We start from the raw sequence: 143643 nt of genomic DNA, 5'->3' as shown, positions 1-143643 counted from the left end.
CAAACTAAAGCTCAAAAACTTCAACTTCTGATCTATCTTCAAGTCAGATAGATACAACAGCAGAATTTCATTTCAGCTTTTCTTCTAGCTGCAGCTATTTGAGGAGAATTTCATTTCAGCTTTTCTTCTAGCTGCAGCTATCTGAGGAGCAGAGCACAGCATTAATCTGTCGAGTCCAGACCTGCTTTCAAACACATTTTCCTTCACACTTCCATCCATACAGCCATGGCTAATAACACTCATACATCAGCAATTTCCTTCCTGTGGTTCACACTCTTCTGGGGGCAGGGAGGGAGACCACAAACTATTTGAGAGATATCCACAAAGAGTGTCTGAGAAAGACAGGTTTATGCACACCTTACAGCAAACCACTTATGGGCCCATAAAAATTTTACACAAGTCCCTTGTAATTTGGAGGGGAGGCTCCAAGAACCACTACTGTCCACTGTGATATTCCAATGATAGAGAAATCACTGATTTAAGACCTCAAAACCCCACATTATTTCACCAGCTTCACCCCTTCAGCATAGCAATAGACAGGACTTGTCACTGTTGTGGGCCTCAGTCTCTTTACTAAACTAAGGGGGAAATAATTGCATTTTTTAAAAAAGATTCAAGATTAAGTAAGTGTTATTTAAATAGAATGTGTTGCTACTGTTCTGCCTTTAAAGTTCACCTCTGTAGTTCTCTTCAGTACATCAGATAGTTGCCCAGAATTCCTGAGTGTCCTGTAATCAAACCCTGGAATTCAGCACTGAATTCACTCATCTATCTGGAACTATCCTGTTTGCCCACATATAAATAATTGTTGTGAGGTTGGTTTAGTGTTTACACATTGGGGGCAGAACACTACAATATAGTGTAAATATTAATGTAGTTGGTGACAGTTACATGTTCTATGTTTGCAAGCGATTGACACACAAACCACAGAAAACAGGATCACACAAAAACAGAGCAGGAACAGAATGCAGAAAGCATTGGTCAGTGGAGCAGGGAAACCATGCCAGCATTGTGATGCCATTAAGGCAAAGCTTCTCAAGCAGATTTGTCCTGTCAACACAGGGACAGAAAGAGCTGATTGCATATAATCTGTATGTCAGCAGAAATACTTCAGTTGCTCCCAGCTGTTGGACAGAATTTAGCAATGATATAAACCTTGCATGCTTTCAAGGATGCCTTGCTAATTCACACCTTGAAGGATGTTGTTTCTTCAAGTAAATTTGCTAATTTATTATTAAGCACCTGTAAGATCTTGTAGAAAAACCAACAAGCCATTGTGCTAGCTAGGGTCTAAACACAGATTTTAACATTACTCCTGTTTCAGCAAGCATACAATCACTGGTTTAATAATTATATTATTGTATCATATCAATCATATCATGCTGTATTATAATGTGTATGTTTATCATACACAATTCTTTCATGTTATATGACCTGGCTTTTACATGGCTTTGCTTTAAAAGCTTTAGCTGTATTTCCACTGCTGCCTGGAAGAATCCCACAGAAGAGCTTTCATATATGCTTATCACTTTTAAAAATGCATGACTTCATTCGAAGTCCCAGTTCTGGTCTGTAGAAACATGACCCAAAATCAGTTAAAAATCAGTGGGAGCTTCCCAGTGGAGAGTCTGGGCCTTGAAAAGCCTTTACCAGTCATCTAACCTTCACTATGCTGCACACAATTTGTACAACAAATGAATCCTCCTGGCACTCTCTATCTCTTGTGTTTCTTCATTTTCTACCTTCCTGGAAGCTTCTTTTTCTTTTAAATATAAAGGTAAAAATCTGGTTTGACCTCATTCTCTCCAGAACTCAAGGAAACTGGACAGGCTATCAGCACCAACCATGGCTCTGTCCTTCCCCTACCCACTGCCTTCGCTGCTGCTTCCCACAGCGCCAGCAGCTCCTTCCCAGTCTTGCTCAAACACAGGGTTTGTGTGCAGAAAGCTCTGACTGAGCCTCTCAGGGTGAACGGGACACAAGTTGCCTCAGCTATGAACCCACAGGTGTCAGAGCCCATCTACCCAAAATTCTGGGCTGTGCCTGTTCACTCAGACAAACCCATCAGGATTCCTGCAGGCAGAAATATGCATCCTGAGCAAAACTTTTAAAAGAGTGGGACCACAACTCTCATACTAAACATTTAGGTTAACTTTGGCATGCTCATCATACTCATGGTAGAGTGCCCTAGCTCTCCAAGTAATACAATGCAGTTCTGCCATGCCTCCCACAGCTGTGAACAGGGCTCCAAAGGTGCTTATGCTGCTCTAACTACTCTCTTAAGGGGAACAAATAGGAAAAAATTACTACTTGAAAAACAGCAAGCCTGTTATAATGCTTTCAGGGAATGTTTGCGCTTAAGTCTCACCTTTGTTCTTACCCTGCAGCAGAAACAGTACTTAAACTTTCCAACACTTCATTCAGTGTAGAAACTTGAAGCCAACGTCTTTCAAATGCATATTAGTTTGAAGGGCTTCACCTGGCCATGGCATTGTGAAAGCTAGTGGTTATGCAAAACCCATTCTAGCTTCGGGCCAAAGGGGTTAGCGCCCAGGGTTAGTGCCCGGGCAGCTTGTTGTTATCTCCAGACTGTTTCCCCAAACAGCGATGTAGCCACATACAGCTATACACACCTACAAGTTATCAGGGTCAGCCCATGTGCAGTATAAGGCATTAATGTCACACCATTCTGACCATGTGCTCCCTCTGCCTGAGCCCGACCCTCAGAAAGCTTTATTGACTGACATCAGGGAGTGACCTGCAAGCCTATTGCATATCTGTTGTATATCTCTGGTGCTGCCTAGGTGATCTTCATGGGTATCAGAACAGCTATCCTTTCAATTGTTAGACTGAAACTCCTATCCCTAAAGCCAGACAGTTGAATGGGTTTGGGGTTTTTTGTCTCTCAGTACAAAATGTTTGTTAGTCACTTTAGCATAATACACCTTTAAAAATATTTCTAAGCCCCTCCTTGATGTCTTTTCCAGGGAACATTAATTTACTTCACTGCTTTGATGCTTTCTTTTTTTTCTTTATCAATTAGCAAAGCATTCTAGGTCCTGGCCTCCACAGACATAGAGTGGCAGTCAAGAAGCTTTAAAGTTGCACTCCTTTATGAAAACAGTTTTGCATTGCATTATTTTGTTTTTGAAGTGCAAGGGACGCTTGTATTAAGTTGCCACCAGTTATGTTTTGTCATCCTTAGGCAGACCAGGGCTTCTCTGTGAATAGTGCTGGTGACATCAATGACATATGTGAAATGTTGACTACCTGGGTTATCAGTGTGGGAATCTGACCTTAGGGGAATTCATTGTTCTACTCTTCATCCACATGAAGTAGTAAAATTTCAGTTCTCCTTTCCATGTATTATGTAGCCATGGAAAATTGAAAGTAGCATCTATCAAGCCACATACAGACTAGGGAAGAGGTTGCTGGGTCATCTGCTCTGTCATCATCTTCCAGAAAAGAATCATTGCTCTTTTAATCAGAAAACATGGAACATGGTCCAGGCTCTGCAAATCTCTTCTGCAGTCTGAAGGCAGGTAGCCATCAGAGACAGATCTCAGATGTTTGTGGCATTTCTAGTTTAGAATTCTGCCTGTTTTGCCTCAGTTTACTGTCGAACATACTATGGCAATCACTTTGTGTTTCCTAAGATAAAAGTGTCTTGTGCTATTCTGAGGCAAAGCTGCAAATCCTCTGGCAAACAATCACCTTGAGGCTGGCTCAGCAAAGGAGAAGCAAGGAGGCTGTGAGCAGTATGAGTGGAGGGATTGCAGTCTGGACATTTTACACTGTTTGACCTTCAGCTTGGGTGGTCTGAGCAGCCTGCCTGGCTCTAGGAGTGTGTGGGGGCTCTGCATTGCAGGGCTCTGTGTGTGTTTATCCCTGAAACCGAGGGAGTGCATTAGTGAAGCTGCATGCACCAGGCTGGCTAATCATGCTCCTTCTGCTGGAGATGGAGTCAGTGGCTCTAAAGGGATTTTGTTTGTTGACAGAGAGCACATCTGGCTGCCATATAGCCCTGCACTCCAGAGGTCTAATTCTGTCCTGATTTACTCCCCATCTGGGTCGTGGCTGTAACTCTTCCAGATGTGCCACAGGTTGGTAAATATAATTCTTTTATCAGTGACTAAATCTGGACAGAACTTGGTCTCCTGTATGTGCCTGTAGATTTAATTTAATTTTAGTGATACATTTGGATTTAGGAGGCTAATTATAAGCACTTGGTCTGTGCCTAGACCTGTAACAGCAGTGTTTCTTGACCAGAAAACACAACTATTGGAATATGGTTGTCCAAGTCCCTTGCTTTATTTAAATCAGTGGGGTTTTTTCTTAAAACATTAAATTTCTTGGATAGAACAGTTGATATCTATGTGAGTATGTATATGAAGGTCTCTATAAAGAAGAATAATAATAATGATAAGCTTCTGACCACCTCCATACTCATTCCCAGTCTTGAATGTCAGTATTGTATGGTGTTGCAGCAAGAACAGAACCAAAATCTGGAACTTTGTCTCTTTTGTAGATAGAATTTTTTTGGGAAGGTTTTCTAGTATCTATTCTTGTTTTTAGGCATGATGCTATCCATTTTAGACTTTCTTGTGCTTATGATAGAGTAGCAGCATAAACCATATTTCAGAGAAAAAAAGTCACAGGTTGATAGCTCTTGTAAGCATTGGAAAAATCCCTTTTTCCACCTTTAGATGGCTCAGATAGGTATGGATGGTTCTGGTAGTAAATTTTTAATTAATTACATGTTTCATCTGCACCATCATTAATTCTAATTTTATTTTTTATGATAACTTAAATTGCCTCTTCTTTTTATGTATTCTTCTCCAAGACAAAGAAGAAAATGTATCTAGCACATATTGTAGGAGCTACAATGAAAGTTGCAGATCTATTTTTTACCACACTATGGCTGATTTCTGTGTACTTCCTTAACCAGTTTAACATATTTATTATCATTAAGCTTTTGTTACATTTTGCTCTTCATGTATGAATTCACAGCTTCCATCCCACCACTTCCTACCAGGAAATCAGGTGGGGAAATCAGGTAAAAATGTGATGGACTTCTTCAAGGGCAGAGAGTGCTTTCAGCTAGGTGCAGAAAATGTAGTGGCTGTTGAATTTAGCAAAAACATTTTGGTCAATGTATTCTACTTGCTTATATGTTTTCATATTGTATTTTGATAGAATTCCTGTTCATTTCCCTTTGGTCCCCACAGGGTGCATTGTGCAGTAGCTGTGCAGTCAGGTAGCTTGCAGGCTCACTGCTCTTCTGTGTGTGTCCTGAATGTGAAAGAGATTTAATGGAACTGATCTAGTAAGCATGATCCAAAGGAATGAGAATAAAACTTGGTGTCATAGAATTCTGAGTTTATATTTAGATTATGGCAATGATTAACTTTCTTACTCCTTTTCTGCCTGTAAAATTGTTATTTTAATTTATACCTTTCTAACAAAAGGTTTGATTTGCTAAATTACTGTACTGAACATGACAGCTGCTAACATGGATGTTAAATCATTAATTCTCTAATTGTAGCTTTCTATAGAATTTCAGAGGGATCTCAGATTTGATAAATCACCTTTTTATTTATTTTGAGGAATATTCCAGTAAGTCTGCAATATTTGCTTGCCGGTTTTTGTTTTGTTTGTTTTTGTAAAATGTCATCAATTTACAAGTGTTTTGTAACTAATGTCTCCACTGTAATTTCCTTATGCTGAACAGACTCATCCCTCAAATACCAGGCTCATTAAGCTCATGAAGCAGTTTAAAATACATAGTTAGCTACTTTGAAAGTAATAAACACATGCTGAAAGATTCAATGCTTTTTCATTTATCTATTCACTTTTTTCAGCAGCTCTTTGCTCCCTTGGTTGGTTTTCTCCCTTTAACCATCGTTCTGAAGCTGTCTAGAAAGGAAATACAAATAGTGTCGTGCTTTATCAACTGAAGAGCACCTAATGCACCAAAGATCTTCCTCCTCAGTTCAGTAAGTTGTAAGGGTACAAGTTATAGATAAGGGGTCACTGATGGATTTGACCTTGGCCAGTGGCAGGTCTATCTCTGAGACAGCTGGCATTGGCTGGTGGACACAGGGAAGCTTCCAGCAGCTTCTCACAGAAGCCACCCCTGTGGCTCCCCTGCTACCAAAACCCAGCCATGCAAACCCAATACATTGACTTTCTATGCATGTTGCTTCTGAGATTTCAGGGGTCACACATTGAATTGTGGTTGAAGTTGCATGTGCAGATAGTGGTTTTTTTCAATTATCACCACTGGGAACCATTTTCCCTTTCTAAGTGATGTGTGAGCTCTCTTTTGATAAGTATGTTCTACAAACTGGAGAAAGGGAAGCACCATTTCATGGTTGAATATTGTTTGAAGTATTTTTGTAACCTGTCCTCATTAACTGAAAAGGTACTGAAAGACTGTATTGCCCTTTTTGGAGTGGGAGCTAATCAAGTCTTCTGTAGGTGTATATTCTGGCAGGAGAACAATTTAAAAGTGAAGGTTTAGGTAAGTGTATTCCCAACTGGTACTTGATTTATTGGCCTCATACAAGCAGATGAGGACCTGGAGCTTGGCTTGGTTGAGTTGTTTGTACACATCCATGCTGCTTTTTGCTTTCTGATGCAGCACAGGCAGCATCTTCCCAATCATACTATCGCTGTCTGTAAGCACCTGATAAGAAGGAGGAAGCACTAGCAGATAAGAAGATGGAAGCTGACACAATTTTCAGCCTCGAGCATTTGAAAGGGCAGCTGATTCTGACGCTGCAAATGGGGTGCTATTTTCTTGTAATACCCTGTTGGAGAGGGAGAGCCTTGGCAATAAAATGTTTCTCTCTTTACTCTTCAAGTGTAGCTCCTTGCACAAAATACCAAAGTTAAAATCTTGAGCTTTATTTGCTATGCTTAAGCTTCAGTTTAAGGACTGAAAACAATGTATTTTCATATCATTTACTAAGAGATTAGGCTGTCTGAGTATTTAGCTTGTTAAATTTTTTTTTTTTAGAATAAGAGGTTACTCAGCCAAGTGGAGGGCAAATGGGCATTTTCCCAATAAAGTTTTGCTGTGCATGGTCAGGAATAGCAGATTTGGGCTATGGAACCCCATGGTCTGCCCTACTGTTCCTGACCACCAGAAAGAGGGAGTCAGGGCAGCCCCTGGTTAAACAAGGCACAAAGCAATGGGACAGACACACATGACATGCTCCCATGTTTTGAAAGACAAAGAGCAAAGGAAAGTCAATAAGCAATCTGTCCTCTTGCTGTTTGGCATGTTGCAGGAGAAATTGTTTGTTTTCCCTATTAATTCAGTGTGTTAAGGGATATCGAGTGGTGCTACATGGGTGGTGCTGCAAGCCCCAAGGTCAGTGTAACAAAATATTTTAGTACCACTGAGGCCCGTGAACCCTTTCAGAAATGGCTGCTGATGTTGTAATTTGTAAGCTTTAAAAAAATTGTTAGCTCAGCAGATGTTGGCTACATAGCCTGTTCTTTTTAGTGCCAGCAGTCACTGTCAGTCTATCAACAGAGGGATGATCTACTCACAGAGGTATGAGAACCTGCACTAGCTCAAGGGTAATTGCTTTCCAGGTGCCTGACACAAACCACCAAACAGCCTGTTATTCTGCATAGCACGAACACAAGAATACAAAATGTTCTTTGTGCTTCCTTCTGTTCCTCTGTATTGCCTCCAAAGCTCCAGTGGAGGAGGCAGCAGTGCAGGCACTTCTCAGCTGCCAGGGTATGACAAGCATTGCAGATGGCAAAAATAGTCTTGGGCTTCTGGAGCTGTGCCTGAGCTCTGAGATGGGTTCACAGGCTGTGATGTGTCTGGCTGATAATTCTGGGATAGTCCCTGAAATAAACTTCTTTACTCTTGTCCTGAAGAGAACATCTATCTGAGAATCTACTACAGTTTGTGCAAACCAGAACAAATTCCAGATTTCTGTTTTAAATTAAATGAAAACAAATTTGGGACAGGCCCACCAGAGAATATGGCTGTGCTATTTGTGTCTAGAAGCTGAGATAGCAATGTTCCATCACTTTAGTACATTTAGGTGTGAGAACAGAACAACTTTCCCAGGTTCCAGAGAGGAAACAGTTTCTGCCTCTTTAAAAATATGTTAATCAGTTTATTGCAGAATATGTTGATGAAACTGTCTCTAAAGCAGTTAACTGCCATGAAGGGGACTTCACCACCTATTTTGAGACTTTAATATGTATTTCTATTGCATGCTGGGGAAAGAATCAAAACCAAAAAGTATGCCTGAGTACCAATTAAGATGTGCTATGAATCCTCTTCGCAAAGCAGTGGGAATGCTGTAATTGCATTTTAAAACAAAAAGTCAAAATTGTGATGAAGCGTGAAATCTAAAAATATTTTGTATTAAATACCAGAAAATATTCTTTAAATTCTACAAACCATTTTGCCATATTTCCTTCACTGGACATACACCCTGATTTCTAATTAAATATGTCCCCAGTAAATCCTGGGTTAATGAAGCATTTACAGTGACCCCAAGCATCCTATTTTTGAGGATGTTATGTTAAGCCTTCTGGAAAATACTTGTCTTTCATGGCCACCTTCTAAAATAGCTCTTCACTTTCTGGAGACTGCAGTTCATCTGACAACTTTAGGCAGGTGCTTCAATTCACATGTTTGGCAGTCTTCAGGCACATGCTGAGTCCCTCTACTACTGGGAAAGCTTTAAGAACAGTGAGCACACGCCTAAACACACTTATAGAGGAAAGCAGATGACTATTACTGCCACAGTGTTGGGTGTCACCTCTCCCAGTTATATCACTTCTTGGCCACATGCTTCTGCTGATCCTTTGGAATGGCAGGAGAGCCCCTTGTGTGCAGAGACCTGAGGCACAGCTGGAAACTCAGCAGTTTGTAATGCCAGCTCAAGCTCAGGTGCTCAGAGGTGATGTGCATCGACTCTGGGGCCAGCACAGAGATGATATTGCTGGCAGAGTTCAAGGGAGGACAGTGAGGATAGTCACATTGTCCCTGGCCTTGGGCTGAGAGATAAGGCTCACCTTGCTTCTTGGTGCCTCCTTCCTCTGATGCCTGTGGTATTGGTTTTGCTAATTTTGGGGAAGCTTATCTCCTACGTGGAAAAAACCTATTTGTGTAAAAGGGTCTGTAATGAAAGATGACTGCAATCATTGCAGGCTGTTACATTTGCACATTTGAAGGTTAATTCATGTACTACTCAGACACAGCCAAATAACCATGAGAGATGATTCTGATTTTAAAAATAGACTGATTACAAAGCAAACAACTGAATAGAGATGAAACAGTGGAAGTCCACCTGATTCCAATACTATGAAATTGTCAATGACACAGGGAATCTCATGCCAACTGAACTATTTCTTTTTTTGTAGAAAGTGACAGAAACAGTCTTTGCAGCATCAGATATAGGCTTTAGCAGTGTGCTGACAACTAAAAGAGGGGTCCAAATCAGTTCCCTATGTCTTAGCCCCCTTTGTTTTTTTTTTCTGGAAGTGAAACTTATGTGTCAAAGCTCGAAAAATTAGAATATGGACAAGTCACACGATTTCATGTATGTCTAGGGTGTTGTTCCAATGGTAATTCCTTAAGGCTTGCCACCAGAAAACAGAGGGCTGTATGTACAGAACAACATGCAGCACACCAGGGGAGGGAACAAACTCCTTGCAAGTGCACACACACATGTCTATATGTAGAGCATGTCTGTGGAACACTGACCTTCTCGTGCCTCTGCAAAGTACTGGCAGTGCTGCTGCTGCATTTCCTTTTTGCTGCTGGCTGTGTGAGCTTGCAGCAGCGTGGCCTGGCTGCAACTTTGTGCTCTGGGAGCTAAACACTGGTCCCAGGATTACAACTTGGCCTTGAGAGTGCCCAGTAGATTTAGCCAGCATCATAAATACAATGCCAGAGTTCTGTATTTCCTTCTAAACAGCTTCTAGCTAAACCTTCTGGCTTTCAGAAAGTTGGTGGGACATGTATTTTGTTTTTACATTTGTAGATTATATCATCTCAACAGAGGGACTTTTCAAACTAGGTAGTGCATTGCCCAGATCTTGTGTCCATCACTTACAAAGATAATATTACCCTTTGCAATCAGGTGAAAGGGACTGCAGAGGTAGGGATGCAGCCTGGCTGGCTGTGCCTGGAGCAGAGCATTTCCCTGGGATCACTGGCTTTGGTCAATGTTGGTTTTTTGTTGATAGGACCATGTGTGGGACATAGGCTTTCTGCAGGAAGGGAAAGGAAGGGTATTTGTTCTTCAGCTTTCCAATTAGCTGTGTTTCTTTGTGTGTGATGTTTTTCCTCATATGGTCTTTTCAGCAATAGAATTCACTCCCTTCTTGTTCTAGATTATCCCCTTTCAGTATTTGATGACATAAGCCTGAGGCCCCAGGCAAATGGGAGGAGAGGCAAGATTGGAAGCAATGGAATGAGTTCTTGGTAAAGGGTCTTGGATTTATTTGGCTCAAGTCCCACCTTATCTTTTTGTTAACTAGTTGTGAGTATCCAGCAGATCAGGCTGGGCTGGGAGAAAACCCACTGTGACCCTCTGCAGGCAAATGCTGACATCTGTCTTGAAAGAAAGGTGTTTATGCATAAATATTAATGCCAAAAGGCCACCAAACCTGTGGTTCTTAGTCTCACTGAAGCCTTCCTCTGCTGCTATTGGAACAAGGCTGAGTGTTTGCCTTGCTCAGCATCTCTGCTGATCCATCCACATCTCTACTCACACCTTTCCAAAACAGACACACTTCATGGAAGGGTATGTTTGACCCACAACAATCATTTGCATCAGCTTTAGTAGAAAAAACCTGCATTGTAACACAGGAAAACACATGGTTATAACTTTAGCAGTATCTTGTTTGCTGCAGAAATCACCACAAGTTAGTTTTTGTTTGGGGTTGTTTATGCCAAATAAAAGACAGGAGTATCTGACCTGCTCCAATTTGGTGTTAGAAACAATTATTAATTTTAGTGTGGTTGAATAAATTAAATAACTGATTTTTCTGATTGTTCCTTTATAGAAATTATAGTTTTTAAGGCCTGTCCCTAAGAAATGCCAAACTTATACATTCAACAGGAGTGGGCACATAGCATTTCCTGAAGTGTATTCCTAACATGCTTTCTAAGGCAAAACATAGATCATGGAAGCAACTGTATTCCCACTGTTGTCCATGGTCTTATTTGTCTGATCTGTACATTTCATGGAGTCATGAAGGCTTTTCTTCCCTTCTCTTTTTAATCAACAGCAGAGTATAATATGTAGCCCTTGTTGGTTCTGAGCTGTAGAGCTGAAAGGAACCTTGTTTATAAGGTGTCCTAGCTGTGTAAGAGGGAAAGTTATCTCTTCACAGATGAATGGAAGTGATAAACATAAGGTCTGAAAGGTAACCTGGATGATATTTTTCAATTTTCCAGGTCATAAGCATGGAAAATAGTATAATGCATTATTGAATCAGTTTTAGTGGAAACTTCTCATCATGAAAATGTAATTAAGCTATTCTTTTTGTGGCAGCTTAGTGCTATAATCGTGGCATACTCCGCTGATGAGTAGAATCTCAAGATTCAGAATGTGCTTCCTGCTCACATTCCTGGAGAAGAGAACACAACTTCATACACAGTCATGCTCTAAGGAAAGAATTTAACTCCTCAGCATGTTCTGTCAATACAGATGCAGGACAGGATAATGTGGAAGGGGGAAAGCCAAGTAATGAACTCTACTTGTGTTCCTTGTTGAAGAGCATGCAAAAGGATATTGGAGTAACAAGTGAAAACGAAGCAGCCTACTTTGTTCTGACCTGATTTGTCAAGGGCATGGATTGTTCTGTTGTCATTTGGAGAGGAACACTCTCTCTGTGCTTCCTGTGAGGTTTCCAGAGTGAGTCATGAAGGAGAAGTACCCAGGTGGCTCTGAGTACGTACCTGTCTCCTGTCTCTAGCACTCTTCAGCACTCTTACGTGTAATTCCAGGTTTACAGATAGTAAAAGGATTTTCCTTCTTGAGAAGTTATTGAAATTAATTCATCACAAATTTCTTATTGAAATGTCTGGGTTGTAAAATGATAATTCATTCAAATCTAACCTTTTTTTTCAGGAGAAGGCTTGTTCTGAGCCTATCCTATCACATTTTATCTTTTACAACGATTTTTACAGGAAAGGTTTTGACATTGAAACATCTGCTTTGAACAATTCTTTTATAATTTGTAGTATTTGAAACACATAAATGGGAGCTTAAACTGGAAAAAAAAGACAAAATGAATAGTTTCAATGAAACAATGAAGTTTATATTTTTGTTCTAATTTACACGGGGAAAATATTTTTGGAAACACCGCATTCATATAGGCTTGGAAGAGTGTTTCTCATTATATTCTAAAATAATAACGGGTTGGGGAAATACCTAGTTGAAAATAAACGAACAGAACAAAATAATAATTAATTTCTGCTCTTTGTAGAAGGACTTGAATTCCTGATATCCTTGCATTAGCATATAGTGTTACATTTTACCTTTCTCAGGACTATGAGAGTCCTTACTCGTGTTTATCCTCACTATGTTTCTCTTCATGTATGAACTTAAATGGTGAATTCTGCACACCTCAATCAAAATTCTATGGGAATTCCAACTTGGTAAAGATCACAGGGTCAATACTAAGGATTGCTTGCTGCTACTCTGCAGTAAATATGTTTCTGTCATCCAATTGCAGAGGCAGCTTTTGCACTCAGAGGTAGACCAGTAGAGCAGGAAACAGCACCTCGATTATTTGTGATACCTAAGGGCAAACTGGGTTAATAAGGAAATCATCTCTAAATTGGGAAAGCACAATACAAGAAAACCTGAAATGACTACAGAAAATCATTGGTCTTTTCTTTAAATCTCTTTATCATTGTTTCCACATAGCATACCGGTGGTTACAGAACAAGCATGAAAATCAGAGCTGCTGTAAACTAGTGCTATCCAGTGAGGTCTGGTGGAATTGTACCATCTCATATGTACCTGCTTTCAAAGAGGGACTTGCACAAAAGTGACCATACCATGGAAGAGACAGTGATATCATCCTGGCTGCCTGAATTTGTTCCTCTTGCTACTGAAGCATATAAAAGCAGATGTAATATACAGACTATGGGAAGTAGCCTGTGTTCTGTTTTTTCAATACTTTATCAATGCCATTCTCTCCAGATAGATTCCATATAAAGGAGAAACCAAAAAAACAAACAAACTAGCCAACCAACCAACCAAAAACCAACCAACAAACAAAAAAAAACCCAGCCAAAACCAAACTAACAAAAAATTCCGTGTCATAATTTCTTGACTTGAAGTTCCTTTTTTCTCTTTTGAGTGATAAAAAGAAAAAAACCCAACACTCTAGCTTTCCAATAGTGGCCTAAACTGTTATTTCTCCTCAATATCAAGTTATTTATGTTCACAGAATTTGAGTTTCTGGCAAGCCTGCACTGCTAGCAACACATCTTTCTCATAAAGAATCTTTGCTTCTGGATTTGTTAACAACAGTGGAATAGGAATAAACCTCTTGACTACCAGATGAAGTTGTCTGTGATCAGCTAGTCTATGCATGTATTTTAATTTGTCGTGGATATTTTTGTGTATCCAAGGAAATGTTTAGACTGAAAGTTGGGAAGAAACAGATTTAAAAGGATGTAAAACTGTGTCAAAGAGTCTAAATACAGAGATGACAAGTGTGCCAAAATCTGATTCTGAAGTCTGACTGAGTCAAGTCTTATGAGATTCCATTATGGATCTTTCTCCTACCATTAGTCAAAAGCTATAACCAAGCCATAACTTCCTACAAAGTCTATACATATTTAAACTGGATTATCTAAGCAATTGAAACACTTAGCATTTGCATGGAAAAGTCTTGTGAAGCAATAAAAAAATAATTAAAAATCAGTAATTGGCATCAAACTGGCATTCAGCATCTATATTTTAGGAAAAGAATCTCTTTATGCTATTTGGGGAGATAGGTTTGCCATTCCCTTTCTACATATACCTTTTTACACCTAGGACAGTACCAAACATGGTGTGTACACATTGCTGATGGAATCATGGTCACCTTGTCAGTCAGAAGTGGTGATGTGGATGCTGGAAGTCACTATGCAAACAAACACTGTGACATGGGGGCAATCTCTGTATTACTTACTCTTTTGGTCAGAGCAGATTTCCTCTGATCTATGCTTTGGCAAAGAGCCCCTTCCTCTCACCAAGTGGCTCTTGAATTTTTTTTGCCTTTTCTAGCCCTTGAGTTTTACAGCTCAAAAACCTGATGGGAAACACCACTGGGGACCAAGTGTCTCTGCCAACCTTTCTTTTTCTAATTGCTGAGAAGATTGGTGGCACAGCAGCATGCTCTAACTCTCCTCAATGCTCTCTACATGGCTAATGCATGGCTCATTGCTGCTTTCTCCCTGGGCAATTGCCTCTGGAGTGGCTTATACATCAGCAAACTCTGAAGTACAAGGCATTATCACTTGTTGTTACCACAACAGAAAATGAGGTACATAAAAATGTCAGTCACAAAACACCAATCCACAAATAAACCTTATTTTGGACCAGCAAAAGGACTTAAGATGAGATAATGTCATGGTGTTTGAAATGGCTGTGGTTCAGCTCTTAATCCTAACTGCAGACTTGGGTCAAGGTGGCTGTGAGCTCACAGTTAGTTTGTGCACAGACCTTCCTTATTGCTTAGAATCTCAATTAATTTACACTCAGCTGTATTCCAGCAAGTAGTGTCTGTAAGACTTTGGCTATATCCTGTTTCCATGGCTTGTGGCTTCCAAAAAGATCAACTAAAAAGATTTTAAAATTGCATCTTCTTTGGTAGCATATATATATATATATATATATATATATATTCAAAAGGTAATTCTTTCATTTGTTTTTTGTCTAAGTTTGTTAGGGACTTGAAGCTAGATGAGGATGCTGCCTTGGAAATACAGAAGCAGGGAGAGGCACAGTTCTTTTCAGACTCAGGACAACTGCAGTGAAACATGCATTACTTGCCTGGAGCAGAGGCACCACAGTGCAGTACACTGAGCTCCTCAGCCCTGGGCCCCAACAGCAACAGCTCCCATGCAGCCATGAGCATGGACAAGAACACCCCCAGGTTGAGCTCACTAAGAATTTGCCAAGCAGCTGAGCTGTGTTTCAAAAGTCCTTGGCATATTACAGGGTCTGAGATCTTTGGGAAAGGATTTAAACAATGCAGTTGTTAGTGACAGGATAGAAAGATTCAAGAACCAGAAAGGGCCTTTCTGTCTTCCCTCTGGCTTAAAAGAAAAAATTTCCTGCATTTAGATTGTTGTAAACAAAACCTTACTGTAGCCACATCATTTAAAATGTATATCTGGCACTTTTAGGCAGACTTTAAACATCATCAGAAAACACTGCTTCCCTAGTCAGGAAGCCCAGCTTGCCCCTTGTTCCACTGATTTATTGAAACAGTGCTGACAATGAAGTGTTGCATGCAAGGAGACCCAGTCTCAGGCTGGGGTGGTAGAGAGCAATGAAGGGTCTCTCATTTTAAGTCTTATCCTTCTAAAAACTTTAAATCTTGATCTTTCTAAATGTAGTGCTATCACAAGGCTTACAAGGTTTTGTCCTTGTTTCGATTTCTTTAGCCAAAATAATTATCAATCCCAGTGTGAGTGCAATTATATAATTTGTGTTAAAACTAGAGAGCGGAAACAGAGTGCTGTTTTATGAAAAGTTTGGTGATTTTGTCTTTTTGTTTGTTCTCTTCTTGAAAAAGAAGAACAAAGTGCCTAAGCCTACCTTTTGGAGAAAGAGACTGTGATAGGAACCAAAATTCCCTTCCCATATAGCAGTAGTCCAGTGGGAGGGCCAGCTTCAAACACTTCTTCTAAATCTGGTCTTCTGCATTAAAGAGGCTGCCCTTTCTGGGTTGGGCTTGTCTGTCTGTCTGTCTGTCTGTCTGTCTGTCAGTCAGTGTGTGGATGGTGCAGAAGGACCCCAGAAGGGATGCTGGATTTGTCTGGTCTTGCCAAGGAACTGCACTGTGAACAGAGGAACATCTTCCAGCTAATATTTCGTTAAGATGACAGTTTTCCACAGAAAGCTTTGTTTTCAACAAATCAGCACTTTCCAACAGAGAAGTCTTTTGGCAAAGAAATTCCCCAAGTATTTAGTTGTGGTTGTGATGGCTCCTCAGTAGGGGGAGTTCTGGTATGCTTAGTTGGAGGTTCATGTCCAAGAATTCGGAGAACAAGATAAAGTGCTTCCATGACTGTGGTTGGTTATGAGGAAGGGGTAAAAACCTCTTGGACTTCAGTTCTTCCTTAGGCTTCATCATCTTCTGCTCTTCTTTCTCTTTGCACCTTCCTGAGTTAAACAAATACTGTGTAGTATTTATTCCATTATCATTTCCCCTTGGGACAAATTACTCCAGTGCAGAGACCTTTCTGTTATTTAGCCTAGGCAGTGAAATATTCTTGTGACTATATTGCCTTCCCTTCAATTCATCTATTTGTTCTGCAAACATGGAAACAAACTTTGTGTTATTTCTGCCTCAGAAGTTTATCCCATTTCTAGCTCTGCCCAAGAAGCACATCATAAAATCACTGCCTACTCACTCCACTTAAAGAGTAAGAAATTAATATGATTTTAATGGGAAGAGAGGTAAAGAGGACTCTAGTAAGTGCAAAGAACTGAGAAGGCTTAGTCTTCAAGTAACAAGCAAATTAGGAAGCAGGTAGCTGTCTGGAGACTCTCTTCTTGGTGTAACTGTACTTTTGTTTTATTTTCTGCTTTCTGCAAGTCATGAACAGCAATGCAAAAAAAAAAAAATTAAGAACAATTTCTTGCAGCAGTTTTTCTCTAGAACTATGTTTGCCCCCTTGTGAAAACAGGCCACTAGAAAAAAAAAATCAATTGCCAATGCAGTAAATGGCTTTTATCATCCCTCCACCTGATTGCCAGACCCTCCACTTCCCTTTCAGCCAGAGCTGACCTCCTGTTTATTTGCCAGGCCTCATGTATAGTAAGAAGCATGGGTTTTCTTCACACAGTATTTTGTGCATCTCACTTCTCCCCACCCATCCCCCTCTGCACTTTCTCCCCTCCCTCCTTGTTAGACATGATTACATGTTGTTTGGCCTCATTCCATTTAGGTTACTTTGCTGTATCATCCTGTATTTGTGTGCAACAGAACAGCTCCAAAGATCTCCCAGTTTGAACCAAATGATAGAGTAGGCAGAGTTCATTAAAATAAATAACAGCATAGCGTGAAACACAGCCTTGAAGTAATCAAAACTGGGATTTGAAAAGTGACTCTGAGTGTAAAGAAGTGTGTTACATGCTGGCTGATACAGGCAGCAACGGGACCTTGAAAACAGCCAGTTTTATAAGCACTAGTCAAACCTCTCAGGTCTCAAGACAAAGATATAAGAAGTTATAACAGGGGGAGAGAAAACAGTTGTAAAGGGGATATGTGTGCCCATATTAAAAAACAGTGTGCCTGAATTCCTCCTTTGATCCCTAAAGCTGGGATTCTTCATGATGTTGCTGTTGTTTTTTATTGTGGCCAGTGGCAGAGAAAAGCCATTATTTAACCTAGCAGTGAACTGTTTCTTATAAAGCAAACTTTCTACACAGAGAAATGCAGTTGATTCTGCCTCCTTCTACCTGCTTCCCTGTGTGTCTTGCTGTCCCATTTCTTTAGACTGTTTTCAGTGTTTGTAATGTTCCATTTAAAAATATTTCAGTGTTTTTCCCCTGCTGTCTAATAGACTTTGTTCTTCAATTCATCTTTAGTTCTTCAGGGCACTCAGATTATTACTACTAAAATTTTGCTCTTAAAATAAATTCCAACTGGTTTAGAAGAATGTGAGCTTTTCTGCATGTTAGACTCTAGACTGGGTGCAGCAGGAGGGGCTACAAAAATGTTCTATCCTTACATTCTGCCATGAGTTACTGTGTGAAACAGGATTCAAGGCAAGATGGTCCAGTTCTACAGCTCATTATGTTCATTGCTGCATTTCTTTCATTAGCTCCTGCCTTGCAGCATCTATGAACCTACAAATATGGTGTGTTATCCAAGTATAAAGTATTCCTATGTCACCATGAGCAACACACAATATGAAGAAGGGAAAACACATTTCTAGTTCCCTGCAGAGGTATCCTATTGATGGATATGACATTTATAGGGTTCTTGCACTTGCAAATTGGAACCTGAAACTATCATACATGATTCCCAAGTGTTACAGAAGTGGGTCTGGTGTAGGCAAATTTGTGTACATTTCCTAACTGTTTAGTTGTTTCAATGTCTCCTTCATTTTGGTCTTGGTCTGTGTCTACTATTAAACTTCATGAAGTGCATGAGAACAGTTGTGCATGCTGCTGTAGCCTGTTTTCAAATGATAACAATAGGTTAAAATCTTTATGCTGGTATGACAGGCAAGAGGAGGAGAGTATTTTCAAGTATTTGCTGGAATTTGCTGTCTGGAATCAAAAGGTTTAAGATATTTAAAGGAAGACCCCTTGTTAGAAACTATGAGAACAACTGGGCTTTATCTTCTAAATCGCTGCAGGAGGACTCATTTTTATTAAAGCAATCACCTAAAAAAGACCCTGCTGAAGAAGACAAACAGGAGGGAATGGATGTTGATAAAGTGCTAGAGGAAATGGAGGTGGTTAGACAGACTAGGCTGCTTCCCTGTTAGAATTTCTGCCAAGAGAGACCAGGACATGCTGGCTCAGGCTTGCTGTCTTTTACAGACAAATGACCAATAGGCCCTACTTTGTCCAAGCAAAGCCACCTTGCCTTACTTTGATTCCTGCCTGCTTGCCTCAGCTTCTCCTAAACAGGGCAGGCTGTAAAGTGAATTTAAAATATTCAGTTTTGTCCTCTTTGTTGAACTTCTACCACAGGAGCTCCCTGCCAGTCCTGTGGCCAGACAAAAGCTTTGACCAGCACAGCAAATGTGTAGGAATTAGTCTCTTAGGGCAGGCTGCAGCTTCTAAAGCCAGCTTCAACAGCAGTAAATGCACTGTCAAAGCCAAAAACTCCCTAGCGAGGAAAGAGCATGGTGTTCCAGGCCCACAAAATCAGAAGTCCACAGGATTTATCCAGAGGTTTATAGACCAACAGATTCATGGGGTCTTCAAGTGGCAATGACCCTGTGAGCTCAACTTAGCTACACCAGTTCTAAAAGAAGCATAGTCTGGTCAGAAGTGTACTGCCTTCTGTGCACATAAGGCTACTCTATAAATATTTGGGCAAATAAGGCCTCCTCACCATTGAGATATGGGATGTAGTTTATTGAGAATGCAAGAGGCAAGGGGATTTTTCCATATAGAGGGGATATTTCCAAATGGCATTTCATGTGGAAATAAATCTTGCAAATCCCATGATTCAGCAGAGCATAAAGGATTCTGTCCTGTACAATCAGACCTTTCCAGTGTGTATAAACCTGTTTCTGGAAAATACTCATGGTTTACTGATTGGACTGCTCTTTAGGAGTCCCCAGGCCACTGTGGAGCCCTATCTGGTCACAGAGTAGGTGGTGAGATATGCACTATGTTCTTCAGTGGGAGGTACAACAAAGACCATTGAACAAGATACTGATCTGTGCTTTCTCATGAAATCTTGTCCCTACCAGCAGATGCCTTCTTGCAGAAAATGCACTGTCTACTGCCTCCTGTACACTGGCCTCTCTTACAGCACTGGGTTTCTATAGAGCAGTGACAGTGTTTATTTGATTTGGTGCAAAATGGTGCAGTTAAGAGGGGAGCTGTGGATAAATTTCAAATCCTTAATTTGTGGATCATTAACTCTGCACTGTAACCCTTGGGAGACAAGGTCACCTGCTTCATGGGCTGGGAAGGTGCTTTTGCAAATAAGGGTGTTTGTTCAACACTGCTGATCCCTGCTGATCTGTTATAAAAGCCATGTTAGTTATTGTATTCATATGTTATGTACAGCCATGTGATGCTTGAGGCCTGAAATACATTCAGCCAGTCAGAAGAGATAAGGCAGGCTGCAATCTGGCTTTCTTCCCTGAGGTTTGCAGAATGTATTTGCAGATGTGTTGATCTTCAGGAGGCTGGCAGTCTGGGGCTGGGAAAGGGGGAGGGAGTATTTTCTTCAACTGCTTATTTCAGTATCAGAATAAATGAGAAGATAAGGTCATCTTTAACACCTCCTAGTAGCTGTGAAGTTGTCTTTCCCACATCCTGAGCCATGCTTTCTCAGTTTTGTATCAACAATGATTGTCAGCATTCATAAAGTGGACATGACCTTAGTAACTTCATCTGGAATTGTGTAGAGATAATGAGCTGGACTGGGTCTGCTTCAATAATGCTTATTGCAGCAAAAAGGTGTAAGTAGCTCACCTGATCAACAAACCAGAGGGATCAGCATCTTTTCTGGGAAGCTACCAGCTTCTATCTCGTGTGATGGTTTAGTTCAGCAACACACACATTACTTTTCCTCCTTCTGTTACTCATCATTTTACCTTCTAAACTTTGAATGTTTCCAGCAAAGTCAAAGTTCAACTTCTTAAAGCATCCAAGTGTTAAATGAAAACGAGGCCTTCATAGGAGTGGCTGTACCCAAGTAATCTCCAAGGATAAGGACAAGCTTTGCCAGACATTAGTTAAGAGAAGGAGGAATTGAATAAAAAATACCAAGACCAGATATTTATGCTTGGCTTCTCACAGGGTAAAATTGAGTAAATATTGCTTACTTTAGAGGGGGACAGTACAAACCTGCCCCTTTATGGTATATGAGTTTTGGCAAGGTACTTTGTGGTTGGTGGGTCCTGCATCTGGGAGTTGCTATGTCCAGCTACACATGACAGGTACATGCAATTTCATCCTTCTATCCACTGTAATCACACTGATTACAGTGCCAAAGCTTCCTTTCCCCAGGCCAGAACTGGGAGTCCCATTATTTTCTGTTCTCCTAGGGCAAGAGCTGTGAGGCATCACCAAAGCATAGAACATAGGTGGGGCAGTTGTGACATTTTGTCTTCCCTGAGCAAGCTGTTTAGTTGGACAATCTCCACTTGCAAGCTGGTGTGTGAATGTTTAATGGAGCTCTCTGGTGCTGTTCAGGTAAGGGGTAATGTGGCTTTGTTCACAGGTGAAACTGCCTCTGCACATTGTTTGACTGCTGTGGCTCCCCTCAGCTCTCCTGCAGGACTTTGCCTCTCTGAGGAGCTGAAGCACAGCACAGTCTCATCCACACCCCTGCTACCTGCTCAGCCCACTTTATACCTCAACAGTAAATTAAAGTCTTTATTGTCTTATTTGATAGTTGAATAAAATGCTTTGAAACACTGGCATATTAACTGCAATCGAGTTTTGAAAGGTCTGTGGTTGCCAGAAAAAAATTAGTCTGATAAATCGCTCTTTTCAATGAATGAGTATTTTTCCATAACCAAGCTCAGAAACTGTCATTTGAGAAGCTTTCCCCCTCCCCTTTTTTAATTTTTATTTTCATTTTAATATACTACACATGATTGTTCTTAAAGAATTGATCTTTTTGCCTTAAGAGATTAACTATCACTGAAGTATAAGCAGCTTGTAAATCCATCCTGTCTGTCTGCCTCAGACAACCTTGTAGTAGTCTTGTGATCAAGCAATGGCCTATGAATTGTACTTCCAAAATGATGATAACTAATGGTGTGACCTGGGATCACTGCCTGCCTCTCTGTGCCTTTGTTTACCTGTTTGCCTAAAGAAGCATTACCGTCCCTGGGTCGAAAAGGCCTGTTTAACTTCAGCAAGGAGTTCCCAGATAATTATAGTTACTTAGTAACTTCCATCTCAGAGCAAACTGGTTGAGGCTGCTAAGAAATGTTGTGGCTTCCCTTTTGGTCAAAATCAGCAACTGACCTGAAGGTACCTCCAGTTCTCAAACCTTTAAACAGAGTCTGCACTCAAAAGTACAGCTTAGGAGCTGGAACAAATTGCTGTATCCCTTATGTACTGGGTCTGAAAGGGACCCCAGAAATGCACACTGACCCTGATTTCACACCAGAGCTATAGATGTGCTAAGAACTTAATATGCTCTGTCTACTGAAGAAAAGCAAATGCTAGTACAAACAACTGTGACACTGGATTCATCTTGCCTTGGGCATATTTATCCAGGGTATTGCCATTACATCATTCACATTAGGCTTTTATTATCTACTATTTTAAGTCTTAGCAGCTGCTACAAGCTCCAGTCAGAGGTCAAGATGCTGTTGAACTTCAGATCTTTTTGAAAGAAGATCATAATTCTACCAACAACAATGTTAGATTTGCAGCACTCAATGTCATACAAATAACAAAAGATAATTTAATCTAAATTATATTTATTTTTTTAAATGAGGTTTAATTGCCAAAAAGTTAGATACTGCATGTTAAATTCCATCTGGAAAAGGCTACTATAACTTCATCTTTGAGAACTAAATAACATAATTTTGGGCTTTTTCATTATACCAGAAAAGACTACGAATTATTTAAGGACAATTTCCACCATCTAAATAAAATAATACTGAAATATCTGCTGTAGTTTGTAGTAACTGCATAAAACATGATGACATGATTTTCCTTTATTTTTCCTCTGTGTGCAGTGCTGACCTTCATGAACTGTTCGTCACAGTGCATAATTACATTCCTTTCACCTAAACTATTTCTACATATTTTCAATTTCTATTTGCCAAAGCTGATTGTTGTTGAGTGTTTCAGTGTGGTTTCAATGCAAATTGCATGCAGACACTTGGGTGGTGAACTTCAGTGTATTTATGAGAAATTTTGCTCAGACAAAATGCAGACTCAGAAGAGCAGTCTCCCAGAGAACTTTTGGTGAACTGTACCTTGGTTGTCACTGAGAGAAATGCTCAAGGCAAAAATGCAGCCCATCTCCTGGAGCTCATAAAATAATCCATTCCTTCTGAGGACCTCACTTCCAGATAAACAGTGCTCCAGGGCAAGCAGGAGATGACTCTTGCACTACTCATCAGTTAGAAGGTCCTTATGATCATGAGCAGAGGCCAGGATATCTGACAAGTCCCAGTTGGTCCGAGCACAGTCTCTATTTTTTACTGGAGAAACCCCAACACCTCTGGCCTCAAGGCTTCAACCCCAAATTCTGCTTACTGTTATGGTATCTGACCCAGAGCACTTAGAAATCTCATTTACTTATGATTTATGCTCACCATCCAGGCAGGAGATGACTCAAAGAGCCTGGTGAGATTTGTTTTGCTGCTATCTCCTCTGCCAGTGTTCTTGTCCAAGCTCCCCATTCCTGAGCTCTGCCTGCCCAGCATGTGCTGTGGTAGCTGACACTGCAAGCTGCGTGGGCAGGGAATGAGTTTTGGTTTTAGTAAAAATGGGCAGTTACATCATCTTGCACAACAGGTCCTTGCTCTGTGCCTGGCCTGGGCCAACTGATTCCTCCCAAGCTGCAAAAATACGGCAAACTTGAAATTGCAGTAATCAAAAAATATTATAGTATGTTATGTATACTAACAACACATTCTAGGCTGCTCCCTGCATAGAATCTCCCAGATGTACCTGGCAACAAGGGAGAGAGAGATTTGAATACTAATGTCAGCTGGAGGAGGGGGCCCTTATTAGTATTTTGGCTAATTGCCAGGTTGCCTGCTCTTGAAAAATTTGCCTGTGCTTAGCTAGACATATTTTTCATGTGTAGAAAATTTTATTGAGTGTTGGTAGGGCTTTATATTTTCCTGATGCTTCCTACAGTCAGCTGTGTGAAGGTTCACAGCAGCCATGAGGTCAGAGTCTCTAAGCCAAAGGCCTTTAGGCCTTCCTTGGAAGACTTGGAAAACTGTAGCAGCTGAACAGGCCCAGAGAAGACACTGCAATTTTGGAGAGCACCAGATGTAAACTCACAAAATGAAGAAGTATTTTTGTGTTGTGTGGGCTCGGGGGGTAGGATTTTTTTTGTTGTTTGCTTGATGCTTCTTTTTTTTAGTAAATACAGATGACTCAGGGTCTCCTTTTCTGCTTCCCTGCAGGCTGAACAAAGTCTCTGATGAGATGCTTGTTCAAAAGGTTCCCACTGATTTTACCTTTGGGTCTGTTCTAACTTTCCCATTGTTTCAAGTAAGCATTTTCTATGGCAATTAGTCTGTAATAGCATAATCCCTGGTGGCCTTCCTGGAGTGTCTGGACTCTCTGGGTTGAGAAAGCTCTGCTGGGGGGCAACATATTTTTCACTGTGTGGGAAGTGGAAGAGTTGATGTTGTGAATGGTGTCCTGACTATGATGGAAAAATCTCTTAAAAGAGGAAAGTTTGCAGCACTTTCTAGGAATTGTTCAGGCTACATTTGTCTGATTTCCTCTGGAAGATCCCAGCAACCAAGATGGTGTGTGTGTATTTTGTTCCTGGCTGCTTCCTTCTGGACTCTGCATTGTCCCAGAGGAACACAGGTATGTATCTCTGTGATTTGCAGATTCAGTTGCAGGCATTTTTTGTAGCTGGGCACAGACACATTCAGAGCTTTCACGTCCAAGACCTTCAATTGGCAGTGGAAGCAGATTAAAAATCCTCTTCAGCTTCATAAAATGCAATGCCTAGAGTCATCTGAACTGTGAGGCCATGAAGGAAAACTAGTTTTTTAAAGGCTTTTTAAAAATGAAGTAGAGATTTGATACTTTATGTTGGTTGCATTTCCTCTAAATGATTTTGACAAAGTATCAATATGAATGCCTCGAATATTAAGTTTTTCCTTTTAGGATATAGCAAAATTAAGACAGCCTTTCAGGAGTATGGCCACAGACAGAGGAAGAACAGACATGTCCAGGGGAAAAATACAGCCATCCCATGGGAATTAACAGAACAGAAAGGGCTTGGAAATCCTAGTTTTGGAAGCTTATCTCCAGACAAGGAATTTCTGCAAAACAGACCCAAAAAAACTTAAATTACAATTGCAGAAGCTCTTCTTGCTCTGTAGGAGAGAGGAGTCACTTGGAGTGGGGCTTGGCTGGCTGAGCTCTCATCTTGGGCCCTTGGACACATGCCACGACTCAGTTTCCCTGCGTAGGTTTCTCTTGATGGTCTTCATAAAGCTTATTTGAAATCTTTTGGTGAAAAGGGCCATAGTGACTGGCTGCTGGTGGTCTGTTCACAGCAGAATCAGCGTGATCCGAAGTCAGAGGGACCCTCGTACAGAACCTGAACCAGTTTTATTGCCTAAACCCTGTTTTATGAATACCCCGAGGCTGAATTTGCCTGCTGTCGGTCAGCGTGGTGTCAGCGGCGCAGCACAGAGGCGCTCACACTCCCTGGGGCACCCCGGAGCAATCCCATTTCTGGGACTGCTTTGGAGGCCCATCCCTTGCTACCTCCATTCAGCCCTGTCCTAGGCTGACTGACAAGGCCCTTGTGTTGAGGAGTGGGGCAAGAATGGGGACAAACAGGCTGCTCACCCTTCAGCCCCTCGCCCTTCCAACCCCTCGCCCTTCCAATCCCTCAGCCTTCAGCCCCTCAGCCTTCCAGCCCCTCGCCCTTCCAGCCCCTCGCCCTTCCAGCCCCTCGCCCTTCCAGCCCCTCGCCCTTCCAGCCCCTCGCCCTTCCAGCCACTCACCCTCCCAATCCCTCACCCTTCAGCCCCTCGCCCTTCAGCCCCTCACCCTTCCAATCCCTCACCCTTCTATCCGCTCACCCTTCAGCCCCTCACCCTTCCAATCCCTCGCCCTTCCAATCCCTCGCCCTTCCAATCCCTCGCCCTTCCAGTCCCTCGCCCTTCCAGTCCCTCACCCTTCCAGTCCCTCACCCTTCCAGTCCCTCACCCTTCAGCCCCTCACCCTTCCAGCCCCTCACCCTTCCAGCCCCTCACCCTTCCAATCCCTCACCCTTCCAATCCCTCACCCTTCCAGCCCCTCACCCTTCCAGCCCCTCACCCTTCCACCATTACAGCACACCCAGGCCCGGTTTTATGTTATTGCCAGCTCTGTATTACCTCTGTAACGCTCACGTGCAAAGTGAATGGTTTTTTCCCCACGTTATTTTTGCTGCACTGTGAAACTGACAAGGATTTCCCATCTGCCACGTGAAGAAATGAACAAGGTACGATTTGAGTATTTCCCTGCTCTTAATGAAAACTTGTAAAGTTCTCCTTACTGCTAGTTTTTGGGCTGTGAAAGATTTTCCAGCAAGCTGATAAATACAAAAAAAAAATGAAACAAACCAAAAACAACACCCTTACCAGCGTTGATTCTCGCTTTAAGGTTTTATGTGGTTCTTTTTTAATGACGGGTGGAAGCCGCTCCTGAGGGCGGGTGGGATGTGGGGCCGGGCGGGCGGGGCGGGGCGGCCACGGCGGCGGCGCGGACTCCAAGTCCCGGCATGCCGCGGGGCGCGGCGCATGCGCGCCGGGCCGGGCTTGAGTGGCAAGTTGTTTGTTCCAGCGAGCACCAGCTGCTCGGCACTCCGGGCTCCGCTGCTCCGCTCCGCGCCCCGCCGGCCTCCCCGCCGCTCCAACTTTTGCACCCTCTGCTCCTTCATCCCCTGCTCCTGCCCCCGGAGCTGGGAAGGGACAGACGGAAGCGGGGAGGGGAAAAAGAAAAAAAAAAAAAAAAAAGAAAAAGAAGGCACCGACAATAACAGCCCCCCCTCCCCCTCCCCATTCAAAAACACAACATAAACCCCAGGGATAGATGAACTACAAATGAGAAAGAGGAAAAGATGGAACTGCACATCCTAGAGCACAGGCTCAGAGTGGCCAGCATAGCCAAGGAGAGCATCCAGTTGTTTACCTATGGATTAATCAAACTTGCTTTCCTGTCCTCTAAGACGAGGTAGGTGCTGGGGATGGGGCAGCGGGGGAGGGGGCGTCCTCCTTGCTGGGGGACAGTGTTGGGGGCGCACCCCCCTCGCTACGGGGGGACTGGGTGCTGGCAGGGCACCCTCCTTCTCTCCGAGGGGCTGGAGTGGGGGCATCTGCCTTGCGAGTGAGCTGGGCATCCTCCTTGGAAAGGGGGTGGGTTGATGGGTGCTCTCCTCCTTGGGAGAAAAAATTAAAATAAAGCAGGGTCCTGGGATGGAGGACACCCCTCCTTGCAGGGGGACAGCGTTGGGGTGGGGGTCACCCTCCTTCCTGCCCAGGGGCAGGCTGCTGGGCTGGGTGATGGCACCCTCCTTCAGCAAGTCAGGCTGCTGGGTCAGCCGGGTCGCCCTCCTCTCCGGAGGACAGGGATTTTGGGGGGGGCTGATGGAAACACCTGCGTGTTCCCTACGCACACCCCCATCCCAGGACGGGTGCTGAGGATCAGCGCTGGAGTTGAGGGTGTCCCCGAGCAGCTTTAGGGCAGCCCCCGTGCGCTGCTGCCCGGCCGGGCGGGCGGATGAATGGGAGCAGGTGGGGGCCCGGCCGGGCCGGCCGCAGGCTCGGGGCGCCCGCCGGACAACAAAGGCAACAACAGCAGCCCGAGCAGCAGCAGCAGGAGTGCTGCTGGGTTTTTCCCCCTCTCTCGCTCTCTCTCTTTTTGTTGATTTTTTTTTTAATTTTTTTTTTTTTTCGTTTTTTTTTTTTTGTTTTTTTCCCCCTCCCGGATTGTTGTTCCTCGCAGCGCTTACAAAAAGAGCGGCTCCTCCGCACGCGGGTTTGTTTAAAAGGAGCTTTTCCAGCGCTGCCAAATTGGGGGATGCATGCCCTGCACTTAAATATTGTGGTGTTAAGTCGTTTGGATTGTGATAGCTTTCAGGAGAAAGAAGGACATAGTGGAAGGCGCTGAAAGCACTCTCAAAATTATTTTTTTTATTTAGGTGGAGGAAAAAAACCACTGTGGCCAGTTTATTGGATGTACGTAAGGTGCTAGGCCTTTTGCACAAAACAACTTGAATTGCAATTGCAGATTCTTCTGTCTTCACTTAGTTTGTTGACTTCACGCTATTCAGAAAGAGGAATGGGAATGTAAATAACACAATTCAAACTCTTCTTGTTTTTCCTGCCTGATAATTAGTATTTCAGTTTTCTCCCCACATTCATTCTTGTATTAAGGTGGGAAATTTTCTTTGGCAGTAGGAAAATAATGAATAGATATTTAAGAAATAGAAAGCAAATTAATTTGTTTTATTTCAAACTGTAATTCAATGCTCTCTGTTTAAATGCTTACAGATGAATGGACCCATTTGTGGTGTAATTTGATTACAGCCCTTTATCTCAAACTTCATGCCTTGAAATTTCACTCTGATTTGGGGCTTGTCCCATTTGGCTTTCTGCTAACATTGTTTGCAGTGTAAAGTATATCAGCACCTTGTTTACTGCTGTCCCTGAATACCCCATAGGGCGTTAAAGGGTCCTTAGTCTTAAGCTTCTATTTTTATGCGTTGTTTCATTGTAATTGAAAGTTGCTGCTGATTTTTTGAAGGTCTTGTTGCTTCCTCTCCCATGCTTAAAATGTCACTTTTACTGTCAACAATGAAGTCTTTAATCTGTCACTCTTAACACATAGACTGGAGTTTCTTGGGGCTTTTTCTGTTTGTTTGGGATTTTTTAAATTATCATTATTTTTTATTTTTATATTTTAAACTTCAGGGATGGTCCTGTTGTCTTTTTGTTTCCCATTAAATTTCAGGTTTTCAATGTTAGAGAGCTGTGAAAGGGTCAGGGCAGTAAGATAACCCCTTTGGGGTTTGATACCTTGTCCAGCATTTGGGTGCAGCACCTGACAGTTTTGTATTGTCTCTGGTTCCTGTGTTGTCTTTTAACATATACACCCTGAGTATTAATCTTTCCTTACCTTCCATGGAATCTCACTGACCAGGAACAACAGATGTTTGTGGAATGATTTGTTGGCATGGGAAACTTCTCTTTATTTCCCTTTTGTTAATTTTGTTATTTTTGCAGCCAGTAGAGATGCAGGGGAAGCTTGTTTGTGTCATTCTTGAGACAACTGACAGCACTGAAACTCTTTCTCCTGAGTGTTTTTGCATGCCCTGTGGCAAACAAGGTCCCTGCCCCAGGAATCTTCTCTGATCGACATCATGTGTATAAAAGAAAGATGAGGGTCTCTGGGAGATGTAACCCTATACATTTATGACCCCACTGTTTCTCTCTCCTCCTCCTTTAAAAAGTGAATATGCTCAAAAGTCAACAACTTTTTATAAGGGTGCAAGACAAATCTCCTCTCCCACACAGCCCATGTGCAAAGAACCCCTCAGGGGAGTGAAAGAGGGAGGTGGTCCACATCCCTGCTAATCTGTTCTAAAGAGATAGCAAAGATACCAGTTACTACATCACCTACCTTTTTCCCAGTGAGACTTTAAACAAAGTTTTACTTGTGCTGCAAGGCTGCCAGTAAGAAATAATGATTTGTAGGATAGATGTGATCCAAAGGGGTGACAATGACATCATCAGTATTCTTATGTTAGTCATGCAAGAAACGAGGGTTTTTACACAGCCTCCTGTGAGAAGTGATTTGGAGGGTCTCTTTCATGTTGTCATGCATCAGGGACAAGGGCTGGAACAGTTATTTTTTTAATCTTGCACATTTTTTTTAATCCTCTTGGGAAGGAAAAGTAACAAATCTCCCTTTTTATTTGGCCTTTTGCCACGCTCTCACACTCTTGCCCTTGTTCATGACACAAGTGTTTTAATTTAGCTTCTGTTACAATAGCAATATTTTCTGGTACAGAGAGCAGCAGTTTTGAGACTATTCTGATGGCCAGAAGCAAGACAGCAGCTAACACGGTGAAGAGGTGATACCAGTATTGAATGAAATAGTGGGCTGGACTGAGAGAAAAGGAAAATACTCTTAATCATAACTTTAAGTTAGGCATGAAGTATTTTATGCAAAGTTGCATTAAGAGAGGTTGTCTAGGAATAAATAATAGTGGAACTGCTGAGCATTTTCACTGAGGACTGTGCTCTTGGTGTTCTGCTTTTGTCAGTGCAGGCCTACTGATTTCAGCAGGCTCTGCCAGGCACCCCAGTGGAGGAGTGATCCATGTCTTTTTTAGTGGCATGCTGAAGATTTGCATGTGTCTAATGTTTTTTCTGTTGCTGTCATCACCATTCTGGTGTTTTATTGATTGTGTTGGTTAGGGCACGGTGCTGATAGCACCAGAGTTGGGGATTCAGCCCTCATAAAAGCCACTCACCTAAGAGTTGGACTTTATAATCTTTGTGAGTCCCTTCCAGCTCAGCATATTGTGTCTGGCTTGAATGTTCCTTGGTGCCAAGGATTCTCACCTCTTCAGAAGCTGTGCACTGTGTTTATGCATGTAAATATAGCAATTGTGTGTGGTTTCACCATTGCATTATTTTTCTTTTGTATGTGCCTCTGTAAATGCTAGTTCTCTGGGGCAGAGAGCTGTGCTCTTCTGAAAACTCCTGCCTTCATCTCCCTGTGTGCTTCAAAATGAGCAGCTTCCCTCATACCAAAGTGTCTCTGCTTCCTTGGTTAAACTGTCTCATGCTGCTGGGAGAGGTGCCACAAGTAACCTGCTGGAGGACTTGATACAAATACTGTTCTGCTACATTCCTGTCTTGATTTTTTTTTTTTCCCCCTAATAGCAAAATACTTTATAGCTGCATCCAACAAGGAAAAGCTCTGGATTCTGCATCTGGCTTGGGGTGGGTACAGCCTGGGGAAGGAGATGCTGACAGCAGCTCCACACAAAGGGACCTGGGGGTCCTGCTTGGTGGCCAGGGGGATCTGAGCCAGCAGTGCCCTGGGGCCAGCAGGGCGCTGGGCAGTGTGAGGAAGAAATGAAATTGTTGGAGAGAGTGCAAAGGAGGCCACGAGCATGGTGAGGGGAAGCCTGTGAGGAGCTGCTGAGGGCACTGGGGCTGCTCAGCTGGAGAAGAGGAGACTGAGGGGACTCATTGCAGTCTGCAGCTCCCTGGTGAGGGGGAGAGGAGGGGCAGAGCCTGATCTGTGCTTGCTGTGGCAGTGATGGCACCTGAGGAATGGCCTGAAGCTGTGTCAGGGGGGTTGAGGATGGATGTTAGAAACAGGTTCTTCCCCCAGAGGGTGGCTGGCTCTGACCAGGCTCCCCAGGGCAGTGGTCACAGCACCGAGCCTGGCAGAGCTCCAGGATCATTTGGACAATGCTCAGGCACTGGTGTGACTCTTAGGGATGGTGCTGTGCAGGCCAGGAGTTGGACTCAGTGATCCTTGTGGGTCCCTTCCAACTCAGCAAATTCTGTGATTCCTTTTAGTGCGTAGGAATTAAATCTACATGGAGGACAGTTTGGGATAATGCATGCATTGAGCCACCAGTGCATGCAGTAGATGGTAGGAAGGTGAGAGTGAGGCAGAGTTAGGTGAGAGTTAGAGAGTTTTCCTGGAGAGTCCAGGAAAATAAAGTGTGGTTGGGGTTCTTGCAAGCAGTGGGTCTGTGTCATGTAGTTAGCCTGATTTCTGGGTAATGCTTTAGTAGACCCCTGAACATCAGGAGTCAATGCTAACAAGTTATTTTTCCTCTCTGTTCCAGTACCTAATCTAAAGATTTGGTGGTAAGCAGTGAAGTGGTTGAGGGAGAAAGGTATTATTTAAATTGTAAAGCTATTAAATTAATAATAGAATAAAATTGAGCAGTTAGTTTGCTCACAGGGCTAGGTGTTTAAATGACCTAATTGTAGGTCATGTGTCAATTGTAGGTCATCACAAATTTTAAAATCTCTGAGGGTTTTTTCATACTCTTTGGTTTGAAATGATCATTATTTCTCAATGCTGAAGAGAAGGAAAAAGTTCTGCATTTGTAAAGGATGAGACCTTGGTCACCTGAAATGTATAAATGCAGCCATTCCAAAAGCATCTGTCAGTCTGGGTTCTTTTTCAAGGTGCTTCAGTTTATGTATATTGATGACTTGACACAGAATTACAGACACTTTGCAAGCTTATGGGTTTGGCACTACACACAGATGGCTGTCCCTGTGAATGGGATGATTCCCAGAGAAGCTAGATGGGATGTAGTGATCCCACTACAATGGGATGCTTGGAGGCAGAAGGTATTCTTAATGTGGAGAGGTCCTTAACAATATTAATTCCAATTAACATGCAGCAAGAAGTGAATGGGGATAAAATGTACAGAAGAAGTTGGATTTTCTTTGGGTTTTGAGCAAACAATAAAACTAGATTTGTTATCTTTACGTTTGTGGTGTTTTTTTTGGTAATCTGTCCATTTTGCTTAGTAATAACTGACACCTCTACTTATGAACAGTGTGCTGTTGCTATTAATATAAGTGTTTCTCATTCCCTGATCATTTGTTTACTGTATAGGTGTCCTGAAATTGGAGATACTGTTATAAAAAGTCTATTTTGGACTTCAGAATATAATAGGACAAACAAGTGCTTAAAATGTATTCGTGCATCATTTGAGGACATTGGGATCAGCAGTTTCCTTTGGTATGAACTCAGACAAACACATGTTGTTTATGCCCTTATATGAGAAACAGATCAGCCTGCAACACTGCATGATTATCTGGCAAAGCCAAGTTATTCCTATCATTAAAACCTTTTTTTTTTTGGTCTCTCATGGCTCCTGCCATCCTGTGCATCCCAGGAAGACCACTGAGTAAAGGCTTTTGCCAGTTATAGGATCATATCTACTCATCTAAAACATGTTGCTCATGTTTCCTTTTGTTGTGGCAAAAACTCCCAAATGCCTTGAATCTTTTATTTTCTGGCTATGTGTATATGTGTGTGATATCTGAGGTGCGGGGACTTCTTTTTCAGTGTGATTTGGTGACCATCTGTTACAGAAGGAGCGAGTGCTGATGTCCAGACACCGCAGGAGGCTGCAGGGATGGGAAGCCTCATGGCTAAAGCTGCCTGCCTGCCCTTCCCCAGAGCACTCTGCTGCCCTGTTTGTGTCACCACGGGCATTTATGGTGCTGAACTTGCTGGTGGATGTTCAGGATGAGTAGAGCTAGTGAGAATCAGCTAACTGAGTAGGTGGAGAGAACAGAATTTACTTGTTTGGGCTAAGGAAGTATATAAGCTCTTTAATTGTGGATGTCATCAGTTTGTGTTCAAGGCTGCTGGGTGTTTCAGCTGCTGCTGGGCTATGAGAGCATTCTGCAGTGTTTTAACAAGTTAAACCTTGGAAAGAACAGGATTCCTTCCTCATGGTCTCTTACTGTTTATCTACTGATGTTATTTTTTTCCCTTTATTTTCTGCTTCTGGCACATGACTTACCAGTGGGGCACTGCCTGATTTTCTCTTTCTTTGCCTGGCAGTTCTGTCATGCAGTCAGTTCTCAACCTACCATGTGGTCCCATCAGGCTGAGGCTGATGCCAAGTTAGAAACTGACAGGAGTGCTTAGAAACTAAATGAGATTCAAGAGGTGGAATGGAAGTACTAGGTCAAACCTAGAGTGTAATGCTGGGCAGCAGTGTGTGCTGGAGAAATGTTGATTTAGATGTTGTACTTTTAAAATAAATAGATATTTGCCTGTAGTTTGTAGTGGGATAGTTGTTTATCCTTATTTCCCATGTTTCAGTTCCTTGGGAAAGCTGTCACATAGATGAGATGCATCACCTGTGGATAAGGTACAACACCAGTTATGTAAAAAAAAAAACCATCAATGGTGCCTGCTCATGTTGAGCTGAGAAATAGAAAAGATGATAAAAATACTCCTCTTTTGCCATGTAACTCATTAAAGATCCCTTCAGATGAATGTTTTTTTGTTGCTTTGAGGTGAAAATCAGTATTAAAAATGTGGCTTTTATCAGTTAGATGGCTCTTCCTGCAAGCTGGTACTGGTGTGCTTCAGCAGTAGAGCCAGTGCAGGTCAGTTATGGGAAAGTATGAATACTGTGCATTTGTCATCTAGAAGTAACAGCTGAATTGTTCATTAGCACAACAGTTTGAATCCACATTCTACCCTCTACTGAATTTAACTTAAATTATAATAAATAACTTAAATCTCTATTTGATAGCTGAATTATTTGGCAGTGCCTTGGTCATTCTCTATAAATGTCTTTCCATTGATTTTTGATTTTTTTTTTAAATTCTGTTTAGCACACCACCTCATTTATCCAACACACATCTTCTTAGTCATCCTGCATGTTAGAGTTTTAATGTATTTGGATAAAGGCTCCAATTTCTTTTCTCACCAGAAACAGTATGGATTTGTTCTTTTGTTTACTGCCAACTGAAGAGTAAACTCCAGCTCTGATCTGATGGTACCTGAAAGCTGGTAAAGGAAGAATTATCCAACAGGATTGTGAGGAAATATCTCCATTCCTTATAGTTCAGAATCAGCAGAGTAAAGCCTCTGAGCTGCTGTTAGCATTTCAAAGTAAAAAGAGCTCTTCTCCCCACCTTCAACTCATCTGAGTTTTGTGTTGATAAGATACATATGTTAAGAAAGAAAACAAGCAAAAATGTTCTATTATGGCACAAAAGAAATTGATTAAGCCAGTTTCATTACTATACAAGGCCTTGTTAGTCCCAGATGTGCTACACAAAGTTTTACTGTGCTGACCATTGAATTGGAGAATCTGATCTCATTTTGTGGTCTGATATATCATAAACATTATGTACATTATTAATATTTTATTTTCACATCCAAAGAAATGCAGTGAGCGCCTAAACTTTCTCACCAACCAGAACAACCTTACTTTGGTCTGTTAAGTGTGGCTTACTAGAGATTAAAATAAAAAGCCTACTTCTGATCTGCAGCCTGCTTTAGGAAGCTCCCAGCAGTAATACCAGAGATACCAGATCTGCCAGCAAATACCAGAGCTGCTGTTTAGCACAGAGTTGGCATGTAGAAGAGAGGAGTGGCAAGTTTGCTTGGTGGCAGAAAACCATCCATTCATCCTTTGGGGACCTCTGAGGTATGCTTTTATGGGATTGCCTGGGTAGGCAAAGTGATTTTTCAATATTTTGTGGTCCAGTTATTGTTTGGTAATGTGATGAAATAAATGTTTTTAAGATACTTGTGCTGCTTATTGGCCAGTCATTGTGGAGAGATGTAGACTGTTATGGATGGTAAGCTGTCCTTGACCCAAATTTTTTTCAATACAAATTGTTTTTAAGGTAGGAACCAAACTCTTTCAGGAGTGTGAATGTATGTTTGGCTGAGATGTAAAGGAAAAGTTCATATTTTCCTGTGAAGTTTTAGTGTTCTTATTATAGAGGATACTAGTGATGGCATAAGGTGTGCCTATTTAGGAGCAAAAAGCAACCTTTAAGTCTTGTGCAAAGTACTCAAATAGATGAATATTAAAAGTTGATACTGGGGGAATTTCTGAACCTGAGAGGAGAAAATTTACAAGTTTCAACATGGGTGAAAAAGTTAAAAATGTATGTATGACTCTCCGTGACTTTTTCTGTTCAGACTTTTTAAGAATGTTACATGAAGAGAATCTGGGTAATGATATGCACTGGTTTTAGCAATATCTGAATATTTATCCTAGTTCTGTGCTTAAAAGATCAGTATTCAGCCCTTTCTTATGCCATGCATGTTTTTACAGGGTGAGTTGGTGGAAGTTGGTAAGTCTGAGACCTTGACTGAAATGGCCCATGCTAATCTTGCTTAACATTTGTAGTTTTCATTTCTTTTCCTAAAGAAAAATTGACTCTTTTCCCTTGATAACCTCTAAGGCACTCACTTGCAAATAGATGTATTCTTGGCAGGAATAAAAAAAGGTAGCTCTTAATATTGAGAAGAATATAGTCTGCATGCATCTAAGCAACTGTATATATTTACATAGATTTACTTAATCTTTAGTTTTGTGCTTTTTTGGAAATGATGGATGACTTATCATGATTAGTCTTTCAGTTGTGATCTTTTTCAAGCTGCTTTTGGGTGGAAATCGGAGTTTGTAACATGGAAAGCAAACATTTTCATTTGCTCTTTTTTAAACTACTCCACACTATTAAATGTGCTAAGTATTTAGGAAAAAAAAAAAATCTCAGCTTATTTTGTGTTTATAACTAAGCAGTGTAACATGACCTGTACTAAACAAATGAAGCCAGTGGTGACTTGAGACTGTGCTTGGCAAGACATTGGAGCTGGGAGGTCTCAGCCTTCCACACCTACTTCTTATTTGCAGGCTGGAAGAAGAAAACCAAGTTTACTTGCCTTTTCAGAAAAGTTCCTAATTTGTTTCCCAACCTGGAATTAACTAATGATCTTTTCATACTAAACTGGGTAATCTGAAATGAGGGAAATATTCACCCATCTTGTGGAAGATAGTATGCTGTCGAAATCTGGTGTATTGGATAAGTGGACTGGTTACAGTGGCTTTCTCAGTGACTTCTCCTCAGCTGGTGTGTTTAATTTGCTCTGGAGTTTGGAACAGCAAACATATTTTGATAAATGTTGTTTAAATTATCTCACACCGAAGATAATATTGTCTCTGCAAAAATTTTTTGACTTCAGGTATCTTTATATCAGATGAGCTTATGTTAAAATAAAATTGTGCTCTTAATTGTTCTCATATTCAAACTACTTGGTTGCAGAAGGGTGGTGTTTCACTTTCACTGCTTTGGGGATAGATTTCAGGCAGTTTATGATACTGAGATGATGTGTTGTGAGTTGCATGTTATTACCCATTTGGCATTTTTGTAAACCAAGCAGAGTTTTGTTGTGTGCATTTTGTTTGCATCTGCTGAGCCAGCGAGGTGTGAAACCACACACTTGTGGCTCAGTCTCTCTTGTGCTTCCTGCAGGTGAGTCTAGTTTGAGGATGGTTTTCTGCTGTGGGTGGTGGGACTGTGTGCTTTGCAATAGTTCCATCTCACAAATTTAGCGGCCACAAATTGATATAGATTATGTTTGTTAGGAGATTTTTCTTCAGGTAAAATGCCAGCAATGTAGAGTGGTTATAGCAATTTTTTTTGCAAACAAAATCAATGCTTCATTATGGAAAATAAAATGAATGAAGTAGCTGCATTGCAGACAAGGTACAGATGTGCAGAACAACTAGAATCCTAAGGAACAGAACATCCTTTTAAACATAGATTTTGTTTTTCAGTGATTATTTTCTTGTCAGTACTCCTGGCTTACAGTGTAACAATATTTTGATGAGTTCCAGAAACTACTTTGCTACTCCAGTTTGATGTTGGCTGAACACAGGAAAGTAAGCAAGAATTTGGTTTGACCAGAGCATGCTTTGTGGTTTTTAATGGGGAGAAAGATGAAGGGAGGTGATAAAGGCCAGAGCTGGCCTTGTGAATGAGCATGGGTGGCTCATGACTGCCCAGGAGCCTCATGTGGGACTGAGGGTTAATGCAGCAGTGGAGACTCAAACTTTTTGAGCAGTTTTCAGTGCAAGCCTGGTACAGTCACAAACTTGGAAAACAGCAAATCTTCACGGAGTGGGTGAGGTCAAGAAGGATCTCTGAAGATCAGGTAGCCCAACCCCCCAGCTCAAGGCAGAGGCTGCTCAAGCAGCTTGCTCAGGATTTTGTCCATTGAGATCTTGTGCTTAAAGCCATGCATGGAGCTTTGCTCTCTGCTGTGTTAACATGTTGTTGACCTCATTCACATTGTAATGCTTTGCTCCATTTGGCATTACTTTGACACAGCATTATAATGCATGATTTAATGTCTCATCTCAGCATGACAAAGTGTTTTTTAAACTTAAAAGTGAAACTGTGGAGCCTCTTCATTATGAAGAGAACTGTTGGTATGAATGAGACTGTTTGGTGCAGTAGTTCACTGGTGCTTTGTGAGCATTTCAGGTGAAACTGCTTATTGCCTTTAAACTGGGAAAAACTAAGTGAAACAAAGTAGATGCCAAAAAATTCCATAGCTTGGTAAGAGCAAAGCTTGCCTTGGGAAAGGGCATGTACTCACTTCTGTGCTGGTGCAGACAACTTAATTACAATTTGTAATGATGTTGGATAGATGCACAAGACTAATGAAGCTACTGCTACCCAAGCCTTCTACATAGAAGTTTGTAAGGAACCTAAGTAAGGAAAAGTATTAGAATGACATGAAGTCCAGATGTGACTTAGTCTGACTTGAAGTGCAGTATTGTGTGCTGCATGCCCTGCAGTAAATGTGGTGCTTTGGATATTATGCACTTTCTGAAATTCCACTGTAAGAGTGGTCATGTGGCAGAGCCTCACTGCAGGGAAGTGTTTTCTCTGTGCTCTTCCTATTGCTATCAAGTTACTCCAAGCATTTCTGAGTGGTTCTTACAATTCCTGTACTTACAGTTGTGCTGTTTGCTTTATGCCTTATCACATTTCCCATCCCAGTGCTGTATTCCAGGGACTACTGAGGTTTGATCCCAGGACATGTGCTCCGTGTCTGTATGTAGGGAAAGCCTCATGTCTGAGGAAGAGTAAGTTAGCATGGAATCACTGAGCTATCCCCTCGTAGCTCTTATGCTGTGACAGGCCAGAAATACTTCTTGTTTGCACAGGAGTGTGCAATCAGGCCAGAATGATTAATGTAAATGTAAATTTATGTGCTCTGTACCCATTTGAATGGCTTTGTTCCTTCAGATGGTGTTTGAATTGTAATTTTAGGCAATGATTTAAATATGAAGTAGTCCTGAAACAATACAGTTGCCTATTGGCTTTTAATGATCTTGTGGAGCAGTGTATTTTGAATGGATATCTCCTATAAAGGTCATAACGACCTCACTATTAGTGGCAAAAAAAAAGAACAAAGAAATGCTAAATAACATGTGCATGTATAAGTAATATGCTTTGTGTAAAATTTGTGTCCAAGATATCTATGAGCATATGTTTGAAATTAAATTTTCTTCTATATTTATAGAAGCATTGAGGCTTAAAACTGGTACATAATTGGCTCTTAATCCATTTTTATAGCCTTCCATGGCAAGTTACTGCTGTTTATCTCTTTTTGAGATTTCCTACTACCATAACCATGTGCTTTTCTTAGAGATGAGTGGATGGCCACACTACATAAAATCTATCATAAAGATAGTATCTGTCTTTAGGTGCAGTCTCTATTGGCTGGATAACTTAGGGTGTACTTGGAGCATCACAGCAAAGCAGTTGATGAAATTCCTGTCCCTGATTCAACAGTTTTCATCTCCAGTGTTTTGGAAGTTGCTGTTAACTTGTTGTATGTGTTCCAAGTTCAGAAGAGACAAAAAAACCTCAAACATCAGACCCTCTACACTTTGAAGCCACCTCATTTTGTTTATGTTTATGGTACAGACTCACAGTTGGAGTAGCGTGGCTGTGGGCTGGTTAATGCAGAGTTGGAGTGGAAATGACTGACTTGTTAACCTTTCTTTGCTCAGGAGAATGAATGGCCAGATGATTAGATCTTGTAAGGAGAAAAACATTATTTATATGGGTATAAGGTGTGTGACTAGCAATGGTGTTAACCTTTCTTCAAAACTATAGGGGAGGCTTTATCTATATGTGTTACTAGTATACCACTTTGAATATTACATTTTCTCACTTTGTGTTTTTACAGTAATCATTTTTCCCTTTCACTTGGGTTTGAAAAAATTCAGTGACAGGAGCAGTTCCTGGATTCAAAACAGACTGGTACTCATACTTTTTTCCAGGCCTGTTAAAACATAATCCTGGTTATATATTCCTTGCAGGATTAGCAGAGCAAAAAAGGACATGAAAGAATTTCATCTGCTCCTTAAGTGAGCCTTACATAAAACAAAGTTTAAAATTAATGAGGACTTACCTTTTAAGCACTTGTCAAATCTTCTCATTGTCAGGTTTTCTTCCTACTTGAAGTTCACTTTGTATCAAATCAATGTGAGGTACATGATAATGTACCTTTCAGAATCACCTAAGTCCCATTAAAAAAAAAATAAGCACTTGGGTACCCCAAGAGTCACTGGAAGCCAACAGGGCTTGGACTTTAAAATGGCTTTTGCTGTTTCAGGGGGAGATGCTGAAGGGCTTTAAATGGGGAGAGGCTCTCCCTTGCTTTGCAGAGGAAGAAGCTAAGGCACATAGGAAGGTGAGTGCCTTACTGTCCTGGATTAGGGCAAATTTGGGAGAAAAACCTCTAAAGGGTTTCCTCTAGAAAGCAGATTCAACTGGTTTGGGAAAATACTTCCTTGGAGAAAAAGTTGAAAAAGACTGTTTATTTCACAGGCAAAGCATTCACCAGCACAAAAAACTGAACAATATTAAACAATAGAACCTTGTTCTGAAGAGATGGCAAATTCAGAAAGTCCCTGTAGCTCGGTCTCTTATCAGTCCCTCCTGTGCTGGAAAATGCCATGTCCCAGCCCCAGTGGGTCACAGGTGTGAGCTCCCGGTGTTCTTCTGGGTTTTCAGGCCAGAGCAAGTTTGAACAGTTCCAAGAAAAAGAAAAGCCACAGTCCTGGGAACTTCACAGCCTCAGCTAGCTTAAAAAAATGAACTAAAAAGCAAAGGAGAGCTCTGTCCCACTGTCTGTCCCTGCTGCAGACAGCACAGTCCAGGAGAAGGAGTGCAGGGGAGCAAGTGCAGGGTCTGAAAACAAACTGTGCTTCTTCTCTTCCCCCTTCACTCTCAGAACCAGTCTTAAAGGTGTAAAACTTAATATCCAGCATAAACAGAACAGACAGCTGGGGATACAAGCATCATTTAGGCAACCCTGGACTCTTCCCCATCTCACTCAGCAGGTCTGCAGTAGCACTTCACTCTTGCTTTCCACATCTTACATAGTCTTCACCACTGGGACTACCCCTTCCTTGTAGGACAGATGAAGGTCATGTTTTCAGTCCATGTGTGTATTAGCCACTTTGAAGTCCTTGTCATCCAGCTGCTGCTGTCTTTTGTGGTTTTTTCTTCCTAGTTTTGGTAGGTTCATTAATGGAGGTGTTCTGTGTTGTCTCTTCTTGTACCTTGGGAGAGCAATGTGAGTTGGAAGATGTCCATATGAGCTTCCAGTAGTAACAGCAGTGTTCCTGAAACTCACAAAGAAAACCACCAGGAATGTACTCAAATGTATGTGTGGCATTTAAATACACATAAACACACACATATATATATATGAACATGTGTACAATATGTCTGTAGCTGTATACATCTGTCATTCCAAAGTCAGAGTTCTTTTGAAATGGAAATTGCCTCAGCTAGAAAGTAGAGGTATCTCCTGCTGACAAATAAAACCACATGTTTTTAGGAGCTCTAATAGTTGTGCTTCACGACAGAGAATGTCTCTCTTCCACTATCCTTCAGACAACAGCTGCCACAATGAAGCCTGAATATGAAGATTACATTTTTCTGTGGCTGTATCCTGGGCGCTGGGAAGACTGTACAGTTCAGAACAATAGCAGAATGTGGAGCTGCCAGCAGGCAGTCTGAGTGGACAAGTATAATCATGCACCACTCAGCTTTCAAGGAAATTACAGTTAGTGCACTGACTTGCTCATAATAGCGATCCATTGTTTGGCTTAATAACTTATCAGCTCTCCAGGAGCCAGCTAGTGATCACTGTCATCATACACTGCTAATCATTCTGTTCTTAAATTATCCCAAGATGAACTAAGGACCCATCACATCACCTATTAACCAGCAAACTGAGTGCACTATAATTTTTTTTTTTTTTAAGCTAGAAGGAACAATATTGCCTACTTTTTTTCTTTTCTTGTTTTGTCATTATCTTTGTCATATGTAGTTGTGCCTGTAGTTTTGGGGTTTTTTTTTAATGTCTGGTTGAATGGACATTGTCAAATTGTGTTGGGACATGTTTAGGTAGATAGAGTTTACATTAAATTGTGGGGGTTTTTTGTGGTAACTACTAGGGAACTGAATCTGAAACCTGCTTTTTAAGGAACATTTGTCTTTCATGAAGCATTTTTGGCAGAGGGGTGATTTTTTTATGGTTCTTTTCTGTAGTACCTGGGTTCTTGTCAATCATTAGTAAGTGTAGCTTGAGAATGCCCCTCTTTAGTAGTGAAGACTGATTATCCCTCTTAGACAAATGTAGAATTTAGGCACAGGAGGAAAACATGATTTACTCAGAGCCATGCAGGGAGCTGTAGAAGAGCAGGAAGGAGAAGGAAGCTGGTTTGAGTCCTGATCCCTGGAGGTTTTATATCATGCTGAATGCATTCTGCCTTCTTACTGGGGGGGTTATTTGTGAGTTCTGAGCTGCCAGCACTGAAGGAGCCTTGGAGTATTTCTTCTGAAGGAAGAGTGGCCACAGCCTCATTTGCAGACATTGATATGAAAGATCCTAGAATGGTGCAAAGTACCAAACCTGTTGGGACACCTTTTTGTGGTTGGGAGTGCACAGACATGCAAGTCACGTGAGCAGATCTCCAACCTGCTCCATGCTTAGGACTGAAATGGGGAGTTTGTGAAAAGGGGAGGAGAAACAGATGCCTGTGCCCAACTGAAATAGGCCTCCTTGCTGTTGTGTTTAGTACAGACAGCTGTGCCACAGCTTCTCCTGGTTTCAGGAATTGTGCAGACTGTGGGGTCACCTGGTTTTTTTAGACCAGAACGAGTACACCAGGATTTAAATTAAACCCTGAGCATTTTTGTGGTTTTCTTTAACTGATTGCTTTGTTTTCATCTCTCCTGTGTCTGCCTTGCAAAGACAATGGTATCTCTTGATCAGTGACAACTAGAATTAAAATAAGGACCCTTCTGCTCCAAGGTTTATTGCCTGGCACTTCTGTGTTTCATGAAGTGTCATGTTTCATGTTTTGAGAAGATGCTGTCTGACTGTGATATCTCTGAACCATATGAGAAAACACACCTATTCTTGTCATTTATAGTAATAGTCTAGCTCAAATTATATAGGTGTTTGTATATTGTATTGAAAAACACAGATCTGGCCTTTGTTAATAAACAGAAAAGATCAGGTTGTTACAAAATTGTGATCTCTACAGAGACTAACCTTTGCATCTACTTCAAATACATCACCTCCTTTTGGCAGCAAGAAGTGAAAAAAATGCTGAGTAGGTATGTCATGTCCCCAAGGTAAGTTCTGTAATAAGGAAATACCTGAAGCTTACAGGTGTGGCTTTCTATTTTCCATGAAAGTATTTCCCACTTCTCCAGGAGTTTACCATCTTTCTTTGAAAACAATCGTTCAGGTTGCAAGTCAGTCCTGTTTTATTGGCTTCATTTGCTGTAGGACCAACAATTGGCATTCAGCCCAATCTCCAAGGTTGTACCAGTTCACTGTATTTTGCACTGTACAAAGTTGAAAAGCATTGCCAGATGAAAAAATAGAATTGAATTGGAAAGCCTGAAACCTCCTGTGCCAACCTGTTCTTTAATACAACACAATGGCTGTGCAATGATTTACTTTACTGTGTGTTTTGAAATGTGCCTGACTTGGTAGTTATGCTTGACCAGAAGCTTTCTCTTGTAGGAAGTATTTCTTTCTTTGCCCTGTCTACAGATACAGGAGTGGAAATGTCAATATTCAAGGCAATGATTTTGTTACAAATCTGCTTGAGATGCCCTGATAACCCAGTTCTCTGCATAGCAGAGTCAACAAGTTTCTCTGTGTTGATGTTGGTGAGTTAGAGCCCAGGCTGAAATATTCATGTTAGAGGGAATGTTTCTGTAAAACCCTGTTTATGCAAATTGGACATCAGTATGCTTGAGGTTTCTGGGAAAATACCTTTTTTTTGCTTAGCTTACCATGCATTGGGATCCTTGGATAATTCATGTTATATTAAAGCCAGGTCTTGATTATCTGTGGTGAAATGTGTGAATACTGAAAGTCCTGTACTAAGAGGACAAAACCTCCCATAGATGAGTGGACTGGAAGCAACATGGCATTTTGTTGTTGTTTTCTCAGCCTGGGAAGATCAGCAAGTGACAGGATTACTGATGGTTCCTTCCCCAGCATCACATTCCAGACTCATATGTATGCTTTCTGCTGCTTTAACTTTTATTTCTCCAAGGCTCTCCCATTCCTTTGTTCTCCTGGCCAGCTGATGCTTACAGTGCTCCCATCTTTTTGCAGGTCCACCATGGATTGAAGCTATTGTTTGTTGTGAAGTGTGAGTGTGAAGATGCTGGTACTTGGTTTGATAGTTGCCTAAGCCTTCCTCTGTTACCTCTTCCTCTTTCATTGCTCCTCTGTGGCTGTGAGATTCTGTTCAATGCTGGTTTGTTAAAAAAATCCATGGTGGCTCTGTGCCATCATTTCAAAGAACACCTATTCAACAGGCTCTTGGTGGAGAGGCTTAAAAAGAAATTATTTTGCTCCTTGGGCATGAAAATGCTGGTTAAGAGTGTAACTGGCACAAGACCTCCTCTGCTGTGGGAGTCTGGCCAGAGAGAAATTTTTACTCCCTTAAAGCCATGGGTCTGCACCTCCAGCAGGCTTTTTCATCAATACTTTGTGTACAGCTGTCTGTGCTGCTCAGGAGGATGCTGTGATGCCTTACACAGAGGATAACCCACCATGCCTCAGAACAGCTCTCAGGCTGCTCAGCAACACTGGAGGGTGTTGATGCTGTGCTGGGAGTGTGAGAATGCAGAGCAGAAAGGGTGCAAGGGCCTAAGAAAACCTGCATGTAAATTTTGGGGTTGGGCTGAGTCTTTATTTTATTTATTTATTTTTAATTGAAGGAGGCATCTTCTCTAGACATGTGTTATTTAAACCCAGGTGAAGAGATTGATTCCTTCAGTACAGGTGACAACAGGGTTGACCTCTTTATGCTGCCATTGTTTAGAGCAGGAAAGTCTGAACTTTGTACTGCTCAAATAATTGTGCTAAAATCACCCAGTCATTTTATCTTCACCAAATGTTTGGCTCATTTTGGAGGCAAGGATTTTATAAAGATTAAATTGTTGGATCTTGGCTGATTTTGGAGCCTCATTTTGTCCTTTTTTCAGGTACCTGTATGGTTACATTACAGCTGGCAGCAATACAGACTTATTGTAATCCAGGCAATATTCTCAGGTGAGGAAGAAGTGAACAGGAGCATGGCCCAATAGTAGATGGTTTCTTCTAGACAGTGAGCAAGCTAAGCCTGTATAACAGGAGAAATCTTTAGTCAGTCACAAGCAGTGGCCACATTGACATGAATGTATTTGGAAATTACAGACTTTGTACCTCTCTGTTGATGGATTCAAGTGTTACTTGCTTTTTCCAGTGCACTTATGTTCAGTTCTTCAAGTAGAAGATGCTGCCCAGTGTTCACACAGCTCTAGAATGAAGCCTCACACACCAATTGAAACTCCACAGCAGTTGTAGTTTTGCTTTTTGCAGCCTCAGTCAAAAATGAAGCTTATTTTACAGAAATCCAGTAAATTACACTTCAGCTTTTCTTTGGACAGGTCAGCAGTGCTTTGTTTGGAAACCTTGGCATACTGTTGAATTTTTGCTGTGGCGAAAGTTTGCCTATGATTTAATCTAAAAGATTCCCTTCCCCTTCCTCTCCTGCCATTTATTCACCTCAGCACAAAATTATTACTTTGACATTGTATGAGTGGATTCCCATGAAGGTAAAACACCCTTCCCCACAGAGTGAGTGCCCTGGCACTGGAGCTTCCCAGGAAATCTGTCAAAACTGCTTCACCTTGGCCTTCATACCTTCACTATGTCTAACATTGCTATTAAACCAGTAGTAAACTTCAGTCCAGGCTTCAGTAAACTTCAGTCCAAGTGACAGATTTGAAGCAATAAGCTCAGTAATGTTACTTTTGTTATTTTCCCCCATGTGTTCATATGGCCACATAGAGCCTCCTCTTGCAGTGTTCTTGGCCTCCCCAGTCTGCAGATCACTGGCTGGGAGTATGTGTCCTTCTTGATGAATTGTAGAAAATCAATGTCAAATAGTTACGTGACACCAAACTAGTAAATGTAATGCCTCTGTCCAAAATTGGGAAAGTGTCTTTGTGGGAGACTGGTTTCAGTGGAATTATCTGATATTCTGGTTAACTGCTTCATTTGCTGGCTTTTTCAGAACCCCATAATATGCCTTGGTCATTTTCTTTCAAAATTACTCTGGTTTTCTTGGTCTGAGTAGTTGGTCCTTAAGTAAAGTAAGTGCTTGGGGTTTTGGGGATTTTATTTACTCATTTTCAGATTACAATTTTGGTTCCTTCCCTGGCTGTTTGTCTCTAGCTCACTGCCTTTTGAAAGAAAGTGCAGATTCTGTACTGATGCTTCCTCAATCTGTTGCCACTCATTCCTTGTCTTGTACTTGTTTCAACTTATCATAACTGTTCTACTGGCTCCCTCAAGCCCTGCAGAGCCTTGTTCAGTCAGAGTGTGTGGGAGATGGTTTTATATATTTTTGTTGTTGAGTGAATCTCATTTTGAGTCCTTTATCTTTTATATCTCAGGCGTTGGAGGTATTTGGTTCTTCCCAAAATGTTTTGAAGGAGTGCTCAGCTGGCTGAAGCCTTTGCTGCTGAAGCACTGAGGTTGTTGGATGTAGCTGAGCAGTTTTCTTGGGGCAGGCACTGTGCAAGGAGCTGGGATGCAGGCTGGGAACCTGCCATAGAGGTGGTAGGACTGTGGGCAAGATCAATGCCACGATAAAACTTACACCAAAGTCACAGTCTTGACAGAGGATTACTAAATCTGTTTTCAGAAGGTTGAACTTCATAATGACAAAGTGTTTAATCTTCCCTCTTTTCTGTCTCTCTCCCTCCTGTTCTTTCACACACGCACAGACACACAATCATCTTTTTCATTCTTTTCTCTTTAGTCTGCAGAAGGCAAATTCCTGCAGCATTCCTGGCATAAGGAAGGAAGCTGATAAGGCTGGTGTGTAATGCTGAAGCAGGAGCTGAAGCCACAGCTGTTTAATAGTTTCCAGCACAGGGCTCTTGCATTTTAGCTGAGGGAAGATTCCTGAGTGAAGCCTCTCAAGGGCACTGTGTCCTCTTGCTGCATGCAAGCCCGGTTGTGTGCCTGAGTGCCCTCTTTGGGAGAAGGCAGGGGTTGTTGTGTAGTGACTGCAGCACCAGGAACCAGGATTCCTGGCTTCTATTCTTAGCTCAGCGACCAATTTGTTGTAAAGCCTTTGGCAAATCATTCAGGCCTAATCCTGCACATACAGCAGCCCCCAACAAAGTCCTTTCTGTTTTTCACTGGGGACAGAGGATCAGCTTCTTAACTTCTCCTTTTCTCACACTCCAGGGGACTGGTGAATTGAAAAATATGCAAGAAAGTGTGATAATTTGTTCATGTTTATGAAGCAGTGACATGGGCATCGCTGTGTGATGCGTGTGATCTTGCATCCATAAAGGGAGAGTGATTGATTGCTGTTATCAGCTGCATCTCTGGAGCTCAGGATTTTTGGCCTCTCTCATCAGAATACAATTTTACATGATTATACAGGATAATGCTGGAAATGCCTCTGCACTGTCCAGATGGCAGGGTCAATGTAGCATGGACCTTGCTCAATTGCTTTGTGTGCCAAGATAAGAGCTGCTGCTTTTCTCTCTTTATGCTACTAGCACAGCTAGAAATTGAGGAATTCTGTGACTGTTGATAAATTCTACAAGATGGAAATTAATACCTGCTTTTATTGACCTTAAATTAATTTCCCATCCTTTTGCAAAGGTGAATGGCAGTGCTCATTTTTCTGTGGTACTTTTGCTTCAAAATAATCTGAGCTGCAATCTGAATATGAAATGGTGTAAAAAAAAAAATTCTGGGATAGGAGTTAATTTCAGGAGTACCTTGTAAGATAAAAGGGCATAACAAAAAGGTACTTTAATCTGCAGCCTCCTTGCCTTTACATCTGGCTGTGCTGTATTTTGTAGTGTGTGTGCTTCTGGTATCTGCTGAGTGCAGCATCTTGCTGTGCTGATTTGTGTAAGGCTTTATTTGCCTGCTGCAGGGGCAGAGGTGGATTAATCTATGGAGCTGTCGGCAGAAACCCGTCAGTAGGCTTTTGAGGGGAGATCAGCTTGAAGAAAACACAACTTGATTTTTGTGCCAGTTGAATTTTTGATAATATTACAGAAAGTGTGGTCTCTTTGTAAGCTTAGATCTGAAAAAAGGGGATTTTTTAGGTGGGTGGTGTTTTAGTGTAGTGCTCTTGCCTATGAAGGGACAGGGCTGTCCCAGAGTTCAGATATTTGACAAACAGGACTTAAAAGTAGGCATGCCTTGCTGAATAAATTATTTAGTTAAAATAAGAGACAGAAGAGCAGAACTATTACTTTCTGTGCCACTCGGGCTGGGACAACATTCTCCTTTGCTCTCTCCTCAGTGAATGAAAATATTATCCTGTCTCCCACAGCAAATCATTTCTGGGAGCTGGAGGGGCAGTGGTGCAAAGAGCAGGGGTAGCCCATAGTCGGAAGCTTCCAGTTTGTTGGGAGCTACCTGCCTGTACCTTTCAATATGCAGATCAATTTGCTGGTGTCTCCCCAGCTTTACAGTTTTTCTGTTGTCTCTGTCTGCATTTGATGCAGTGAACTGGAGCTGCCACCAGTGCTAGTGACTCCTGGTCCTCATGGAACTTGCCCAAGGGATGTACCTGCCAGTGCCCACGTCCCACTCTGTGCTGAGTTGTCTGAGATTGATGCACTGGGGCTGGGTCTGTGCCCCCCAAGTGAGGGTGATAACAGCACCCCCATCTATTGTACAGTTTTTGGGCTATCACTGCATGGTTGTGATTTGGAGCCCTTGTTCACCAGTCTCCTGTACTTTAAAGAGATTCTCCTCATATTGTCCTAGTGCTTATCCATTTTCTCTTCCTGCAAGTACAGGAGTCTCTTGCTTTCCTGTCTGCTCTGTCCCTCTCAGTTGCTGGAGCCCTCCTGCCTTGAAGAGAAAGGCTGTTTGAAGGAACTTGTTTGCTGCAGTTCTGCCTGAGGGTACCCCTGAGGGCAAGGCATGGGATAAATTTTGGGTTTTTGGGGTAAGTTGGCTGGTTTGCCACCTTGGGAGGACTTGGAACTAGTTGTGAGCTTTCAGTTTTCTTCCCACCTCCTTGGTAGAGAAGGTGGCAGCCCTGCATACTTCTCACCACAGAAGAGCAGGAAGGCTCATCCCCAACAAAACTGGCATCAGGAAAGGGGCCAGGAAAAAAACTTCTGCTCTGCTTCTCCAAGTGCTGCTCTGGACTAGCATCTCAAGATGATCCCAGTGTTGACTAAGTTGTGCACTGGCTGGCTTCAGTATTTTATTAAAATTCTAATGGAGGCTCTTTGTCTCCTTTCTACACTGATAGTTTTTTTCCTATTAGTTGTACTAAGGTTCCAGCCATAAAGCAGTTTTTTGGTCATTTTGTGCTAATCTCCTTCTGTTGACACTAGAGTATTGTGTGATTTAGGGCTTTGTTTTCAGCCATGATATGAAGGCTAATTACTTCCTTCTGGCATCCTCTCGGTAAGAAAGCATGGGACTTAATCTTTCAAAAAGAGAAAAGCAAAGAAAAAATTTTAAAGGCCTAGAAGTGTTTGGTAAGTCCCTAGATTTGAATTTATTCCTCATAATGTAATGACAACAAAACATCAGGAGCTAAGCTCTGAACTCTGTCTGTGTGGACACAATTTTCTGTTTGGTTGTTTGTCCTCACTGGGTATAATTTTGCAGTTACAATTTAACCTGTGCCTCAGGATGTTCAGTAATGAGGGGTATGGTAAGGATATTTCTTGTTTATATAAAAGTATGTGTTTGTCTTGTTTCAGCCTTGTGACTTGCTTTGATTATCCATTATCTCCTAGGCAATTAAACTGTATATTTTCTTCCTCTTTCTTCATATTCTCTCTTGCCTTAATTTCATAAGAGAGGGAGAAACTACATCAGGAAACTTTGGAGCACTGGTAGATTTTTTTTCAGTGGGAAAGCCTGTGATAGTGTTTCACAGAGATTCCAACCTAAAGGCAAGCTGCTGTGCAGGATGGGAATAAAAAGGTTATTGATCCTCACCAAGTGCCACTTTAACAGAACCAATGGAACATCAGCTCTTGGGTTCACTCATGGAACAGAAGAGTGAAACTGAAAGGAATCATATTGCACTTCTGATTAAAGCAGTTGTTGTTAAACTTTTATATACAATTTCTACATGGTCTAGGCAGTAAGGATTGGAGCCCTGCATTAAAAAATGCAATACTCCACCATGCAGTGTAAATCCCAGATAGTTTGGCAATGTCTCCCTGGAACCAACAGTCTTGATGGGAAGGTGTGCCTTTATGAAAGCTTGGTGTTTGTTAGATGGCTGGTTTTGCTCAGGGGTCAGCATGGGATGTTCCCAACATCACCAGTTCATCAGGTGCCTCAGGCCATGCAGAACTTCAGCACATTAGTCACTCCATTGAAATGTTATTAGCTAGGTATATGGTGAAGTGACTTGATGAATTGGGAATGCAGGTTGTCAGTAGGGACTGGGGAAGTTTTCCCCAAGTCTCCCATCAGGTCATGACCCCTTTGGCAGAAGAAAACTCAGGTGATTCCTTTGAAGGTGGTTGTGTGGGATTCAAAGGCAATAAACCCAGCAAACTCACTTTATAAGCAACTAAGCTCTGTAGAGCATCACAAAGAATAGCTTTTTGTCCCTGGGATCACCACAAAGCTGCCTCAGGCCAGTTTGTATAATGCAGGATGTGGGAATGAAATACTGTTTTGCTTAAATGCTCACAAATAACATAACAGAAATTCAAATTAATTTTAAATCTCTCCTACAGAGTGTGAAATCACGGCTGTCTGAACCATTCTAAATACTTGAAATAGAGGGATTACAATTCCATAAATGTTTTACAGAGATCTTAACTTTTTGAAAGTGCTTATGATATTCCTCAAGACTTTTTCGACAAGATACCTAAAGAATATATTAAAAAACAATAATGCTGTGTACCTACAAGCTTTGTACCAAGGGAGATTTTACAGCCTCCACACACCTGTGGCTATTTTTCATGCATTAAAAAAATACAAAATAAGCATTTTTCACTCAGATCAAGTATACATATATTGTCCAAAAAATGCAAATTATATTGAAATCTTGATATAGACATTAAAAAAAAATAGAGCTGTTTTTATTTATGTTCCAATGTAAGCTTCTTCAGCTACACAGGCCTTGTGTTTATTTTGCTTTTTCTGTTCAAGTGCCTAACATACATATCCTTGGGCTTCATATGATTATTTCTATAAGCTTTGAGAAAGGATCAGTGACTGTAAAAGAAATCATCAGTGCTGAATTTTATTGCAAGTGGAATCACAAAAGTTTCATATATACCTTGACAGTCGTAAGTTGGAAATTTAAAGAAAAGATACAAAAATTACTTGTTTTTAAAGTTTGGTGAGTGTCTAACTGTTCAGCTGAGCAATAGGATGAGCTCTGACCTAGTGATTGAGCCTGTTCAAGGCTTCTCAGATGACTCTCAGGCAGGGTGTTGGGGTTTGGTTGCACTGCTGAAGAGCAAATCTTCCTGCATTCTCAGTGAGGGGCTGCTCCTGACTTCACAAGTGTCACTGCATAGTGTCACTTGTGTTGGGGACAGCGCTGAAATCCAGGCTTGTGCTAAGGGATCTGCATGGGAATCTCTTCTGCTTTGAAATTTATCCATATTTGGCCCTTCAGGTTGTAAAAGCCAGTTTGTGCTTTTAAGAAGAAAGGTGTGGTAAGAAGAAGAGACAGCACAGCACAACATGGACAAGTGCTGATGGCATCTGCTCAGCAGCCAGGGACTTGCCAGAAGCCAGATGGAAAGAATGTGATGTAGTGGCCTGGTTGGAGTTATTGTCACAGTGTGTAAGGTCAGGGCTGCACAGCAGCCAGGCACAGTCAGAGAAAACTGCTCAGGGACCTCTCAGAGCGGGCCAGCTGTTTTAGAAGTGGTGTTACCACAACCTCTGAATAGAAATAGCTGCCAAAGGAACAGCAGCATTTCATGAAGAGTGGTTAAGCTGTGGAACACATGCATGAGGTGGGTGTTGGTTGGACATTCCATTTTCAGCACCAACATACCCAAATAGCCAAAATCCCCATGAGGCTGGGCCCTAAGGAACAGGAAGACTGGTTTCAAAAAACAAGTTTCTTTCTGTGCTTAATATCCAGGCTTTCAGTTTAGATTTGTCTGCAAACAAGCCTAAGCCTATTTATTTATTTATTTGATTAGTTTTGTCTTGCATAATCATGTTATTTGAGGTAGAGATTTGGAGAAAATATAATTGCTTTGTTAACCATGTTGCAATTAGTGATAATTCAGGGTCATGCAGAAAACTAAATGAGGGGAGAGGTTTGCCTCAAAGCTGCAGTACCTTAGAGTTCCTGACCTTTCTAGCTTTATGGAAATCACTCATCTGAATGCCATTCCATGCCTTTGCAGAAAAAAGTTCTTCCTTTTCTCAAGCTGCTTCTCATTGCTTTCTCTGCTGTCCAAAACATTTTGATTTTTGTGGTGATCCCAGGGGCTAAAAGTCCTTGGTTTTCAACATGGGATATTTAAATAATAGGTAAAGAGAGCAGATCCCTTTTCTCAAAAATGAACAGTTGTCTACATGCCCTCTCAGCAGGCAGATCCTCAGCAATGAAGTGGGAGCCCTGTAACTAAGAACTGGGCTGCTTATTTAATTACTGCAGTGTGTAATCAGCTTCCTGTTTTGAGGAGTATCTCATGGGCTTGTAAGACATCTTTGCAGATCACTTCCACTTGTGGGGTTTTGAGGGGTCATTAGGGGTTGGTTGTTTGTTTCTTCTTTGTTTTCTTTGGTGGGGGTTTTGTGGTCTTTCTGATTTTGGGTTTTGTTTGGTGCTGTACCACACTGAAGGGTGATAAGGAACTTCAGGCCTGATTTGGGAGGGATGGTCCCAGCCCTAAAGTACTTGGGCAGATCACTAAGACCTGTTCTTAGTTTTGATGAGGAGATACAATGTTCATGGAAACTGCCTTTCCAAATTACATTTATTCCCTAAGAAGTGTATTTGGAATGTTTTTATGATGTGGTGTGCTGGTCTTGACTGGGATAGGATTAGTTTTCTTCTCAGCAGCTGGTACAGGACCCTGGTTTTGATTTCTGCTGAAAACAGTGATGGTAACTCAAGGATGTTTCCATTTCCTCTGAGCAGTGTTTGTACAGAGCCAAGGCTTTTTCTGCTTTTCACCCACCAGTGAGGAGGCTGGGGGTGCACAAGGAGTTGAGGAGGACACAGCTGGGACAGCTGACCCCAGGGCCATCCCAGAGGGTATGGTGTCATGCTCAGCATACAGAGCAGGGGGGAGAAGGCAGGGGTAGGCATTCAGAGTGATGGCATTTGCTTTTCCAAGTCACCTTTACACAAGATGGAACCCTGCTATCCTGGGGATGCCCAAACATTTACTTGAGATGGGAGATGAGAATTAATTCCTTGGTTTGCTTTGCTTTTCTTGTCTGTGTGGCTTTGGCTTTCACTATTAAACTGTCTTCATCTCAGCCCATTTTGTCTTTTGCCCTTCCAGTTCCCTTCCCCATCCCACTCTAGGGGGAGGAAGCAAGCAGCTGTATGGGGCTGAGTTGCTCTCCAGGGTTAAACCATGAAACATGGATGGATTTTGATGAAAAATTGTTAATCCTCAAGCTTGTTTTGAATTTTCACTTGTTAGCTTATGCAAACAGGCCAGTTCAGACAGAGGAGTAAAATCATCATGTCCCTTTACCTTGCTCAACTGAGGTACAGTAAAAAAAAAGTTTAAAGAGCCTTTTCATGTGCAGTACTTTCCTTATTGTTAGCATCTCAAGTAAGTTAAGTCTCCAGTTCCTGACACAAGCACTTTTGACTTGCTGGGTTTGTTGGAAAAGCTCCACTTTGGGCCAGGCAGCACTGTGAGTGCAGGCAGAGACATGCACCCAGTGAGTCAGGGGGCAGGGGAGCTCTGCTCTGCTCTTCTGCACCTTCCCCAGGGCTCTGTTTGCTCCTGCAGCAGCACAAGTTTGCAGTTGGAAAAACCTGCAGGTGAACATCTAGCAGTAGTTAAATCCAACAAAATTGCAGGAAATACCCTGGCATGTGAGCTTCAGCAGATTAACTTCTTTTTTGTTTCCTGTTGAAGTGCTTCCCAGGGCGTGTTGCATACAAAGGTGTATCAAACAAATCTCTTGAGCTTTCTGTGTTTTCAGAGTCATGGAACTCTGTTTTCAGGAAGCTTTCTTAGTAGCTGAGGTAAGAAGTGAGGCTAACACTGGAATGTCCTTGCCCATCCTGTGGTGTGGTCACTCTGCACTTGCAGCATGAGCCACCTGGCTCCATCCCAAGTGTTACTCTTGAGGGTTTATAATTGGGGGTGAGGGTGAGATTTACAAGCAGAAGGCCCTGAGAAGGTCACTCAAGCATTGCTGCATCAGAACAGGGCTGGGGTGAGGTGCCTGAGCGGCTCAGGTGTCTGCTGCCAGGTGATCTGGTCCGAGGGACCCAGACTGCTGAGTCTGCCAATTTGTGTGTTCAACCTTTACTGTGATGGGCTTGATTCTGGGGATTTCTGGAAATTTTTGGTTCTTTTATTTTTCTCCATAATTTCAAATCAGAAGAGTTTTGGCATCTCCAAATCTTTCACAAAAAGACAGTTTTTTTACCCATAAATTAAACAAAATATTTCTCACCAAGGAATTTGCTGCCTACTGCAGTGAATCCAGTTTCAGTGATGGGATTTTCAAAGGACTGAGATCAGTCCTTTGAAAGTCCTTCAGTAAGGACTGAGCCCTAACTGGTCAAGTCTGCATCCTGTCCTCCCTGTCCTCTGAAACTGGAAAACCTGGTGGGAAACTCACTTGTTACCAAGTAGAGCTAATCATTAATTAGCAGGGGATGAAGTACACCAAACAATCTGCTGTGCCAGATGGATGCTTCAATGTTAATTTATGTTCTCAAAATAACTGGACATAGATATGCTCTGCACTGTGGCCTAAATCTTGCTTTTGTTGAATTGAGTGGTAAAAATGATGTTGGCTTTAGTGATTCAAATGCATATTTCTTTGAGAAAAATGTATTTTGGCATCAAACTGTAACAGTAAAAATGAAATTGATAAAAGTTGTCCAGAGCAGTGGACTTTACCTTTTTAGACAGGGGCACATTGGTGAAAAGATGACGTTTTGTTTTTATCTCCCTAGAGCATTTCTATTATCTGGATGCCAAGAAATTAATAACTGAGTTTGGTTTTGGTTTTTCTGTTTTGTTCCTATGAATAACTTCTTATGTGTCTTCCCAAGAGAGTTGGAACTAAAGCCTAGTCTTGGAAAAGTTAAGCTGGATGTTGCTTTCTCTTGGAAAGCCTCATGAAGGAGACCAAAAGAAAAAAGCAGTTAAGTTAAAAAAAGTTGGGATGATGGCTTATTCTACCACACTAAATTTTAAATGAAGAAGGCTTACTGCAAATTTCCTTCCACATTTTTCTTCTGTTCTTTCATTTTGTTGGGGTTTTTCTCTTTTCCATTCAGCTTCTCATGGCCAGCAGTTGATGTACCCAGCAGATCATTCTGAGCTGCCTGTTGGAGAACCACAGGGCTCAGTGACAATCTGCATTCAGGCTGCAGTGGGGTACTGAAGGCTGTTCCTGCTGGCTGGAGAGAGAATATGGCCCACCCTTCTTGTGTTGCCAGGAGGGATTGCAAGTAAGAGTTTGGGGGAGCTCTGGATTGTATCAATAGTTCATCCACATTTTGTAAAAGGCACTGGATTTGTTCTGTCATGCTCATACAAAGAGCCAGTTACTTACTAAAGGTAATATTTGTAAAGCTGGGGAAGAGACAGGCCTTGGAGGATTGAAGAAATTTGAATTTTTTCTGCTTTTGTCTTTTTTATAGAAATTCAAAATATTGATGATCCATCTTACCAGTTTCTAACAATAAAAATAAGCTTTCTACACTGACCTTTAGCTGTGTCCATACAAATTTGATAGTTATTTACAGGATAAATTATATAATCAAAAAGCCAATTCAAATCTCTGTTAGTATCCTTTAAAAATAAAGCACTGTGTGGTACACACAGACTGACCTCACCAGCTTCAATTCTATTTTCAGGGCTTAACCAAAACATTCAATTACTTTTACCTTTGTGATACTGTGAGGATTGTTTTTAATTAAATGAAGTGTTTTAACATGCTCTAATTGGTTTTTTAGCAAATGTGTTTAACACTCAGTAGAGAGGGGCTGGCTCTGGGAACAAGACAATGCTGTCTTGCCTCATTTATCTGAGAGTTGGGTAAATATTCCTTGAGGATCAGGGAGGGAGAAGTTATTGATGATTTCCCTCTTACTACAGCCACGTGCAAATCCCAGGATGAAGTGCCTGAAGTGCAGGGAGGATGTGTACAGGTTAAATGGTCTGATCCTCACTTGTGCTGTAGGAGCAGCTTATTCCCACAGGAAGCAGTGCAGAAGGCAGAGGCTGAATCTGAGCAAGTGTTGACCTTGGCTGGCACGAAGTACCCATCTAGCTGCTCTATTGCTCACCTTCCCAGCTGGGCAGAGGAGGGAAAATAAGGTGCAAAACAACTTGTAGGTTGAGATAAGGCAGTTTACTGAAGTGAAAGTTTGCACATGCACAAGCAAAGAGTAAAACCAGTTTTATTCACTTTGCACCAGCAAGCACTTTCTGGTCCCTTCTGGGGAAGCAGGGCTTCATCACACAGGATAGTAGCTTGGAAAGACAAACATCTTAAATAATGAATGCCCCCCCGCTTCCTCCTCCTTTTCTTAGCTGTTATATCTGAGCTAATGTCATGTGGAATATCCCTTGGGTTAATTTGGGACAGCTGGCCTGGTTGTGTCGCTCCCAGGATCTTGGCCAGCCACAGCCCCTTGTTGGGGGAGGATTTTTGGGGAGACAGTGCTGATGCTGTGCTCAGCAGCAGCCAAAACCCTGGTGTGTCATCAGCACCTGTGCACCTCCCAGTGCAAAGCACAGCTGCTGTGGGAAAATGAGCTCCATCTCAGCCAGACCTGACACAGCAAGCCATTAGTTCAGTTCACTCTTACTCCCTGATGTACTCTCAGCCCACTTTTGAGGTTATACTGAAGCCTAAAATATACATTTCCCTGAAAAAACACGCCATAAATAATAAACTATTTCTTCACCAAAACATCACAAGAAGTTCTGTTTTAAAGCAAGATTTTTTTAAACAAGGCAATGGATGAACTTAAGGGGAGTCCAGTGCAGAACTGGACTCTTCCTGCCAGGCCTGTGCAGTCTGGCATGGCCCAAACAGTGACTGAGCTCCCTTCCAGGGCTGTGTTCCAATGTGAGGAGTCAGACCAGAGAGCAGTGCTTGGCCCTTTCCTTACCACAACACATGTGACCCAGAGTGGGGTGAGGAAACCTAGGTTTTCTTACCATAGAGACTTTTAGGAGACTTGAAAGGAGGATCCTTGGTTCTTCCAGTAGGCTTGGTGTTAGTGTAGAAGATGGGGTAAAACTGTCATGGTTTAGGAATGGTGTTTCCCAATTTAGTGCTCCCACTGAGACTCTTCAAACCATGTTCCCACTGGCCTGCTCACCCCCTTCTCTTTCCCTTTGATGTAATGGAGAGGAGAATTGGAGGCATGGAAGGTAAAGCTCACAGGTTAGAACAATTTACTGGAAACAGCAATGAGATAAGAAAATGAACAGTGACAGCAGCAGTACTAGTGACAGAGGGTACAGCAGAGGCAAATGATTGACCTGGAAAAGCCCCAACAGCAGATTGCTCTGCCACAAGACTCCCTTCCCCCAGCCCTTGGCAATGGCATGGGATGGTGTAGAATAACCTCCAGAATAACCTGGAGTCCTGGCCATGCCCCCTCCTGGATACTGCAAAAATTGACCCTATCCTGGCCAGAACCAGGACAAACCGAGGAGAAGTTTAATTCAAGGAGATGTGAAGGTGTTGGAAAAAGGAGGCTACACAGCAATAGAGGAAAGTGTGACAAAATCTGGGAAAATGAGACATGTTCACTTAATCTTGCAGTTGTAATGGGATTTCCTTCCCCTTCAGAGTAAGCATTGTGATTTGCAGAGAGCATGGAGGTCTAGGTCAGAGCTCAGTCTAGGCACTTTGGTACTGAAATCAACTCCTTCATTTATTCAAAAATCAGAGTTGACTTTAGGTTAATCCTACCCCTCATCTCTTGCTTGCTGCAGGATTTTCCTTTTCTTCTCTCCTGCTTCCTATTGGCTTTTAACCTGTCTCCCAGTCTGATTACTAGTAAGGTGTAGGGCTGAGATGCAACCACTGTTCTTGCATCCCATGCATCCTGACAGACTGAGAGCTGCTGAAATAAAGGATGAGGTTTCTAAAGGGATGCCTTCAATTATCTGTAATACAAGCACCATTTCAGGGAAGGAGAAGAAGGGGATAAGGATCTGTTTGTGACCAAGAATTTTCCATGTTGGCCTGCTCCTATTTTGCTTGCAAGTGGGAAATCTACACTTATTTGACAATGCTGCATTCAGGGGCTGCTAGATATGGTCCCTCTCCCTCCATGTGAGCCAAAGACATTTAAGCAGAGTTTATAATTGGTAGTGTCTTACAGTTATGGCTAGTAGGTCCCAAAAACTCCAAAGAAATGAAAGAAAGCTTGTTCATGATTTGTTTTGCGGGGCAGGCTGGAAGGATGGGTGAGTGTCCTGGTTTAGGGCAAATTTGGGAGGAAACTTCCAAATGGATCCCTCTGGAAAAATAGATTCGAGTGAACTGTTTGGCCCCTCCCCAAACTGGTTTGGGAAAAGATTTTCTTGGAGAAAAAGTGGAAAAAACTGTTTATTTAACAAGCAAAGTATTCACAAGCTTAAAAAATAAATAATATTAAACAGTAAAACCTCTCGCTGTTCTGAAGAGATGGCAAATTCAGAGAGTCCTTGTCATGGGGGGTAGCTTGGCTCTCTCAGTCTCTTATCAGTCCCTCCTGTGCTGGAAAATGCCATGTCCCAGCCCCAGTGGGCCACAGGTGTGAGCTCCCGGTGTTCTTCTGGGTTTTCAGTCCAGAGCAGGTTGGAACAGTTCCAAGAAAAAGAAAAGCCACAGTCCTGGGAACTTCACAGCCTCAGCTAGCTTAAAAAAAATGAACTAAAAAGCAAAGGAGAGCTCTGTCCCGCTGTCTGTCCCTGCTGCAGACAGCACAGTCCAGGAGAAGGAGTGCAGGGGAGCAAGTGCAGTGTCTGAAAACAAACTGTGCTTCTTCTCTTCCCCCCTTCTCTCTCAGAACCAGTCTTAAAGGTGTAAAACTTAATATCCAGCATAAACAGAACAGACAGCTGGGGATACAAGCATCATAAAGTCACCCTAGGACAGTGAGAGATGTTGACATGAATATTTTGAGAGGTATGGTTAGAACTGGTGTTTGTAGCTACCTAGTGCCAACTTGCTCGATGAAAACTGTGTAAGATTTCCAAGAGTATCAGGAAACCCAGGGTAATGTTGGGAGAGGGAAAGGAAGCCAGCCAGTTTTTTATAGATGAAATTGCCAGAAAACTCGAGTTACTGTGCAGTTGTGTTTGTTACTGGGGACGGTGGGGTGGTGTGAGGTGTAAGCAGTCAGATGCATCACAGATGACAGCTGGAAGTCTCTAACTGACCGAGTGACATCTAGATAATATTAAGAAGTGATGCCATCCCTTTGCTATGGTGTTATCTGGTTCCCAGACCAAGCAGTCTATAGCAGTTATGCTTAGTGCACAATCCTTCAAAGCAGTGTGCAGCCTTCTGATGTGCTGCACCACGGGGCCTGCAGACTGTGCAAGGGGAAAACAGGCTGTGTGCATGGAATCACAGAGTGGTTTGTGGTGTTCCTATCATGGTGTGTTAGAGTGCAGCTTTTGGAAGTGCCCCAGTAAAAACAAATACTGTATTTGAGACATAATCAGTGACTGTAGCAACATTGCTTAAGTATGTAACAATATATCTATGGGTGGGGGACTGAGAATTACATGGTTCAGTCACAACACAGGTAGGAAAAATTGCTCTCTTTATGTGTCTTCTCTGTGGCTCAGCTGGGATTTATTGTCATAACTAAATAATTTTGTACCAAAAAGTAGCCATTTTCTCCCACTGTAGCGTTAAATACTGATTTGGAGGTGGAAAGGCAGCGCTGGGATGCCTGTGGCTCTGTCGTGCCCGTGATTTCTTTCAGCACAGGAGGCAGAGTCCCTGGCATAGTCTGGAGTGCTCCATCCCCTCTGCTCCCAGCAGCAGCCTGGCAGGTGGCTCCAGACTCTGCTGCTGCTCTCTGTCCACCAGCAAAAAGTGAGACACTTCCAGCATTCCCTGGGGTGGGAATATTAGACTCCTGTTTTCCCTCTTTTTAAATTTTTACTTCCACAATAGCAGATGTACTAGTGGAAACAAACCTGTGAGAGATTGGAGGTGTCTGTGTAGCCTTCCTGGAGGGAGCAGCTGCCTTGGCACAAGGAACTTGTTTGGGCTGGTTGGAGAAATGGAGGTGGCAACAGCTGGGCTTTGTCTTTGGGCTATAAACAAGGACTTGGAAGGAGGTTGTGAAGGGGGGGCTTGGGTTAGTCTGAGCTGAGGCTTGGTTTCTGCAGTTTAGTTTCAGGCTTTGTCTTTGGGCTATAAACAAGGACTTGGAAGGAGGTTGTAAAGGAGGGGCTTGGGTTAGTCTGAGCTGAGGCTTGGTTTCTGCAGTTTAGTTTCAGTACTGCTGCAGCTGCTTCACAGATTATAAGAGCAGCAGCCCTTCTTTAGGCAGTGAAAATCTTCTTGAAGCCAAGTAGTGGTATTTTTGGTCTTAATTTCTCTGATTCCTTTTCCTATCCACAGAGCAGGACAAATGTGTTTCTATCTTCACCCTTTCCTGCTGAGGCTGTCTGGATAAGGAGTTTGCTGGTGGTACAGTCATGGCTTTGTGTACATGTGGGGCACTTCTCCCAGTTTGCCAATCCTCCAGCCTTAGAGCATCAACAGCAAGCCAAGCAGGCAGCTGCCTTTGGGACAGGGTTCTTGCAGTGTTGCTGACATCCCTGGTGGGTTATATTTATTTGTGTGTTTTCCCCTTCTTTCTAATTATGCTGATATTTACTGCTCAGCAGCTGTAGTCTGAGAAGGAGAGTGGTAAGTGCTGGCTCTGCAGCTGACACCAGCCTGGTGCCTTGGCTGTGTGTCAGCAAAGGCCTCTTGCCAGCTGGGGTAGAGCTGTATGGCCTTGGCCTTCACTTGACCAAAAGGTTGTAGGTTGTTTGGAGTTACCCACTAGATAACACCCTCCAACTGCACCAAAAAAGGGGAAAAAAAAATGAAAAAAGAAAAAAAAAAGTGGTTGCCTGATTTCTATGGCAGGAACTACCTGGCAAATGACTGAGAATTTGTAGGGAAGGCTTCCCTGAGGATTGGGATCTACTGTAGTGAAAAGCCCCCCTAAAATGAATGCTTGGGCAATTCTGGGTAGGTGATGCTGTCCTGATTCCTAGTCCTAAATTGCCTGTTGTGTGTTAATATGTCTTTTGTAATTTTCCCACATCTGTTTCTGAGGAATTCTGGATGTGCTGGTTTCACAGGAACCTGCTAGGTGCCCAGTGTGGGAGAACATCAGAAAATGGTCTTGAGAAATTTTCTTGTCCAGAATCTTTCATCCTCCATCTCCTGAGACCCAGTTCCAGTGTGATACTGGCACTAAAAGAGATGGACTGAGTGATGAAATGGTCTTCTGGACATTATGCTAAAAATTCTGAATTCTTTTAACAATTTACCACTCTTCCAATTCTTCAGTAAAGCCTGCTTTGTTTTTTAAATGAACAAAAAAATAAAGTCTCATGGCTCTGTTTCCATGGGTCACTGTCCCAGTTCAGGAGCTCTTGAATTTACTTGATAGCTCTTGAATTTACTTGATCCTTCCCATGTCCATTTCCAGTGGCAGGATCATGGTTAGGAGCATTGTACTCCGTGGAACAGATCAGGGAGTGAAGGAGGGGGATGTCTGAGTTGAGCTCAGATGTGGCATCTAGGATAATGTTAAACCTGACTCTGAACTAGTCTCTGGAAGTAGGTTTTACACATGTTTTCATGTGGGAAGATGAAAGTGATGAGGTTAAGGACAATTTACACCTGTTTGCTTCAGGGAGATGTGAAGATCTGTTTGTAAAATCCGTTTGCAGACAGTGCATGTCCTGAATTGCTGAGTGTCAGGAAGTGATGGAAGCAGGCTGCTGTAGGATGCTGCATTCTTGGGGAAGGGGGTGGGAGGATGAGGTGTCTGCATTTGGAGCCCCATTTTTCCCTGGCAACAACAGACACAAATAATTCCCTGCTCTGGTGATTGCAGCGTGTTTGCCAGCATAGAGCTTTGTACTGAAATCTTGGGGCTGGCATGCAGTAATTGGTTGGTTTTTAATTTCTTTCCTTTTTTAAACACTACTTCAAATGGTGCAGCTTTGCCATGGGGTTATAATTACATAAGCCATAGAAATGTACTTCAGTGACCAGTCAAATAACTTTGTTTTTTCCAGTAGTTTAAGCTTGCCATTTTTTAAGTTGTTGAAGGAATAAAATTGAAATTCATTGGGGAGTTTAATTTCATCAAGCCCGCTATAGCTTCATGCTTTTGCTGAGTCTTTGTGCATTTGGGTTGCCTGTAAATTGCTCATTCACTTTCATAAAGGAATTAGCACAACTGTGCAGCTGTGTAAGGAGACAGTCCTCAGTCCCTGCCCCATGCTGCTCAGCTTGCCCAAGTTTATTGTCATAAACATGTGCAGAAGTGGCCTCTAAGTATTTCAATTGGTATAAAAGTTTTATATTTTTATTAATTTTGTTGTATTCCTTTATTCTACTTTTGAGCATAAACAGACACCTGAGGTTTAAATACAATACAGAAAGTTTTAATGGCTGCTCTGGGGATGCTCCTGCCACACTGCTGCTGGGAGGTGGCTGCTGCCTTGCAGCCCTGTCAGGCTTTATGGTCAGCAAGAAACTCGCTTGCTTTTTCTTGCTTCAGGAATTTTCATCTCTCTAGGCTTGCCTGCTGCTTCTGTGTCAGCTTGATCTGGGGTCTGCCCCCAGCTTAACGTGGAGGGCTTAGCCAAAAAGGAGTGCTTTGCAAGGCAGAGTGCTCTGCAAGCAGCTCTTGGTTCCCTGCTGCATCCCCTTTCCTGCACAGCCCTGGGTTCTTCTACTTGTGTGCCGCTGTGTCCCCCTGTCAGCCCCTGTGATTTACCTTCCTTCCTAACATGAACTTGTGAGGCCCAGTGATGCTTTCTGGCACTCAGAAACTGAGAGGGAGGAGTCAGGGGACTTGTACTTCTTAGATGTGGCAGGCCTCCTCCACGGGGATTTCTATAACAGCAAATCCGGGGAGGAGTTAAATCCTGCTTGTCTGATCTGAAGACATGAATAGCAGGAACCTTCTCCACCAGCTCCTGCTCTGCGGAAAGCACTGCCTCCACACTACAGCCTGAACAGAGATCTGCTGGCTGTCCCTGAGTGGCTGTCCTGGATTTGAGGGTGGTGGCTCTGGTGCTGTGCAGGATGTTGGGGTGCTCCTGCTGCCTCGCCTGCCGCGCTCGCCGCCATCCCCATGGAAACGCAGCCACTCTTTCCTCTGTGCATGAGGGTGCCTAACCTGGATTTTCATGCTTTTGGCAGTCTTGTTCCTTAAACCAGTGACTTTAGCTGTGAAAGGTGAGCATGTGGGGAAGGACCTGGTTACAGATTGCTTTAATTCTTTCACTAATGGGCTTCAGGTACTCAGTTTTCACTCTGGCCCCTTGCAAGTGGGGAGGGTGGAAGGATGAACATTGTCAGTGGGTTCAGTTCTGCTCCACAGTCTGAGCTGCAGGCTTGGGGGAAGGGTTACTGTGTTACCATGTGAGTTTTTATGCATAAGTTGGACTTTTGTAGGTGATTATGAGAATTATTCTCTGGTTTGACTGAATGAGTCCTTGCTGCTTTCCTCATTGTCTGGAATCTCTGCAGTTCCACATTTGAAAAAGCCAGGCTGGTGGGCTGTGAGCATAGGCTGAGCCCAGCAGGACATATGTGCTTCTCTGCCTTTTCTTTTAATTAAACTCCAGCATCTTCTGATTGTTTTCTTGTGATTGTGCTCCACTTTGTGGAACCCATCCTTGACAAGGCTCAGCCTGTTTAGTTTGCACCAGAGCTTCTGTACTTTTTGGCAGTGTCATAATGCCAGTCCTTCTCAGACTTTTTTTCTGAGGCAGATGTGAAAGGGAGCTCAGAGAGCAGAGATTGGCCTAAGATCACACAAGAAAACCTAGAATAATACTGCAGGCAGCTTTGAATTCTCAGTTTTGATTCTGTAAAACGTGGTGGGGGAAGTCTCTTCTTGTAAGGGTAAGTGCATCAAGGGCAGTTCAGAGAATAGGTATTTCTGTTCTGATGACCAATATAAACACATTGTATTTCAGGCTTGAGGATGCTACAGACTCTCCAGATTCTTGTCACCTCAAAAGATCCAACTGTTGTGTGTCTGCTGTAGCTGCAATCACAGAGTAAGGTGAATTTTAGCAATCCAGTTTTGTTTGAGGGTACTGCTTTAAGCACTCTAGCACTACTGTCTTCTGGGTCTGTGCAGAGCAGAGAGGAAATTTTGAGGGGGGTATGCAATACCTTGAAGTTTTCTGCTTACTTAGTAACTTAGGCTTGATTTCCACATCTGAGATGTAGGAAGAAAATGAATTAAATACTAGGAGATGACTGGGGGTGGAGGGAGGGACTTGTTAAGCAGCCTTTTCCTCTGTAAAGTAAAATCTTCCTGTCAGTTACAGAGAAATCTGTTGCACCGTTTAGAATAATGCTGCAGTTAAATCATGTTTATGATGAGCCCTGGGAGGCCAGGGACATGAACACAGTGAAGCTGCTCCTCTCTTCCATTCTCTGCACAGGGTTATTTGGGAATGTTGATAACCAGGGGGATCCCTGGCCACCCATGGCTGGGTTGCAGTGGCTTTGTTGCTGTGTGGCATTATCTACTGGAATGTTTGAAATCAGGAATAAAGTTCTAACTTGGGAGTGTTCAAATTACCACTGAGTTAGCACTGAAACACTGAGTAGGTTGTTCCCTACAGAGGTGCTGAGCCATTGCAGCTCCAGCTGCTTGCAACAGGAATTACCAGTAGCTCAGCAGTTTGGAAGCTGCTGAAGGACTTGCAAGCAGATGTAGATGACTGCCTCTCAGCAGTGAAGTTGAGAATACTGGCCTGAATTTCCATGGCAAAGGAAGATAAATAAATAGCCACAAATTAAGCAGGATGGAGAGAGGAAGAATTTCATGTTAGCCATGAATGTTATGAGAAATTAACTCTTTGTTCATAGCTGTTTTTAGAGTAGCAAATCAGCCAGTTGTGTTAAATCACTCATGGTGATTTGATGCTTGGGAGTTGAGTGAGGCTGGCTGGTAGCTTGGTGTTGCATTGAGCTGATTTGATGAGATTGTCCCAGCACAGTGAATCACAAGCTTTAGCTTCTGATTTACCCCCATGTCCCAGTTCTGGCCAGGACAGGGTTAATTTTTGCAGCAGGGAGGAGGAAGCATGGTGAGCACCTGGAGGGTCTGGCAGCAGTCAGGTGCTGCTGGGCTCTGCGTGGTGGCTGAATTGCAGGTGAAGCATCACCTCCCTTGTACCCTGTTGTTAACATTGTTGCTGTTCATTTCCTTACTTCCACTACTGTTTTCAGTAATTTTTTCTTATCTTAGCCTCTGATCTTTACCTTTTGTGCCTCTATTTCTTCTCTCCAGCCCCCTGTGGTATTAGGGAAGAGGTGTGAGCAAGCAGTGCATGGTTTGGAGTGTTTCAGTGGGAACACTGAGTTGGGGAATACCATTCCTAAAATACAGCAGCCCACCTCCACAATGGCCTAATTTGACAAAATTCTTGTTCTTCATATGCACAATAAAGTTAGTAAGAATATATAGTTTCTTACCTTTGTTGCAGGAACTGTTCTGATGGAGTTTGCAGTAGGGAACAGGGAGAGACTCCCAACTTTTGTTCCCTTGTGTCAGACAGGAATTTCCCTGTTGAATTCACCCAGAGCACAGATCTGCAGAAAACATGTTGTTATCTGGAGTGGGGCAGCTCTGATCTTGCATGGCAGTGAGCCTTTCTCACTGTAAAAAGTAATAGAGTTTTTTTTAATCTGGAGACTGCTTTGATACTGCCCTGCTGGGACTGCCATGTGTGCAGCCAAATATGAGCAAGATGGGGCTAGAAGAAAACCTGGAGTTTTAGAGAGCACTGCCTGCTCCTGGCATATCTGAGGGAGAAAGTGTACAGGTGAGCACTTGATGATATAATAGGCGTTGTTCTGAAGCAGCAGTATCTTTAGAAATGCCACAATCTATGCCTTATTTTCCTCTTCTTTTGAAAGCTGAGTGGTGGACAATTGGATGTATTGGGAGGACAAGACAATGATTCTCAGTGTGGATGCAAAGTCTGGCAGTACACTGAGCTACAATAGAGCATTATAATGTTTATTTTAAAATGCAATAGTTAAATTTTACAGCCATAACTGAAAATACTTGTAAATGCTTACTGCATCTACTGCCATTATCTCTTCTCCCCTTCTTGTTTGTTTTTTTGCCCATTGCTCTGGTTTTTGCACACAAGTGCATCAATTTCCCTGCAGGCTTTTTTTCAGCACATACAGCTGTGTCGGCCTGCACATCAATCTTCTCTTACCTAGGGAAATACTTCAACTCATGTAGATCTGTTCCTTCATCAAGAGAGCCATCCTTTTCATAGAGCTTCAGGTCATTTAAAAGAAAAAAAATATCTTCAAGCACTTTTCCAGAATCTTCACTGCTAATTGAATTCTCCCTCTGGGAATTATTTGGTAAACTATAAAAGCAGAGCTGTGGAAGTGGAAATGCTCATGGGTGTTCAGGCACAGGAATGGGTTAATTGTTCCATGGGGACATACCACCATTTGCTCTTTCCCCTCCTTGCTCTTTGAGTAAATTTCTCTTTTCTGGTGTCAGATAAGAATTAGGGCTGTTGAACCAGACTTGGTTCCACTTGAATACAAACAAGAAGCAATTTTCTCCACATCCACACAGAAATTGGCATCCTGGGTTTGATTTGTGGAGTAATGCTTCAGGATCCTTCTCCACACCTGTGAAGTCTAGCTGAGCTGCTTCATTTAAAAAGAGCTTTTTTGTTTTTTTAAATAGCATGTGATTACATAAAAACTTCATCTGTTTTTAGACACATCAGCATCAAGGCAGTCATTTGATAATCAGAAAACCATACAAATCTGATAGCATGGCACAACAGCAAATTGCTGTTGTTTGGTGGAAGAGTAATGGGGAGCTTTGCTTTCACTGCTGCTCCTTCACTTCTGTGCCAGCAATTTCCAAGTTGTTGGGACAGGATGGAAGCTGTCTGAACACACAAGGGAATGTGAATAAAATGCCAGCAGTCTCTGTGATTAACTGGATATCTTTGTACTTGGTTCTTGTTTAATAATACACCAAGGCTGTGCTTCTCTTGCTTCTCCTCTGCATGTTCAAATTATCTGATGCCTAAAATATGACCCTTTGTGTGTAATCTTGCTTTGTGTTGGTAACAGGAGTTAAGTTGGTGACAGTATTTGGTCCAAACTGTGGGCTTCTGACCTATGTCTCACCTTTTATTTCTTTTTCTAGCAGCTGAGGCAATTGATATTACGTAAGTTGGCAATAATATTTGAAGCATGCCTGGAAATATCTGATAAGTGGCTTCATTCTTTTGATAAAGGAGTGAGGCAGAGAAAAGCAGAGCTTAGTGTAAAGTTTATTAAATGGCAGAGCACGTTTAATCTTCCCACCCCATAAACTGAAGCCAGAATCCAGCATTTGTAATCACCAGTGTCCCCACAGCATCGCTAAAAACTGATTTGTCTTTGCCACAGCAGATTGTTTTTTTCTTTCTCAGATGGACATAATGGGTTGTTTGTTCTTTCTCCTTGGACAGCTGAATAATATGTGCACAAACCCACCTACCTCTGTGCTCTAAAATCAGCAAGTTGCACAGCTACCCTTTTTGTCATTATTGAGGCATGCTGTAAGTGCTAATATTCATTAATATGCACTGGCAACTGCTTGTGTTTGAAATGAAGTATTCTACAGCTTCCAGTTAAATGGCAGATGAACATAAAGAAGTTGCATTTTGAGGGACAGGTATGTGAACACTTAGAGCATGTTCATGAGCTCTCATATGCCCACTGTTGAACACTGCTCTCCTTATCACTTTCCCCATATCTTGCCTTCAGTGCACTTCATTTTATTGAACTTTAAGGATGATTGAAAACTTCATGAGAACTAAATTAAAGTCTTGAATAGATAGGTTGTCAGAAACTACTACCTGGGTTGTAGTAGTAGCAGCAGAACCAATAATGTGTTACTGCAAAATGCATATGTTTTATGTTTTCTGGCTTTTCTCCATGATTTTAGTGCTTTTCCACTTCTATTGGTGATACCATCAATTATCATCTGAAAAATAAAATAAATTTACTCATTTACTGATGCTGGGTGAAAGACTTGCCTGTGAATTTACAGTGCTTCCCCACAGCTGGTAAGCTCAGAGGTACCTGAGATGTTCATGTGGTGGTTTTTTTTTATGTACTTGATTTTTCACTGGAAAAAATGGATGGCAGACAGCCCAAAATACTGCATTGAATGCACGTTGAAGCCATAAGCTGCACCTATGAGTCCCAAGTCCCAGTGCTGCCATTTCCATTAGATTTCTTCCATTGCTTGCAGGTCGAGATCCAGAGTCATCCTGGCAGTGTCAATGGCCATGGGCACCTACACTTCTACTCCCGTGGCTGCTTTAGTTTTCACTCCAGCTTTCTTGGACATTTCTTGGAAGAAATTGAACATGGTAATTTGCCTGTTCCTGTGCTTGAGAGACAAATGCAGGAGCAAGCACTGCATTCTTATTTTGTGGGGTGTTTTCTTAGAGTAGAGGAGTTGGCCTTTCCCAAGGGAACAAGGCTGCCCTTCACATTTACCCCTTGAGAACAAGAGCTCCCACACACAATAAAGCATCTTAAAATGGAAGAATACCTTTCTTGACCTTTTTTTTCCCCTCACTAAAACCACAGGACTTTGCTCTACAGAACTCAGCACTTGAATGTGCAGTTGCTTTCCCATACTTGAGTTCTGCTTTATAAGTTTTGGACTTGATGTCAAAATCTGAGGGTGTGCAGGAGAGAGATCAGTCAGGACAATGTCTCCTTTTAGCTCTCAAAACTCATCTTTGGAGGACTGGTGTTGGTGAAACTGCTGTGAGACTGTATTTTTCTCTGAGGTACACAGCTTAAAAGATAAAGCTTAAAAGATAAGTGAAACCTGCAATAAATGTGCATTGTTGCATTGGGCAGTAAAAGAGAATGCTGGCCTCTGTTGACAAAGCAGATCACACAGCACCTGTGTCATCCAAGGGGTGAGGCATGTCCCTTACTAAGCAAAAACATTTTTTCTTTTTCGAGGTCCCTGGTGTCTCTTTTTATTGTGGGTTTTTTCTATACAAATACCGTAGGGAAAAAAAAAGTCTTTGTATGCTGTAAGCTGTGTGATTTCTGTCCTCTCCAAAGCCAGCAGAGTAGCAGCAGGATAAACCAGTGGGACTGATTTGGCTGATTCCTCATGATCAGTTGTACATGTAATTCCAAAAGGCTTGAGTTCACAATATTGCCCAAAAGCAGTGCAGGGTGCCCTTTCTTGGGAATCTGGGTTTTATTAAATGGCTGATGGATACAAAGGCTGCAAGACTACTAAAAGCAGGAAAATTCTAAATCTTGCATGAGTTTGACTCATCTTTGTAGTGGTGCAAACGTGAATTTACATAGAAAGTTGTAAATTGTGTTTATCTAAGACAGAAGTAAATTCTTTTCTTAGGAAGATGAGTGAAATTTTCCTTACCTGTTCTTACCTACTCTGGAGTGGAATTGCTCATGATGAGCATGAGTGCTGAGGGAAAACTAACAGTACTAGATTCAGTTGTGTCTTTAAATAAATCAAAAAACAAAACTGTTAGTCAGCTTCATAACTTATATTCAGCATGACCATTTAGTCCATCTTGGATATATCAGAAACCAGTGCAGAGGAATGAATAACCATAGCACAAATTAGTGCTGGATGACATTGTTCCATGTGTATCATGAGAACGTTTGGCACCATGAGCTCATTTTGATCTCACTTGTTGTGTCTTCTGCCTCCTACCAGCTTAGAAAAGAGCTGGAGCTGTGCCTTAATGAGATTAACTCAACATGAATGATCTCTGGTTTACTCAGAGTTTATCCAATGTATTTAACTTTCATGAAAGCAAGGATTGGTTAGATGAAGTTTTCCTCACCTACTTCCTCTGCTCAGTGATTCTTTGGGTCTAGAAATTGTAACAGCTCCAGTGAAGTCCCTTCTTCTCTTACTGAGGAAGAGATCCCATGGTACAGTGGCACCCTGGATGGAAAGCAGAACTTCCCTGTGCTTACAGGGTGAGACTTGGCACCCAGGTGTGAAGGAGCTCAGTTCATTTTGGTTACCCATGTGGATTTGAGAGATACTGAAGTGCCTGACTCATTTTCCACTTCTCTTGAAGCACGGAGTCTTTGGAAACCTCACAGTAATCAGCCCTGCCTACCTTTGAAAGTTGGGCTGCTGAATTTTACTGTGGAAGTTGGCTGGTAAGTGGAGAAGTCCTGCCATCAGTGATGCAGAAGCAGCAGCTCTAAGTTGATTTTCCCCTTACCTCAATGACTAAAATGTACCATCCCCCAGTCTGATTTCTAGGAGGTTCTCCTCAAGCCTTGTTTGCTTGGTGCCTTACAGCTAATACACAGTGCTGAAACCTGAAATTAGCTCAGCTGTGTCAGGGCCAACAGATGGCCATTTCCTAGGAGAAGATACTGAGCACTCTGTACAGGCTTTGCAGTGTGGTGAAAATCCAGGTTAACAGAAGCAGCCAAAAGTGAAGGCTGAATTATACCAGATTCCTGAGTCATCAGCTATTGATGCAGAAGATCCTGCTACGCTTTTGTTGTGATGCTGCTAAGTAGCATTTGCAGCCCTCTGGGCAAAAACATCAAAGGATAGTGAAGATAAAAACAGACCACTGTTGACTTTGAGAAAAATGTTCTATTTATACAGGCAGATGTTGAAGTAACTGAAAACTTTAGGACTGCTTTAGTGAAAGTTTGGCAGTCCTCAACCTCCAAAAACTCATACCCAAGTTTGCTTTCTTTCCTCCAAAATCATAGAGCTGGCTTTGAGTGCCCCTGGTTCTTAGCAGAGGAAAGTTTTCCAGAATGAATGAGGAGTCCTGGGAGCAAAGCAAGGCCTGCTGTGACCTGGCAGGGCAGGAAGGTTGGCTGAGCCATGTCCTGTGCCAAAGCTCCCCTCAGTCACGGCAGTCTCTTTCTCACATGGACATCTGGGCTCCTGGTACATGGGTGCTGCATTTGGGTCAGGTCTGATTCTCTTCTAGGGTGGTCCCCAACTCAAGCTCTGTCACAGCTCTCTTCCACCAGTACAGCCATCCATGTGCTCTTCCTCTGGCTGGTGACACTCATTATTGGGTTTAACAGCCTCTTCAGACAATTAATGTAGAGAAACACCACAGCTTTATGTGGGGTTTCTAAACCAGGCAGGATTCTGGCTCACAAAGCCTGTCCAGGCTGTACTTCTCTGTTGAGAATGAACAGCCAAACTAGTAAAGGTGGTTTGCTCTTGATTTCTCTTGTAGTGAGATTCTCTGGAGTCTAGCATGGTGTGAGCTCTGTGGTTTCCTGTGGTTAGGACGTGCCTCTTGTGGATTCTTGACAGGCTGGAGAGATGGGCTGAGTCCAACAACACAAAGTTTAACAAGTCCAAGTGCCCAGCCCTGCATTTTGGCCACAATAACCCCCTGCAATGCTCTGGGCTGGGATGGTGTGGCTGGACAGTGCCCAGGCAGAAAGGGACCTGGGGGTGCTGGTCAACAGCTGACTGACCGTGAGCCAGCAGAGTGCCCTGGTGGCCAAGAAGGCCAAGGGCTCCTGGCCTGGGTCAGGAATGGTGTGGCCAGCAGGAGCAGGGAGGTCATTCTGCCCCTGCTCTGGGCACTGCTGGGGTCACACCTGGAGTGCTGTGTCCAGCTCTGGCCCCTCAGCTTGGGAAGGACGTTGAGACTCTCGAGCACATCAGAAGGAAGGAACACCTTGGTGTGTGACCTGGATCATGCTTCAGCTGCTGGAGTACACTGACAATTTCTCCAAATGCCTCCTGGGCATCCAAACCCCCTATTGAGGTTAACCAGGGGAACATAGATGTAGGGAAGGCAGAAATTTAAAATTCACATTCCCAAAACATTCCTGTCATTGTGCCAGATCAGCAGTGCATAGACATTCCTATCACTCTTGTCTCTGCTCCATCATGGACCAGACTCTTGACCCCACACTCACAGGGAACAGCACGTAAATCCATGGGTGAAATTGCAGCTTATGGTGCAGAATGCTCTTTGGGCAATTTGATGTGATAGGATTTGACTGCTTTGTATGTCAGAGGATCATTCTGCAATTCATGGAACTGCTTCTTCTAGCAGTGGAGCAAAAAGGCAAAGAACTTACTGGCAAACAAATGAATGGTAACTTCCCTCTCTTGAATTTATTCAGTTCTTTGAAGTACAAATATATTCTTGATGGCCAGAGAAATCAGCTATTCTGCATAAGGAAGTTTGGTTGATGTCTTTAGGAGGCTTTTATGAAGCTCTGTGTAAGTGGTTTTAGAAATAACTTAGAGGGAAAAATAGGATGGGGTTTAACACAGAAGCGCTTAATTATGTTTTTGTGTTACTACTTTAAATTTTAATTGTAAGTATGTGAAAATAAGTTACTTCATCCCTCCAAAACACCCCTGGTGTGACATTAATCACTGCCACACTACTGTGACTTGTACTACACCTGAATTTTAATCATTGTATTGTTATGTTCCAATTTGATATCTCTGTTAGTGTCACAAGATCAGATGTGTTTAATTATGGAACAGGATCCTGCTGGGGTTTACAGATAGTGCATGCCCCAAGGACGTTGTATCTGAGCTGTGTGTTGGCTCACCTTCCTTAGCAGCCTCCATCATCTGTGCAGCTTCCCATCCCCACAGGGAATGTGGTGAGGAAGGAAGGGCTGTTCAGCAGAGCTTGAGGAGTGGGAAAAGGTGCATCAGAGTGGGGCCAAACAGACTAGGATTGTATATTGAGATATTCTGCATCAAGAATAATAGCAAACACTTGAGATTTGGACTAAGATGGGCAATACTGGAGTCTGAGGTCTTGTCTGTGATAATGCACTGGAATAACAGAGGAGGCTCAGCTTGGCAGCTGTCATAGCCCAGTGGAGAAGGCTTTTTAGCTCCTAACCTTCCAGTGAGATTTGAATCTTGGCACTGAGTGAAGGGAGACCTTTTGCAATAACCACTGGATTTCCTAATACCTTGTCTGTTGCTCCCCCTCTTGATCTAAGAGCTTTGAAGATCAGAGACTCATTTATGATTGTTTTCTGTTCTTTGAGCAGCTTTCACCCCCTCACTTCTTGTTCAAAACCCTCCATGTCGTTTATTTACTGATACATGCCAGCAGGAAATAAAAATGGTGACTTAGCAAATTATTTCTGCCAGAACAAAGCCTGCAGACTGTATCTCCAAGCATAAGCTTGAAAACAAAGCCTTGGACTCAGCAAAACAGAAGTTGTCTATGTTGAAAGAAGAGATCCTGTCTTTCCCAGGCTGTCCTGCATTCTCTGTTCCCCCTGACACTCAAGTCCTGATTTCAGACAGTTTTTGTACAAATCCTCCAACTGCTCTCTCAAGTACAAACAGCTCAGACAGCAGTTGTGTGCAGAAACCTCCTGGAACCGCTGCTGGAGACTCTGGAAGTGAGATCCTGCTGGAGACCTGTGCAGCATGTCAGACCAAATTAGGTGTAGATCCCTAGTTATGCTACAAAACTCTTATTCATATTCATCCTCTCTACAGGACTGAATCTTATTGTTCAGGTCATTATTTCCTTTGCCAGCTTTTCTGCTGTTGCTGGATTGATCTGTGGATGAAGCTGGCAGGGTACTGTGGTCCTGCTGTCCTGTGGCCCTGTGCTTTTCTCTCCTCACTGCTCTCTCCCTGCAATGAGTGTGCAGGAAATACATGGTGGGTTTGTTTCTGTTGTTTTGCACTGTGAAAAAAGCCAAATGTTTGCTTGAAAGCAAAGTCTCATGCTGAAGGCTGTGCTTCCTTTATCCTCAGCATAGTTTAAAAATATTCTTTAACTGTTACGAGCTGTTTATTCCACCAGAGAACTTATCAGAAGAGCAGTAAATGTTAAGACCTGTCTGGGCTGTGTGAGGCCACAGTGAATATCTACTTTTGTGCTCTGTTTTGTAAAGGTGAGATGCAATGGAACCTGATATTGATACTGACTTTTTTTAGAAAGTGCTTTGAGGTCTTGTGAAAAGCAGCCAGGTGGAATTGTGCCGAAGAGTCTTTTCACCTCCCTGTCAGGTCCACTCACAGCCTACCTAAAGAATTTCTGTTCTTTAGTTCTTATTCCATCTGTTACTGTCTTCATTCAACATTTTACTTAGTTTTGTATGTTTTTCTAGGATATTCAAGTGTTTTCTGGGACCTAAATATATTTTTAAGACAGAAAGTGAGACAGGAAGAACTCACTGAGAGAAGCCCTGTGGAGAAGGACTTGGGGTGGATGAAAAGCTGGGCATCAGCCAGCAACATGCTGATGCAGCCCAGAAAGCCAACCTTATCCTAGGCTGAATCAAGAAAGTGGACAACAGGTCAAGGATTCTCCCCCTCTCATGTAGTACCTGGAGTGCTGTGCCCAGGTCTGGGCATGTGGAGTTGTTGGAGAGGGTCCAGAGGGGGTCAGGGAGATGCTCCAAGGGCTGGAGCCAGGCTGGCAGAGCTGGGGGTGCTCACCTGGAGAGGAGAAGGCTCCAGAGACACCTCAGAGCCCCTTCCAATGCCTAAAGTGGCTTATAAAAAAGAGGTAATTTTTTTACAAGTGCAGATAGAGACAGGACAGGTTTTAAACTAAAAGAGGAGAGACTTGAAGGTCTCTTCCAAGCCCAACCATTCTCTCATTCTGTGCTGCTAATCACTGGTGTTTGCTGGCCCTGGAGATGGGAGAATTGTACTAGGTGAGTCAGGCTATGAGTTTGCACTTTGCACTGTGCCTTACACCACCCAAAGTCCAGGGCTGCATCTCACCTGAAGTTTTGTCATTGATTCTGATTGTGGCTTGTCAGTAAAACAAACTATTCACTGGAGTCTTCACGAAGCATTAAACAAAATTTAGGGTATTCACCCAGATGAATCAATAAATAAGCTTTTTTCCTATGATCATGCTTTGGTGGGTTTTGAAATAACAATGACAGAAAGGACTCCTACAGGCAAGGAATGAGAGCCCTGGTCTGTAGCTGTAAAGAATGTTTCAAATCCTGACTTCAGTGGAAATGGATTGTTGACATACTTCAACCGTGTCCCTCAGTTCACAGGGCAGTGTTTTTCCTTAGATCTACAGAGTCTTATTTTCCACTTTGCTTATGTATATAGGGATCTTTATCCAGAAAAAAAGAATTTGCACAAAAGGAGCTTCCTTTTACTTCCTTACAGAGGTCTGTTATCCTGGAATCCTATATTGCTAAAGTAATTCAGTTTAAAAGTGCAGAACCAAGGTGGCAGAAGAACCTTTTCCATTATAGACTCAGCTTCCTGAAGTTTTGACTTGTTTTCTTTCCATGGTGGACACTGCTGATGTTGAATGCTTGAGCTCTTGGATGCCTGAGCTGGTTGCATTTTTCCACAGCAGGGAACATCCCCTTCAGAGCTTTTCATCCCAGGCAGCGTGGCAGGAGCACGCAGGTGTCACAGTGCTGGACCTGTCTGGATGTATCTTATCTTCCTTTTTTTGTGTCATCTGATAGTTTCACCTTCTTTATTGATGGAAATTAAGAGCAACACCTGACAGCACATTTTCTGTCGCATCCACTTGCCCCCTTGCTGGTTGGAAGGAAAAAGGAAGTCAGAGCATTTCCAGCCATGGAAGGATGGGGTGTTGGCATCACCCAGAATTACCCTTATTTGGTTTTGGTGGGCCTCAACATAGAGGAAGATCCAACTCCATTACTCATTTAGTTCTCATACTTTGGAGGTGTCTTTTGATGATACAGCCTTATATTGTTCTGAGAGTATTTGTTCTTCCCCAAACCTTTACAAGAGGAAGATAGTGGATTTTTTTTTGCTGTTTTTTAATCTTTGCTATTGATCTCACAATTTTAATTTTCTGTAAATCTTTGGCAGCTGTTATTTTGTTGCTTTAATTTTCTCAATCTGTTTTAATACTTTTCCTGCACAGCACTTGGTGAGGACAGGACATGAGTACATGATTACAGCCTGCTGGGCCTGGTCATTTTGCAGTCTTTGGCTGTTTCCAGAGAATGTGTTTAGGGACTCCATTGGTTACTGAAGCATCTCTTCCCTTTTCTCATTCTCCCCTTCTCTGTGGTAATGCAGGTAATGCAGTAAGACATAAAATTAAATGGGGATTAGAATTTCATGAGAAGTGCTGTTTTAAATGGAGCTGCACTTGATTCATTTATGTTTTAAAGGAAGGAGCATAAGGCAAGGGAAAATCTCCTAGTTAAAGTATTAAAATCTGCCAGGGGCATTTCCTTTAACTTCCAAAATACCTATCCATTTGAAGGCAAGTGGAAGTAGATGTTGTCTGTTCCCTCAGGGTCTCACTTCAAACTATCTTAGTTTCATGCTACCTCTGCTTGTGGAAAGTTTGTCTGAGCATTATAAATGCCTTGGATTGGTTCCCATAGACTTGAAACGCCTCTTTACAACATAAGGTGACCACTGCCATTTAGGTGCTTTTTAGTTTGACTAAGATGACAGCTAGTACTGATTTCTGGTAGTTGGAACCATAAACTTTTACTGAAATGCTGACTTTTCTCCTGATGCAGTTCTGTCTTCCCCAGCACAATTCATCTTGTGTCTTGGTTTTGAAAGACAGGTGTCTGCTAAGGAAGGCAGGAACTTCCCTTGGAATGGAGAGACTATGGCCACCTCCAAATTATTATAACTTTGAAATTAAGAGCTGCACTCCTGGTAGAAGAAAGGCAGCAGACAGAACCTGCAGTGGTGGGAACTCTCCCCACAGCCTCCACAGCCTGTCTCCCCTATGGATGCTGAGAGAACCAGAGCCAGCAGCTCCCTCAGCCCCTTTTTTCCCAGCCCAGTTCTCCCAGTATCTCAGAAGGAATTAAACCCTCCCGTAAGAGTGCACCCTCCTCCCCTGAGCTTGGCAACTTATTTTGTCTCTCCTAGGTACCCGGTCATTATTGTCTCTTAGCAACAAAATGGGAGAAAAGTCCCTAAGAGAAAGAAACAAAAGGAGAACTCCTAAATCCCAACATCTTGCTTGAAAAAACAGCTGTTTTCTCATCACCAAGTAAACCCAACAGCCTTACAAAGCATGTTCCTAAAGCACACTTCTGTGTGATTTGCTCTCTAGAAATGTCTGTGCTTCATTGTGGTGGGCTCTGCACAAAGAGCAGGAGATTTCTTGTGCTGAAACTCTGAAAGGATCAAAAGCCAAATATGAAGGCACTGCAGCCACTTACATCAGCCAGCAAACACATCCCAAATGTCAGAACATGGCCTGGGAATGGGTAACTCCCTTCACTTCTGGAGATTGTGGAGCATTGATTTGAGGCCCTGATTTGAGCTGCTTTTGAGTTCGTGTGACTTCTCTCACACTGGTGGTTCTGCAGGGCTCTGAGCCAGACCCAGCAAAGCTCAGTCCTTTGGAGTGGCTGGAGTGTTCTTCAGAGTGTGGGAGCAACAAGGAACATCTGTGGGATGGAGCTGGCCATGACACTGATTTTGACCCAAGCAGTGACCCACTCTGCATTATCATTTATGACATATATACTTCTGCAGGAGCTTTGGCTTTTGTTTTGGGTGTTGATTTGGCAGCTGGATTTTAGGAACAATATTCCAAAACGGCAGAATTCCATCTGAGCCACGTAATGCTGACTTGCTGAATAATCTCTCATGTTTTCCTTGGGGCTGGTAGGCCTGGGAAGAAGAAGTTTTATGGTTCTACCTTTACTATGGGCAATTCCTTTGCAGTGTGAAGAGACCAATTTAGAAAGAGTGTTTTGGAAGAGCATTGTTAAAAATAATACCATCTGACATTTTCTAGGCTGAAACTTTGTGGATAGTCAGTATTGACTGACTTTAAAAACCTTAACATTCTTAAAATGCATTTTCCACTTCGCTTATGTATGTAGGGATCTTTATCCAGAAAAAAAGAATTGGCACAAGAGGAGCTTCCTTTTACTTCATTAACAAAGGAAGCAAATGAAGCTTCCTTTTGGTGCCTCTGGGAGTTGTAGATTTGGTTAACTATGGGTTTATGGAAAGCTGAGTACAGGCACATTTACAGTATTATTTTGTACATAATGTGAGCTAGAATTTACAGAAATACTAAACATCACTGGGCTGGGTAGGACCCATCTTGAGCAGGACCCAAAAGCAGAGCCTAGGAGAATGAGAACAGCCAGAGTTTGCTTTTGCTATAAAGGTGCCCTTAGTTGTACAAAAAGCTGAAACTTCTCTCTGAACTTAAAGGAAAGTTGGTGAAACTCTCTTTTTAATTTTTTTGTTCAGGCTCCTGAATTGTTTATGTGCATTAAATTTGGGGTTGATGTGCAGCCTCACAGCATTCATCCTCAGATTGATGTGGAGTGTTGGACCTGCTTGCAAGTGGAAGCTCTTAGAAAATGATGAGGCCTGAAATGTGTTTCTCCTGCCCCTCCATTCCCATGGAGTATGGCTTGCTGAATCTCCTCCTCCCCCTTTAATTCCCTCAGCACACATGTTCTCAATTACTGCCTGCATTGAAGCTGCAAACATTTCTTGTGCATCTAACTTTCTATACTGAGCGCTGGAAATATATTTTAGCAATTTGTGGGAGAACTGTTATGTCCCATGCTGGGAAAATTGTGTTTATTGTTCCTGTAGGAAAACAAGTCCACAACAGATTTTCTGTTTCTTCATCCTTTTTTATTGTAAGAACCTCTTACCCCCAGTGCATTGAGCATGGGTTGCTCCCATCTTTGAAATACAAAGCATATGCTCTGCAGTCTGTGTTTTTCATTGCTGTCCCCAAAATAATCACTGGGTTTTGGCTGATCACAGTAATAGCTGCTATGAACCCCAAATCTATGAGTTTGGATGTACTGCAGCATTACATTTGATGAAAACTCAGTTGTATTGTAGTGTTGGTAGGATCTAAAAGTCAATATTCTGCAGCAGAGGGCATTAAAGGAGTGATAGTAAAATGCCTGATTTGGAAGGGAAAAGGAAATGGGAGTTAGTCTTTTTCTCATTGTGTGCATTGCTCTGATATGATAATCCTTCAGGATCCAGGTGGTATCGTGTTCACTAGCCTTTGTTGTACATTAAATCATACTTTATTTTCAGCTGCAAACTGTAGGACCCACACCCACATCTGTACCACGTTTCTCAGTTCAGATTTTGGGTTGCAGAAGAGAATTTTGCGATTAAGGAAAATGCAGTTTTGTACTGCACCTCACTCTTGTGCTGAAAATTAGTTCAGCTCTGACAGGGATCAGGGGATAGTGTTACTGCTGTACAGACAAAGTTTTTAAAGCACAGTTACCTTCTGCTTAAATAAATGATGGGCTTGTTCAAATGGAAAAAATTACTTTAGCATCTCATCTGTGACTATGTTGACTCACAATAGAGGGGCCCCTGAGAATGCCTGCACACAGGGATAGCAAAGACAGGAGAGGAAAAGGTGTGTCTGGATCAATTAGTTAATTGTTAGATAATAAATTAATATTCTTTGCCATTGTGCACAAACTAAACCTTTTTTTCATTTACTGCTCCAACTTCCCCTTCAGAGATTTGCTGACAGCATTCTCTCCCAAAGCAAGGAGCTGTTGCCATTTTGATGTGAACACTCATTGACCCTCTGTGGAGATTTGAAAAATTGCTTTTCTGTCATTAACAATGATAAATCTGTAAACAATATTGTTAAAGATGCTGGAGGGGTGGGCATCAAACCAAGAGGAACAGATTAAAGGAATTTAAGAAGTTATTTACACTTTTACAGTTATGCTCTGAGAAGGAGACTGTACAGGCAGCACTGTACAATGCATCAAATGTAGTTTCATGAAAATTATTTTTATAATTCTTGATGAAATTTAAGGATTTAGGGGTTTTTGCTATTGCTCTGCTGCTTGTCCTGGGGTAATGTTGCACCAACTGAGGCACTGCTGTTTCTGATGTATTGCTTAAAAATGCTGGAGGAACAACAGCAATAAAGCATGAGCAAAGTGCCTGAGATGCTCATTTAATTCCCATTAGCACAATAAATGTGAATATGATGAGGTTTGTTTTGGTTTTATATCCCTGTGCTTCTCCACAGGGATGGTTTAGATCCGTATCAGAAATGGAAGCTGAGTCATAGGTTGGCCAGGAGGACCAGAATGGAGCAAGGCATTTGATCTCAGTTTCTGGAGCTAACAATGTAACTCTGGCAATTTTGGAAGGAGGTGTTTTTTATTGGCAGTCTGTTGGTTTTTTTTTTAAGTGGATAGGAGTCTTGCTTCATTGTCCAATCTGTAAATCCAAAGACCTTGCAGTCTATATTAGCAGACTGCAATAATTCCTGATGTAATTTAATGGATTTACCTGGAAGAAAGAGAGCTTTCCTGCCTGCCATGCAGGCTTGGGTCAGTAGCAATGGCCCTAAGCTCCCCTGCAGTGTGCCTGCAGCCATGGGGATGGGTCCTGCAGCCATGGGGATGGATCCTGCAGCCATGGGGATGGGTCCTGCAGCCCAAGGGCTGTGTTGCTGCCTGCCCCAGCACTGGCCAAAGGTGCTCCCATGCCAGCAGGCACAGAGGCTGGGAACAGAAGCAGTTGCAGGATCTGGCTTAGCAATGACAGCCTGTCCTGCAGCTGTCCTCACATTGCTGGCTGCAATGACTGGAGGAACGTGTTATCCAAGGTAACTTTATCTTTTGGATATTTCTGTTACAGGCAGCTCTCCTGTCTCTTAGGACTGAGGGTTGTGACACTGTTCATGCTTCAAGTGCCTTCATCCCCTCTCATATTTATTTGTTCCTAATAAATTTTTTTCTGGAGGAGGAGAAGAATGGAAAAGCTTTTAAATACAGAGTTTATGTTCTCAGAGAAGAATGTGCTGGGGGCCTTGCAAGCAGTTTTCTGTTCTTCCCCCCAGGTGCTCTGGGCTAAGAGGATGTGTCTTTGTCCTTCCTGCATGTTAATAGTTATTATGGTTCCCATTAATGGTTTTATAGTAGGTCAGTGTGGCATGGGCAGCACCTCAGCAGTGCTTAGGATGGCCATGGTTGGTCCATGTTTAAAGCTTTTGCTGTCCCTTGATGCTGGCAGTGCTGTGCTGCTTTGGTTCCTGAAGGGACTCATGTCCTGCTGCAGATGGTATGTGTGTCTGCATTTCCTCTTGTGCTGTGGTTCACCTTCTGCCTAAGCTTGCCTTAAATTCACTTCATCCTAGTATGAAGGTTCCAAGTATTTCATTTTGACATAAAGAGCAGCAGATGATTTTCTTACCATCCTCCTGGCTTTGTGGAGCTGCACAGCACCCTGACAGTGCTCTGCAGCTCTGCAGTGCCCCAGCAGGAGCTGCAGAAATGTATCCAGGGATGATGTTGGTTTTGATCCTCTTGAAGGGACTGCCAGTTCACATTTACAAGAAGTGAGCATGGAGTACTGTGGCCAGAAGGAGAGGGGCCCTGCCTCCAGCCATGTGGAGGACAGGGACAATCAGATCTACTGGCCTGTGTGGATCCCTGGCTCATCAGAGCCACAGTGTTTCGTTGACACTGCTGCACAGTGCACCCCGATCCCATCCAGATATGTAGGGCAGAATCCAGCTGTGTTTCTGCAGTGACAGGAGGATCCCAACAGCTGCCTGTGCTGGAAGCATGAAGTGAGCCTGGCTGGAAATGAATGGTAAAACCAGCCCATAGTGCCTGGCCCAGAGAGCCTGTGTGTCCTTGGCATAGATAGCCTCAGGAGAGGGTATTTCAAGGACCCAAAAGGGCATTGTTGGGTTTTTGGGGGAGCTGCTGGGATGACAGAGGAAATTGGGCAGTTGAATACCCTGCCTGGTCTCTCAAAGGACCCATCTGCAGCAGGACTGCTGAGGGTGGAAGAGCAACAGGCAGTGATCATTACCACACCAGTGCCCTGACAGCAACACTGCACCAGCTGGGGCTGTGGGACCCCATCCATGGGATGAGTTGAGAACTGGAGAGCCAGAGAGTGCTCAGCAGGACTTGCTCACCCTTTTAACAGTCCTCTATGGCCTCTGTGTCATTAACAGCACAGGTGTCCTTTCCTGCTCTCCAAATATGTCTCACAAGATGTTGCATTGAATCTTCCTCTTGTCATTGTTTATAAACTGCAAAAAGGATCAACAAGAATTAGATGATTAGCGTGTGTCTTATTCTGTGATAAGAATATATATTGTCATGATAACATACAGAGTGAAGCATAAAAATCCCTCCTCATCTCAAATGGGAAAACAGCCTGGAACAAATCCCAACAAATTGTCTTTTGTATTCACACTGATAAACTTGCTGCTGCTGCTTCTAAATTTCTATTCGTTCAACTGCTTCTTTGCAAACTTCTGTGTTACTTCCAGACTTTGCATTTGACTTCCTTGAATGACATTTAGCCTACATTTTTCCTACATGTGAGGAGACCAGCTGCCCACGTGCCTCTGGAATGAATCTTTTCCATAGGGCAGACAGTTTTGTAACACTTTACCCTGCTGAGATAACAATTAATTAAGCAGTTTCTTTATAAATAAGGAGGTAGGACTTGTGGTCTTCCTTAAAGACCATTGCCTGTACTGAACTTTCAAATAACCCACAGCAATATTCCCAGGAACTTGTGCTCTGTGTGTGACCCAGAACAAGTAGAAGTCACATTCATCCCAGTATTGCCACTCTTGTGATCTCAGCAGACCTGGGACACCAAATGTCTGGAGGAGACACTTCTGGTGTGGACCTGCAAGCACAGCCAAGCACTCCACTTCCCTGCTCACTTCTCCCATGGAGACTGGAGCAATGTTTGCAAACTGAAATGATGCTGTTGCTGCATCCCGTAGGCACTTTCCTGCTCTGTGCAAGCTTGAGTATTTCTTCCATACACAGTGTAAGCTTTGCAGTTTCAAAGATCTAATCTAATAATAGATTGGTCTACATTTGTGGCATTGCCAGAAAAAGGCATATGTTGTCAGGCAGTCAAAGTCAGCAACAGTGCTTAAGTGGAAATGTGCTGAAACACTGAGAAGGCAGAAATCCAAAATAATCCATCCAAGGTTTGGCTATTAGGAAACTAAAAATACTGTCTTCCTACATGTAGGTTTCCACATGTACTTAGAGAAATACTGCTTGTCTGATGTCTCAAAATTATTAAAGGGTAATTGTTTTCCTTTCTTGGATTTGGTGTGATAATAGAAGATGCTGTTGGCATTCAGCTTATCGAAGACTGAATAATTTCTATTTCCTCTTCTATTTAAGAGGAAATAGAAATTATTGAAATAACTCCAGTGGAAGAGGCATGTGTAGTGTAATGTGGGAGAGAAAAATGACATTGAGTTCCTTTTCCCTATCACACAAAGTTTGCAGTTCCAATTTTTCATGTCTAGATTTCCTCTGGGAAAAGGATGCATCACTGGCTTGAACTAAGTGAATGTATACCACAAGAACCACTGGTCTTCTCTGTGCTGGTGAAAGACTTCACTTTTACATTCAGATGGCTCTGTGGTCCTGACCTTTTACAGAACTGCACTGAGCTGGGGATTGGGCTTTGAGGTGCTATATGAAGATACGAGGTTTTGACATGAGTTCTGAGGCAGCAATTATGGGATTTCATGTGTACATATTCCTTAAATATCAGCATATTTAGATGTGTGGCCAGAAACTGGCATCTGTCACAACCATTCTTCTTCTGCTGAGGCCAGTGTGTGCACACAGACACTTATTACTGTTCTAGTAAAAAATTCTTCCATAAATGCCATCGCAGATCAGGAAAGGTTAGGTTTTTAATATTAATGTTTTCTCCTTTAGGACCTCGAGTTTCTCCCTACTCAGCATGCATGTGACTCAGTCAAGCAGTAGTAGCAAAGAGTTTTATTTCAGTGACTTCTCTAGGGAATTCACCCACTGTAACAAATACTTCTGCCTCCTGGAACCCACCTGAAGCAGCATCCCACAAGTCCTTTTTGCCCAGCTGGTATTACCCCTTGCACTGGTAGCAGCCTCGTGCAGTTTAGAAGTGATGGTAAAAAAAATTGAGCTGCTGCTATTTTCTGCTTCTTTTTGGCATTATTCCTGGAGAGAGTTGAGTTGGTAAATGTGGCTGTCACAGCAGCTATTACCAATGACACAAAATAATTAAGTTGTGGTTTCTGTTGTGGTGGGGCCACGTCTGTATTTTATAATGATATGTCTGTGCTAGGAAGGAGTGTTATGCTTGATTGTTGTGATGGATGCTTCCAGGAAAACAGGACAGGTCTCTAAAGGCAGGTTGTCTAATACTTTCCATGTACATGAAATCCTGTTGGTTATATGGCACACCACTAATTGAGCTGTGTGTTGTTTCCTCTCAGTTTTCTGATGAGGTGATGAGGAGGGCAGCATCCATCTCATTTTTCTCCCTGTTGCTTTTGGAGGGGATAGCTGCTATGTTTGTTCTTTTCAGCCAGTCAAAAGAATGCTGAAGCCAGCTTTTCATCTCATTCTTTATGAAGTGAATGCTTTCATTTTTTGATGTCTCAAGCCACCAATGTGGGGTTCCAGACTTTCAGAAGTCTTGAAGACTTTTGGACACAGATGCTCAGCAGTGCTGAGAAGCCCTGGTAGTCTCTGGTTCTTGAATCCTGCTGAGCTGTGCTTCATGCAGAAATTACACTGTGAAGATGCTGTGAAATTTGGGGGTCTGGAGAACAATCTCTCTTTTTCCAGTATTTAAAATATTTTCTGTAGGTTGTCTCAGATAAATTTGAGAGTATTGTAGTGTAACTGTGAAATCCTGCTCTTTGGTTCTTAGAGACAAATACCCTTCCTGCTGCACCCAGTTTAGAGGGAATAATCTCTCCTGGTCTTAGGCAAGAAACACAGTCAGTCCACGTGCTCTGGCTTTCTCCTGGAGGGGCAGGGGGCCCTGTGGGTGTCGAGGATGCTGGCCAGCACTGTGCTGATGCTCTGCTGAAGGTGAACATGAGCTTGCAAAATGTCATGCTGACCTTCCTGCCATTGCTGGGAACCAGCTAGATAGAAGCTGGGTTTTTCTCAGTAAATGTTGATGTACATATGTTGGTGTGTCAGGGGAAAAAAAACAAAACCTTTTCGACTATATGTGGTGTTAAGCCTTAAGGCTGAAGCTTTTTTTGTTTGTGTGTCTGCAGTGGAAGAATCCCATGTCACATTTGATTTGTGTCTCCTGTTAGAGGTGACATTGTGTTAAATGGTGGGGGTGCTGCACTGCACATGGCCTGTGATGTCAGAAGATGGAGCAGAACAGAGGCCACAGGGGGGTCAGGCAGGGGACAGCTCAGCCTTGTGTCCTTGGCTTGATGGCTGCTACCACTCTTCTTCACCAGGAGCACCCCAGGAAGGGGACAGGACCAGCACAGGGAATTGGGCTGCTGTCTGCTGGTGGCAAAAGCCTCTGAAGGAGCAAGAAGAGATACTGGGGCTTGGTTGAGAGGTTAGATGTCCAACCTTGATAAGGCAAGAAACTTCAGTGGGCAAAAAGTGCATGTGTGAACCATGGAAATGCTTTTGGGGGGTGCTGGAGTGAGCAGTCAGTGAGCAAAGTTTTTTGCTCTGTGTCAGTGCAACACAGCAGGTCCTGGAAACAATGGGAAGCCTTAAGGGATATGGTAATTAGGAAAAGTAACTAAGAACTAAGTAATAAAAACAATAAGAGTTTTACCAGCTTCATTGTGCATAGGCAGGCAGCAGGGAATATGGGTCACACAGTATGAGCTACCCAGAAATAAAATCCAGGTCTGTTAATGCCTCAGGCCTCTCCATAAACATCAGACTGTGACTCTTTCCTCCAGCACAGCTTGGATGGGAAAGGATTTCCATTTTAGGTGGAAGAACAAGGCTCTGCTCAGTCCAGGTGCTGATCATGTTCTCCTGCTGTTTGCCTTTGCCAGGTGCAAGTTCTTCAGCCTCACAGAAACCCCTGAGGACTACACCATCATTGTGGATGAAGAGGGCTTCTTAGGTAAGTGTCAGCACGTGCCACTTCTGTATCCAGCATGGGGTGGATGAGGAAAACATGTCATCTCACTGAGACTGTAAAGCAAAATGTTTGTAAAACAAGTCTGTTTATAAGTGCTGGTAGTGCAGCTCTGAAAGGTGCTTTGATCACTTAAGCATGCTGTCTCTGCTGCCTTGCTGTACAAGGCAATTCAGACATGGAATATGAATATATTTGAGTGCTGGGAGAGGATCACACACCAATCTTAAAGAGTAGTTTAAGCAGGTTTGATAAAGCAAAACCCTCTGCATACAATTGCATTAAAACGAGCTGGCCTGTGTCCCCAAGCCTCCATAAGCATACCACACCTTGCATTTCCAGCTTCTGTGAACCCCTGTCTTTGAAAGGAGCACTTGAACAGTTTGTATCATCCCTGCAGCCTGCACAGTGCTGTGGAGTTGTGATTGGGCTCCTTTGGCTCCTCTGTGTAAGCTGTGATTTATCCCCTTTCCTACACCCTGCTCTCCCTGTGCTAAGTGTGCCATCTTTACCTGGGGTGGCTGAAGGGCTCAGAGGTGGAGTGGTTGTGTGTCACACAAGGATCTGCTTGAGAGCTGCAGATCCTTGGCATTGTGCAAGAGCTGATGCAGAGAATGGTTTGGCTTTGTAGATGGAAATAGTTTGTAATAAGCTTTACCATGGAGGTTTTGTTTGTAACGGTGTTTTGGAGGTGAGGGAATGAGGAAGTGTTGGGCAGCTGTTATTATTTTTGTTCAGTGACTCTTTCTGTGTTTGGAATTAAAAGTCTACACATTTTGAGGTCAGAAAAAATTCATTAAAATATGAAAAAAAAAAAGCATTTCATTCCTGAATAAGAATTAACTCTTGAGAACCTTCTTGTGACACTGTAATATTCAGTGCTTTTGTAATATCCAAACTACAAGGAGAAAATTTGAAACTACACCATCTTTATTTAGTACAGAATTTTATGATCAGTAACCTTGCTGAAGCTGTCCCTTTTTTGCTTCAGGAATACTCACAAACATGATAGAACAAGCTACATTTTAGACTAGTACAGTGGTACCTAAAGATTTTAGCAAGTTAATCACTAGGCTGAGAATGCTGAACGGACCTTTACAGCTGTATCTGTTTCTAATTTGGGAGTTTTGAGGTTTGATTGAAAGCCTATGCCATGTACTTTTGATCCCAGAAGAGGTGACAGAGGGTTCTGCTGCCAGTGTCCCTCATTGTATTTTTTTAAGGGGTATACACACAAGAATTTTACTACCACTGGTGGTATCAGCTTTTTTGTTATCAGCAGCAACTGAGGAAAATCAATTCTAATTTGGTTTTGCCATGATAGTAGGATGCAGAGCCTTCCTCTAACAGCTTAATTTTAAGTGAAGGCTCACTAAAGGAGGAGAAAGTTTCTGGGTTATTTTCCAAGGGGCACAGCAAGAAACCCAGGGATTCTCATTCTTAGGAGGGAGTCTGTGTCACTGAACCTGCAGGTGGGATGTGCCAGGGGCATGCTCATCTCCAGCATCATGTCTGTGTCTGACACCCATGGCAGTGTTTCTCTGCCTAGTTGGCATGACACAGATTTTTCAGTTCAGTCACTGGTGACAAGTTGAATTGCAACCATCCCTGTAGAGCCTCCAGCAGCCACACTGCTGTTTATCTCTCTGGAAATGACACTGGCTTGAAACAGAAGTGAGCTCAAGCAGTGGTCTGGCTCATCCATACTGAGGACCTGTTGCAGTGTGCACCATTGGGTGTGCTCTGAGCAAATCCCAGTCTGGCAGCACCACTGTCCTCAAGGAGCTGCATGTCCCAGGTTATCTCTGTGAGCCAGGCAGTGCTGCTGCAATTCAGAGCAGCAGTCCTCTCTGGATCTGCTGTCGCCTTGGCTCTCTCTGCCACCTGAGCTTGGTGCTGAGAGCCACAGTGCCCACAGTGCTACCCCACAGAACCTTCCTTGGCTGTGTTTGGGCTGTGTTTGGGCTCAGACACTCTGGTTTTTCTCAAATACACCATATGCAGTTGGGCTGCTAAAGCAGGGCTTTGCAGGAGACAGGATCAACTTCCCATGGGAAGGAGGGAGTGTGCTAAGGCCACTCTCTGTGTGGAAGCCAGGTGCAAAACCCAACCTGTAGTAGTGCCACAGAGCTCCTGTGTGCTTTCCCTTGTAAGTGATGATCTGCTGGTGAGACCTGTGTACACCACATCCTGCTAACTCTCCTGCCACAGCCCCCATATCCTTTGGGTTTGTGTCCAGCCCATGTTCTTCTTTATGAATTGTTACCCAAAGCTTCATCTCAAGGTTAGCCCTGAGATGTAGCAGTTCCATCCCTGCTCCTCAATTCTGTGTGGTATAAGTTTTTCATAGTCTGGAGAAGTTCAGAAGTCACAGCCCAGCACGAAAAAGTTGACTTTTCCATTGTATAGCCTGTAATCAGCACATGGGCTTGAACAGAATCAAGATCTCTGAGTTGCAGCATCCCAGCTTCTTGCAAAGCAGTACCAATTATGTCTGCCTCAAGTGCATCAGCTGCCTCTTGTCCTGAGTAGTGAAGTGCCAAATTCAGCTCAAGAATTACGAGGTAGATCTGCACCTTTGATGAGCAGTTCAGATAGCAAATCCAGCAGTAAATTACTTCCTTTTTCTTTCTGGGTAGCTTTTTCTCTTGCAGTGCTTAACAAACTCATTGTAAGTCTCTGAGGGATAAGTTTTTCTGTGTGGGAAATGAGAACCTTTCTTTCTCAGGCACCTGGATGAATTTCTGCTGCTGCAGCAGCAATGGGAAGGTTCTGTTAGCTGGTATCTTCCATGTTAGCCAGGCCCTTTCTCCTGCACATCACAAATACCACTGATGGGAAGAGAGCAGGCTGCAGAAATACCAGCACTTTCATCAGTCCTTGAGCTTAACACTTAAAACATACTGACATGCAGTAATCATTCTTAACTATTTTGTCAAAAAATCATCCTAGGCTTGTTGCACTGAGAGCAGCAAGTTGGGCTGGTAAAGCAGTTGGGTTTTTTTCTCCCCATAAAATGTCCACAGTGCAAAGCTGTAACCTGCTTAAGCATTCATCATGCTGAAAAAGAATGGCCACAGCCTAATTCTTGGCTTTAATTCCCTGGTGGTGAGGTGGGGATTATATTTGCACAGAACCTTGTTTGTTCCAGTAGCTGTTTCTTGGGCTTTGGCCTGCTAATGAGAAAGAATTTTATTCAACAAATAACCCAGGGACTGTGCACAGAAAGCTCTTTTCCTGGCTGATACTGAGATGAACTAGGAGAAGTTTGCCCATGGGCCCTCCTTCATGAAGACAAACATCTCAGCTGGTGGGGTGCTTGGATAGCCATGTATGGTCCTGGTGTTTATCCCCCTGCTGCACAGCCAGCACATGGCAGAAAAGTGGAGTGGCTGCTGCTCTCTGAAATACAGGAATATTTGTTTGGCTGGTTTGCTTTTTTCCCCAAAGTTTGGCTGAAAGCAGGAGCTGTTTGTGCATGTAAAGATACACCATGGCCCTGTGCTCTCTGCATAGTCTGTTCCTTTTTCAGAGAGCAGCAAGGACAGACTCGCTGTCTCTGGGCAGCTGCATGAGGAGAGCTCCTTGCCTTGCTGCTTCCAGTGGTCTCTGTTCATCAAAGGTTTTAGCTTTTACACACTGAATTGAAACACATGCCATCACACCTGGAGGTTGCCATCATCTTGGAAACTCTGTTTATATGCACTGGGAACAGCTGATGAATGGGGCCTGGGACAGTCTGTCATCCAGGTGAAGCTGTGCTGAAGATGGATTATTGTAAAGCACATGTTGCTAACATTTTCAAGGTGAGGTCACTGGCTTCCCAACCTTGGCACTGGGTTGGTGTCCCTTGCATGCAATCTCTCCTGTATGCAGTGAACTTTGAATTCAGATACTGAAAAAGAAATCGAGTGCTAAGTTCAAGGGAGGAGTTCAAATTGTGATTTTCAAATTGGTAAATGTGCATATTCTAGGTTCAGGGACATTTGGGGTGAGGGAAACACATCACCTTCATGTACTCTGGTCTTCTTTCTCCTAGAACTGGTACACCCATTTTGTATAGATTATTGCAGTCAGCAGACCTTAGGTCCTGGCTGATCTCTTCTGGATCAGAACCAGAGAGGAAAAACCATTTCATTTCAGTACTGAAGCAGCAGTGAGAAACATCCTCCTGAGATGCAGATCCACTGTGTGAACACAGAGCAAGACTCTTGGTCTCCTCACACTGAGGTTCATCTGCAAGATGGGTGTGACAGTCCTTCCTTAAACCTTCTTTGGCTGTCTTATATGGCTAGTAACTTCTCTAAGACCAAAAATCCATTTATTGGCACATTTTCTAGGAGGAGATTCTTAGTCTCAGCTCATACTTCATAATAAATTGTCCAGTACATTAAAAATAATGGAACTGTTTGAACTAACTCAGCTAGTTATAGTGGCAGAAAAAAAATGTCATTCTACTAAGAAAAGGATAAAAATGAAAAAACCATCTTGCTGGCAGTGCTTTGTTTCGATAAACATCACCCTCAGACAACCCTGTCTGACCTTGGATTCAGGACCATCACATACTTTTGTACCACACTGAATTCCTATTTCAATAACATCAAAATGGTAAATTGCTTTCAGTGTCCTCTCTCCTTTTTGTATATAAACTGGGTGAGAAAACAGCTTATAAATAAGTCCAAGCACAGAGCCCATCTAGGAACCCAGCTAGGAGCAATCTTTATTTAAAGTTACAGAGGGAAGCAAGCTAATAATTGCACCTGGTTTTCTGAATATTCCTTCAATAACTATTTTTTATTTAATTTTTGATTGCCCAGTGACTAGTCCTTTGTATCTGAGGCACAGTGGCATGAGTTGCTTGCTGGCATTTATAGTGTTAGATTCCTCCCCCGGACAGCCAGGACTGCCTGTGGTTGCTAGGCAGAACGTGTTTTTCTCTACTAAACACTTGTACAATCACTCTCTTCTGATCTCTGTATTGGCTAGACTATGCTTTGTCTGGGGTTTTTAGGTTTTTTTAAGTAATGTTGTATTAATGACCTAAATTCAAATTGAAATGTGGGGATTTGATTATTGCCTTATTAGAAATATGTGCTTGGTTAGGGAGGCTTTTCCTGCAATGCATCTCTGCTGATAGAGATCAATAAACATTTTGGGGGTCTGTGATTATGTGGGATTTCTGTCCTCTCCCAAGAGGCAGTAGGGTTTGGTGGTTAAAGCTTTTGGGGGAAGGGAGGAAAATGAGAAATATATAATATTCCAAGGTCTGCTTTGCGTCACATGGGGAAAGAAGCACTTCTTCTTAGAGCTTGTATGTGAGTGGGTTTGCAAATTTTGACAGCATATATTATTCCTTATGTTTGTAACCTGCTACATAAAGTCTTTTGGTTCAGTTTCTCTGCTCACTCCTATTTAAAGAAGTACTGCATAAATAATACATATTTTTCACTGTTTCCTCCAGCAGATGGGTGTGTATTGATATCTATTTTTATTTCACAGCCTGTGGTGAGAAAGCCAAGACTTCTCTTCCTGAACCACTTGACTGGCCATGATTTCTTCCTTTAAATTTATTACATCTTGGCTGCTTCCTAGTACTTTCCTAAGTCCAAGATAAATGAGCAGATAGATACCAGGGCTCATTTTTATCAACCCTGCTCATAAATGCAGGACCTACAAAGCTTTTCTGACTGAAGCAATGGAACAATTCATTGAAATTTTAGGTTGTCCTCTAAGATCAGGATGCAGCTCAACAGAAAAGTAGCAGCCCTCCTTAATTTTTTTTTTTTTTTTTTTTTTAAAGAGAGCATTTGACCATCTACTTGTTCTTCCACTGGTGCATTTCTGGTTTTTCCTGAAGGGTAAAGTTAAGGGCAGAGGGTGGCTTGCCTTGTTTGTATTGTCTGCCAGCTATGAGGAGACATGCCAGGATGCTAAATGTGCAAGGAAGGGCCAAGGCTGAGCACGTGCTCTAAGACCTTTTGAAGCATTTATATATTGTAAGTGCTGGTAAGACTGTGATTTCTCATCTTACCCTATATTTTAAGTGAATTTTATATGGAGCACTCTGAGAGATGGGGAAGTGCTGCTGCCCCCTGTCACAGGCTGAGAAGTGAAGCACAAGGAAAGCTGAGAAATCAGTGGTACAAGCAGCAGAATGAATCCCTCTTCCCATGGCTGAAAACACTCAACCCTCAGTTCCCAATCTTTGCTAGCTGTGAATCTACTTTACATTTAAACCATACTTTTCTCAAGTTCACAACCTGGACAAGGAAGTGGATTTCCTCCACCTTGGCATCTCATAAATGCTATGGGCTCAGTCTAGAAATGGAATCTTCAGTACACCATGGAAAAAATAGTCTGTCATATCTGCAAACAGAAAAAACCATCTCTTTTTGTGGTAATCATTTCAAAATTCCAGTGTGCAGCACTCCCCAGGGTCGGTCTCTGAGCAGTTTTGCCAGATGTTCTCACGGGTGCAGGAGATGCCTCAGGTTTCCCAAGGATCAGCAGTCATTCATCAAGGTGAGAAAATTTCTGTTCCTGACAGGCTTGGAGGATTCTCCTTGATCAAGTGAGATTGGAAAACCAAACTCCTGTCTGTACCCAGACAGAGACTCTCAGGCCCAAAAACTTCATCAACTTTACTCTGTCCTGGTATCAGTGATCAGTCTTTCCAGCTTTCCAGTTACAAAATCTCCAGAACTGATGATGGATCAAGGGTAACTCATAATCCCAGTGCAATGTGACTAGCTGTTTGGTTTTCACTAGAATCAGTTGAAATCATTGTGTCTGACTCTGGAAATGCAGAGTGATGCATGTGCAAACTAGCAGTTCTCTTTTGAAGAGCATTTGCTTGATGCTTTGAGCTAGTTCTTGTTAAAACAAAGGGGGGATGTGGTCCAGGACAAGGTGAGAGATGAGTATTTGACTCCATGTTCTCAAAAGGCTGATATTGTTTTCTTATGTTATATTATGTTATGTTAATGAAATTATATACTAAACTATAGAGAAAGGAAACATCAGAAGGCTAGAAAAGAATGATAATGAAAGCTCGTGACTGATAACTCACAGTCCAACACAGCTGGCTGGGATTGGTCATTAATTAAAAACAATTCAATGGAACCAATCAAAGATGCACCTGTTGGTAAATGATCTCCAGACCACATTCCCAAGCAATCAGATCATTATTGTTTTCATTCTTTTCTGAGGCCTCTCAGCTTCCCAGGAGAAAATCCTGGACAAAGGGATTTTTCAGAAAATATCATGATGACAGGAGGACAGGGGGATGTTTTGTTCTGTGATGCATTATTAAGCTGATGGTGAGACAGTGGCCAACCATGATCTTCTTCAGGCTTTTAGGCTGATAATCACAGTCTGGGGTTTGTGGAAGGGCTTCTCCAAGGGCAAGTAAGCCTCTCTCAAGGGAGCAGCTTTGCTGTTGCAGTCACAAGGTGAAGGCACAGGGAACCAGAGCACTGTGGTGAAGTTCATAGGTCTGCTGCAGGCTTTTCTGTTTCACCTTGGACAAGTCTCTCATTGTGTCTCAGTTTCCTCCTCTTAGAAAAAGAGATAATCCAATTAAATCACCTCCTAATAGGTCTTGTAAAGATTAATTAGTAAACATGTGGAAATGCTTTGATAATGTAACAGGCAAGGGCCATTGTAAATAATAACTGAGGGAGTTTCTGTCCCTCAGGATTCCCTCTCACAATGGGTGCCCTTGCAGCCTAAGGAACAAATCAGGTCTGTAGTGGAACAGATTGGAGATTATGGCAGGAAAAAAATACCCTTTATGGGAAAAGTTACATAATCTTTTAGAAATCTCATATTTTAGCTTTTAATCTTGCACAGGATTAAGATTCACAACATCAAGGTTACAGTCATACAGTTAGGAATTTAGTGGCTCCATCTTCAAGTCTTGTTTGAAATGTAATTATTTGCTCTATGCTGTCAGTCCAGTGAAATCTTGTCTGAAATACTGTCTTAAAAAAAAAAAAAAAAAAAAAAGAAGAAGAAGGAAAGGTTGAGGTTTTTGCTATTTTATTTGAAAATGCAGAAGGAATTGTAAATGTGAGCCCAACTGCATGGGTTCTTCTTTTAATATTCTTTTATTTCTGTGGGTGTGGCTTTTCAGTGGAATGTGCTACCTGTGTCCCCTTGCTGGCAGTAACCAGAGCTGGGTTAGGCTGGGTCCTCTCCACCCCTGGCTTGCAGAGTCTGGGAGCAAAGCCTTTGCCAGGAGTTTTTGACACACAGGGAAAGTTTTGTCAGGAAGTGGGAAATCAGCAGATTTCTGCAGTTCCTGTTACTGGACTCTCAGAGACAAAATCCTCAGTTCTTTGGGGCTGTGGATCCCCTTTGCTCATGGAGCAGGGGGAGCAGAGGCTGCCATGGCAATGCTTTCCTGGCTGGGAGCAAAAAGCCATGGTTGACAGGTTGGGAAGCACCTCTAGCTCTTGGTCATAGCACAGAGATGGCAGTCAGGAAACAATCCTGCACAGACACATGCACCCACAGCCATGCTCTGAACACAGCTTGAGCCAAACTTTTAATCTTCATTGCTTGTCAATAAAGCAAAAAAAGCCAATTTTTGCTCCCTTCTTCCTGTGAGGAAATATCAGCTTTTGGAGATTGAGTCTGGTTTTAATTTTCCAGGTTTTTCCAGTTATTAGTGGTGGGCTATCCTGTGAAGAGGAAGAAAGAGAGCAGCCTGAAAACTGCACACACACATTTCCTGAAAACTGACCAGAGCTTAACCTGGATTTGTCTTCCCAACCCAGCTCTCCAGTGAGAGTGGACATAATGATTATTTTTGGAATCTACCTTGCCATGTTCCACATTTTTAGCCAAACATAATAATGATGCTTTGTTTGTGGAGTGTATTCATACTTCCTCTCTTATGAGACCTCTGTGAAGTAAGAATTATTTTCTCCCACATATGAGGAAACTGATAAAAAGGAGACCAAATTACTTGTTTCAGGTCACATACATACTTTGTGAGACAAATCAGATTTTGCCTTAACTTGGAAGCCCAAACTGACATCTGCCTATCTGCACTTCAAAATCAGACTTTATTTACCCTGAATATCTGTTCTGAGACAGTGCTGTAAAATTGTCATTTCCTCCTGATCCTCCAGGTGGTCTGCAGTGAGTCTTTCATCCCTGTGTCCATGGCTAGGTGGGAGCTGTGTTGACATTATAACAGCTTTTGTTTATAGATTTGACTTTCCTGTGCAATACCTTTATTGCAGGGTCAGTGTCTGCCCTGGCAAGACCTTTGTCTCTTTTTCTCAAACTCAGACTTTGATATTAGTCTGAGTTTTTTGTTTCTTGCAACAGAAATTACAAGTAGAAAGCTGAAAAAGGAGGCCACCAGAAACAGATTTTCCCAAGTGGGCATTTTTGTGCGTTTCACAGACTGCACCAATCTCACTGGAAATGCATTTCTCCTTTTTGTTTAATTCTTAAAAAGTCAGTGTAAAAGTATAACCAGCTTAGGTTTTAGATTGCTGACAAAGTTTCAAGTTACAAGGATGGTAAGAGGAGAAGTAATTGAAATGAGATGAAAGCTGGGATTTCTGTATAAGCATTTCCTTTTATCAGTCCTTGGTTCCTCTCTTAGTAGACACTTGTAATGGAGCTTTTTCCTCAGGAGGTGCTGCTGCTTTTAGTGGAGAGAAGGCAGCCTTGTGATATGTGGATTTGCAAGTTCAGCCCCTCAAGAAGGACCAGTGTTTGTTATCCTATGGCCTGATTGAAAATGATAGTTGCATGCCCTAGTTAAATGTTGAGTCCCTTGGAAAGCAGAGGGGATGCTTGTCAGAGTCAGGATTTCAGAGCTGGGCTATGTGTTTGTACAGCTTTATTTAATTCCAAGTTACCCTTGGGTTATTTAATTTCCTGACAGCTGCAAAAACAGTGTTCTCAGATAACAATGGTTTCTAATTAGGCAATATGCCTAAAATGGTAGAATGTTTTATTTTGACCATGACACTGATGTTTTGTACGCAGCTTGGAGATGAGAAAGTTGAGCAAGTTGGACTTGCAGCTTCCTCTGGCAGAGCTGTGTCTCTCTTGTGATCCCCAGTGAATAATGCTAAAGGCATGGCCTCTCCTCTGTCCCTACACTTCAAACACCTCTCATTGTTTTGGACTGTGTCATCAGTAAATCTGCCTTTCAGCTGGAACCACCTTCCAGAAATATGTTTTATCAGCACAGCAGGACTAACAGGACTTGCATAGCTGAGGCTACAGAGCATTCCAGGGTGAAGAAAGCAGGTGAGATTTACCTGTAGCTGAGGGCTGTAGCTTCTTGGGCATTCTGTTGCACTGCATAGCTGCCCAGGTGTAGCTTTTATGGCTCATGCACTTAGTACAAAATCAGTGACAGAAATAAACATACAAATCAACTATTCTTCAAAATCATTTATTCAGTTAACAAAGGATGTTAGCATCAGGTTATCTTAATTAGATCCTGACACGATTTCTGCTTGTGGAAGGTTTATGCTTTGGGCTGTGCTGTTTGATGATCTCTACATTCCCTCCTGTGGCAGCAAAAAGTGGCTGTTGGCAGGTCTGTCACCTCCTTCCTTCTTAGACATCCTTGAAGTCTTGAATCTAAAAGAAAATAGGTAATTTTGTTCTGCTGTTTTGCTCCCTATTTTAGTTCTTTTCCAGAGCTCTCAACTCTGACAATTCCCATACCACTTCTTAGCATGGCAGAACTTCAAAGTTCATTGTTTAAGATCCTGCTCATATAACCATGATGCAGAATTGCACCTCTGATAAATCAAATGCCTGCTTAAAAGTTTTGCACCTTAATTAGGGGTTTGCTGACCTGCAGTCAGAGTTTATCCCTGCTTTTCAGCTGAGCACTATTTACATCATTCCTGTACCACTGACCAGGGGCTCTTTGGAAGGTTTCTGTTTGGATTCTCTTTAGCCATTTGCTTTTAGGTGCCTGATCCTGCTCAGATACCATAATACAATGAAAGAGAGATTACTGCATCAACTGCAGTGTAAATAACAGTGAAAAATTATTCTCTGTAATAATCTGGCCTTACCCAGTTCTCTTGAGAGGCTGGTCTCTTTGAAAGAGCTGTGGGTGTTGGCTCAGATTGATTTGTGGCTATATGAGCAGTGTGTCCTGTGTGAGATCAGTAGGGACAGGAGATGAGCAGGAAGTTTTTATTCTTCTTTCCCCTCTACAGTTTCCTACCAGTCAGTAACTGAGGGATTCCTAAATTCCAGGTTGAATCTGCATTACCATATTTAATAACTATCAATATATCAATCCACCACAGAGTTGTCTAACCCCTTATGAAGCCTCTTCATTCTTTTGGTCCCCATGGCATCCTCTGTCAGCACTCTGATAATTTCACTGGGTTTCAGGTGTTGTCTGTTTGCACTGTTGTCTGTGGTCTGACTCAGTTCTCCTCCCAACAGTTCTTAAGGATCTTTAAGCATCAACTTGTTGTTTCTCAAAGAACTATCCACAGTGTCTCCAAGACTCTTAGGAAAGAGGATAAACAGAGCCATAATAAAAATACAAAAAAACAAAGGTTGTGCCAGTTCCTCAGTTCCTCCACTGAGAGCTGACTACTTACTGTTATTTTTCTTAAAAGTCCAGTGAAGATCTTAACTTTCTAAGACAAATTCTGCCTTTTGATGAGCTGTTTCACAGTATATCTTCCCTTAAAAACCTATCTGTGACAGCCGTATTACAGCTATAGTGCACTTAACAAAAAATATCCAGTAGATTTTCTCATGGTAGAGAAGAATAAAATCCTAAAATAAGAACACTTCGTCCCCAGAAGACAAATCAAAAGAATTACAATATGTTTGGGTTCTGTCTTTCCCCCTCCCTCTCTCTATGAATGTGCTTATGAGTTTGAATCATACAGTACATAAATCCTAAATCCTGACTAGAATCAAAGTTAGGTGTAAGATGCAATGTGCTTCTTCAGAGATGCAATTAACTTCCTTCAGAGTAGCATGAAAGCTCAGGTTTATTTTCCTTCATAATCCTTCTCCAAGATTTCTGCAGCCATCTAGGCACAATGGTAACATGTTCCCAGTTTTGCTTGTCCATTTTTCTTTTGGGTTTGCACTCCCTGGAACTTCCATCACCATATTCTACCAAAACACTTTCATGTTTATTTTACAAGATTTACCAATCCCTCTTCAGTTCCAGCTTCCATACTTCCACATTTATTGAATTTTTACAGTTGGAAAGAACTGTATCTCCACAGTCACAGTCTGCATTTATTGTTTGAGTTTGTTTTGGAGTACATTAAATTGAAGAGGTTGATAAAAAGTGAGAGGAGACTTATCAAGGACTGCCATTGTGGCTGACAAGCCCTTGGATGGTCCCCAGAAACCTGATTTCTTTTTCTTTATGCCTTTCACATTGCTGAGCAGATTGCAGGCACTAAGTAACTGTTAACCTCTGGAGCCCTGCTGAAGTAACTGTATCTGTGAGGTATTTATTTCACAGTTGTTTTCTTCTGCTTCCCTGGGCTTGGTTAAGATGTTTATTTACTGAAACGCTTTGAGCTGAGCTTGTATACTTAGGAGTTGCCAATTCAAATATGTGGATGTGTGTGTATATAAAGCCTATGTATGTTAGTGTAAATACCTATATTTGTATATATTTATTCAGGGGGTAGAGAAGATGTTTAAGAGAAATAATTTTTAGCTCTTCTTTTTCAGAAACCTGTCCTTAAATCTAGCTTAAAACTGAAAAATATGTTGGATTTTCACTATATAATATATTTCACTATAAAATAGATTGGATTTTTCACTGCCAGGACTAAAGCAAGTTTTTCTGTAGCTGGCAAGTTAAAAAACCAGCTCACACGGGGGCACTGACATCCATAAGTGAGGCAAGCCCAGCAGAGCAGGGAATCGTCAGGAGCTTGATGACAGGTTGTGTCCTGACCTCTTGAGTACTGTTGTTGTACTGCTGCAATCCTCAGGTTTTAAGGTTGGTGAATTAGGTGTATTATTTTGTTTCTTTTAAAAAGTAAGAATTGAGCTTTTGGAGAAGTGGAATGAGAATTTATGTGGATAAACCTCTGTTGGATGCCTGTTTTTGCATTTTAGCCAGTGAACAAAAATAAAGTAGCCTCTAATACAAGCTCTGTGCTGTTTGCAGCAGACAGGACTGCCTGCTCTGATGGATGTTTACCATGGTTTTTCAGGCTCTAAATAGAGCAGATAGAATTTTTCCCCCCAAAATTCATTTTTAGAATTTATATCAACAAATTCTTGACCTAGATGAGTGCTCCCAACATGCCACAATGTGCCTAGTTTTAGTGGCTTGTATGTACCTTTCTCTACAAGGAAATGTATTTATGTGTCCAAGAATCACGGACAATCCATGAAAGCTTCTCAGATTGTCTCAGATTACCACCCATTCGGATGAAAGGAAACCACAAACTGAAACCAGTTTGCTTTCAAAAGTGCAATTTGTGTATCTCATAAACATGAAGTTCAAAGGAACTGCAGAGTGTACTTCACCAACCCCAAAGGAAAATACTCTTGAGAACAGGAGGTTTAATAGCTCAGCTAATGGCTGCATCTTTAAGTCATTTGCACCTTCTTAATTTTAAGCATATTGAGCTGGGTTTTAGCAAGCTCCTTGTGCACTGAACATGGCTTCAATATCCAAAAGATGAGGATTCCTTCCTGTCCTGCCCCATAGAAGTGAGGAGAGGCAGGGCAGGTGGGTGAGGCTGGCTCTTCACAGGGGAAGAGGGCATGAGCAGATGTCTTCTCCACACAGGAGTCTCCTTGGGTGGCTTGGTGTCACTTGGGTTCTGTGACAAAGGGCACTGATGTTCTGTTGGCAATGCAGGACACTGGGTTTGGAGGACACAAGGCTTGTGCTGGGGTGCTCTTTGCAGAGCACTGCCGTGTTTCAGATGGTATTCATCACTAATTCTCAGTCTTTACCCAGTGCTTTAAAAAGTCACTTCAGTTGAGAAGCTTCTGGAGGGAAATTTACTGGGGAAAAACCAGCCTGTTCTGCAGAGATTCCTGTGCTTGGGTTCAGTAGGCTTTTGATGGACTCTTCTGGACTTGGGACACTTTTGTTGTCAGTTTTGATTAGTTGGGCTCCTGGCATAGGGTGCAGTTTGTTTCCTTGTTTGAAAATGAAAAAGTGATGCTTTGAAGGCACTCAGTGGAAAATTGGGTAAAGGAAAAGAGTTAAATACAGCTTTTCATCTGCTGCTTTCTGTGGGTTTGAATTTTTCTGTTTCTTTTGTTTTTCCTGCAGTGAGCTCAAGGCAGCTCCATGACTAGGTCTCCTAGCCTCTGCCACAGGATAAAGAATGATAGTCACATGGTCCAGGAGGCAAAAATCTGAAAGGCTCCTGTGTGTTTACCAAGTACTTTTTTTCCAAGCAGCTATTGCAGCTCAAAGATTCTAGGTGGCAAGAAAAGTTTCAACAAAAATGCAGAAGTTCCTTATTGCCAAGATTCACAGAAGGCAGAGAAGCTTAAAGTGACCAATTTCCCATACAGAAAAGGGCTTCATTACTGATCTGTGTATGACTGAGTTCAGTTGCTGAATAATGACAATAATAGAATTTCTACAGTGGACAGATATGCAATAATCTATTGGTTTTCTCCCAGCCTCTTTCTTAATTTCTAACATTTTAGCTGCTCATGGATTAGAGAGTAAGACTGATTTGGCCTTTTTTCCTTTGGGGTGAGTGAACCAAGGCAGCTGCTTGTCAATATGGGCCTAATTTCACCTGATCTTCTCCAGCTGGGTGAAATAGTGGAGTAGGAGCTGGAGTCACTGATATACTTTGTGTGAGTAGTGCATCCACTGAAAACACATCATGCTTAGCAGGTTGGGAAGCACTTAATAAGGAGAAGGCACTTGTACTCAGAAATGAGAGTGAAATTGTGTAGAAAATTCTGTCAGCTAATGATCTGAAAAATATTTTGCAAAGGCTATTTTCTACCCTTACTTCTAATACATCTTACACTTTAATAGCCTGAACAACTGGAGAATCACACACATTAATGTCACAGTTCACTTGGGGCAATTTGTTTTGCAAGATAATGAACTGTGTCAGCAAAAGTTTAACACTTGCTCTAGGTGGGGCTGACAGTTCAGCTTTCTGGTAGCTTTGCCAGTAAAATGCCCATGGTCTGACTAAACCTCTGTGAAATTTGGTAACCTGGGAGGAGGTTATGTCATCACTTTCTTCAAGTATTTTTTATTTTGTTTAAGGCATTCTCAGGAATAGCTTGGAAGGAAATACTGCAAAATACTGACAATTGATTTTTTTGGAAGAGCTCTAGTCCTGTCACAGCTTGGCAGTAGAGGTGTCTTTGTGTGAGAAGGTACCTTCCCCTCATTAAATCATTCAGCCCAGGTGGAGGTTTGTGTACCCTAGAGTTTTTCATCCACATTGTCAGGAGTGACATCCAGTTTTTTGCAGTCTGTAGTGCAGCTCATGCTGGCAGAGGATGCTGTACCCCTGGTTGTGGGGGAGGCTCAATGGTGCAGTTGGGAGCAGAGATCCTTGGGGGTGTTCAGGAGCAGGGGAGGTTTCTGACCCTGGTGTTACCCTAAGGAAGAAGCAGAAGAAGATATAAATAGTTATTCTGAGATTTTAGGGGACAAATCTGTGAGAATGATGGAGATACAGACAGGGTTAGATCCAGTGTCAGGGAAGACAGGGTACAGGATCAGTGGGGAAGACAAGAAGAGACAAAAAAGAGTAAAGATGAACACAGCAACAAAGAGAATAGGAGGAGATGGTGCAGTTTGAGCTGCACTAGAGGGTGACTGGGGTGGAGAGGTGGGAGGAGGGAAGAGAAGAAAGAGGAACAGGCTGGTGGGTGCTGGGTTTGAGGGCAAGCAGAAAGTGGCCACCTAGAGCACTGCTCACGAGGATGCTCAAGGCAGCAAGTTCCTGCCAGACAACAAGCAGTGTCCTTCACGTTCAGCTCAGGGCAGTGGAAGAGGCCAGCTACATTTTCAGTGCATTTCAGGAGGATGGGCTGGCTCTGAAGCAGCAGCATGTGCAGCAGGCCATGGAGTTCTGATACAATTGCAGTTTTTCAGCAGCTTTCAGTGCCCAGTATGGCAGTTGTACTGGTTTTGTTTCTGAGCATTTTGTTTAACTATTACTAAAAGTGCCTGTGGTTATTAAAAAAAACTCAATTTGCCTGTGCTAACTTACCTCCTCTTCTTGCATGTGCCTCATGAGGCATTCAGTTGCATCATTACAGACCTTTGGGCTCTGTTACAGTGCCCAGAGCTCTGGCACTGGCGTGGCACCTGGCTGAGTGGTGAGTGTGGCTGGGGCTGCAGACAGCCCTGTCCTTCCCACTGTGGGAAGCTGGGGACTAAATAAAGCAAATGGCAGGAATAGAAATACTGGTTTCATGATGTATTGGGTTGTGTCCTGCCTGTGACAACCTCTGGTTGGCAGCCTCCCACCTGCAGAGCACTCAGTATTGCACCACTTTAAACATTTTCATGTGTAAAATAAATCCTCAGTTACTGTGCCAAAGTGGTTGAGTAGAGCAGGCTGCAGGATGATGATTTGTGAGTTGTGGGCAAGGAACCACCATTTTCAGCACCAGGTGCTAAATGGGTCTTTAACCTTCACTGAGGGGCTGGGGCACATGCATTAGCACTTCACTGGGTTTGCAGGATGAGCTGTTCCCACTGGGGACTGACCAGTACTGTGGAGCATGATCCCTGCCTGATGATGAATGTATTGCTTTCCAAGTGGAGGTAATAGCTCCTAAATTCCAGGCTGTCATGGGATCTGCACTAAACTGACCCTATGGAGAAAATGTACAGGTAATGTCCAGCTATACTGAGAAGGATCACCCTTTTCATCAAGGCACATGTATAGGGAAGTTATAAAAGCTTAATAAACAAAGAAGTAGTTTATTGATTATTAACTCAACTGCAAATTGCTTTTACGTGTTTGAAGGACCATTTATGCCACACTTGGGACAGACTGGGCTGCAACAACCCCATCTTCAGTGATTTCTTGCTCCCTTTCATCTTTAGGATTGTTTGGGGGTTGTGGGAGTGGGGAGTCATCTCTAACTGTGTCTGGTTCAGAGGTCTAGATTTGTTTACTCTAAGGAAGAGGTCATACTAGTCCAGTACAAACACAATGCCTTTGTTCTGTGACATGCTTCTCTTCTGTGCTTTCTTTCATGCAGTGCTGTCCCACGGCATTTCACAACAACAGTGGGGCACAGCAGAGCTGAAAAAGTTATCTGTCCTTTGATTTCTAGGACCCAAGCTTTGGAGGTTCAGTTCTAATTCTTACAAATTAGAGGTTAGCTGTGTCAAGGCAGCACTTTGGGAACAGAGTTGGGGAGGACAGCCTGAAGGCAAGAGTGGAAGCTGAAGGCATGCTGAGGTGTGAGGTTGCTGCTGGGGCTGTGTCATGATCCAGTTTTAAAGTTATTAGAAATGCCTCTGGCCAAATTAAGGTGCAAACAGGACCATATGCCAAGGTCAGTAGTATTTTTATTTAATAGTAAATATGAGAGAGAGAAAAAGAGAAGAATGAAGAGAGAAAGAAGTAGCAGAGGTGGGGGGAAGAAAGAGAGACAGAATGAAGAAAATATCACCATTCCATGGATCCCAGTGATGTTCCATTGATCTGCTCCTGCTGGTCATCTTGGTGGTGAAGGTCCCCTGAGAAGCCCAGAATCTGATGGGTTCCTGTATATTCAGGCCAAGGGGGAATGCCCCAGCACATCCCCCAGGGCAGGGACCAGGCTCTCGCAGCAGACTCTGGATCTGTAGCATCATTTTGTGTCACATGTGGTCCTGTGGGGCACAGCCTCAGGACTGAGTCTGGGGAGTGCTTTGGGAGGTCTTTGATGGATTATGACACCCCCTCCTCTGACTCTCACTTTGTGGCCTGTGAGGTTGGGGGTTCCACAGCTGGGCCAGTTTGTGTAAGGGAGGATGGGAGTTCAGTGCCTCTGACCAGAGGTTACACCACACACCCAAAACCTCCTTCTCCCCACCCCATCTCATGGGGAGGCTGTATAAACCTGGCTTCTGTGGGCTCCCCTGCCTCAAACCCAGCCAGAGATGATTCTCAGTGCAGCTGCTGGGTTTGGCTTTCTTGTGCATTCCTTTCCCCTCAGCCTTGTTTGTTTCTCCCTAGAGCTGAACTGATTGAACAATAGTCTCCCCTTTATCTTATCTAGGCAGCTTAACTTACAGACCAAAGTTCCAGTCAGGCATCTTCAAGGAGGCTTTTGTGGTTGTAGCATCTTTATACAGATTTTGCTATAGTGGGCAAAACTCCTCCATAACAGTGTTAAAGGCATGAGCCATTGTGGTGGGGTTTGCAGGGGTCCCAGGAAGAGGGAAGAGATGAGAATCTTGACTCCATGTTTCTGAAGGCTGATTTATTATTTTATGATATATATTTTATTAAAAGAAAATGATATATTAAAACAATACTAAAAGAATAGAAGAAAGGATTTCATCAGAAGGTTAGCAAGGAAAGGAATGGAATGGAATGATAAAATCTTGTGACTGCTCACAGCCTCGACACAGGTGGCTGTCATTGGTCATCAAGTAAAAACAACTCACATGGGCCAATCAAAGATGCACCTGTTGCATCCCACACAGCAGATAATTATTGTTTTCATTTTGTTTCTGAGGCCTCTCAGCTTCTCAGGAGAAAAATCCTAGCAAAAATATTTTTCAAAAAATATGTCTGTGACATGGCATTTCAGTCCCTGACAGGCTGTGTGCCTGTCTGCTCATGGACTGACCAGCTCAGAAGGAGAGAGTAAAGCTGGGGAGCAGGGTGTAAGTCTGCATCACTTAGAGCCTCCTTCTCTGGGACATCCATCATCTCACTCAGTCAGTTCTTGCAGAACTTGTGTTTATTCTGAAGATGTCTGTTTTATTTCTTTACTTAAGAGCTTGTGCTGTGTTTCTGCTAAGCCTTGTCATGGGACTGACTTTTGCTTTTGATTGCCTGCAATGTACAGTGAAGTTCCATTTTGCATTTCTTGGATTATGTCTGCAGAACTGAATTTAAACTATTCTTGTTTCTACTTATCTTCTTTGCTCTCCTTTGCTTCTCATGCTCTGCAAGCAGCCAGAATGTATTTTTGCTTATATCCATGGTCTCTCTGGATTAGATGGAAATGTAAACTCATGGAGGCAAGAAACACCTCTTGGAAACAAGTGCAGGGCCCTCTGGAGTATGGCTGTTTCTGCTCCATTTGCCACAAGTGATCAGTAAAAACTTAGATTAAAAACTTAGGTCGTGCAAGCATTTAAAACCAAACTGCATGTTATATCAACCCACTCTCAGTTGGTAAGGCATGCTGAACATCTTGATGCTGCTTTTCTGCTTGCCTTTTTTTTTTTTTAATACTTAGCACCTCACCTTCCTCTGCAGGGTTTTCTTTTCCCCATCTGGTAGGTCCTGCAGGGTAGGCAGGTAGAAGCCAAGCCACAGTGGTGCTTCTGGCTCAACAGTTGGCCCTTGCAGGCATCCTTTGGGCTGTGCCTTGTTCTGCTCTAGGGTCTCAAGAAGCTGCAGAAGTGACTGGAGGGTTGAACCCCCACCATCACTGTCAGGGAGGGCAGAGCTCTGACAGAGCAGAGGAATGAGTGCTGCCTGCTCCTGCTCCATCAGGGCCCCTGTCCTGGCCCCCATGATGCAGGGCTTCTGCACCTTTACAGTGGTTACTGCTCTGGCAGAGTTTAGATGAGCACTGCTTGCCCATTTTCTTTCATACAGACTAATCTGAAAAACCTTTTAACTGGTGTTATTTTCCATTATAGAATGGTTTGTGTTGGAAGGAAAAGATCATCTCGTTCCTCTGTTTCTCCCTCTTTCTAAACATTTGCATTTCTGTTGATGAGGATTTGCAGTAATGCAGATACCTCTTGATGCATTCCAGGATAGAGTAAACATTCTGTGGGAGAAGTTCTTTGCTTATAACTAATCATTTATTCCCCCTAATTTGAATGGAAAGCAACATTTTTACTTATCTCTTTAAACTGTCAGCTTAATTCTGTGTTTGTTACCAGTGTAAACTCTTGTCTCTGGAGCATTCTGGGCAATTTGCAAACAGAGAAGTTGCCCATATTGTGCTCAGCACAAGTAGGCAAGTGCCACTAGGTTGATGAAATGTCAGTTCTCCTTACCCAGGTCAGGCAGATTTCAGCACACCTGGAGTTGCAGGTGATGTTAATGCAATCTGAGAGATGCTGCTAGCAGTTTGCATCGTGGATTGTGCAATACATGTAATCAATAAGCTATTAAAGAGGCTACAGGATCCCTGCTGCTGGGTGATTTCAGATAATGCATTAAATACAGCTGGGAATGATAGGGCTAACTACCACAGACTGGCTGTATTTTACCTGAAGATCTTTCAGCTGTGGGGTTTTTTCTGTCTGCACGGTGCATATTACAGATGTACACAGCTCTCATCACCAAACTGGGACAGCAGTGCACTCTGTGAGTGTAGGAAGGAGGTGCTTATGTTCTGCAGATTCTGTTGTAAAAGCTAGGCAGGAATTAGGAGCAGGGCCTTTTAGATGGAGAGCTGGGATCCAGTGAGATGCTTTGCAAGATGATCTGTGGCAGACACTGGTCCCAGCCCCCAAAGCTGGTATTCTGTGCCCCAAATGGAGCTCCTCTTTGCTGGAGGTTGTTTAAAAATACATGTCAGTGAAACAGAGCTCACAGGCCTCCTTGGCAGAGGGCCCATAGCTAATCACTAGAGATTTCACAGTCAAGTTTTTCAGAGTGTCTGTTTGATTAATGCTTCATATTTTGCTGATCTGAGACTTTTTATTTTATTCTTAAATTTAATACATATTACTTATATGACTTAAATATGTTATAATTCCATCTTAAATCAGTGGAACAATCTTTACAGTGGAGTTGGCTTTTTTTTTTTGCACAGCAGCAGCAGCATGTTTGCAGAGGCTCGTGCTTGGACATGCAGCTGGTTAGTAGGATTCTTCACAATCCCGTTGTATGCACTTCCCTGGAAGTCTCTTAAAAGTAAGAAACCAAAGAGCTCAGAAACACCATGGAACTGAACCTCAGTGCATTATGCCTCAAGGCTATGAGGGATAACCCTGCTGCTCTCCCAGGAGAGAGGTTTGGTATGTCAGGTATGTGCAGAGAGGCTGGGTGGGAATGGGGAATGCATGTTTGGGTCCACTGAGATGACCTTGCAAAATCCAGCTGGTTTCCCTTGGCCAAAATTTGAGTATGTCAGAGCGAAACCTGATTTTTACAAGTTCACACAGTCTGTATGCTGCTCCCTTCCTTTTAAATTAAACATCCTTTTCTTTCCCCCAGGCAGGAAAGCCCCCGGGCGCGCTCCCATTGTGGCTGCGCTGTCAGGCTGTGCGCTGCGACTCTGGCACCAGGGCTGCAGCAGCAACTGCGCTCGGTGTTGGATAAACAGTGCCCCTCCATCTGTTCAGCTGGGGATTCCTGAGGATGTCTTTTCCCCTTGCTTTTCATACATGCACAGGAAGCCACTGCTATCCAAGCACAGCCGTGCCCAAGGGTTCATTAACAAGGGATTTAGCAGTTGTGCCATGTTTGCCTGCAGGGCTTTGATCTTGAGAACACCACTGCTGCCATATCAAGGGCCTTTGTCCCAAGCACCTGGGGTGGAGGCTCAGCAGGGAGGAGTTTTGAAATGAACTAGGAGTTTTTCTCCTGAGAACATGAACCTTTGTCTCAGTTAAATGTGTGTTTGCTAATTTTCAGTGCTACAAGTGATCGGTTATTGTAAAATCCCTAAGTAGTTTGTATTGAGGAGAAATCTGTGACAAATGCAAGTAAACCTACTGCTTTTGACACTTGTTTCTCTTAATATTTTCAGTCCTGAATGACAAATGGGCTGTATTCTTCGTGGTTAGCACAGACTACTTGCAGAAGAAGTCTCATGCCTTCACAGCTCAAAACAACTTCTCAAGCCAGCTTTTCCAGCAGATTTCCTCTTCCTGAGGTTAATGGTTGAAGATCATAATAGCTAGGTGGCAGAAGTCCACAAAACAAGGCACTATTCTCCATGTAATAATATATCTTAGTACATTTTTAAAGTTTTTGTATGCTATTCCTTCTCCCCTAAGTGCACTACTTCAGTCCAGACCTAACACTATCATGCCAGCTAATTCGTTTTCATGTCTTTGCTTCCTCTTTGTCCTGCTTTCTTGGGTTTTTGCTCATGTTCACAGGAGCAGCCCTGCCAGGCTGTACTTCCACAGGGGGCTGCAGTTGCTGCCTCCAGAGCACCACTGTCAGTAGTGGGGTCTGCTCTGTGCTGCAATGGCTTTTAAAGCAAACAAGTCTCTCCCTGAGATGACATAGTGCTCTCCAAGTGGCTGCATTTGTTTGTGTTTTTTTCTTTCTCCACCTTCCCAGGGTTGTTTTTGATCCTGTGTGTGACACCAGTGAAGTGCACAGCACGATGCCTTTCCATCTAGGTAGTCCAGGGTTTGGTTTATTTATAGGTCAGGAGAGCATGAGTGGCATTTCCAGGTTTAGGGAGGTGGAAGAGAGAAACAACAGAAGGGAACAGCTTGGTAGCAAAGAAGAGATTATTTATCAGATTATGTCTCTTGCTCTTCCTGGAATCAGCTCATTTCTTTTAGAGGACCAGCATGAGAAAGGCAGGAGTGCTGGGAGTGCTGTGTTTGTCAGGAAAGCTCTGTGCTGGGAGAACAGCAGCACAGAGGGCCTTTGCCTAAATTGGGGGTGACATAATATGGGAGCTTGTGGTGTGCCACTGAACTGATTTTATTTCTGCATTCAGAGGCAGTGTGCCTGCTTTGGCTCTCTTTAGGTTCAGAGATAGGAAGTGTAGGAAAGGAAATATTTCTGGCTTCTGGAAACTTTCTTCTCTTTTTTATGTAGTGAATAGTCTGGAAGCAAAAGTCTTTGTTGCGCTGCCAGTATGGATGTTAAGAAGAAAAGATAAAAATATGCCAAAGAAGATTTTAAAGGAGCACCAACAGGCAATGATCTTACCAGCAGATTAAAAAAACCTTCAGTTTTTCCTCAGCATCTCTTATGTAGTGCTTCTCCCCCACCCTCTTATTTTTGTCTTCTGAACTATCACTGTGAGAGAGAAAAAAAACAGTATTGAGAAATTTAGTGTCTGCACAGAATCACAGCCTGTCCCTTTAAACTAAAGAGAAGCCTTAGTGGAATTTCTATTCTGGGAATAGTTAATTCTGTTTGAGGTTGGGCAAGAGAGAAGCGTTCACAGACTTAGTAGCAATATTTTTACTCCATTTGTTTTTTCTCTTAAGGATTTGCCTGACTCATTTGATGGAAAGTGCATTTATTGATCAATCCTCCACGAAGGAGAAGATCTTGAAGAAAAAGATGGTGAGGGAAAGAAAGAAAAACAACCAAACAAAAAGCCAAAAGACAGTATTTGTAGCTGTAGTGCTGTTATGTAATAGCCATTATGTAATGTCTGTTGGTGCCAACTAAAAATATACTGGAAGATAACTTCCAATTCATTGAAGCATTTAACTAGCATCATCCCAGGGTTTCTAGTTCTGGATTCAGCCCCTTCTGCAGATGTTGCAAAGAGCTTACAAGTCCCCTAGGTAGCACAACAACCCATTCTGTCTTTTATCCTTCTTCTTGTCCACTCTTGATTTCTTTCTTACAACTGGAGTTTTAGAAATGGTAAATCCCCCTTCAGGTCACCTCTCTGCATACCCCACTGACCATGCCATTGGTCCATAGAACCTCTCTGCTAATGCTTTGTTCAGCTAAGCTTTAAATGTCTGTGGCAGACCCTGAGTTTCAGGAGAAGCTGAGCGTAAAGCGTAGCAGGGATTAGATTTTGCAGCAGGCATTGAAAACTTGACAGCTTCATAGGTAGTGTTTTACAGGAGGTTGTTCTCCTGTAGCTGAGCTGCAGCTAAAAGTGCCTTGCCTTTTCCATCCTTGAACTGCCAGCAGGACCTGCCACCATGCCCAAATGCTCAGTGTAGCTACAGTTGCAGAAATGGGCACCCCAAGGTACCCACAGCTGGCTCTGGTGTGATGCAGACCAAGGTTTGCCCTTCCTCTCTGAAGCACAATGTCTGTGCAGAACCTGGAGTACCATTTCCTGAGGCAGCCCAGGCTGAGCAGTGCTGCACAATGGAAGTGCCTTGACTTGAGGGCAGTGGCAGCCTCTTTGGGGAGGGAAGTAAACATCAGCTATGATGCCCTACACATGGTAGGTGTGACAACTGTGGTCCTCTTGACACAAGGGAACGTGACAGGCTGCTGAAGGTGACCCAAGGAGGAGTAGCAAGGAGGTGACCCAGACATCAGCAGTGAGCTGTATCACTCATAGAGACCCAGAAAGGGTTCTTGATTTGGACAACAGAAGTCTAAATAGAGCTGGCTGAAAAAGCCATGAGCAAAAAATCTCTTTGTATCCAGGATTTCAGCCTTACAATATTGTAAATAACATGATGTATCACAGAATTGTGTGAGTGCTTTAATTAAAGCCTTGTGACAGTGCTGGGGGAGGGTAGTAGACATGTTATCACCAGAGATGAAGCTGAGCTGTGGTTGAAGCAATTTCACACAGAGGGATTCAGATAGCGGGGTTTAGACTCCCATCTTGTGCTGTAATTGATGGAAAGCATTGCCATTTCTGTTCTTCATTATTAAGAAGTCATGGTACTGTTCTGTACCTAAGCACTGAGGCTGTGCAATGGCATAAATCTATATTCAGGTTTGTTACTGCAGTAGATACATCCTGTTAATGAACAATGGTCAAGGAGACTAATAGCTCCATTGCAGGCATAACAGGTGAGGAGAGAACTGTCCAAGCCCTCCAGAATCACTGTTTCAATCCCCAAATGGGATCAGCAGGGTTTTTGGTTTTTTTCAGAAGAGCAAAGATTTAGTATGGCTTCAAGACTTCCTTCAAGACAAGTCTTGAAGTATGTGTTTTGCATGAATTTACACAAGAAGCATTTTGCAATTGCATCCACACAAGCAGGTGCATCAAGCAGCACGCTTTGTTCTTGAAGGTACAGAAGAAGTCATTAGTACCTATTGTAGTTATTGTTGTTGCTATTGCTTTATTACAGCACTAGAATGAAGCAAGAGTGCATGGAACTCCTAGTCAAACTCAATTTCTTCTGCAGGAACAGAAACAGGGAACCAGTGGTGCTTTGTGCGTGCGTTGGCCACATGTCAGCTGCAATGACAAGGGCAGTCATGTTGTGTCAAGTTTTAATAAGGGGGAAATCCTCAGAAGTAGAACTAAGATTTTATCCAACAAGTGTTTTTGTCTGCTTGCTTTTAGCTGAAGCAGCCTACTTTCTGCCACATGAATGTGCTTCACATCCTAGCTGCTGGTCATATGCAGGAAGCCTTTCTGCTGGAAGATGCCTGTGTAGGAAGGGCAGTGGGTGTTGGGTTAAAGCAGTGGATCAGGACACAGAAATCATATCATGTATGACCAGATGTTTTAACCTGGTTGTGTGTTGATGCTTGTCTCTGGTAGTTGTTGAGTGATGTGGATGCTTACTCAAAACTACAGCAAATTAGGTGAGTGATAATTATTTAGCACTCTCGAATATAGATGAGGACTCTACAGACTCAGGCCAGCATGACTTGCTTTCTGTGGGGTAAGATATGGTGCACAGTGCTTATTCCTTTATTTGTATGAAGACAGGGAGAGAGTCTGTCCAAAAGCTTTTTGCTGGGGTGTGTGTGAATAGAAACCACTCTCCATTTCCTTGTGTTTCGGATCACAGGTGGCAGACACTTGGAGAAGAAACATGTAAAAGCTGTGGAAAAAAGAGGCAGTGGATTTACTGCTGCCTTGCTGGTCCAGCCAAGCACAGTTAGAGCAATACACTGACCATTGTCCACTTCCCTTGGTGACAACAACAGCATAATAATGGAAGACATGACCATAAATCTTTTAGTGCCAGGAAAAAGCTGGAGGTCTGAAACATTGAATAGGGAACAAGATCCACTCTCCTGCATGTGGGAAATGCACAGGGGCAGCCAGCATGGAGCAGATGCTGGACCATTGGCTGTCCTTGAGAGCTGGAAACCAATGCACTGGAGGTGCTCAGTGTGCTTTTAATGGGGCCAGTCTGGGGAGTTGGTTCTGCTGCATCATGGTTTTGTATGCTTATGGGCAAGATGTGTTGAGGAAAGCGTTCATTACATTCTGAATAGGCACAAATAAACCAGGGAGTACTGTATCAGTGATATTGTTGTGTGGGATTATCTAAAACACTTTCATCTAGAAGCTCTGACCAGCTCTTTGATTGGAAATCAGCTGGGTTTGTTATTGTGCCTATGTTTAAATTGTACTTTCCTTTAAATGTCTTTAGTCTATATCTTGCATTAAAAATCCACATAGTTGTAAAGCCAGAAGATGCCCTGGCTGTTCCTCCTGTACAACTGTTTCACCACCAAATATGCTATAGCCATTAAATCACCCCCTGCAGTGACCTGCATATCTTTAAGCATTTAAATGACTTCTGTAAATTAAGCTTTTAGGATTAGTCATCACAGATTTGCAGCATCATTGGTGTGTTGTCAAGGACCCCAGTTTTGTCACCATGACTACTACCACAGGCTTACTGAGAAACACAAACTGCAGGGAAGTTTATTCATGTGCCAGAATGTGAGTGAGTGAGTGATGATGTTTCACCAACCATGGCCAGAGGAGCACCTGGGTGTTTATATCCAGCACAGCCTGGAGGTGGGCCTCTGGAGGGGAGAAGATGCTTTTACCCTTCAGGGAAAATCACCATCATACTTATTTCTTGTCACTTGTGTGTGTTCAATAAATAGTGTGCTTGGAGAAGACTGGGAGGTGTGTGCCTACTCTCCAAAATGCTCTTATCCTGTGGGGATTATCCCTTCCCAGGAAAGGCAGTCCTTCACCATGGGGTGTGAAGCTGCAGGAGAGCTGATCCTGTGATGAAGTCATTGTAATGATCCAGTCTCCTGGTGCTGCCTAGTGAGATGGAGTGTCATGTTTGGGAGATTTTTTTTTAAATCTGAGCACTGAAAAACAGAATTTCATGGTTTGTCTCCAGTGGGGAATTTACAACCCAGCTCTTCTCTGCTATTGCTTCTTTAAGTATATGCCTACCTTGTGCAAGGGCAAGCTCCTGGTGCCTGTATTCATTTTCTTCAGGCATTTGGGAATTAAATCTAGAAATACCACTGCTGGAAGCTCTTCCAGTGCCATCTCTTCCAGTTTGGTGCTCTTTTATTGTTTGAAAACCCATCCCTGTAGCTCTCCTCCACCTTCTCCCCACCATCTTCTTGGATATCCAACATGTATACATGAGTTTACCTGGGATATCTTGAAGAGAAGGTGCATTTGGTAGCATAATCTGGTGTATTTTTCCCTCTTGATACTGTTGATATTCGTGACTCTTTCTCATGTAGTTGTCTCTTGTTCCTCAAAATCACCTAATTTGTTTCACAATGGCTCAGGACCAAAGTTGTCCTGGCTGAACCTTCTGTATTCTCGTACATGTCCTGGACTTTCCTACTGAATCCTTCAACAACTGTGCCAGAAATCATCAGTTCACTGGCACCTCATGGAAGAAGGGTCCAAGTTTTGAAATGTCTTATTCGGTCCTTGGAGGGAGAAGGAAATCCAGGGAATGGTTCTTAGCTCCCTATCAGCTCTGTAGCACTTGGTCCTGCTCCAGGCAGGAGTGCTGATAACCAGGCTGCCCAGCAGTGTGCTCAGTGCCAGGCAGGAGCAAATCCCTTCTCAGAGTGTTTTTCTTCATGCATGAATCTGCCTTTTCCAACTCATCCCATCCCACTCCCACCTCCTCTCACAAGAGCTCCTCACAGCTCTTGTAGCTGAGCATCTCTCTAAGGGTGGCTGCCCTGTCTGAATGTGGGATCCTCCCTGTGCTGTTCCACCAGCTCTGGGTCGTCAGCTTGCCATCTTGGCATGAATGCCTGAGTGGGTTTTTTTGTTTTTGAAAGAGATTCTTTGAATTCAAAACATAGCAAATTCCTGGTGGAGGCAGTTGATGGATTATGCTCTGTGAGTGCTCTGTGCCTGGGACTTGCTCTTCTGTGATCTTTCCCTGACCTTCCAGCAACAGTGCCAAAAACCTCTGTTGTGGGTTACAGATCAAAAATGCATAAATAGAATGAACCAATTCACTGGGGTCAAAAAGGGGACAAATGCTTCTGATGCCAACTCATGTGTGGCCTGAAGACAAACTGTCCTACAAGCCAGCTACTCCCTGAAAATGGGGCTGGTCAGGAGGAGAGAGCATGGCTGTGTGCTTATGTGTTCTATGTAGCAGCATGTCTCGTGATGAACACAACTACATTACATGTTTGTGTGCTAGGAGACCACCACAACCCAACTGCTTCTTCCATTTAGGTTTCCCACTTCAACCATTCTGGTTTCCTTATATTTTGGTTTATCTCTAATTTCCCACAAATAATCTGTCAGGTTCTTCACCACTCCTGTTTCCCTGAACAAAACTGCTTTTGCAGGGTATTTTCACCTCTGCAGTAAAGTGCTTGTTCTGCGCTCTGTGTGGGTGTTGGGGTTTAGGAGTTCTCCTTTTGTTTTTTTCTCTTAGAGAATTTTCTCCCATTTTTTGTTGCTAAGAGACAATAACAACCAGGTAATTCAGAGAGACAAAAAAAGTTTGCCCGGGAAGGCTGTGGCTGGCTGCCCTCTTAGCTGGAGGGTTTCTGGTGGAGAGGCAAAGATATTGTGAGAACTGGGCTGGGACACCAGGATGGAGCTCCCGGCCCGCTCTGGTTCTCTCGGCATCCCTAGGGGAGACAGGCTGCAGGGGCTGTGGGGAGAGTTCCCACCACTGCGGGGTTCTGTCTGCTGCCTTTCTTCTACCGTGCAGAAGAGCAGACATTGTACCTTATCAAGGCCCTGCCTCACTAGAAAAGGGACTCTCACCATCTGCTGGGGGGCCTCAGGGGAAACCCACCATCCCTGAGCCTGTTCAGGAGCCGGGCTGCCGCTGCCCAGCCCCTGCTGTTTTTTCTGCCGCCGCTCTGGGTTTTTGGTACATTGTAGCCCACATGGGACAGCAGGCAGTGACAGCTCCAGGCCGAGCTCCGGCTGCGGCCCAGCTCCGCCATCCCGCCCGGCCGCCATCCCCGTGTGGGGCCCGCGCCACAGCGCCCCCTGCCGGCGGTGGGAGTGCCCGCCCCGCCCTGCCCTGCCCGCCGGGAGCCCACAGCGCCCCTGGCGGCCGTGCCCGGAACTGCAGCCGGGGAAGGTCCCTGCTCCGCGCCGCGGGACAAGGCCGGGCTGGGCCTGCGCTGCTGCTGCTGTTTGCTTGTTTGTTATACACACAGATTGCGGTAAAAGAACTGCTGTTCCCCGTGTCTTTGCCTGAAACACCCTTAATTGCAATATTGTAATAATTCAGAGGGAAAGGGGTTACATTTTCCGTTCCAAGGAGGCTCCTGCTTTCCAATGTCGTTCCCTTTCCATATTTGTATTTATTTTGGCTGTTCTGGAGAAACAGGGGGAAAATACATTTCCACTTCAGACCATCTTGACATAAGTGAATTTTGCACTGATCCCAGGGTGGAAATAAAGATGTTAAATCCTGAGCTATCATAACCCTGCTTGGGTGAACTGGCTGCCTCCAAAGCACACTGCCTAGTGTTGACAGCATCCCATTTTTAATTACTACTAATGTTGCTATTTTGATGGCACTTAGCACTGGATTACTCAAAAGCCCAGCTGTCTCAGGAACACCAGTGTTATCCATAGACAATGCAGAGAGGACTCAGGTTTTGCCAAGCCTCATCCAACTATGCAGAGGCGACAAGAAACCCTTCTGTGTTCTATTTGCTTCATTTTCAGCTCACTCTTCTATCCTGGCTGCTTTTATCCATGGTTTCTAGCCTATGCTCCACCTCCATCTCTCTGTATCCTGACGAAGGAAGTGCTGTGATGAAATGTTAATGTTCAGATTCTCGCTGTGAGCAGCAGCACTTGCATCCTGCTGTGTAATGTTCCTTGACATGGGCTGCAGTGCTCGGTGCCTGGGTGAGCTTCCCTTCCCTTCCCTTCCCTTCCCTTCCCTTCCCTTCCCTTCCCTTCCCTTCCCTTCCCTTCCCTTCCCTTCCCTTCCCTTCCCTTCCCTTCCCTTCCCTTCCCTTCCCTTCCCTTCCCTTCCCTTCCCCTCCCTTCCCTTCCCTTCCCCAGTTCTGGCTCTGCTGGGCACTGCTCCTGCCTTCCCCCTCTCCCAGCACAAATACCTGGTTGCTCTATCTCTCATGGTCCTTCTCAGCTCCAGCTTTGTTTACTTGCATCATTCTCTCAGTGCCTTATCAGATGAGCATGATTTCAAAGTGTTAAGAGCATCAGTGCCTCAAACAGTTTTGCAGTAGCTCGCCTTGGACTCAGATTAGATGCAGACATAATAATAATAGAAAATTGAATAATAGAAAATTCCTGTTTGGGTAGAGATGCTTCTCTTCCTGGATTAATAATAGAAGCATGGAGACCTGTTGGAAAGGAGCAGGGTTTTCTCATGTAGTTGCTTTAATCCTAGCTGTTTTATGGTCTCATTGCAGAAAGTGCAGAAAGCCCCCATGTCCCATAGCAAAGGCCACACGTGCTTCCCCAGCACATGAAGAGAAGGGGATCCCTGTTTGTCCCTGTGGCTGGGTAACAAGGCCCACCTGATTGTCTCATTACTCCTGAGATGGTTGGAGATGTGATTTGTGTAAAGAAGGGCTGTGAAAGAGGTTACACTGCAACCAGCCACCATCATCCCTGCTTCCCTCCCTCCCTCCTTCTCTGAGAGCAGCAGTAAGGCATGCTGCATGTATGTGAGACCTTCCTGTTCCAAACAGTGGCTGAAATAATCAGACCAGTATCTTCAAAACATCCCAAATGACAAAGGCTGTGTGCTGCTGAAGAGCATGGTTGGAGATGGCCACCCAGCCCCTGTGAGGATGGTCACTCCTCTGGAGGGAGCTGGTCCTGAGCCTGCTCCCAGACCTGGCCCCAGCCCTAACCAAGCTGATGCCTGCCTGAAGTGTCCAGTGGCCAGTTTGCACCTCGTGCCCTCCCACCTCACATCGAGAGGATCTGTTTACAGAGTACTTCTGCCTTGCTTGGAGCGCTAGGTGCAACAGAAAATAGGCTTGTAGTGTAACTAAGGAGATATCTTTATTTGCAGACAGAAAAAGTGTGCTCTGCTTTCCATGTTCAGGCCATATACCCTTTCCCAGGATGTAATCTCAGCCCCTTCATCTCCCCCTGTCCCCCATTTGCCTGGTTTTAAAAGCATCCAACAGCCAGCACTCACCCTGTAGTTTGGGCTCAGGCAGCACCAGGCGTTGACTTTTCTATCCAGAAAAATTTATTGTTATTCCTACTTGCTCTCACCCTTCCCTCACCATCTCCCTTTAAATTCCCACCCCTTGGCTTGCAGAATAATTCGAAGGTGCTAATTGCCCTGCACTGCAGCTGATCCATTGATCTGGAACACAAACAGTCTCAAGGTAATTTTCCGTCTGAGCCAGTCTGGGGCTTGCGCAAGTGCTGATGTTTGTTTCCTTGCTTTTTAATTTCCTGCAAAGAAAAGCTTTTGTGTTGCTCTCGGTAAGATTCCTGTGCCTGTGCCTCAGCCAGCAGCTGCTCTCTAAGGCCATGTGGGGCTGGAGGAAATTCACACTAACACTCACACTACCCGGTTCTGTGTCATTGAAGTCTGTGGGTGGAATTGGATAATCCTGCTCTGTCATATTGTGTCCCTCTATCAAAACTGTTAGCCTGGTCCCTGAGGTATCAGGTGGCTTCTTTGCCCATCTTTAGGACATTTGGGACAGACTGGGAGCAGCTCAGACTCTTTGTCCAGTTATAAAAATACTTTTTTGGCTTAGATAAATACTTGGAGGCAGGGATTGCACATCTCTTGAGGATTCAGACATCCCTGTCTGTAACAGCTGACCACAAAATCCAGCACTGGGTCACTGCTGGCCACTGGGAAGTGCATCCTGCACAGCAGAGAGTTAATTTTCCTGGCTATTGCTTCCAGCAGCCTCAGCAGAAGCTGTGCCTTTGCAGGGTTTGATCCGAGGGGCGGGGGTGTGGGATGATGTAATGTTACCAACTCCCTGCACTGGTGGGAGGAGGTGAGGTAAAAAAAAACCTCATCTGCATTCATTTCTCTCTCCAGCTTGTATGCACTGGTTCCGTTTACCTGGAAGACTCATTTTTGTGTTTTTAAATGAAATCAGTGGTTGTTTTTCTTAGCCAGGGTGTGACAGCTCAGGATGGGGTTAAAGGGAGCACTGCTCAGGTGCTGGCAGGGCTGCACCTGTGGGAACCCCCAGAGCAGGGGGGATGAGCTTTGCAATCCCATCTCTGCAGGCAGTCTTGTCTGCAGGTGGTGTGTGCATGTAACTGGAAATGAGTAGCAGTTGTCTACCTCTGAATCATAAGGAGATTTTGAAAAATGTCACACCTGTCTTCCTTCAGAAAAGCAGCCCCTTCCCAGACTTAGATAAGTGCCCCAGACCCCTTTGGATGAAATGCTGCAGAAGGGAAGGGAAGGGAAGGGAAGGGAAGGGAAGGGAAGGGAAGGGAAGGGAAGGGAAGGGAAGGGAAGGGAAGGGAAGGGAAGGGAAGGGAAGGGAAGGGAAGGGAAGGGAAGGGAAGGGAAGGGAAGGGAAGGGAAGGGAAGGGAAGGGAAGGGAAGGGAAGGGAAGGGAAGGGAAGGGAAGGGAAGGGAAGGGAAGGGAAGGACAGCTCTAAGGTGGCAGGTAACCAGGCAGAGGGCTGGGAGGGGAGAGGGAGTCATTGGCATTATTTGCTGTCTTTGCCTCTTTCCAGGACAGCTGGTAGATCCTGTTGCTTTGGCAGGAGGGGAGGGAGGGCTCACTCCTGCTAGCATCTCTCACACCATGCCTTTGAAGGGCTGCTGGCTGGATGACTCAGCCATTGCTCTAAGGACTTCTTTTATAGAAAAGGAGCATCTGCCTGAGTGAGTGTGTGCAGCCCTTACAGCTCCATGCTTGGCTTTTCAGAAATGGCAGGTTGATGACACCTGAGGAATAATTTGACACCTCCCAGCCAAAGAAAGATTTTCCCAGTTCAAACCCTACTGGATATCCTCTCTGTCCATCCACAAATTCACAGAGAGTAGGAAAAGGGGAGTAGAAAGACATCCCACAAATTGGAAATTGAACTGCTGTGAATCCTTTTCCCTGCACCACCTCAGGTCACCTGCATGCCTGACAGTGCAGGGGATGGGAACACATCAGAGCTCAGCTGGCAGCTGGGAAGGCTCTTGGTTTTTTATGATTATGGGCTCAGATGACAGGAAGATGACAGGTGTAATTCTTGTGGTGGTGATGGGTTGGGTAGCCAGCACTGCCAGATTTCCCTCAGACTTGTCCACAGACATGCAAATATGTCTGCACTGTCCTGAAAGACCCTTTTGAAGTGATGTAATTATTTGGGTGGGGCTACAGATCCATTCTGTAGTCTCAGAGCAAGATGGGAGCACCCAAGAAATGGACCTGTATTGGATGTTTCTGTGTGCTGAGTGAGAGTTGTGTATCCAGAACATCTCCAGGAGGGAAGTCATCTCCTCCACATCCTTTAGCTGGACCAGGGGTATGCAGGCATTTATCCATGATGTTTTCATGGAAAGTTAATGACTGTTAAAAATGGCATTTCTTACTCCTTTCCCTGCCTGAGGCCTGCCCGTGGTTCTGGAGGGACCCAGGAGCTAATATGTCTCACCCTTCACATGAGACTGAAAATAGAATAAAACTTTTTTAAAATGCCTCTCAGTTACCCCATCTCTAGGTCAAAAAAAGGGCTTAATCCAACAATATTTTGTGGGGCCACACCACAGTTACAGACTCACAGCATCCACTTGCAGCCATTGTCACTGCCCCAGCATTCCTGCACGTGGATTGTCTCTGTCTGGCAGGGACAAGGCACCTGTGAAACAGCCTGCAGCTCTACTTAGACATTGAGCCAGAATCCAGCTGGGCAGGGAATATAAAAGGTCTGGAAGGAAGAGAATAAAGCTGCACAGAAATGGTGCATTTATGAACACAGCATATTTCTTGCCTCTGCTTCCTACAGTCAGCAAGGGCAGCAGAGTATTAATCTGGCTATTGCTGCTTTTTGCTTTCACAACATGCTCCAGCAATAAAATTCACTGAATTTTAGCTCTCCTCCAGAAATGAGCTTTTCAGTTTCCTCTGCTTGCTTGTATTCAGGCAGGAGAGAGATCCTGAACAGCTTATATTAGGTAAAAGTCACTGGTTTGTCCAGTCCCAGTGGTGTCCAGGCATATTGGATTGCTGGAACTAGCCCAAATTCATGTCTGCACCCTTAACTGAGGAGCAGGGATGGGGATGAGCAGGGAACTCCAGAGGTGTAAATAGATCAGTCAGCCACATGGCGTCATCTCAGCTCTGTACAAATATAGCTGAGGACATGCTGAGCAGAAAAAATCATTTTAATCAGCACATGCTCCTTTGCCAGCTCTGGAACCAGCATAAATACATTCCCACTTCTGCTGCTTTTAGCAGACTAGCTACTAAACTTTGTAGGACAGTGCCACACCTCAGGATCTGCCTCATCCCATTCCTCAAAACCTATGAAGGCTGTGTGTCCATGCCAGCAGAGGTGAGGATCCTTTAACATCTGCTGAGAAAGTGGTGCCTGTGTTCCCAGATAGGTCCATATTGTCCTCCTCCTTCATCCCAGGGCATAGACATTGTGCCTGGGATGTCTTTGTAACTGTACCATTGGTGGTAAAAATGCAGATTTCTCCATCTTTGCACATGACACCTCCAGTGTTTCATGTCAGACTCTCCTGTCTCATGCAGATATGTGGGCAAATGTATAACAGTGGAGCTTTACAGCAGTGTAGTCTCTCTTCCCTAAATTTTTTTATAAAGCCCTTCTGGGGAGCTGCTGGATCAGAGTGGCTGCAGAAATAGTTGTGATCTGGGGGATGGTGGATGGGACAGTTTAGGAGAAGTAGGTACTTTACATCCAAAGTTTCCATCTGTTTCAGAATATTCACTTGCCCCTGCAGATTGTTTACATGGACAGTGAAGCTGATACAGTGTCTGCTGTAGCTGCTGAGGTGGCTGTAAATACCCAGTATTAAATCCCTTGATGTGTCTAGTTAGGAGTCATTTCTCTCTCTTTGAGAACAGGGCTTGAAAAAATTCCCTGGGTGACCTCAGTGCTGTTTGAAGCAGATTTTTGAGTCTACTAATTTTTATAAAATAAAGGTGGAATGAATGTGGTTATCATTTCTCTCCAGTAATGGGCTTAGAGGACTCCCTTGTATGTGGCTGTAACAGTGGTTTCCATTAAATGGACATAGGATCCAGAGAAGATGTGTAATTCCCTGTGTGTGTAATTTGTCCTATTCACATGAATAGTTGAAATTTCAAGGTGGTTATTGTACTGGGTAGAGCTTGTATTGAATTGAGAAAATTGCACTGGGTACATTCACCCATTCTAGTGTAATCCATAAATAGCCTTTGGAGTTAATTACTCCATAAATTGAAAGAAAATCTGTAACAGCAGACAAGGAGTAGTACAAGATAAATGTCATGCAAGAAGTGAGGGAAGATGCACTGCTTGAAATTGCTTTGGGAACACTCCTAGGAGCCGTGGGTTTGGGGAGGGCTGCTCTGGACTGGAGGCAGCTGCTCAGAGCTCACAGAGTGGGATTGGACAGGCTCAGGGTGCTGGCTTTTCCCTAGAGTGCATTGTCTTTTGCTTACTTCTTTTCATTTTCTTTCTCTTCCTCTGCCTGTTTGCCTTTTATGGTCTTGATAGTGGAAATTAAGAGACCTTTGCTTTTCAAACCTACCTGATTATCCCTGGAATAGCACTAGCACAAACAGCTGCCTCCCTCAGAAACAAAGAAAGATGCTCAGAGAGGTCAGAACAAAACTTCCCAGTCCCTCCCATGCTAACCCATTTTTAGACATTCAGATCTTTGTGCAGGAATTTTCCATGCTGCTTTTTGTTAGCTGTGAAATGCTTCAGTTGTGGGGTGTATTTAAACCTCTGCTGAACAGGTCAGCTGGTTCTTGGCAGCAAGGTTTAGAAGAAATAGGAGGTTTGTACTCACTATATGGGTAGGAAACTGAGGCACAGAAACATTGAGGCCAGATATATAAAACATCAAGCTGTTACTTCCTCACTGCAGAGTGTGTGAGTTTATGAACTTAACAATGTTCTTTTGACAGTTGTGTGAGTGGGATAAAAGCTAAATAGGAAAATGAGATGACAGGTTTCACAGCTTCCCTGTTGAGGGTATTTGGAATTAAAAAAAAACTCTCTGTTTTGCATGTTCTGTTAGGAGAAAGTGTCAGAAATACAGAAGCATACAGTTAGAGGTGGCAAGGTTCCCTGGCTGTGGATCCAGTCCTGTCGAGATGCCCAGGTGCATCAAGAGCAAATCTGAGATGCACAAAGAGCAAAAAAAGACACAGAAATTGAAGTTTGAATTTACTAATTTTTATAAAATAAAGAATGTGATTGTCTTTCCCTCCAGCAAAGGGCTTAGAGGACTCCCTTGTCTTCTGTCCCTGTTCCTGGAGAAACCTGATTGTGAGGCTGTTTCACTGATAAGAAATAATAAACACCTGAGTCCAAACATGAAATACCATCTCAAGTGCCTTCAATCCAGACCCAGAGAAACTGATATCTGCCCATGGCAGGTAGGTTGCACTGGGTGGTTTGTGAAAGTCCCTTCCCACCCAAACCATCCTCTGATTCTCTGATCACCAGTATTGTCCTCTGAGGAAGGTGACAGCTGACCAAACCATTAGCATCAATGGAAAAAATGGCAAAAGCTGCTTGGTCATGGGCATGCTGACTTCTCCCCTGGATGATCTCAAGCTTGTTGGCATCTAAGATGATTTCAGCTGCATTGGAGCTGTGGGATTTTCTTTTTCCTCCTGTGCACATAAGCAATAACTTTTTTAGACCTAATAATCATGTTCCTCAGCTCAAAGCTAAGTGATGAGCTTCATCTTGCTTGGCTTGTACTCAGATCCCAAGTCCCTTGGTGTGGGAGTGCTCTGTGGCACTCAGATCAAACTCACACCACGAGCCTTGTGCCTGCAGCCACCTCTCTCTGCTGCAAACTGCCCACGGCATCTTGCTTACGATTTATGTGGCAGCAGAAATCCCTGCTCACAGTTATAAAGTGTAAAGCTAGCAGCTTGTGTTTTGAGGCCAAAAGAGAGGCTGTTTGCATCCTCTGGGAGGTCCTGATTTGCAGTGTAACATCCCCAGGATGTTTATGCTGCCCTGTGTGCTCCTGTGGAGGAAGCACAGGGCTGGATCACTGGCTTGTCCATGGACAGAGCAAAGCACTCTGCAGGAAGCACTTGCAGAGTGGTAATGACACAAAGCTAGCCTTTGGACCAGCTATAGAGCTCTTTCTGGATTTTCAACTGATAGATGAATAAATATCTTTATCCTGCTTTAACCCCTTTCACTCAGCTTCCTGGAAGTGAGAAACAGAGCACTCAATTTCACAACAGGAAAGGAACATTCACTTTGCCTGATTTCTCAAAAGAAACAAGATTCAGGTGTTGTCTTCCACCCACTCTCCCCTCAGGATTTGGAGCTCATATGGCCAGTTCCCACAGTGCCTGAAAGAATAAAAGTTTCCTGAAATGTTTCCTGAGCAGAGATATCCAGGTCAAATGTGTGTTTTCTGCAGATATCAGGGGACATGCCCTGGGCATGCCAGCTCCCTGCTGATGGCTGGGGCATGGCATGGTGTGCTCTGCACCCACCTGCTGCACCCATGGCCCCTCCAGCCCCTCCAGCCTGGAGCTGCTGACAGAGAACTTGGAAAGGCTCTACAACCTCAAATAATCCCTCACTTCATTTGAAAAGGGGATTTTAAAACTGCAGGGCAATGTGGGGAGTGGGAAGAGAACCCTTTAATGAGCATAAAGATCCTATTGAATATATATGTACATATAAACTGTGTTGCCACTTGGTGGCATTGGGCAGCAGCTCTCCCAGTATATCATGATTTCTGCAGTTGGCAGCATTTATATTTTTAATGACTTACTGCTGGGGTCCTGATATTGCAGGAGCCTTTTTCTCTATCGTTTTAGTGCAAGTCAGACTCTCCCTGCCATTTTTGCAGAGGGAAACTATAAAAGGTGAAATAAATACAGTGTAAGGTTTCTAAAGGCAGAACACTGGTCAGAAAGTCCACAATATTTTTTAATTTCATTATTTTTTAATATTTGGAGTTAACTGGGGCTGGAAACATAACTCTCATTATGATGAATCAAATGAGCAATTGGTTCATTCAGAGTACCAGGAGAAATCAGGGAATAGCACATCCCTCAGAGCACTCTGCTATAATGTAAAAGTTTGTGTACTGAATGAAAATAAGTGCTTAGGAGATGATCCAACATACCACACCAAAGGAAGAAAGCAGCTGAGGGTCTTCATTTCTCTCCAAGCACTGTGATAAATCCATGATTTATCTACAGTTTCACTTGGAAGCTGAGAGGTGTCTGCTTGCTGTAAAGTTGGAAGAGTCCACAGAAAACAATTCACAGAGTGTCTTTGTGGGGGGAAGGGAGTTGGCAGGATGTAGTACAGGACTCACCCAGCTATTGGTGAAATGCATTTCTCTTGTGGAACTGTGCATTTTCCAGTTATTTCCCCCTTAGCTATAACCTTTCCATGAGAAATGTGAACCCATTTAAACTAGGTACAGAAAAGGAAAAAAAATTCTGGTGGTTTTGCCCTTCCTCAGAGCATTTTGCACATGTTCCAGTGTTCTTTTGGAGAGGTAGGGCTCTCTCCCAGTGCTGTGCCTCCTGCTATGCAGGGTGTTTGAAACTGAGGGGTGTTCAGGGTAGAAAATGTAGGCAGAATGAATGTTGTTTTTCTGATGTTGTGCAGACTGACACAGGGTTGTAAACCTGGAGATCTTCCTTCCCTGCTCTCTGTGACTTCTTTGGCTGCTTGCAAAGACCCACGAGCTGGAATCTCATCATCATCCCAGCATCTTCCCAAGGATATTTTAGGAGCAGCAGCTCACAGTATTTACAGCATTGCATAATGCTCCAGCAGCAGCAGTTCAATCCTATTTGGGATTCAGCCAATGTTTGTTGTCCTCCTTGGAAATGGTATTGATTATTGGAGCTCAGGAGCCAATTATGGCCACTATGATACTCACCACCTCACATCCCAGGCTGATGTGCTGGGGAGACTGCTCTTCTTCAACTGTGGCTGCCAGTGAGGCTCTGGACAGACTCCATAGCTTGTAAATCATCTGTGCTGTGAATGAGCAGTCACTCACATCCTAAATGTTTTGACATGCTGGCTGGCTTTGCTTTGCACAGGGACTGGCATTAGTTTGGTCCCTGTGCCAGTGGAGAGCAGCCCCATGGGCTTTTGGAGAGCAGCAGCACTTGGTACCCAGTGTTGCATTGGCATGGAAAATCATCTGGGACTATCACAATGATCACATCTTGTTGAGGCTGGTGGTGTTCCATGGATGGAAGAACAGCTTGAGTCTGGAATCCTGCTCTTTCTGCCTGTGGTTGTTGTCATGTTGGGCAGCAAGTGGTGGTTATGGAGCCTGCAGGCAGCTGAGCTGCTCCTGGTGCCTTCTGCAAGGCCTTGCACAGCAAAACCAGAACAATCTTAAGGCTTCATCCCAATGGAAGGTCAGAATGAAAACCCTGATTATAACAAACGAAGCCCAAATCTCTGCCCTGTTAGAGTCTTCCTCAGCCAGAGTTGAGGCATCCCCCATGATCAGAAGTGGGAGTGACTCTGATAAACCAGTTGCAAGAGGATCTTGAGAACCCAGCAGAGATTTCTGCCCAGTGGAAGGACAATGGATGTGGCCATGCTGAAGCTGTGGGGATCTGGAGATCTGTTCTTCTGTGGGGAAGGTGGTGGTGATGGAATGTGGGCAATTCCTCATTTTGCTCTTTATTTATTACCTTGCTCTGCCTGAGTCTGTGCTAGTGTTACAACTGGTGTTCTCAGCTTTCTTTGGGTTTACAGCATTCAACAGCTTCCTGGGCAAAGCACCATCCCACGTGGCTTATTTAATGCTATTTAGAGGAATTTGTTGAGCCTTCAGCCTAGGTTTGCTTCATTAAAATTTGGGCTGTACTTTTCTGTCTGGCTGCCTAGTGGAAACAGTGTCCAAAATTGGTATTTCAATCACTTCCTATATATTTTTCCAAGTTAATTGAATCATGAGAAGAAGGTTACTTAGGCAAATGCAATGGCCCTTGTCATACTTCATAGGGCCTGTTAAACACATAAACCCAGAAATTATTAACACTTCCCAGTAGATACAAGTGCAATGAGCAAATCAAGCCTTCCTTTTCCCTGAGGAAGAACTTGATGAGGTCTTCTTGGGGCAGCTCATCCAGTGCAGCTGCTGCTGGAGTGAAATGGGATAATGCCACTGTCCGCCACAAAATACTGCATCTTCCATCACATCCCTGGCCCAAAAGTGTGTTTAAACTGGTTTTTAATGAATTGCAGTCCTTATCACCTGTACAAAGCAGGAATATCATCTACTCTGTGTATAGAGCAGAGAATGAGCTGTGATCTCACTGCCAGGAGTGAGATTAGTGGGCTTGGGCACAGCTGGGATGTGCCTGCTGCAGGTGGGATCACTTGGTGAGAACAGGACCCTGGCACATATGTAGCTCAGCAGCAGTTGGTTTGAGCTCCAGCTTCTCCATGCCAGGTGAAGCAGAAAGCTTGGACTTGGAGGTGCTTTTCTGATGCAAAGAGCTGATGAGAAAATGGTATTTTGCTGCAATAATTTGCTTCAAGCACCTTGCACAGATCTCTCTGACATAACATGCTGTTGATTAATGCACAAACTTACCTCCTCTCCCAGGTGTCTAGTTTTCATTCCATGTAAGCTCTGTTTATTAAAAAAGAAACATTGGCTTATGAAGCTAAACATCAAAATGCAGAAGCAGAACCCTCAGTGTGTGTGCTCAGGGTTGTTTTCATGCTGCACACAATTGAGGTTACTGAAGAGAGCAAAATGTGTTTGTTATTCAGATCATTTTGGGTTTTCAGTGCTGTCAGTGTCTCAGGGAAGGGATGCCTGAGGATCCAGGGTGAGGTTAGGAATTTATTACATGGTGTGTGGGGCTGTACAGAAACAACCCCAAAGATCTCATTGAAGGAGAAAGAAAGGATGGAGGAACCAGGAGTGTGTGGACATGGAGATGTGCAAGCACTCGTTTAAAGTGCCAGAGTGCTGCTGTAAGAGCAGCAGTGCTGGGCTCTGTGCTTTCAGACTCCTGGGCTGCATCTCACCTCTGAGCTGAGTGTAAGCCTCCCCTGGCACCTCTGCTGTGTCCCTGCTGGCTGGAACTGCATCTGAGATCAGGTTCCTCACCTCAGGTAGATTTAGCTGGGATTATGTATTTGTTAGTCTGGATCTGAACTGTTTGTTTCTATAATTTGCCAAACAAAAATCAAAAATCCAGAGAATCCTAGAGCAGTGTATGCCTTCATTCCAGAGTCTGCATCTGGATTTCTGGGCTGTTAATGTATTAAGGGTTTTTTAAAACAGTTAATAATTTGTATTAAATTGTTTAGCTGCAGATTTTTAATTACTTAACCAGAACAGATTAGAAGCAAGTGGAATGGGATCATTCTTAGTATTTTCCATTTCCAAAGTAATTTGCATTATCTTTGCATTATTATTGCTTACTTTGTAATCCCCAGTATATGTGTTACACCATCCATCCCTTGCAGAGCTGTGTGGTGGTTCTGCTTTAGAGATGGAGGCAGGAGCCCACAGATGCACAGGGTACCTGCTCTGCATCTTCAAAGATTAGGGATAGTGCCCAGGCTGCTCTGCCAACCTCCATCTCCAGTCCAGGAGTACAAAATTTGGGTTTAGATTAGAGTGGGAAAAGGGAAACAAAAGAGGTCAGAACAGCTTGAGTAAAATATTTGGAAAAATTGTGTGATAGATATTTAAGTCCAAGACCACTGTGCTACTTTGAAAGTAAACCAGCTGGAGAATCCCCATAGAATTACCTTGAGAGAGATTTCAGGTTGGAGTTACAATTTATTAGAAAGATTGCAATAAATGCAATGAAACACAGAAGACTGGCACCCTGTTGGTCAGGGTGGTGTTGACAGTCCTGTCAAATGATGGTTGCAGTCATGCCATGGTCCTGTGGAAGTTCTGGTCCTCTGCATCCATCCAGTGGTGGTGGTGATGTTGAGATTCTATAGCTCAGGTTCAGGCAGGAATGCTCAGTATCTCCCCCAGGGTGGGGAGCTTCACAGTGGAATGATGTAATAATGTGAGTCATGGGAGATTTTGGGGAGTTCTTGATGGTCAAAGTTACAACTCCTGCTCTGGTGATGCCCACTATCAGGGATTACCCACTTCAGGACGGCTGTGACTGTGCTGGTGCTTCCTCAAAGTGGAGTTATCACAGCTGAGTGATTGGTATGAAAAAGAAACACTCCCCTGCCTTGAAGGGTGTAGCCTGGGGCGTCAGGTGTGGGATGGGCAGCTCCTGCAATCGACCTATAATGAACAGTTTGTCAGGAATAACGTAGAGGGGAGTAGAATACACGGTTTGGTTAGACCCACATTGGTACTCTCCTTTTGTAACCACCCAACCACCACAGGCTATTTCCACTTGGGAAGGTCAACAGAATTGGTCACTGGCATCCAAGTGAAGTCACCTGCAGTTCCCTGTTTTGTCCTTGACAATCTGTGTGAATCCTGCCATGGAAATTGATATGATCAGTACATGAAGGAGTGTCCCAGTGTGAGCCTGTGGAGCAGCGTGGGAAGGCCGGGAGGTTGGGATAGGGGGGCTCATCTCACTCCTTGCACTGAGGTCTGTGCTAAGCACATAATGGCACATGGTGGACCTGGCTCTCTCTGCTTCTAAAACAAACCTCTGTCCTCCCCTTCTGTCTCTGCAGAGCTTCCTTCCTCGGAGCACTTGAGCGTGGCCGATGCAACGTGGCTCGCCCTCAACGTGGTGTCTGGTGGAGGCGGCTTCTCCAGCTCCCAGCCCATCGGAGTGACCAAAATTGCCAAGTCAGTCATAGCACCCCTAGCTGACCAAAACATCTCAGTGTTTATGCTCTCCACCTATCAGACAGACTTCATCCTGGTAAGAGGACGTGAGGGGACCAGGCAGGGTTATCGCCACCAGATGAAAATTCAGCTGGGCAGTTCTGGGAACAAGTTGTCTGGGAGTGGCAGAAGTACCAAAGTCTGCTTTCCTCAGAGCTCTGTTCCTTGTAGTTAGGCCCTCTGACATCTCAGGAGCTTTTGCCATGGGATGCAGCATTTGTTGTCATGGGTTGTCTGGTGTCTAATGCTTGCTGAGTCCACACAACAGTCTCACCTCAAATGGAGATACTGGTAGCACTTCCCACCATCACTCAGAAATTGGGTTCTGAAAGTTAGAGCAACATAGTCTCTGCTGTCAGGTTGGCTGGTGATGGCCAAGAGGCTCCAGAGTTGTTTTGGTTATGGATAGACAGACTGTCTTTCTGTCTCACACACACATGTGTGTGCCTTATTTCCCGAGGATACAACACTGAAGAACAGGCAGTGCTGGAGCTGTTGCAGCAATGCTGGAAAAAAGGTGAAGCATCTCCCACTTAAAAATCTCCACATTCTTTTTACAGTCATAAAAGCACTCTGGTGCTTAATCCTGCTGATCCTCCCAGGGGTACTACCAAGTGTGCTTCTCTTAAGATACACCTAAATGCTAACTCCAGCAGGAGTCGTGTCCACTTTGCTGTGCCCTCCACTCCATTTGTCCTTTCTGGTGCATACCCAGATAGTACCATAATATGAGATACCCAGATAATACCATACTATAAGATACCCATAGCACCATCCCCAGATGATCCTGTTGTCCCCCCAGGTGCGTGAGCGAGACCTGCCCTTCGTGATGCACACGCTGGCTGCCGAGTTCACCATCCTCAGAGTAGTGAATGGGGAGACAGTGGCTGCTGATGACTTTGGGGTAACAAATGGATTTGTCAAACCAAAACTAGGTAAGGACCAGCTTGCCAGGGGTTGGGATGGAAGTTCTGCCTCCTAGCTCCCTTCAGCATTTGGATGAATATTTATCTTGTTTTAAGATTGCAATCCTACAAGCCTCTCTGAGTACAACCAAGGTTTTTTGAGTAGGTTCTTAACTTTCTGAGCAGTGCTAGTAAGTTTGGCTGAATTTTAGCCTTCTAATGTTGGTTTTTCTAGAGAAGACATGCCTTTGGTAGGACAGAAGGTTAAAGTGCAGTTCATTGCTGTTGCAAAAATAATGTTGTCTGCAGCCCGTATTTCCACACTTCAATATTCCAAAGGAAAATGGCTTCTCTAAAAGCTTGTTTAAATATTGCAGTGATGCACTGAAGATCAAGGCCACAAAGAGCCCAGGGCTGTACAGAACCTCAGGACATTTGCAGGCTAAAGGAGCAAGTATCAAGCCAAAGGGCACAACAGAAAAAGGAGCAACTTACATACATATGCTTACCTACAGACATGTGTGTAATTTTTTGTCCATAACCAGACAAAGCAGGGATCAGTTATTATGAAGTGCCACTCAGTTTCATCACTCAAGAGCTAACAATCACCTTGTTTAAAAAATGAGTCTTGAAGAAAGAAAGCATCAAGAAAGGGCCCAGTGAAACACAGTGTTGATAATGCAGCAGTCCACAGTTTGCTGTGTTGCTCTCTTAGGCTGCATGCCTAATTGCTGGCTGCTTCTCAGCCACTGGCTGCAATCTGTTAGACAAACTGCTGTGTGGCAGCTGGGTTTGAATTTTTCAAGATATTATGGCAAAATAGGTCCCAGGAAATGAGGGAAAACAGGATGGACTGCCAACAACCACAGCCTTCCATAGCCCTGCCTTTTAATGGTGGAAGCCTGCATTTTTTTTTCCGTTTTCCAGTTTCTCTTGGCCCCTCATGTGGATGTACCCAGTGGCCTGAAAGCAGAAAAAGCAGAAAGCTGGGCAGGGTATGCAGGGTAACAGCACCTTATCCCTTAGGGAGAGTAGCACAGGAGCAGATCATCCACAGACCCCTCATTCCCTGTCTGAGAGCCAGCAGGGCTTCAGCAGGGAGGCCCTGCCTTAGAAATACTGTCAGCTTTCTCTGTGACCCTTGCCAGGGCATGGATGACCCAGCTGATGGGACAGGAGCCTGCTGCAGATGTGGCTTCACAGCTGTGTGTGTCTGTGTGTGTCTCTTGCAGTTCAGAGGCCTGTCATTCATCCTCTTTCCAGCCCAAGTAATATGTTCTGTGTCACCAGCCTGGATCCAGATACCCTTCCCACTGTTGCTACACTCCTGATGGATGTCATGTTTTACTCCAATGGGTAGGTCCTGCACGGGATGGGCTTCCAGGAGAGGTGTGCCAGTGTCTGGAGGCACAGATTGCTCCTCTGGGTGCCAGGGATCTGCACTGAGGGAGGGAGGGAGGGAGGTTTCACAGGCTCAGGAGGGCTGTCCTGACAGGTGGAAGCCAAACAGGTGGTTGAGGATGCCCCAAGACATCTGCTGGCTTTGGGAAGCTGAGCTTTTTCAGAGTGAGAGTGGCCATGTGGTCAGTGTGCTGCACATCCACCCAGGGCCAGAGCCTGTACAGCTGGCTGGGTTGCTGCCCCTTGGTGCCCATGGCTCCTGGCCCACAGCCTGAGAGTTTTGTCACTTGTGGGGACTGGATAGTTTTCCACCTGCAAAATAAAAAAAATCAAATCAGTATAATACAACAGAACTCAGTTTCACTTCCCTAAGTCAATGTAAGAACATTTCTGGTTTCACTAGCTATATCTGCTTTAAAAAGCCATTTTTGTGCTCTTCTAGCCACAGTTAATGGAGTTCTCTTCTGTTTCCTCAGAGTAAAAGACTCAGTGGTGGGCAACGAAGACTCGGGACATATTCGCTTTTTCTCCTTTTCTCTCATTGAGGGTTACATCTCCCTGGTCATGGATGTCCAGACACAGCAGAGGTGAGCTTTGATCTTAGAGTCACCTTAAAACAAAAAGGATATTCTCCAAGGAGCAGGAAGCAGCTTAGACTCCTCAGTGTTAATTCTTTGGACTGTCTTGTATGGGTGTCATGGGCCTGCACACCCTGTCACTTTTCTGAGTAAAATCTGACATTTTAGTTCCAGTGCCTAAATTTTGGGCTGGTCTGTCCAAGCCCTCAGTGAAATCACAAATCAATGTGATGTAGGGTTATCTCACTTCCAAAAGAGGAATACTGGAGCAAAGTGATTTTTGTACTTTTCTTCTGTTGCTCATTAGCTGTGCTTGTAAGAGCAAAACCCAAAAGGAAAACCTGGTGTAGGTGTTTGAAGTTTTCCTGCTAAAGGCCAAAATCAGGTTGGGGATGTCAGTGATGCTGTCCTCCTGCTTTCCCCTTACACATGGATGGGCTTGGTTCAGAGTCTTGTTATGGTGATAATGTCCCCAGTCATCCCTGTGCAGTGGGAGCCCAGGGCTTTTGTTTGTCCAGCAAGGAAGGAGCCAGCTGGTGAGCAGCCAGCCTCTGTGTGTGTGTGTGTGTGTGTCTGCACAGCAGGCTCTCAGGTCTGGAGCTAGAGGGGTGCTGCACTCAGCAGTGCTTAGGTTTGCTTTTGACATTGGGCCAGTTTGGGTTTAGTTCTTGGGGACAAGTCCCCTGCCCCAGGGACTTGTTTTTCAAATTAATCAATTGCCCTCCTGAAAGTTTCTTTGACCTTATTGGGATAAACCTTTGTCTGTCTTAAGAGGAGCCAGAGGGCTGGAGCTTCAGCCTGGGCTCTGGGAAATCTGGGGAGCCAATTCTCCTCTCCCAGGCTGCCTGCTCCACCTTGGGCAGCTCCCTAAGCCTCCAGTCTCCTTCCCCCTGCTAAGAAATAGAGACCTCTGCAGTGGTTCCAGGATGGGGTGGAAAAAAGCCCTGATGGTGCTCAGACACAAAGCCAGTGGTTCTGTTCACATTCCTGAGAGCAGGCATGGAAACATCCTGCTGTTCCCAAATGCAGCTCAAATTAAACCTTCCCAGTTTCAACATTTGTAAAGCTGGGACACAGCCTGTTGCTTACAGGTTTTTTTTCCCCTGCCTCTCTGGGTACCTGTCCCCACCTCCAGCAGGAGTTGCTGATTTGCCACAGGATACCTGGGGGGTCAGGCAGGTGCATCTGTCCCACCTGCCTTGAGTCTTTGCAGTTTGCCCAAGCTACTCCCCATTATTGTTGGCTTCAAACATCTCAAGGATGCAGGAAGAGCAGAATCTGACACACTGCTGTGTTTTAATTGCTGTGTTTGGTGTTCCTTTTTTTTTTTTTTACAGATTTCCTAATAATTTGTTGTTTACAAGTGCATCTGGTGAGCTCTGGAAGATGGTGAGGATTGGTGGGCAGCCTCTTGGCTTTGGTAAGTAACATTTGGAGGATCAGTTGGTGTGCAGGCAGTCAGTCACCTCAGGGCCTTCAAGGAGTATGGAAAAATCCATCTGGAGCTGATGCTTTTTAAGAGCCAGCAGCTTAACATGACTTTGTGAGCTGAGATTTTCAAATAGAAGCCTCACTCCTATTAAATGTTAACTCAAATGTCAAACTATTTGATAGTTTAACTTCTGAATATACTCCTAAAAGTGCTGCATGCTCAACAGTTCCAGCTGCATTGCATTCATCTGCTGGACTTTGGGGGTGGCTGCAGCTGGGGCTTTGGTTAAAGAGAAAAACTGGGCTAAAAGGTGGCATGGGAATTCATTGGAGATTACTGAAATCAGTGGTCAGAAAGCAGTGTCATACTCCAGTGCAGTGCTTGGGTAATTCTGTGATTCTAGTAGACTTTTTATAGATTTATAGCAGTCCAAGTGGAAGCCTTGTTCACAGGTGTGGTTCACATCCAGTCCTGCACATGTTTGCCTCTACTCAAAAGAATATTGGTCCTGAGTAGCACAGAGCAAATGCTTCATGCCTGCAGGAGTGTTCTTGTTATCTCTATGTCCCCTGCAATTTTAAGGGCCTGATCTGAATAATGCCACAAAGGCCTGATCTGCAGGAAATGCAATGGCTCCTTCCTGTGGGCTCTGAACCAGCTACAAAATACAAGCTTCAACAACATTTCTGAAAAACATGGGGCCAGTTTTTGTATTTAATTGCAGCTTCTACACCAGACCACCAAAAGTGGCAAGAAGGAAATTTTCATGTACCTTCTGTTTATGCATCTTTGAGGCAAATAGGTAGAAATAGCATGATATGTCATGGACAGCACATCAGGACATTGACCAGGCCCCTAAATATTTGATGTTTTAATCTGAAAACAGCGATTACATCTGAAAACAGTGATCTGCAACAAACAAGACAGATGAACCATTTAAATTTCATTTAAAGCCCAGAAGGCCAAGCAAATAGCCCAGATGGCAAATTGAGTCCCAGGCTGCATCCAAAGGAGCATGGTCAGCAGCTTGAAGGAGGTGATTCTGCTTTTCTGCTGTGCTCTTGTGAGAGCCCTGCACACAGTTCTGGTGTCCCCAGAACAGGAAACACGTGGAACTGTTGGAGCAAGTCCTGAGGGGGCCATGAAGTCCATGGGAGGACTGGAGCACCTCCCTATGGAGACAGGCTGAGAGAGCTGGGGCTGCTCAGCCTGGAGAAGAGAAGGTTGTGTGGAAACCTCAGAGCACCTCCGGGGCCTGAACGGCTCCAGGGAAACCAGAGAGGGACTTGGCATCAGGAACTGGAGGGACAGGACAAGGGGAGATGGGTACCAATGGAAAGAGGGGAAATTGAGGTCAGATATTAGATTAGGAAGGAATTCTTCCCTGTGAGGTGGTGAGACTCTGGCACAGGCTGCCCAGGGAGGCTGTGGATGTCCCAGCCCTGGCAGGGTTCAAAGCTAGGTTGGATAAGGCTTTGATCAGCCTGCTCTAGTGGGAGGTGTTCCTGCCATGGCATGGGGGGTTGGGATCAGAGGATCTTTAAGGTCCATTCCAACCCTTTAACATTCTGTGATGATTCTGTGGTGAAATTGGAGTGAAATCCTGTTTCAGGGGCTGCAGCCCAGGAACCATGTGTCCATGCTGACTAATGGGTCAGCATCTCCTCTTTCAGAGTTGCAGGGCCAAGTGTTCAATAACAGAGAAAAATGGATGTTAAGGATATATGGGGCTGAGCTTTGTGCTTTCTTCTTGATCATTGTTCAGTGCCTTTCTTTGGACCTCTAAATCATTCCAGTTCTAATGGTTTTGTGCCTTTGGAGAATGTGTTTTTCTCTGTAGCAAAAAGAAGGTCATAAAACTAAATGTGCAATGTATTGTTGTGGCCCAAAAACTTGATTCTGTGAGAAAGAATACATTTTATTGCAGAGATTTCCTTCTGATTGGAGCTTGACCTAGTTGAACTGTTAGAACATGGGTTGGACTCGATGATCTTAAAGGTCCCTTCCAACCTAGAAATTCTGTGATTCTGTGATTGTGAAGACAAACTTCTCCACATGTAGGCATGGAGCTGGTGAGCTCTGGAACTTTTGCAAGCCCCTGCAGACAATGTTTGATGTTTTGTCTCCCACAGATGAATGTGGAATTGTCGCTCAGATTTCTGAGCCTTTGGCCGCAGCTGACATCCCAGCCTACTACATCAGTACTTTCAAGTTTGATCACGCCTTGGTGAGTATGAATCCAGCTTCTCTGGGGTATGGGAGATCTTTTCCTTAGCAGAAAACATAATGAGAATGTCACTTCTCATCTGGATAGCTCATTGGAGTGCCTTTGCTCCAGTGTAGCTCCCCAAATTCCTGCCTTCAGCCTCCTGGCTGTCCCTGCCCTGCCTGAGAGGCTGAACCAAGCCCAGCCCTGCCCCAGGCAAAGCTGTGTTAGTGAGTTTTGTTCTCAGTCCTTACCTGCAGTGGTGAAACTTCTGAGCACCTTCTCCTTCTGCATCTGTATCTTCTATTAGAAACAGGCACAAACCCTTCCATTTGCTCCCAAAAGTAGCTGCAGGCTCCAGACCCTCAGGACAGTGCTGGGACAGCCCAGCCTTAAGGGGAAGGTGCTGCCTTAGGTGCCTCCTTCCCCTCAAGGGTGGCTCATCACAGCTGCCTTTGTGTGTTGGGAACTCTTTGGACAGTCTACCAGTAGCAGCCCCCCTGCCTTCATCTCTTGATGTCTGTGTTGTCCTAACCTGTGACCCATCTATTAGCTCTGCTGTCCCTGCATCCTCCTGGTTTTTGATAAACAAGCAATAATTGCCAGCACAGCAGGAGAAGGTGATTTTGAAGCAGATCAGATTGTTCCCATGTTTGTTCTCATGAGTGCCCATAAGCAGCTGCAGCACAGTCATCAACACAGGAGTTTTGCCATCCTTGGAGAGTTCTCTTTGTTTTTTGTACTGTGGATATTTTACTTTCTAAGCCTACCTCTGCTCTTCCTTTGTAGAGAAGACACCCTCAAAAATGAGGAATTTCCCTAGAAAGGGAAAATGCAATGCTTGTAGCCACAAATGGGATGGCATTTTTCTTGGAACCCATTTCCCCAGTTCTGAAGGAGGGAGTCAGTTGCTTTATACTATTCTTATTTTTTTTCTTAAATGTGCCCTTTATTGCATTATACTTCTCTTTCCATCACTTGCAAATTCACTCTTCAGGCCCTGCCTTTGACCTGTAAAAGCTCTAGTGGGATCAGAGCAGGTTTGGGGGTTTTATAATGACTTTGTTTTTTCACAGTTGGTGTGAACCATTCGCAGCTGATGGGTCTTGTGTGTAAAGAGTAAAAGTAAATATTATTTCAGATAGCAAAGGTCAGAGTGTTATATATGTTTGTCTTATATTTTTTAATATTAACTGTGCTGATAAGATAAGCTAATAAAACACCATTTAAAAATCAATACTGTTAGCTTTGCCTCCCATTTCTGCCCATTGTGTGGCCCCAGGTGTGCACTTTCTGTGCAGAGCACACGTTGCAGAGTGCTTCTACATGTCAAGCCATATCTGGAGAGCTCAGCCCTATCAGCTAAAATAGATCTGGAGCTGAAAACTTGCAGCACACAATTGCATGACTCTGCAGGCAGCTCCACCTTCTCAGAGTGCTCCTCCTGCTGCCTCCAGCCCCACAGATCCTGCTCCCAGCAGCTGGCAGGCTGTTAGGGGGGCATGCAGGTCTGCAGGTCTTCCTTACTCAAAGCAGTGTTTTTCTTTGCTACTTACTGCTTTCTTTATGTATGGTTTCAAAAGCCTTTTTACCTGGACAGTGCTGTTCTAGTTGTCAAACCCATCCATCCTTTGGAAGGTGCATTTTTTGCCTGACTTTGCTCTGGGTGTGCTGGCTGGGCTGGATGCTTGTTGCTCTAGGGTGATTTTGTTGGCCAACACCTGACCTGGATTTTGTCATGTTTTCCTTAACTTTGCTACCCAGATACTCAGGGAATAAATGTATCTTGAACCCTTTCTCTAAATTCTCCCTTTCTTTAATTCAGGTAGTTTGTCAGTAATTTAGAGTACTCTGTAAAAATGTACCTTTCAGTTGTTCCCTTTGATCTGATCTTTTTTTCTCTTGTGCATCTTAAGGTGGTTTTTGTTATTTTATTTTTCTTTGACCTGGGTGTAATGCTCAGGTCTTCCTGCCATGCTGTACCTGTAGGTGTTTACCCTGGTAATCAGGACTTGTGCTAGAGACAAAATCCCTTTGTTGAGATGGAAATCCCAGTGCTGAGATGGGAATCTCCAGGTCTGTGGTGAATCCCCTGGGTGATGCAGGGCCAGGCTGGAGGGAATCACGGTTACCAGCTCCCTCTAGAGAGAGCAAGGAAGAAGAGTTGCCTTTCCAGGCACTCTCTGCTCTTGCTGCCTCATGTTCACAGGTGTCTTGCTCTCTTTCACCAGCATTTTGCTTCTGAAGAGGCTGGAGCTGTGTCTGGGATGTAATTTGGAGCTTTGCTTCTTCCTCCCTGCTCAGTGCTTTGATCTGCACTGAGAAGGGAGCACAGTGCTCCAGCTGCCTTGGACAGGCTCCTTTCCTGGGGCAGGGACTCCTCCACTGGTGGCAAACTGGGATGGGTCCTACAAATCAAAACATCTGTCCTGGAGAAAACCCTGCCAAAATGTTTGTGTGGGGTGATTGATGTAATTTCTGTGCTGTTAAGGGGGTCAGGCACTTTGCAGGGAGTGAAGGAGCGCTGTGTTTCATGGAGGAGATGGGTCTGGCCAGAGCTGAGGAATCAGACAGAGAGAGCCCCTGAACATCACTGGGGCTGGCTGGGGTTAAAAATCATTGACAACCATGTTTTTTCTCGTTATCTTATGTAGAGGAAAAGAGTCAAACAGCTCCTTGCACCTCAGTGTTTGTTCAGTGTACTGGGAAAAATGATGAAGGGGAGGCAGTGGAGATTCCTGCCTCAAAGTCCTGTTCCCTGTGGGGGAAGATGTCCTGGGGTTTGCCTTCTAAACTAGAAGAGTTTGCTGTATGCTAGTTTTAAGATTATTTTCTTCCTTTCCAAATGGCTTTTGTCATCACATCATCACATCATCAGAGCTGACTGCTGTTATTCCATCTTCCTATTGGAAAATTGAACATTTTTCTTGTTATTTCTCATGGACTTTCCCCTCAGTTTTGTTAAAAGCTTCACAGAAAGACCCAACCAGTTGTATTTCCACTGTCTGAGCTCTTGAGAGTGTCCAGTGAATCCAGGTATTGTACTCTTGGCTTTAAACACCTTGTAGAGGAGACAGTTCCTTCTTCAATTTACTTGATATGAATTATATTGGCTTCTTGCAACAACTTAGGGATAATTTCTTCTTCCCTCAGTCCTCTTTCCACTTTCCAAGAGCTGCCAGTGTCTTGGAGTTTATGTAGAGTTCAGACACACTTTTTCTGCCAGATGTAACTTTACTTTTGATGTTCTTTTCTGCCACTGACAGTCACTCTGAGATATTTTGCATCTTCAGTTACAAGAGGTTTTTCTTGCAGTAAGCATAAAAAGACATCATTAATAATACAGTCTTCTATGGTTAAATCTCCTCACAAGGCTGGATTAGAAAGCATCTCAAACAGACTGGTAGCTCTCTTTCTCTTTGATGGGTGTGTTCTCCTGTCACACACTTGTAGCGTGTTTTTATACTTTGGAATACTTTGAAGTAGTTTGGGTTTTGTGTCCCCATAGTTTTCCCAAACAGTTCACCCCAGGCTGTTCCCCTTTCCCTTTACCTGTGTAGTCCCTCTCCCTTGCTGAGATCATCCCCAAATCCCCACCCTGGCTCTCTATCAATCCCTCACCATCCCATCCCCTCCATCCAGAAGCTTCGGTCCAAGGCATCGAGTGATGAGCCAGAGGTTGGGGTCAGCCCCCCAGACCTGCCCCATACCCTGCCCTAAATGTCCATCCCCAGTACCCAGAGGGACAGCCCAGCATGGCCTTCCCACCCCACTGCAGGTGACAAACCTGAGGGGCTCCACAGGGACAGCCCAGTATGGCCTTGCCACCCCACTGCAGATCCCAACCCTGTGGGGTGCCCCAGAGCCTGCTGGAGCCCTCAGCAGCCACACAAATCCATCAGCTCCTGGCATGCAAGGGCTTCACCAGCAAAGGGAAGGGAAAGGAGGGGGCAGGAGGAGCAGAGGGAAGGAGAAGCCCCAGCACAGTTGGGTTCCCACCAGCATCCACCACCCAACAGCATCTCACTGATTGTTTGCTCTGGGGGCACCATAGGTGAACAGGGCTGTCCTTGTACAGCCCTTCCTCAGTGGACTTCAGGGGTAAGCAAAAACCAGCAGAGTGTCTGCTGCCTCCTTGGGACTGGTCTGGCTTTGTCTCCTGCCTCTCTTTTCCCTGTCACCCCTTTTGCTGGAACATGACCTTTCTTTTTGTTTTCTTGCAGGTACCTGAAGAAAATATAAATGGTGTGGTCAATGCACTCCAAGTCAGTCAAGCTGAAAAGCATTAGAAATCTTCTGAGCTGGTTCCAGATGCTTTTTATTATTCTAATAATAATTATTATTATTATTCTTTTTTTCTCACAGTATTTCTTGAAAAATCTGATTACAGAGAGTGACATGAAAAGAGACTGTGGAAAGTTGAGCAGAAACAGCTCCAATAAGCCTTTGTTTTAATTATTATTATTATTATTATTGTTATTATTATTATTATTGTTATTTTATTAAATTTATGAATGAGGGGCAGGAGGAAAGGGAGTTTGTACGGTTTCCTGATGTTCAGCTCCAAGGTGAAGTGAACCCTGGCTGTGCTCAGTGTGGAAGGAGCTGCCTGGGGACACCCAGGGACACCCAGCACGGATGGCCCTGGGCACATTGTGAGAGCAGTGGGGTGGGCCAGGAGCAGATGGACAGACTGCTGCCTCAGAGAGCCCTGAAAACCAGAAACAGAGTGAAATATGGAATTAAACAGAAAAGACGTGGCATAGTACTGGCTTGTCTCCTTGCATCAGACTTCTGAGGACTGTCCATCACTGCCTGTTGAGATTGGATGCAAAGGGCTCTGTTTCCCCTGACAGAACAATGTGGTGTTGAAAAAGAGGAAAATATCCAATTGTTTGTCATATCCCCTTTTTCTTTCTCCCTGCAGTCAAAGCCTGGCTGCTCTGAGAAAGCCTGGCCAGCTCCTGGCAGGTGGGATCACCCAGACTTGTGTCTGCATTGAAACCTGGCTGCTTTGGGTCAGTTTTTTCCAGTCACTCCCTCGCTGCTCTGAGTGTTCTCCTGCCCTATCCCCTGCTCCAGGACAGCTCTTGTCCCCTTACCCCACATCAGAGCCTTCCCCCAGCCCTTGTTCCTCAGGGCCAGCAAGAGGAAAGCCACTTTATCCTGTCCCCTCAGGCTGTTTCCCATCCAGTGTGCACTCATGGGGAAATAAAGGATTGCCCAGGATCCCTGGGTAGCTGCTCTTGCACATCCAGCCCACCTTGGCCAGGAGACACAGCTGGTACCTGAGTCTGTGGGGACCCTCCTGCAGTTTTTCATCTCACAGGTGGAAATTGCTGCTGACTGGGGAAGGTGGAGTGGTGCTGAAAATGCCTCACACCTGCTGGCAGCTGGTCCTGCACAGAAGATGACGGGGATTTCCCACGGGGAAGCAGTGCTGTGTTTTCTCCTGGCTTGTAGCACGGCTGAGGGCCAGCAGGAGCCTGGCACCAAGGCCCACGGTGGCACCTGTGTCCTGGCTGTGCCCGTGGCCCTGTGGATGGGGACAGCAGAGAGCAGTGCTGGGACAGAAGTGTCACCCAGGGTGTGGGAGCCAGCGCTCTGCCCCACTGTGACCATGCAGAAGGGCTGCTGAGAGGAGAAGCTGTCTGCACAGGACCTTGCTGCTGTGATTACCAGCCCCAGCTTATCTTGCATTTCTTAACTTCTTCCACCTCAGGCTTGACATAAAGAATTTGCAGATCTTGCTGTTTTCCTGAGGGCTTTCCAGCCATGCTTCAGAGACAGCCTCTGGCAGGGTTTCCCTGAGGCTGTGCCATATCCAGCTGTGAGCCAGGGTTTTGCACTAATCTGGAGGCAGCAAGCAAACACCTGGGATCATGCCATGGGCATGGTTTTACTGGTGTGTAGGACAAGCAAACACACACAGACAGAGCTGCTTGATGAGTTCTGCATTCACAGCACTGCTGGGCCGAGCAGTTATGGTTTCTGATGCTGCTGGATTCAAACTCTGAGTTTCAAATCTGATTTTTCACCAGTGGGATGTTATGTGCCATCTAGGCAAGGAGTCAGAGCACCCATGGGAAGAAGCATGGATGACTTTGCTTGCTTGGCCCTACTGGAGCTGAAGCATCCCTGCTGAGGAGCACTGAGGCACACGTTCAGAGCTTTACCAACAGGATGTCCTGCTGTTCCTTTGTATGGGTTTTCAGAATTGTCCCATGATGTGTTTATATTCACTCCAGATTTCTGGCCTGAAGGTTTATTCTAGATGTGACACTCTGCACCTCTGGGTGTTGTTTGGAAAGATGCTTTGGTCTCCTGCCACAAGGACACGGGCACAGGCTGTCAGTGCAGTGCTGAAGGCATCTGGAGATGTTTGCTGTGGGCACTGAGCTGGGCTGGAGTGGGCAGCAAGGCCAGTGGTGGCTTTTCACCCCAGATGTTGTCAGAGGGTTTCTCCTTGGGGTGGCAGATTGGCAGCCTGGGATGGAGGGAGGGGATGTTGAGTTGCCAACCAAGGTTTCTGCTCAGCTGAGTTGAGCCTGAGCTTTTGCTGTGTGCAGGTGTGGAGAGATGGAATGTAAGAAAAATAGTGTAGAAGGTAATCTTATCCCCCAATGAGCTGCAGCTGAACCAATTCCTAAAGATTAGAAACAGGCCCAGATCTTAACAAGCCACACCTGTATCCAATAAGAGTTAAGTGCTAAAAAAGAGTGAGCTGGTTGAAGAGAGAGATGGCATTTGTTGGTTGTGCTTGAAGAGAGCTGGCATTTGTTGGCTGTGAGGAAGAGGAGTCGAATGACTGCTGCAAGGACCAGGGACAGGCAGCACATGGAGGAGCTGCATTGTGAAGGAACCTCAAGGAGGTAGGAGGCCCTGGAGATGTGAGATCCCTTGCACTATAACGATGCTAGAATTCGTGCTAAGACAACATGCAGGGATGGTGCCATCATGCCAGAGTTATTAGGACAGGTCTTCTTTCTGCTCTGGGCTTCTGTCAGCCTTGGGGAAATGGCAGTTTTGGCATCAGAGAGTACCAAGTGTTGCTGTGCATGTGCCAGTGCTGCTTCCAAAGGACTTCAGCATGGATAGGAAGGAATTAACTTTAAACAAGCTTTACTAAGCCTTAAATGAAAGCAAAAAACAAACAAAAAAAAAGGGTTTAATTTCCTAACATTGCACTCAGGCTCTTTTAGAGGCTGAAATTTAATTTTTTTTCTCCCAAGGGAATCAGCCTTATATTTGTGAAATCTGTAGAAAACTCTGTGGTATTTCAAAGCTTCCAAAGGAAGGTTGATGTCCCACCATGGGAAAGTCGGCCTGAAAAATTCACAATGTAAAATGCCACTGAGGGACTCTGATGCTGCCACCATCCTTGGCTTCACCTTCTTATTTCCTCTTATTGTTTTGTCCTGACATCCAAGAAAATTGTTTCAGACAACCTTTAGTATCCCTTTCATATTTTTTCTGGTGGGAACTGAGATACTCCAAATGTGGTGGAACCTGTCCCTGCACCAGCCTGAAGTCAGGATCACTGCAAGCTTGCACAGCAGTGCTGCATGTGAGAGCTGTACTGCAGAAAGGGCACTCTAGGGACTTTGTTAAATATTTTCATAGTGATAATAATCCCACCACACTGGGGTATCAATAATACTTAGTTGCTTAGTGAACCCAAAATAGGGGAGCTCTTAAAGCTGCTCCACAGCTCCCACTCTCTCAGCAACCAGCCTTTGGGGTGGGGAAGAAGTTGAAGAGTCTTTTCCTTTTTTTAAAGGAAGAGTCTTTTCCTTTTTCTCCTTATGATAATACATCTGAGTATCCCTGGCATTTTGCTGTTCAGTGCT

General features: G+C 43.6%; 1 protein-coding gene across 2 annotated transcripts; it reads left to right on the top strand.

Moving 5' to 3' along the window:
• The first annotated feature begins 26170 nt into the window (after positions 1–26170).
• On the top strand, positions 26171–140561 carry CASTOR2 (cytosolic arginine sensor for mTORC1 subunit 2). Of its 2 annotated transcripts, XM_084219185.1 has the most exons (9): positions 26171–26819; positions 86012–86082; positions 129115–129308; positions 130074–130206; positions 131409–131532; positions 132054–132164; positions 133493–133575; positions 135720–135814; positions 140017–140561. In XM_084219185.1, exons 1-9 carry the CDS (start codon positions 26707–26709, stop codon positions 140080–140082), a joined length of 990 nt encoding a protein of 329 aa, XP_084075311.1. In that variant the 5' UTR covers positions 26171–26706; the 3' UTR covers positions 140083–140561. The 2 variants fall into 2 exon arrangements, with proteins under 2 accessions (XP_084075311.1, XP_084075312.1); XM_084219186.1 differs by lacking the exons at positions 26171–26819; positions 86012–86082 and adding an exon at positions 107057–107263.
• The last annotated feature ends 3082 nt before the right edge of the window (positions 140562–143643 follow it).

Source organism: Fringilla coelebs (assembly GCF_963513975.1).
Source record: "Fringilla coelebs genome assembly, chromosome: 20".
Taxonomy (NCBI): domain Eukaryota; kingdom Metazoa; phylum Chordata; class Aves; order Passeriformes; family Fringillidae; genus Fringilla; species Fringilla coelebs.
This window is presented reverse-complemented; position numbering and strand designations above follow the sequence as displayed.

What these genes read in the sequence shown, in the direction of transcription:
- CASTOR2 (XM_084219185.1), top strand. Translation starts at nt 26,707, where the DNA reads ATGGAACTGCACATCCTAGAGCACAGGCTCAGAGTGGCCAGCATAGCC. An exon ending in TTCCTGTCCTCTAAGACGAG is followed by an intron (nt 26,820 to 86,011) that starts GTAGGTGCTGGG and finishes TGCCTTTGCCAG; the next exon opens with GTGCAAGTTCTTCAGCCTCA. An exon ending in TGGGCAGCCTCTTGGCTTTG is followed by an intron (nt 133,576 to 135,719) that starts GTAAGTAACATT and finishes TGTCTCCCACAG; the next exon opens with ATGAATGTGGAATTGTCGCT.